The sequence below is a fragment of the Mustela nivalis genome, assembly GCF_964662115.1.
Source record: "Mustela nivalis genome assembly, chromosome: 5".
Lineage (NCBI taxonomy): Eukaryota > Metazoa > Chordata > Mammalia > Carnivora > Mustelidae > Mustela > Mustela nivalis.
In genome coordinates, this window is record NC_139024.1 from 99,760,667 (window position 1) to 99,904,845 (window position 144,179).

A 144,179-nucleotide genomic window follows, 5' to 3' on the forward strand; every position below is an offset into this window, starting at 1 on the left:
CAAGGAGAGATAATTTTTTTTTAAAAATTCAGGTTTTCTTCAGGGAACGATAAAATCACTGATGGAATCACAGAAGTTAATTGAGGACATTTTAGTTTGAAACAGTGGCTGGGCACACATTTGTATATACCCTGTAATTACAGTACTTGGAAACCCATTTCTGAAGAGCTTTTGAGAAATGTCAGGCACAGAAATTTAGATTCAGGATTTATGTGCAGAGAAGAAAGAGTTAAAGGTCAACTTATTTATTTATTCAACAATTTTGTTCATTGACTTCTATATGTAAAAGTATGGTGCTAGCAGCTAAGGATATATTGGAAAACATATGGCTGGATGGCACTATCCTTTTGGAGCTTACATTTCAGTGCAAGGGGGAGGGAGGGTAGAAATGAATTTCTGATGCTGAGTACATATGCAGAAAATAGCATGTGGCTAATACTATGGACACTAGAAAATGCTCACTTTAATAAGCAGGAGAAGGAAAATAACTGTTAATAACAATTATATATTATTTTTTCTACTAGCTAAATATTAATTGTTGTTAACAATTAAATTATTTACAATGGACCATTCAGTCTACTACTCATTCTTTCAACACTGTAACATACTTCTCTGGATTAAACAGAGCCAACTGAGAATTTTATGCCAAATAGAGTAGTTACATAAAATATAGCAAGTCCAGTTAAATTAAACTTCAGATAAATGAAAAATAATTTATTTAGTATAAATATGGCATATGCAATATTTAGCATATTTAGACAAGTATATTTAGACATACTTGACCTAAAATTTATTTGTTGTTTGTCTGAAATTTACATTTAACTGGGAATCCTATATTATTATTGATAATTTTGTGAACCCTAATTCCAAGATTATACCATTTGACTCTTTGACTCTTTGATTATACCGTTATACCAAGATTATAGCATTTAAATTATGTTTAATATATTTTTCTTCAGAATATTGTCATATATGGAGATAATTTATGAAGGGAAAATAACAGAAAAGTCAAGTTGATGGACGGTCTTTAGTTTGAAGTCTAGACATTCAACTGGTATTATAAACTTATAAAAATTATACCTGTATCTGATTATTCACTCAACAAATATTTACTATTGATTTTATTACCAGGGTTTAAAGTCAATAAGAACATCAAATATATTACACAATTTTATATAAAAAAGGTACTCGATAGAAGCACCTGGGTGGCCTAGTTGGTTAAGCATCCAACTCTTGATTTTGGCTCAGATCACGATCTCAGTGTCCTGGGATCAAGCCCCGTTCAGGCTGTGTGCTCAGCAGAGCCTCTTTCTCTCTCTCCCTCTCTCTGCAGAGCTTCTCTCTACCTCTGCTACTCCTCTTGTTCACACACACAGTCTCTCTCTTTAGAATAAATAAATCTTTTTTTTTTTAAATGGAACCCTAATATAACTTCATTGTTGATCAAGTACAATTGCATTGGTTTATGTTTTGTAAAATAAAAATAGCTGTTTAGACCATTCCTGTCCCAACAAGATTGGTACAAATCATTAACTTTTTAATTGACTTTTATTTTGCTTTGTATACTAGGCAAATATTAATAAATTGCACATATTGAATCAGTTATAGCAGACATCTATTGAATTAAAATTTTTATTCATCAGGCAGATTTTTGTCACAGTTATCAATACACAGCTTTAGTTAGCTTTATTACTAAAGAATCTTGCCATCTGGGAGAAAAATGTTTGCAACCCTTCAACTGTAAAAACAAATCTCTCCTATATATAAATAAAGGACAAATAGAATTTGAAACTAAAAACACAGTACCACTTACATTAGCAATCCACAATGAAATATTAGCTCTAAATCCAACAACATGTATACAATATCTATATGAGGAGAGCTATAAAAATCTGATCAATAAAATCAAAGAATTACATAAATGAAGAGATGCTGCATGATCAAAGATAGGTCTAATATGGTTTCAGTTCTTTCCAAATTTATCTATAGATTCAATGTAATACCAATTAAAATCCAGCAAATTATTTTACATATATAAACTCAATGGTTATAATATTTAATTGGAGAAGAAAAAGACCCAGAGTAGGAAGAAGAATAAAGTTAGAGGGTTGGTGCAACCTGATCTCAAGACTTACTATAAAGCTATACTAATCAACACAGTGTAGTATTGGCAAAGCCTAGACAAATAGATAAATGGAGCAAAATAGTGAATCCTAAAACAAACCCCCATAAATATAGTCCACTGATGTTTTGCAAAGGAACAAAAGCAGTACAATGAATTAAAGATAGTCTCTTCAACAAACAGTGGTGGAACAACCAGACATTCACATGCCAGCAAACTAAATCTAGACAGAGATGTTACACTCTTCATAAAAATTCACTAAAAATAATCATAACCTAAATGTAAAAAACAAAACTATAAAGCCCCTAGGAAATAACACAGAGAAGATCTAGATGACCTTGGATGTGATGATCCCTTTTTAGGCACAACACCAATGGCACAACCTATATTCATAAAACTTGGACTTCACCAAAATTAAAATTAAAAACTTCTGCTTAGAAAAAAAATTCAAGAAAATTAGAAGACAAGTCATAGATTTGAAAAAAAATCTCAAAAAACATATCTGATAAAGGACTGTTATGTAAAATATAGAGAATTTCTACAGCTCAACAATAAGAAAAAAAAAAAAACTTAAACATGGACATAAAAACATTAGTAGATATCTTACCAAAGATATATAGTGACAAATAAGCCTTTGATGTTCCACATCATGTTATTACGGAAATTCAAGTTAAAACAATGAGCTATCAGGGCACCTGAGTGGTTCAGTCAGTGAAGTGCCTGCCCTTGGCTCAGGTCATGAACCCGGGGTCTTGGGATTGAGCCCCATGTCAGGGCGCAGAGGGAGTCTGCTTTTCTCTGTCCCTCTACCTGTTGCTCTCCTTGCTTGTGCTTTCTCTCTCTCTGTCAAATAAATAAACAAAATCTTAAGGGGCGCCTGGGTGGCTCAGTGGGTTAAGCCCTCTACCTTCGGCTCAGGTCGTGATCCCAGGATCCTGAGATCGAGCCCTGCATCGGGCTTTCTGTGCAGCAGGGAGCTTGCTTCCTCCTCTCTCTCTGCTTGTATCTCTGCCTACTTGTGATCTCTCTGTCAAAAAAATAAATAAAATCTTAAAAAAAAAAAAAACTTAAAAAAAAAATGAGATACCATTACATAACTTAGAATGACCAAAATCTAAAAGACAGACAACAGCAAAATGCTAGTGAGCATGTGGAGCAATAGGAACTCTCATACATTGCTGAGTGAAATACAAAATGGTATAGCCACTTTGAAAACTTATTGTTTACACAAATACCTGCACAGTGAGGTTTATAGCAGCTTTATTCATAATTCCTCAAATTTGGAAGCAACCAAGCTCTCCTTCAGAAGACAAATGGATAAATAAACTGTGGTACAATTAGGTAATGGAATATTATTCAGCAATAAAAAGAAATGAGCTCTCGAGTCATGAAAAGAAATGGACAAAACTTAAATGCATATTACTAAGTGAAAGAAACCAATCTAAGAAGGTTATGTAGTATATTATGTCAAAATATGACATTCTGGAAAAAGCAAAATATGGATACAAGGAAAGGTTAGTGGCTGGCAGTGTAGGGGGCAGGGAGCAGAGAGAAACAGAAGAGACGAATTGGCAGAACAGAGAGAATTTTTATGAATGAAAATGTATGATATTATAATTATGGATATATGTCATTACATATTTATACAAACCCATTTAATGTTCAACACCAAGAGTGAATCTTTAGACAAACTATGTACTTGGTTAATTATGGTGTGTTAGTGTAGGTTCATCTTTAGTAAAGAATGAAACATTCTTGTGAGTAATGTTGATAATTGGGGAGTGTATGCATGTGTGAGAACAGTGAGTATATGAGGAATCTCAGCACATTCTTCTCTATTTTATTGTAAACCTAAACTGCTCTATAAATTACAAAGTCTTTAAAACAAAGAATGAATCTCTTGGGCACCGAACCGATAAATATCCCGCTGTTGATTTTGGTTCAGTTCATAATCTCCGGGTGGTGAGACCGAGCCCTGTATTGTACTCTACACCCAGCAGGGAGTCTGCTTGACATTCTTTTTCTCCCTCTCCCTCTGCCCCTCAGCCTGCTTGCACTCTCTCTCCCTCTCTCTAAAATAAATAAATAAAATCTTTTAAGAAAAAGAATTAATCCCTATTTAATTGTTTTATTTATGATTGAAGTATAGTGGACATACAATGTTATATTAGTGTAAGTTGTACAACATAGTGATTCAACAATTCTATACATTACTCAGTGCTTGCCATGGTAAACATAATCTCTGTCACCATACAACATCATTACAATATTGCTGACAATACTCCCTATACTGTACTTTTTGTCTCCATGATTTATTTATTTTATAACTGGAAGTATGTTCCTCTTAATCATTTTTATCTCTTTCACACATACCCCTACCCACCTTCCCTCTGGCAACCACAGTTTGTTTTCTATTTTTGAATCTGCTTGATATTTTTTGTTGGTTTTATTATGTTTTTTTAGATTCCACATGTCAGTGAAATCATATTGTGTTTGTCTTTCTCTGACTTATTTCACCTAGAGTAATGTCCTCCATGTACGTCCATGTTGTCACAAATGACAAGATCTCATTCTTTTTTGTAGCTTAGTAATATTTCTGTGTGTGTGCATGTGTATGTGCGTGCACGTGTGTATACATCACATCTTCTTTATCCATTTATTACTGATGGGGCACTTGGATTGATTCAATATCTTGGTTATTGAAAATAAAACTGCAGTAAACAGAGGGGTATATATCCTTTTCAATTAGTGTTTCCATTTTCTTTGGGTAAATACCCAATAGTGGAATTACTGGATCATATGGTATTTCTATTTTTAATTTTTTTGAGGGAAAGAATACCTCATTTCTTTTCTATCCAATAAAGGTAATGATTTATAGAGGAGCAAAACTTCCCAGCCCAAAATATGCCTCTTTGGCATATGGATTATTTCAGGCTTATAATTTCTTTTAAGAAATAGAGGTTCAGGAAAAACCTTTGACCTTTCCCCTAACAGCCTAAAAGAATTTAGATAGAGGACATGCTCCAGGAAGGAAGTTATCACCATGGATAACAACTGTATACAGTTGACCCTTGATCAGTGTAGACATTAGGGGTGCTCTCCCCCATCCCTTGCAATGGGAAATCAGCATTTTGACACTCCAAAACTTAACTAAGACTGCTGTTGATTTAAAGCTTTACCAATACCATAAGCAGTCAATTAAAACATATTTTGTAAATTAAATGCATTATATATTTTATTTTTACAACAAAATCTACAGAAAAAAATGTTATCAGGAAATTCATAAGGAAGAGAGAATACATTTATATTACTGCATTGTAAAAAATCCACATATTATGTACCCATGCTATTCAAATCCATGTTATTCAAGAGTTAACTGTGACATGAACTTTTGGAAAGTCTTAAAATTCCTTTTTATGTCCTATTGTTTCTGTAGGGCCTGGTAGCAAACATTTGTTTAATTTACTCTTTTTAATCTTCCTATGAACTACCCTTTGGCATCCCAGACATCTACACCCATGTCTCATATTTCAAGATGATAGATATATTTCATTCTCTCAACTGTCTTTGAAATCTCTTGTGTTTATGTTAATTCCCCATACGTAGGTAATTAAATCTGATTTTCTTCTGTTAATTTGTCTTGTGTCACATAGGATCACACAAAAGAACTGTAAAAGGCAGAGAAATATCTTTTTTCCCAACAAGTTGCACCCATAACTTAGAGTAACTGACAGATTTTATGAATCAAATAAAATTTAGAAAGGCCAGCTACTTTAGAATAAAGTAATTGGGTGAGAAAATTTCATTCTCACTCAGATAAAAGGCCTGAATTATCCTGATGTTTCATCCTGAGAGTTACTTTTAATTGTATCTGGCATTCATCAAATATATTTTAAAGATTCTTCCACCTCACTGGCGTAAAATTTTTAAAAAACAAGCAGTTGACAAACCAAATGAGAGTTCTGAGTAGGAAGATAATGTGTGTAGAGACAAGCAAGGTCATTTATGTGAGATGATAAAGTGTCATTTAAACAGTCTTTGAAAGATTTGGTGAGGGACAATCAAAGGAACTATTACTCAAAGCACCATAAAACTTTAGTAACACTCTTTTAAATGTATCTAATGGGACCTAAATACTATAGTTACTTATATCCACTATCATTAATGGATAAATTAATACTGGACAAATAAAAATAATAATGGACAAATAAAAAAAAGGCTATAGTGGAATGAGCTGGGTAGTTCTTAACAGTCTCTCCTGATTTCTGCTCAGTGTGGACTCTAGATCACAATAAAGATTTTGAACAAGGTAAATGGCTGTTCAACACAGCTTTCTGGACTCCTCCTGAATGCTTGGTCACGTCAGGATTTCTGTCGTTTCTTTTGGTTGTTTTGTTTTTTTTAACCAATAGACTACATGATTGACCATATATGTTAAGGAAATACTAAGATAATAATATTTCTTATTAGTAAGTACTGATTAGCTAGTTTGTTCATTTAAGATCATATAACAAGGGTGCCTGGGTGGCTCAGTTGGTTAAGCAACTGCCTTCAGCTCAGGTCATGATCCTGGAGTCCTGGGATCAAGTCCCACATTAGGTTCTCTGCTCAGCGGGGAGTCTAGCTCCCCCTCTGACCCTACCCTTTCTCATGCTCTTTTTCCTCTCTCATTCTCTCTTTCTCAAATAAATAAATAAAATCTTTAAAAAAAAGATTATATAACAAATCAGTAATGGTAATTTGAGTAATGTTGATACCACTTCGATATTAATATTATTTGGAATAATAATTTTAAATTATTGATAATTTCTAATTAAGGACCTGCTATTTATTTCCCATTGAATGCATCATATTAAATCCAGTTACATTTAAATGAAGCATTTATGGTTTCAGGCTAGAAAAGCAATATAATATGATGTAATATGAATCATAAGTCCTAGATTCTAGCCTTAATTCCAAGATTTTATTCTAATTAGCTGTGTGATCTTTGGCAAAGTATAATACATTTCTTGAGATTTTTTGTTTCCTCGTGCATAAAAGATAATATCTCTTTGCTCATTTTTCAGATGTATTACCAATATGATATAAGATCATTAATGCAAAAATGTGAACTATAGAGTGTTCTATAAATGCAAGTTATTTTATTATAACAAGCAATATAAACTATATATAAGTATATAGAATATTTTTCACACACATTTTAAAATAACTAGTTATTCCAAGAAAGGTTTTTTAATTTACTATTAAAAGATTAACTAGGAGTTAAACTGTCAAGGATGGCTTTATTTGTTGGGTTAACTAGTTCATTTAGGAAACATAAATGCTTTATATACTGATTAGAAAACCATCTAAAAGTGAGAGTCTAATATCACTGATCCTGGAACTTAGGATTTGGTTCTCCTTCTGGACACACAAGATTAGAAATATTTTTGGAAAAACAAGCTTTATTTCCATCTATTCCCCTATGTACCTTTTCTATTATCCCAGAATTATATTACCTGTTCTTAAGCAAGTCCCAAGTTTTCCTACATGGACTTCATCCTCTAATATCTTTTTCTTTCTGCTTGTCAAAAACTAAAATTTAATTACAATGTCATTTATTAGAGTCAAAGACTAAAAACAACTTGGATGTCAGTCACAGAGAGTTTCAATTATAATCCACTATGTTTTCTCCAATTCTTACTTGATAATGGAACCTCTAGTTTTTAGCTTGGTCTTGGTTATCTGACATGTAGGGTACTTTTCTTACAGTTTCTCATAGTAAGTGTGGTCATTTAACTAAGTTCTACCCTTTGGAAATAAATAAGAGTGATATATGCCACTTGTGAAAATGTTCTTCACCTCTGCTTAGTTTTACTACATCATCCTAAAACTTGAGAAAAAGGTGTCCTGGGATTAGACATCATCTGGCACCAAACCAGTCCAGAATTTTTTTTTTTTTCATGCAAGAAAGAAAATTCTGCCTTATTTAATCTATTCTTGGTCTTGGTTTTCTTTGATTTGCAACCAAACCTAAAACTAACATATGCAGCTTTCAACTTAGGAGAACTGGGTAAAAAATCCTTCAGATATTAAGATGATGTAAAAGCATGGAAATTCAATCAGAATATATTCAGTGATGCAATCAGATTACACAATAGCATTTATAGTATGATCTGAAAGTGTAGAGAGCACCATATTAACTATTAACAAAATTATCCTGCATAAGAAATGAGCCCCAAAACTCAATTGCTTACAAAAATAATTAATTACTTCAGTTGCATGTCTATTGATCATCTAGGAATTGGTTAATTAGGAAAGACTCTGGTGGACTTGGCCCCAACTTGTTTGTTGGGTCCAGTGGGTCATCTTTATGAGTTATTATATTATCCTCTGAGTCCAGCAGTCTAGCTTTTTTATTTTTATTTACTTACTTACTTACTTATTGATTTTCCATGACAATGGAGGAAGTATAAGAAAGCAGGCACATTTCAAGCCACTGCTTGTGTCACATCTGCTAATATCCAGCAACCAAAGAAAGTCATATGACTAAGTCCATAATCCAGACCCATGAAAGTATACACAACCTTTAGTGGGAGAAAATGCAAGTCACATAGCAAGGTCAAGGATAGATAGGATAAAAAATTATGACCAGTAATTAAATCCTCTACCATCACAGAATTAATTTTGACTGACACGCTTATAGACAATTTTATTTCCTTATATTTGAAACTTATTTTTTCTAATTTAGATTGAATAGAGAGTTGTGATATAGAATAGATTCATAAAATGTAATTTTAAAACATTTTACCCATTCTTTAAGGCTCATTTCAATGCCACTTTCTCTTTAAAGTTTTCTGAGAGAACAGAATAAGCTAGTACTTTCCTTCTCTGAACTATGAAATATTTATATTTATGACTTTCATATGGAATTTCTCATTTTTTTTCTTTTAATTAGCACTATTTGTACTCCTTTCCCATTAGACATCAGAACAGAGATTATGCCTTGCTCAGACATGCATCTACTTAGGCAAGTTTTACACAAAGAAGATGCTCAGGAAATATTTATCAAATGAGTTTGTGAAACACAGTCAAATAAAAATATAAAGGAAAATTTCACAAAATATTCATGAAACAGATATTGACAGATCATACCCCAAGTATTTGAAACCCATAAATAACTTGTAGAGACTTTAAAGGTAAAATTGAGACCTTGCTTTCATAAAGGTGGAGGCTACCATATTTTGAAAGTAATGTTTGTGTGTCTTTATTCATTCCTTCTCATTGGTAAGGAGAGGCTTACATACGTAAAGTAAATTCTACTGACTAAAAAATGGGTTATTTTATCAATCTGTAGTGCCTCCTTATAACAGGCCTTCAGAAAAGTCTCACCTGAAGTGATAGTAATATCTGGTTTAATTCCCTTTCCCAGATGTCTCTTATAATTCTTTATGCCACTTGGTCTTTTCAAACTATGTCACGTTTTTCCAGACCTGTAAATCTATAATTTTAAATGGATTTATTCAAAGTATCAGTGCTCATTAGCATGTTTCTTCAGAAATCTTTCCATCTCTCCAAAGTGATCTATCATACACCGGGTGTGGGGGAGGGTGCTGTGGCTCTCTGTATCTCTGAGAAGAGGGCTCTTGAGTTGTAGTCCACAAAGAAGAGAAAGGGGTAGCAATATTAATAAATAAATAAATAAATAAATAAACAGTTTAATCCCTTTTCCTGAGAAGTTCACTTCATGATAGAAGTGATATCTGAAAATAAGTGTGCCATTATACAATACCAGGAAGCTCCATACACTTTATAGGACTATTAGGGTATAGTGATTTATGAAGAATTTTATAGCAAGTTCAAGTAATAAACCACCAAAAAAGAGCTTAGTTTTGCTTTTCATTGCTATGGACCCCTTAAGAAGACTAATAGTTATTCTGGTTTAACTTCTAAAGAGGGCAGCCGGTTTTACTTGTGCAGATACTCCTTCACATGAAAATGTCAGGGGAGAAAAAGAATAAAGAGTCTTTGTGTTTCACAATTGGAAATTGAAATCCTGATGGTAATTCTTTATGACCTTTGGAACAAGTATCTAGAAGGATAAAGTTATGGCAGCTTTGTATTTAGAGATAAGGTATGTATGTAAGAATAGGCCTAAGAAGGGACACCCACCTTGGGACAGGAAAGAGTGTCAGGACTAAAAGTTCTGTGAGGGATACAGTGACCAGAGACAGTTTATTTTCAGTCTCTTTCTTAGGTATCAAGAGCTCAATTTAAACAAACAAACAAACAAACAAACAAAGAAACCATAGCTTTTGGGATATCTGTGAGCCCTGTAGGGGTTGGGGGTGGAGGGAGCTAAAGAAGCAGCCATGGGCTGAGAGCCAAGTGAGGGGCCCCCATGGTAAAGTTTAGATCTGGAAGGTAAGAGTCACAGGTGGAGCTGTCCAACTGAATGGGTTCCACTAGTTTGGGCAGGAAGCTGGAAAAGAACCCACATTAGATACAATTTCGGCATTGAACAAAGATAACAGACTCACCAAGATATTCTGCACTCACTAGGAACTGAGGTTGCTATGGAAACCATGAAACTTTTCTGAACCAAAAAAAAACACTTGAAACTGCATGGTTGTACCAACTCAGGGATGAGAAGCTCCTAAAAAAAAATATTCATAGAGGTAGTGCCTGCTGCATTAAACTTGAATTTGGGCAAACAAAAAACATGTGACACCACTTTTATTGTTATTGTTATTGTTACTGTTATTGTTATTGTTATTATTATTGTTATTGTTATTGTTATGTGTGGTAAGAGAGCTTAACATAAGATCTACCCTTTTAACAAACTTCCAAGTGTACAATACAGTATTATTAACTATAAATGCAATTTTGTACAGAAAATCTCTAGAACTTTACTTGCTCTTTTAGTGTTATTAGTGTTTTTATCCATTGGATTGGGAAGAACAATAAAGACATAATATTTAATACTGATAATGATGAAAAGAAATTAGTATTATTACACACTTTTGGTGAAAGTGGTATTTTTTGAAATGTAATTTTGAGTTCTAGGCTGCTAAGGTGGAACTATCACAGTAACTCTAATTAGGGCCCCCCTCATTTTTCACAGCTGGCCTTGGACCTCTCCTATGAATATTTTTAAACCTTAGAAACAGGAATTATACACATGGATTGTTCCTTAACAGAGACTCAGTGTTTTAGAGGGTATGGTTTCAAAAAATGTATATCACTGGCTCTTTTTCCTCCAGATTCATACTCCTCATGTGTCTGTAGGAAATGTGGTAAGAGCTGGTGGGGATATCAGCTCTATCTTATTTAATGTGGTGCTCTTATAATGTCATTTAAAAATTTTTCTTTACATTTCTCCATTTGCCTAAAATTATATTCATAGAAATGAAACTGGATTGTCACTGATTTTACCTTCTCTGAATTCAATAGGTTATTTTTTCTATTAATTTAACTTTATATATTAAGCAAGAGCTAAAGCACGAGAGTCCACATTACCCATATCCCTGCTGACCCAACCCAATTAAAGCTCTCTAAGAGTCAATTTCACTTTCCACATTCTTTGAATTTCCACTATTACCAATACATCCAATTACAGTATGGTTTATTAATATTAGAGGAGATATTAACAATCTGATGGTAATATTGAGTGAAATAAATATGAAAAATCACCATATTCTTGTATGGTTCATAAAATTTAATTTTATCTAAAAATATACCAGGCACAGTGCAAAGTGTTATATAAACATATAAATCATAATATTCAAACCTCTCTTTATTACTTACTATTTGCATTGAATAGTTTTTTTCCTATCCTTTCACTTTCAGCCTATTTGTACCTTTTTGTCTAAGGTTAATCTCTTGGAGGCAGCATAAAAATGAATCATAAAAATGAATCATAAAATGAATATTTTGTTTTGTGTTTTTTTGTAAACCATTCTTCCAATCTGCACGTTTTTATTGAGGTGTTTAATCCATTTATATTTAAAGTAAATATTGATAAAGAAGGATTTACATTTGCAAGAAAATACTTTAGTTGGGCTTTATTTACATATTCATTTTCAATCTTTGAAGTTCGCCTAGTTAATGTCAACATTTTCTGATGAGATGACTTACTCTTTCTTTTTTAAAATGTTTTTGTTTGTTTTTGACAAATATAAAAGATTTCTAAAGGGTACTTACCGTATGGAATGGAAACATACTTATTGAATAGCAATTCCCCATTTTTGCCTCTCCTCCACCCTTGGTAACCACTACTTTACTCTCTTGTTTCTATGTTTTTTGATTATTTTCTATATCTCATAAAAGTGGTATCATGCAGTATTTGTCCTTCTGTGACTGGTTTATTTCACTTAACATAATGTCCTCAGGGGTCAGCCATTTTGTCACATATGGCAGGATTATCTTCCTTTTTAAGGCTAGATGATGTTCCATTGTATGTCTATACCACATTTTCTTTATCCATTCATCTGTTGATGGAAATTTGGATTGCTTCCACATTATTGCTATTATAAATAATGCTGCAATGAATATGGAAGTATAAATATCTTTTCAAAAATCCTTATTATAACTCTTCTGGATTAATGCCCAGAAGTGGGATTGTTGGATCATATTTTTAATTTTTTTGAGGAACTTCTATATTGTTTTCCATAGTGACTGTACCATTTTACATTTGCAAAAATAATATACAAGAATAAAAAAGTATACAAGAGTTCCAATTTCTCCACATCCTCATCAACACTGTTACCTTTTGCTTTTTTGACAATAACTAACCTAACAAATGTGAGGTGATGTCTCATTATAATTTTAACTTGCATTTCCCTGATGATTAGTGATGTTTAGTATGTTTTCATATATGTGCTGATCATTTGTGTCTTTGTGTATATATATATATATATTTGTATATATATATATTTTTTTTTCAGAAATGTCTATTTAAGTCCTGTGCCTCTGTGTATGTGTGTATGTGTGTGTGTGTGTGTGTGTGTATGTGCATGCACTATTGCACTGAAGAAATTTCTTTCGATATTAACCTTTCGTATGATTAATATACTAAGTAATATACCATATATACCCTATTTATGTTTTGCAAATGTTTTCTCCATTCCTTAAGTTGTCTTTTTACTTTGTTAATTGTTTCCTTTGCTGTAGAGAAGTTTTTAGTTCTATGTAATACCAATTACCTATCTTTGTTTTTTTTTCCTGTTTTTGATGTTAGATCTAATAAATCATTGTCAAGACCAATGTCATGAAGGTTTTTCCATCTGTTTCTCTAGAAATTTTACAATTTCAAGTATTATGTTTAAGTCCTTGATCCACTTTGAGTTGATTTTTGTGTGCCAGTTAAGATAAAGATTCAATTAATTCTTCTGCATGTGAATATTCAGTTTTCCTAACACCATTTTTTGAAGAGGTTGTTCTTTCTCCATTGTGTATTATCGGTACCTTTGTCAAAAATTAAGTCTTTCCATATGATGTTAAACAAAGGCTTGGATCTCTAAAACATTTTCCATTAGTTTTATGGCTTATGATATAATAGATTTTATTGATAATGCCTAGTGGTATGAAATAGAGATTAAAATATTGGTAAGCAGATAGAAGCACAGCATCTACAGCCCTAACAATCTACTATTACCAGTGGGTAATTTTTTTTAAAGATTTTATTTATTTATTTGACAGAGAGAGAGATCACAAGTAGGTAGAGAGACAGGCAAAGAGAGAGGAGGAAGCAGGCTCCCCGCTGAGCAGAGAGCCCAATGTGGGGCTCGATCCCAGGACCCTGAGATCATGACCTGAGCTGAAGGCAGAGGCTTAACCCACTGAGCCACCCAGGCGCCCCACCAGTGGGTAATTTATGACGTTTTCTGATCTAGTTAATCCTTCTGCCTTTTTCCCCCTCAGATAATTGAGATAAGACTCACTAACACTTATAGACTGTGCTTCGGGATATCCAGATAAAAGATGTTATTAGATGTATAGAATATTTTACAGATATAGTCTAATTAACCATCACTTCACTCCTTGGGTTAAGTGTCTCTATTTTTTTGTAAATCTGTAATCTAGAAATGATGATGTTAAGTGATGTGCTGAAAGTAATATGGTAAATTAAGCACAATGTTAGAAATACAGCCTGATGGTTGTAAAACTTACTGGTATAAATCTGAATTTTATAATTTATAAAAAATTCCTTGACTGTTTTAGTTATATTTTTCTGACTGGTTTGGGTTAGAAAGAATGCCACTCTAATGTATTAAACAAAAGTATTTTAAGACATTTTTTCCTTTAAGGTTCTTATATTTGATATTTACTGTTTTTGTAGTTGTGCCAAATCTGTAAAAATTCTACAGACAGAATGAGATAGTAATCCAGGAATAGAGATAAAATGAAAATGCTTATGGGACACCTAGACGTCTCAGTTGGAAGACTACGCAACTCTTGATCTAGGGGTCATGAGTTCAAACCCCATGGTGGGTGTAGAAATTACATAAATGAATAAATAAATAAAATGAAAATGCTTTAGGTGCTAATTTGAATACTGAGTTTAACATCTAACTTTGATTCCTTTGGTGAAAGACATCATGGATTTTATAAATCTTGAATTTAAACATTTGTTCTTCATCCTTTTTATCTGTTGAAATACTAAACTATTTTGTACATATTTTGGTATGTCTCTTATATGATCTATTAGTTTTCTATTGCTGCTGTAACAAATTACCACAAATTTACTCACTTAAAACAACACAGATTTATCATCTTACAGCTCTGGAGTTCAGGAATCCAAAATGGGGTTCACTGGACTAAAAGCAAAGTGTCCACAGGGCTGTGCTCCCTCTGGAGTCTCTAGGGGGGAATCTGTTTTCTTACCTTTTCCAGCTTCTAGAGGCTGCCCACATTTCTTGGCTTATTCTCTACTTCGATCTTCAAGTCCAACAATGGCTGGTTTAATCTTTTCCATATTGCCTATCTTTCAGGCTATCCCCCTTTTGTTTTCCTCTCATTACGTATAGTGATCTTTATGATTACATAGCAACTCCTACCCAAATAACCTGCATAATTTCCCCATTTCAAGGCCAGGTGATTAGCAACTTTATTTCTATCTAATATCTTCATACTTCTTTGCCATGTAAAGGAACATATTCCCAAATTTGGGGACTAGAACATAGACATCTTTGGAGGGGCATTATTCTGCCCACCACAAATACAAAAAAATAAAGACCCTCAAATGAGTACTAGGTATAGGAAATTGTTGCCATAACTAACCTTATTAATCTCAAAAGTTCTAACTTCCTTTTAGTATGTCTAAATATCATTTTAATCACTTAGAAAATATTTCTTAAATATCAAGGCTTTTGTATCTTAAATATTTTTTATCATTAAAGAAGATGAACATATTTCTAGCTGCAAATTATGTAAAAACGTGCAACAAATTAAATCATGTAATTATATGTGACTGGTAACAATATCACATAGTCAGCACATATGCATAGAATCTCCATGGTAATAAGAATAAAATTTTAATCCAGGAGAAAAGTGTTTGGGAATTTTAAAACAGAAAACACAGCCATATAATAATGGTGAATAGTTCCTTTCTTATAAGATTGTGTTTGAAAGTGATCACACACACTTTATACACCTTGAGGACTTTGTTCTTTTTTTTTCTAATCAATAAAAATCTTCACTGAAGCTAGGGAGAAATTTTGTTACAGGCAATTTTAGAATTTTAGAATTATTTTAAATTGTAAATATTACATGTCATATGGTCATCAAAAAGTATTGATTGAAATAAATACATTTCCAAAGAAGTTTGCCAAATTCTCCTTTTAAAAATGTGGATTCAGGCATCCTGGCCTGGCTCCATCCATTAAGCATGTGACTCTTGATCTGAGGGTTGTGAGTTCAAGCCCCATACTGGGTGTAGAGCTTATTTTAAAAAATAAATAAATAAAATAATATAACACATGTTAAGCTGTAAAGCATTTGACATTAAAAAAAAAAAAAAATGTGGGTTCTTTCCAAACTTCCTCATTGTTTGTTGAGGACACCACTCTTCTTCTAGTCACTCAACATCATCATGCACACTTCTGTTTCCTTTATCCAGATATCAAATTGTTATTGTTTTTTTGAAATGATGATGTCACTGGTACCCTCTACAAACCCTGATCAATCTATACCAAGATTACTGTAATAATATATCTAATGGATTAGTCTACATTGACTTTTTTATTTGAAGGTTAAGGGGAAAAATCAACTTAAATTGACTGAACATTTTACCATGTCCTAGGCAGCATTCCAAATGCATTAAAATGTAAAACTCATTTAGTTCTCACCTTGGGCCTATGAGTTAAGTATTGTTTTAACCTCCTTTCACAGATGAGAAAACCAAGACATAGGGAAGTTAAATAATTTGCCCAAATTTGGGCAAATATAAGCAGTAAAATGAAAGTGCAAAATCAGTTAGTCTGGGCTGTTTCCACCAACCTGCTCCCTATGCTGTCTGGAAAGATCTATGAGAGGCAAGTAAACTTTGTTTGTGTCTTGGGTCCTGGGGGTTTGTGTTCATACTAATTCTAATATGTTCTCACTCCAACAGATTCCACAGGGAACTAGAGGGCATATTTAATACAGACAAGGACCCATTGGTGGAGCGGGTCTCCATTATCAGAGGAGGAAAGAAGAAGAACAAGTCTTACCACCATTAGGCACAAACCAGCAGAGTCCTGTTTTCTTTGTCCTGCCTCATCATCCTTCTTCCAGCCTCGCTAGATAATGCTGCCAGGTGCTCTCAGAGCACCTCTTACATCATGTTACTCTCCTACCCAGTAATCCAAACTGACTTTGTAATGCTTACAGGAGCAAGTCCAAACTACTCACCTGGCACTAAAGATTCTTATTAATTGTCTTCATTGTATTTATCTAATCTTCCATTTCTTCCAAACACAGATTTTCTAATTCCAAAACCTGAGTCATCCTTAACTCCTCTCTTTCTCTTATACCTTATAGCATCTATCAGCAAAACCCACTGACTCTAACTTAAAAACATATCCCAAATCCAATCATTTTTCAACACCCTCACTGCCACCACCCAAACCATGAAACTATCATATCTTATTTAGACCATTGACATAGCTACCTAACTGGTCCAGCTGCTTCTGCCCTTACATTTCTATAGAATCTTCTGAAGACTGCAGTGGAAAGATTGCTTTAAATTACTCCTCTGTTAGATTCCCTCTGGTATCTCCCTATGTCAACTGCATAAAAATCTAAAGGCCTTATCAGAGACTGCAAGGACTTGCATAATCTGGCCCCAGCAATCTTACTGACTTGGCCTCTTTCTGCTCTTGGGCTTGATCATTTTGTACTAGTCACATTAGTAAATAGTAGTGTTAGTAGATTTGTATTTAGGAGCAATTTCTGAAAATATAGTATACCTCCCTTATACTTGTGTTAAGATAAAATAAGATGGAAACCTTGGGTTTTTATATAAAAATACTGGTTGAAATTTCTGGGGGTAAAAACAATCATCATTATAGCTGAAGATGTAGTTTTTGAGGAAATATGGTCTTTTATACACTTCTGTGTTTGAAAAAAATGGACTAAGGTCATCCTTAAATTCTCATCAAATTTTGAAAAAGAATATTTTAGCTAGATATAGTGTACTAAGAAAGAATATAACACAAGAAATATTAATAAGTTGAATTTTCTGAAGGGAGAGAAACTTATAAAAAGAAAAACCTTACCTTAATATATATTTTAAAAGATTTTATTGATTTATTTGAGATAGAGAGCATGAGTGGGGGAAGGGATTGGGGAGGGGCAGAAGCAGACTCCCCACCAAGCAGGGAACCTGATGAGGGGCTTGATCCCAGGATGCCAAGATCATGACCTTAGGCAAAGGCAGATACTTAACTGACAGAGCTTCTCAGGCACTCCAACCTTGAATTATCTTTTAACACGATTATCCACTTTGATTTTTGGTAATACCTAAGTATTACAAAATAATACAAAGTGAGCCTTAGGGATGGCCTCTTCTTTTCCCTTTCTCAAATAAAACCACTATTAAAACTAATAAATGTTAATTTTGCTTTATCTTCTGTTAAAATACACATTTCAGAAAAATCCCCATTATGGGTTCTTTTTGAACATTTAAAAAAAATTCCTTTTTAATGCTAAATAAGCTAGTATAAAACTGAATAAATAAATGTCATTCTATAAACTTTTCTTACTTAAATTGCCTGCTTTATGTAACTGAACAATGGATCCAATATTGAAATCTACAAAATAAAACTACAAAACGTATCTAATAACATATTTTTAAAAATTTTTTAAATTGTGGTAAAATATACATAATATAAATTTTACCTTTTTAACCATTTTAAGTATATAAGTCAGTGAAATTGAGAGCATTTACATAGTTGTGCAACCAGTGCCACTATCCATTTTCAGAACTTTTTATTTATTTAATTATTTATTTATTTTAAGAGAAAGAAAGAGAATCCCAAGCAGGCTTCACACCCAGTGCATGAGCCTGACATGGAGCTTGATCTCAAAACTCTGAGATCATGACCTAAGCTGAAATCAAGAGTTGGACACTCAATAGAAGTGAACTTGCTGAATTACATGGTAATTTTTTCCGCTTAATTTTTTGAGGAACTAACATACTGTTTTCTATAACAGTTGTACCATTTTACATTCCCATGTGCAAATGCACTGTGGTTCCAGTTATTCCATACCCTCTCCAACACTTACTGTCTTCTATTTTTTTAATAGTCATCTTAAGTGGTATATGGATAATTCTTTCTTATCCAGTTTTATTAAGAAATAATTGACATATATCACTATATAAGTTTAAGGTGTATAATATTATGGTTTGATTTACATATATTACATATATTGTGAAGTGATTACCACAGTAGGTTTAGATAACATCCATCTTTTCATAAAGATACAGTAAAAAAACAAACAAAACAGAAAAGGTATTCTTGCTTTGAAAGCTCAAAATTAACTCTCTTAATGCTATGAGTCATACAGCAGTGTCACTTGTAAGCACTATGTTGTACAGTACATCTCTACTACTTATTTATCTTATAACTAGAAGTTAATATTTTTTGGACACCTTCTTCCAACTCCCCCTGTCCTTCATCTCTATCTCTATCTCTAGTAACCACAAGCCTGATCTCTTTCTATCAATTTATTCATCCTTCTTTTTCTTTTTTTAGATTCCACATCTAAATGAGAGCATAAAGAATTTGTCTTTCTCTGTCTCACTTATTTCACTCAACACTTACTTCATTCAATGTCCTTAAGGTCCAACCACGTTGTCACAAATGGTAAGATTTCCTCATTGTTTAGTGCTTAAATAATATCCAATTGTGTATATATATGTATATATACATATATATATATACAACTTCTTTATCCATTTATGCATTGAGGGACACTTAGGTTGTTTCCTCATCTTGGTTGTTGTAAATAATGCTACTATGGACATGGGGGCACAAATATCTTTTTGAGTTAATGTTTTCATTTCCTTTGGATATATTCCCAGAAGTTGAATTGCTGGATCATATGGTAGTTCTATTTTTAATTTTTTGAGGACACTTCATACTGTTTTCCATAGTGGCTGTAGCAGTTTGTAATCCCACCAGCAGTGCATGGGGTTCTCTTTTTCCACATCCATGCCAGCATTTGTTATCTCCTGTCTTTTTGTTTATGGCCATTCTAGCAGGTGTGGGTGATATCTCATTGTGGTTTCAGGGTAATTCTTTTTTAATCTCAGAATGTAGAAGATTTTTCCAAATATAATACAAAAAAAAGCCATGAAATAACATATTGATGAACTTCATTAATTGAAAATAAAATTTAAGTAATGACTACATGGCTAAAATCTTCATAAGAAAAATCATTATAAAGACAAACTAAAAAAAATGCAACTTTTAGACAAAGAGTTAATTTCCCTAATTTACAAAATAAATAAATTAAAATCAACTCTTCCAAACAATTAAGTAAATAATCATCAGCTAATTGAAAAATGGACAATGTTAACAATAAAAAGTTAACAGAATAGAAAATTCAAATAGATCTTAAATATATGAGAAGATAGTATGTGTATAAGGTGACCTAGTTTAAGGTGGGCTAATGATACTATATACATTGGGCGAATATATAGATTCAATGGTAAGACTCAATTAGTAAATTTTGTACATTTTAATTAACAGTCTGGAGTCTCCAGGAAATAGAGGAACACAATCTACTTAGGACTAGGACACAAGAAAAAAAAAATAGCTCTTAACTTGAAACTCAGCTAAAAAAAAATTAATTTCTTCAGAAGCAAGGTAAGAGACAACCAACAAACATAAGGTATAAAAATAACAGCCAGATTATTGAATTCAATGAGGTCAAATTAGTTTCAGTATAGTTGTTAATTACAGAACAGAAAGAAAGGGAAACTTTTCAACCAAACATCTATTTCTAGAAAAAATCTTGAACCTTTTTCATATTAACAATATTAAATTATTGGAGGAAGAAGTACAAAAATTTCATTCAAAACTCTCTTCATTAGAGGTTGAAATACCTAATCCCATCATTCATATACATGAAGATCTCTAGAAGTCTTTGATCACGTTAAAATGTGGCTTTAGGGAGTCTTTGACTGTTTAAGTGTAATTCTAAGAGGCCTCATTAACTTTGAGAATAATTTCACCTTGAGCAAAACTTCTTGATAAGGAAAATCTATTTAAATTTCATAAACATTTGAAATGGGAGGAGGTATGTGTTTGTTGTGTTCCACACCAGGGGATCCGAATGATCAAAAACATTCACATAGCAACACTTCTAATCTCACCCATGAAGCCATTATTAAATGAGTAATTAATATTCTTCTAGATGTATACAGAAAAGCAAAGTTAATGAACTCAAAAATTATTTTCTACAATAGATACTAACTTTTTCTACCTCCCATTAATAAACTTAATTACTACTTCATTATATCCTGAATGCCTTCTATGTGCCAAGTGCTATTCATCACAAATGTTGTGAAATCCCTGCCCTTGAAAAGACTACATGGTAATAGGAAGAGACATAAAAATCATAAAATAACAAGAAAAAAGTTACATAAGTATAAATTTATAGAGAAAAATAAAGAAGGATAAAAGGACTAGTATATGACTGTGGATGGTTCGCTTATGTAGAGGGGTTGGGAAAGACCTCACAAATGAAGTCATCCTTAGGAAGCCATGTGAATATTTGAGGGCAGCATATTCTGGCCAGAAGGAATGGTGAGTGCAAAGGCACTGCAGTGAGACTCTGTTGTGGGATAAATGAGTAAAACCAAGAAGGACAATGCGTACATAGAAGAGTGAGTATGGGGGTGGCGATGGGGGTAGTTAATGGCAATGAAAGCAGAGAGGTATCCAGAGGAAAATTTGTGTATGACCTTTTAGACTATTGTGAGAACATTGGCTGTTACTCTGAGTTTGAAGAGATGCCATTAGAGAGTCTTATAATGAAGAATGAAATGACCAGATATATTTAAAAAAATTCACTCTGACTGCTCTGTGAGAATAGCCCTGATGGGGCAAGAGTAGGGAGATGGGCTAAGAAGCTTTTCCAATAATTAAGGTTATAGTCTCTTTCCAGTCATATAGTGATGAGGTATCTAGATATTTGTTGTTGCCTAAAATAGCTACAAGCTCTGAAGAATACACTATAGGAAAGTGTGGCAGAAAGTGCTAGATGCCTCTCAATATTTACTTTCCCCTTATTATTTGGTAATAGTTCGTTAGCTCAACACACTGACGGGAGGATTCACATACACCCCCACATCTCTAATGGTAGGCATGGCCAAGTAAAAAATTCTGGCAAATAATAAGTGATTTTTTTTTAACTAAAAGATGAGTTATTTTATTTTTTTAACAGTTTTTTTAAGTTTTTTATTTCTTTTTAGTGTAACAGTATTCATTGTTTTGCACCACACCCAGTACTCCATGCAATCCGTGCCCTGTCTAATACCTACCACCTGGTTCCCCCAACCCCTTTCCCCCCCACCCCTTCAAAACCCTCAGATTGTTTTTCAGAGTCCATAGTCTCTCATGGTTCACCTCCCCTTCTAATTTCCCTCAACTCCCTTCTCCTCTCCATCTCCCCTTGTCCTCCATGCTATTTGTTATGCTCCACAAATAAGTGGAACTATGTGATAATTGACTCTTTCTGCTTGACTTATTTCACTCAGCATATGTGAAGGATTTTTAGCAGTGGGAGTAGCCTTGTTTTTATGCTTTTCTCCCTCTTGGCTCCTCAGAATACAGACAGGTGCCCAGGCTGGAGCAGACGTGTTAGATTTGGGGGCAATTTTCTTAATACAGTAGAACAGTATAATAGAGGTCCTGATGACTGTTGCACTCCTGGAAGTTTCTATCTTGTTCATACCACCACTTGTGTAATCCCATTAAATATAGCAGAATCTAAGCTTAACAGTCATAGGAGCAAAAGTAAATGCAGGTTGACAAATGTGGAATCTTCTACAATAGCCCAAATAAGAGACAACCAGAAGTTAAGAGGCAGTGGAATAATAGTAAGTGATGAGATTCAAGACACATTTCAAAGAACAATCCAATTTTTGTTGGTGGATTGAATGCAGATTATATTGTAAAAGGAACAATCATCATGCTTCCATATTTTTAGCTGAAATGAAAAGAAATGGAGTTAGTATTTACTGTTTCAGGGAAGATTACAAGTAGGGCAGAATTTTGTTTTGTTTTATTTTTGAAGTCTTAAAATAAGCAAGATTTTATTTTGGATATGTTAGTTTTAGGATGCTATTATATTTCCAAATTGAAATATGATAGGGGCATCTGATAAATAATTCTACAGTTCAAGGGAGAACACTGGGCTAGAGATAAAATTATGGACTCATCAGAAATCACTAGGGAATAAGTATAAAGAAATGATCAAAGGATGGATTGAGAAACATCCATGTATATAAATTCAAAAGATGAAGACAAATTAGCAAAGAAAAATCAGACGGAAGAGCCAGAGAGGTGTCTTAGAGGCCAAAAGGCATGGGGTAAGCAATTGTGTTCCAAGAATAGAGCGTTGATAGTTGGAGTTAAGTGTAAACCAAGAATTGACCACTGGAACTGGCAACATGAATGACATGGACACAGATGATTTTGTCAAGAACTGTTTTTATTAAGTTGGCTAGGTAGATGGGGAGGTCGGGGGGTGGCTCATTGGGATGGATTCCAGAAAGAAGACAGATATTAGAGACTCCTGTAAACTCTTTTTAGAATCTTTGTTGCATAGAGAAACAGAAGGGTGAGAAAGTAACTTTTAAGTTTTTTTTCATTATCTTTTAGATGGGAAATACTCTATGTGTGTATGTTCATCGAAAAGATTCGGTGGAAAGAATCAGTAGAAAGAATGAAGCAGGAGAGAGAGGAAGCATGTTCTGCCTTTGAGAGGATGCCAGGAGTTGGAAATCCAGTGTACATGTGGTAGAATTGGCCTTTCTCAGGAGTAAAAAATAGTTCATACAAAGGTCAGAGCAGGATTTTATTTTCAAGTTTTTATATTTGGTTGCTGGAATGTTGGGATATTTTCTTCTGATTTCTTCAGCTTTCTCAGTAAAATAAGAGACAAAGTCATTAGCCAAGAGTGGAAAGGTGAAGATATTTGAGATTCAGGGACAGAAGAGAAGTTAGGAAATATGAAGTACAGTGTGGAGTAAATTAAACAAGAGTAACGGGGGGTACACAAGAGGGAATTATTCTAAGTGTTGCTGGAAGTTAGTGTTCATAATTGTAGACTGGGAACAGTCAGCATGGTGATGATATTTTCTCCAGCTGTTGTCTCTCCTTGGGTGTAAGTGTAGTTGGAGGGTTATAGGCACTCAAGATCAGGCTCTTGGCCAGGATAATACAACAGAGGGAAAGAGGGAAAAAGAGTTAAGAGTATGTATAAGGAATGACTGTAATGATGGACTGTAGAATCTAAGCCAAGGAGGAGAAATGTAAGGGATGAGGAGGCAAGAAGGAAAGGTGTTTGGAGTTGAGGAACTGAAGGTCTATGAGAGTTCGAGGCTTAGATATCAGAGGTGTAGTGGGAACAAAGAGAAGAATGTAGATAAAAGTCAGAGTGTATAATGTTTGACACCAGTATTATGGAGGGGGCACTACTGAGGGTAATAGTAAAGTCCAAGTTATGACTGTGAAAATGTTCCTTGAGGTAAATTGAAGGCTAAAATTGTGGGAGAAGAGATTAAAAACTTAAGTCACCAGCATGTATGAGAAAGATGATCTCTGTGGATCCTTGTTCACCAAGAATAAGACACTAAACCAGGTTCAAGAGTCTTCAAGGAAGTAGAGAGGGTGATTAAGAAATCTGCAGATGGCAGAGATGGAAGCAACAAAAAGAGAGGACAGGTAAGCAAACAACTCCTGTACTCCTCAAGTTAAGCTGTCTGTGGTATATGAATATGCTGAAACTATGAGATAATCTTGTGTTTGATGTAGTAATGATTCATTTTGCCTGTTTTTATCAAGTGTTCACAGTGCACTAGGCACCACAGAAAGAAAGGCAACTAAAGGTGGCACAGTTTGTGATATTAAGGAAATCATTCTATTAGGGGAGATTAATATGAAAATACTATGAAAATACACGGTAAGACAGTGAAAATAACATCCAGCTGTCTGTGGAACATTAACAGGATATTGTGATCATGGTGAATTGCTGAAATGAAAGCCTTCTGGATCATATCCCTGGATGCAGTTCAAATTTGGATCTACCTTACATTGATTTTCTCAAAAATATCTAGTGAGTACTACATAAAAGCACACAAAGTGTGATAGAAGGCACAGTGACATATTAGATTCAAATTATGTCTTTATATTGAATTATTTTATGATGAGTCATGTCATAGTTAAGGCTTTCCATGGTTAACTTTTTTCCTGATAATTTTATTTAGGCAGTCACGAGACTTCTGTTCAACAAGGGCGAAATTGTCTTTTCATGTTATATCAAATTGTCTGAGTGATGTAAGCATTTGTTTAAAATTTAAAACCAGAACTTCAGCTAAGACAGAATGCACTAAGTGCTATCTTTCTAAACAGATTCCCAAGATTTTTACTGAGAACTTAAAAGAGTAGGATATCATTTTGTTGTGTTGTGTTGTGTTGTGTTTTGTTTTGGGGGATTTTTTTAGCTCAAATAATAATATCTGTCAAAGTGAGTCATAATGCTACCTGACAGCTGATATTTACCTCTTAGTGATTATCATACCATGCCAGTGAATAACAAATACAAAAAAAGAACCTATTTTCTTCCTGTGATAATTCCTTACATTTTCTGTTGGGAGTCCCTATCATAGTTTATTTAAAGGAATTCAATATTTATTGATTCTTTAATTTGTAATAATAACTTTCTTGAGTAGTTTATCAATTACACATATAACAATATATGTTAACATTCATTCCATCATTAAATTGGGGATAATAACATCTATCTCATGAGGTTATAGTGAAGAATAAATGTTATATAAATTACATATGTAATTACATAAATGTTATGAAAAATGCTCAATAAACTTTAGTTAGCATTATAATTATCATTATCACCAAAATTATTATTAAAACTCCACAACCATTTTATTTTGACACATCCAGTTGCAAGTAAAGAGAACCCATCCAGGAGTAGGGCAAGAAGACAATGAAACTAAAAGGAATTTGCAGAGATCAAAGAGTGACTTAAGGATGGGACCCATGGAGCCTCAGAAGACAATAGGATTAGGCCCAGGAGAGCCATCAAAATTCTCCCTCCATCCATAGCCTCTGAGTTCACATATTGTAGTTCAAATCTCATGCTTGGACTAACTACCCAGCTCTCAAGGCCATTTCTCTCCAAAAACAGGAAATGAGATCAGTCCATCTGGATTCACTAATCTCCTCCTGACTCTGTTAGGATCAAAGAGATCGTTTAATTTAAGGATTATTGTTAGCACTGCCGAAAAAAACCTTATGTCCTACTGTTGATTTCTTAGCACATATATATCTTTCTTTCCATCTATCCAAAAGATACTCTATCCACGCTTCAACTGCTTGAAGCGTAACAACAAACACCCTCAACTCTGTAACTGGAGGAAACCTGAAGTAATCTGTTACTGAATCCATAGACGTGTCCAGGGAATGTATCAGGACTTTTTACGAGAGAAACAACTCAGCTTAACTTAAAACTAAAATAGAAATTTATTAAATCATTTAATTGGAAAGTGCAAAGATATTTTGAGATTCAGGCTCAATTGGATTGCAAAGCTCAAACAACTTTCCAATATGTTTATCTCTACCTCCACTGCTTTGTTCTGTATCTTATCCCTGCTTCGGAAGGACTTCATCCACGTGTCCAGGGGTGACAGGTCACTATTAGAATCGTGATTTGTTGCTGCAGTTTTCTCTCCACTATCAAATATGCAATACAGAGGAGGACTCTTGTGATTGATCTAATTTTGGTCCGAGGCCCATCCTGGATCATTGTTCTATTTAAGAAAAATGGAGTTCTTTCTATGGTCAGGACTGCATCGTGTATGTACTTCTGAAGCTGAATATATATATGGGGTGTAGGGACACGCTGTATGAAAGCCCCACAGGACCTCGTGATTGGGGAAAGAATTGATCCACGAAGGTAGAAGTACTGGTAAAATACTTCCCAGACCATTCATGTATTCCAACCATGGTTGTCCATTACTGGCATTATAACCACTTATTAAATGTCTTCACCTAACATGTTATACTAATTATAAATGTCACCAAATATATACTCTCCAAAGAGAAACAAATCAGTATCACCTTTAGCAGCACAGCCACTCCTCCTGGATCAGACCCAGATGTGGGTCTCTGTGAAGTACTTAACCACGCTAACACTTACAATCCAGAATGGGCGTGGATGGGGGAAAAAATAACTCTAGTAAACCTCCTATTTGTGAAAAAGGGGATAAGAAATAATAGATAGCTGTCACTGAACCTTAGCATAAATTATATTCCATAGGAAAAGAGAGTAAGAAACCGCTGTTTGCCCATGGAGTGAATTTTATGTCTGGAGTAAATTCTGATCTGCCTCCCTTTGTTCTCACTGTTGCGAGTGTTGTGAGGGACCATTTTCCTTAGTGGCCATGTCTGAAAGGAGTGTATGAAAGGATTCCTTCAGTAGGACTGTAATTGCTTAATCCACCCACTGTCTGTAAACACGGTTATAATGACCTGAGTGTTGAATCAATGGTTGAGCAATAGAGTAGATCTCTGTTTTCCAGGCTTGAGGATTCTCTGAAAAATTACATTTTCTGAAATGTCCATTCTTCCACTTTTTCATTTATTTCTGAAATTTCCACAGGATGGTAATTAGCAGTAGAAATCCTGGATAAGGGGCACCTGGGTGGTCAGTCAGTCAAGCATCTGCCTTCAGCTCAGGTCATGATGCCAGGGTTCTGGGATGGAGCCCTGGCAATGGGCTCCCTGCTCAGAGAGGAGTCGGCTTCTCCCTCTCCCGCTACCCCTGCCCCCCATGCTCATGCTATCTCTATAGCTTGCTCTCTCTCTTAAGTAAATAAATAAAAACTTAAAAAAAAAAAATCCCGGATCAAGAGCATTGAATCTTCAACCCACAGGTTTTCTCCCAATAATTGTTACTGCAATAAGTGCTGATCTCTCAAAGTCACTGATACAGGACTTCCGCCTGGCCCAAGCTAATAGTAGGATGTGGGAGTCCACCTCTGCCCTGTTCTGCTTCATTCCAGAAGATAGTGCTTTACACTATTTATCTCCTAGAGAAAAAGTATTGACTGTTAGTTTAGATACAAACATTAGGAGATGTTTGGAAGATGATCTATGACTTAAACCACTCTGAGGACTAGTCATGTTTTCTCAGCTCACTGCTTTCATTTGTTCTAATTGGGGGAGGGGGAAGGCAAATAATGTGTTTTGTTTTATGATTAACAAGGCACTGGCTTTCTGACTCTTAGCTGTCTCAGATTCCTGTGTTGTGCTGTATAAACAAATCTAAATGTTGCTCTTCTCTTTGTGCTTGCAGATTTCTGACTTGGGAATCTAAGTGTGTCCCATTCTTGCCAGATCTCACTGGAGGCTGCTAAAAAAGACCAGCACTTGCTAACATTTTCATATATTTGCTAGGTCCCCAAAGGTTCCACCCAAGGAAGGCATGGGGCCTGAATTCTAGGATACATCAGAGACATATCAAATACTTCCAACTTTCTGTGCAGAGACAGAGACCATTTCTGCTCACAATGTCATGTGATCTCAGACAATTTCCCATTTCAGTGTTTTGTTACCTGCAGTATTCCTTTTCAAGATACCACTTTATATATGAGAATTCTTTGAGGTTCAAGTGTCAAAACACAACTCAGATTAAATCTGAAAGAGAACTGCGTTGATAGTTTTATACTTGACTGTATCTAGGACTCAATCATCATGTAGAATTCCTCCCCCGACCCCTCCCTTTTCCTGCACAAATTGGCTTACTTTCCTTCTCCAACATTCCTTCATGCAGTTAAGAAAGAAAGAAGCCGGTTCTCCAGGCTCCTTCACTTTGGCTTAACAATCTCAGCAGAAAGCTTCTAATTTTTTAATTGCATTGTGATGTGTTGATATTGTTTTAAACTTTACAGCATAATCCTATATGTCACTTAAGGATACAAACATATGTGAAGAAAACAAGTGTTAGGATAGAAATTAGAATGATAAACACCAAACTGGGGAGTGTGATTACTTCTGTGAGATCACAGGGGAATGAGTTGTGGTGAGGTATTTTAGGGATTTTAGCTGTCTGTATTGGTTTACACAAGTCCTTGTTACATTATTCCTTATGCATTTTAGTATGTCCAAGATATTTTATAATTTAAAAAAGAAAATATTATTAATGTTGGGAGTTTGATTTCAGAGACAATCTCAGATTGGCCCTATCTGGATGATTTGAGCAGCCTGTACCCTCATTTTTTTTTCTTTTTTCCCCATAAAATGTGGAAGCCAAGTCATATGCTGACATGGTGGCTATGGATAGAATGAAGAGGTACTGAGGTTCTCAACCCATCAGATACAAATGGAATAGGAAAAATATGGTTTTCCAAAAGAGGGGGTTATTGGTTAGACAAAAGCAATTCAGGAACTTTTTAATGGGTTAGTTTTTCCTAAGTGAAACTCATTCCTTCTCTAGTTCATTTGAAATCTGTCCAGGTATGAATTCTTAGCAACTTATATACTATGACCCAAAAGTATAACATTAACTATGGTCAACATACCTGATAAACAATGATGGGAGGGAAAACAAACAAACAACAACAACAAACAAAACCAAGATGAGTCTTCAATGTAGTAAATCTTAATGTTTTCCTTGTGCAGTACCCTTCAGAACCACCCCCATGAGGAGCATGAGGAAGGCTCCCCTGTGTGTGGGGGTGTGTGTAAGCGCACACACATAGGTATGCAAACACCCCATGCTTCCTGGCAGTGCTGGATTGGGCTCTGAGGGTGACCCAAGTGGATAAAGCTCCCCACACTATTTGTGGGTCAAACTCTGTTCCTCAGAGTTTTATACTGCCCTGAAACTTCTTGGACAGTCTTTTGATTTCAATTTGGGGAACTGTATCTGTTTAAAAAACATTTCCTCAAGGGGCACCTGGGTGGCTCAGTAGGTTAAGCCTCTGCCTTCAGATCGGGTCATGGTCTCAGGGTTCTGGGATAGAGTCCGGCATCGGGCTCTCTGCTCGGCAGGGAGCCTGCTTCCTCCTCTCTCTGCCTGCCTATCTGCCTACTTGTGATCTCTCTGTCAAATAAATAAAATCTTAAAAAAAAAAAAAATTTCCTTAAGATACTCTTTGTCAGGACGCTCTCCAAACCCTATTTCACCATAAAAGCTCCCTGCCTATGATCATGAGCTGTCCTCAATGCTCAATCATCCCTATTTTCCTCTGCTCATGGACCTCAGCCACAGACCACAGGTGGGTAACAATGACATAAGCAAGAAGCCTTTCTTACCAGGGCCCCATCCTGGTGCTTTTTCCTAACCACATAGTGATAGACGGAGCTTTACGATGAAATGCAGACATCTTTACTATCAGGAACGAAAGTTGGACAACTGCTTTAAAGACTTAAGAAAGGGAGAGGGTGGTCAGGTTTGATATATGTACATGTAATACTTCGATTCTGGAGTTTTTGAATCCATACCAGTACCTTGAAAATCTACCTACTGCAGTTCATGTGATTCACTTTTTTTTTTTTTTTTTGTGTCTAAACCTCTAATGTTTTAAATAAATAACCCAGGTTTTTGTTATATGTTTGCTGCTGAAGGCAGAACTGTAGCATATCTTGGACTAAAACTAAAAATTTCAAGGTGCAAACAACACACTCACACTCCTACATATTGGGTTATTTGCTACTATTTCCCCTAATGTTCATCATTGGTGAGTACTCAGACAAGGTCTCAAGAGCCAACAGATAATAGCACAATCAAATTTTTCATTGTGGTATGGTATGGACTATCAGCTTCTTCCTCTGGGGTGAGAAAACCCTCCCTGGACCTGACCTTTTACTGCCTTAGCCAGTTTCACATTCTCTGAAGGTCTATTATACTCAGCCGTTCACCTCATACTGAAATGAGTCATTAGTTAGAATTTTTAGATCACAAGCAACAGAAACCAGCTCGTATTTACTAATACAGGAATGGAAAGTATGTTATGAGGCTGGATGCCTACTCCCCCAAGTCCCAGGGCAGGATTGCCTTCAAGCCCACAACAGAATCTGGATTTAGGAAGTGGAAAACAATAAGGACTCAGTGTAATCTTTTGTCTCTACTTTGCACTATACCTTTGCACGTCCCCATCCTCTTTGCAAACCAGTTTTATTTTTTGTCTACATGGCTAAATATGGTTACTCCACAGACTGATTTTATAGTTCCAGACACATGCTCAAGTTATTTCTAAATTCCAGGAGGAAATCTGATTGGCTTAATTTAAGACAAATACCTTCCCCTATTCCATAGGTTGTGCAAGATGAAAATTTCATTTTGGGGAGTTGTTTTGAAACATCAGGTAATCTCTTTAGAACATGATCATTGTAGATAAAGCATCAGAATGGAATTCTATCACATAGAGACTAAGACTGTGTTTCATCCTAGAGCTCACCTTGGCTTTGGTGTTTGTAGTTCGTGGGGAATGTCTGTAATGATAACCATAGTAATATTGGACTTTTGTATGATAATTGCAGGTTTTCCAAGCAATGCAACATCAATTTGAGGCATGTCAGTGTTATTATAATTACACCAGATCTGGAGATATGGAGACACAGGAATTTAAGATGACATGGAAATTTAAGATGTCATGTTGAAGAGTCATGACTCAGCCAAGATTTGAATGAAAATCAAGTTGCTCTAAAACTTGGGCTCAGTAAATTTAGGTAATGGTATTGGATTTCAATCTCTGGTCCATCTGAATTTCTGTTTTCTTCTTAACCATTTTATTTTTTTTCATTCCAGTTCCTCTAAAATCTCATATGCTTTTCACAATAGATTTTTTTTTAAATAAAGAACTATATTCTTCATATAATAACAAATGGCAGTGTAATCTATGACAATAGTATTTTGTTTTATTTTATTTTTTTAAAGATTTTATTTATTTATTTGAGAGAGAGAAGCAGACTCCATGCTGAGCGGAAAGCTCAATGCCTGTGGCGTTGTGTGGCCTCCATCACGGGACTGGGAGATCACAACCTGAGCCAAAGGCTGACTCTTAACTGACTGAGCCATCCAGGCACCACAACCACAGTATTTTATGTTTTGGCATTTTTTTTTCCTTTGGTTAAACATTCTCTGTCAATTCCTTTTTTCTAACCAACAATCACAATAATGGTGGATTTTATTTTGCCAATGTGTGTAAACAGAATTGGAGCCGTAGGGAACATCTGGTTAAATGAAGTTTAGTGTATTTAAATTAAATTCTAGTTTAATCTCCACTAGGGAAATATACTTTTGGTTGTCAAACGGAGAGTAGTGAAAGCAGAAAAGGGCACTGTTCAAAAGTGTGTCTGCTTGTGTTTACACATGAATAACCTCACTCTAATGTTTATAGCAATGATGAAGAGATTAATTTTTATATTGGAAGTTTGTTATTGAGGAATTTGGAAGTCAAATCCTTGAAGCTCACCATCTCTTCCATTTATCCGTTACATCCCATACCAGTTTTCAATTCTCAGGAGGAAAGAGGAAATATGAGCTACAAGATTTGTTAAGAGATAAAAGGGAGAGAGTATGCCAGCATTATTTGGAAGAGTTAAAGCCAAGCCGTACTGTTATAATACTTTATGAATTCATTTACTTCATTCATTCCCCATTCATTCTTCATGTATCTGTTGAGCCCCTACTAAGCACTAGAGGTACAATGATGGACAGAAACAAATGGACAGTTGTTCCCTGCAAACTAGCGGGAGTTCTCTGGGAATGAGAAGAATTGGGTTTCGCATAAATAAATGGTTTTGAAGAAAAAGCGCATGACATTTTATAAACCTAGAATTCATCTGTTCTGAGAAACTAGGAAGGCTTTCCTGAGAACCGAAACATTGCATTTAACTCTGAAGGAGCAGTTCATAGATTAAAAAAAAAAAAACAAAAAACAAAAAACACAAGGATAATGCAACATTGTAAATAGTAGAAAAATATCATCAACATAGAATTCTAATGAATAAGGGAATGCCACACAAAAGTATATTACGTGCCTATTAAAAATTAATTTTAAAAGAGGAGAGCTTTACTTTTTGAAACAGAGGGATTTCCATGAAGTGATACTACATCAGAAAGGGAACATGTATAGGGCACCTGGGTGGCTCAGTAGGTTAGGCGTCTCCCTTCTCCTCAGGTCATGATCCCAGGGTCTTGGGATCGAGTCTCACATTGGGCTCCTTACTCAAGTGGAGAGCCTGCTTCTCTCTCTGCCTGCCACTTCCCTGGTTCTGCTCTTTCTCTCTGTTAAATAAATAAATAAAATTTAAAAGACAGGCAAAGGAACATTTATTAAAATAAACAAAACAAGCAGGAATAATTCTACTGAGTAGTTTCCTCAAGGGAAAAATAGGAGAAGCAGGGTGAAGGTAGCTTTCCAAACAAAAGGAAGAGCATTTGCAAATGCCCTGATGAAGAGAATCTGCAGAATGAGAAGCAGATTAACTGAAAGGGGGATGATAGGGTAGAGCTTAGAAATGATGGGGGCTGCAGGCAGGGAGATGTGAGGAAAAGAGGAGATGCCAGGTAAAGCAGAGAAGCAAGACCATACAAGAATTACCCATATGAAGGACTTTGCTGTTATCATTCAGTGAATGCTTTATACTTTTGAACTATTTATTCTTTCATCATTTAGCAGTGACCTGCCATCACTGTGCTGGTCCTACAGTGTAGGGACTATATATGAGAATCTAAGGCACTATGCCTGATATAAAAGGACCACTCAAAAAAATTCTAGTTTTCAACTTTTCTTATGCCTCCTTTCAGTCCTGCTTCTCCCATGAAAGGGTATAGGGTGACTCTGTAGTTCTCACCACTCAGACACAATGATCCTCTATGTTTCTGAACAAATGAGGTTAATAAGGTTAAAATCCCTGTATTATAGTAAAATAAAATGAAATTTCTTGAAAAAATGACCTATTCACATATTTTTAAAAAGTAATGTCATGTCTAACAATAAGTTAATGCAATTTACAAAGAATGCTATTTGTGTATAAATAATCAGCTCTGTAGAACAGAAAACACTGAGTTGTCAGATCCTTGACCTATATATATTTAAGGAGGCTCATGAGTTTTATTGGTAACTCTGATGTAGTTCTGTTAATGCTGTGACTTAAAAATAAGGAATTGGGGTGTCCAGTCAGTTGAATGTCCAACTCTTAGTTTCTGTTCTGGTCATGATCTCAAGGTTGTGAGATCCAGCCCCACATTGGGCTCTGCAGAGACTCAGTGCAGAGTCTTCTTGAGATTCACTCTCTCCATCTCCCTCTGCCCTTTCACTGGTCTCTTTGTCTCTAAAAGAAAAAAATAAGCCTTAAAAATAAAATAAAATAAAATAATGAATAATTCTTAACAGATGTCTAAATTAAAAAAAAATACTGTAATTGGATTCCTGGAATTTGGTATATATTCAGACTGTGCAAAAACATTCCTCTGTTGTGTGTAAAACAGAGAAATTCTAGACTTAGGTACTTATCAATGACCTTTCACCTTCACTATATCTGGCAGAACTGCTGTTACTTGTACAAGAAAGGGGATAGTTTTCCATTGTAAAGGGCATATTATAGGACATATATCATTCTGGATCCTTGCCCACTAAGTTCCTGTAGAGCCCTCAGTCATTATAGCATCTTTCACAAGTCCCCTATGGGTTGGTAGCCTTTGTACTGAGAATTACTAATCTGAATGGAATATAAGACAAGACACTGAAGAGATTAAATTATACCTGAAGACGTCAACCACAGCCCAGGAGAAAAAAACAAACAGACAAAACAAACAAACAAACAAACAAAAACAAACAAAACCCACACAGATACAAACAATAATGGAGATGTTATAAAGTCACATATCTTTGGTAGAGAAGTAGAAAGGGGATTAAGGCTTATGCATTTTTAAGAAGCCCATGCAAGCCAAAGCTAAAATTAGACAATGAAGGATGTCTTGAAGGATGGCGAACCTATGGAGAGGCAGGAAGAAGCAAGAAAGGCATCACAGGCTGGACATCTACTGAGCAGAGATGGGCAAAGGCATGAAGTGTAAATAAACATTCTATGTCTGGGAGACAGTGATACAGAATAGCTGACATCTGAAAGCCAGATCTTCCAGAAAAGGCCCATGGAGTTGGCAGTTAATCAATTTTTCCTCTCCTCTCTTTCTCTTGCTGCCTCTTGCTTTTTTTCTTTGAACTACAGAACTATAATTTACATTGCAGACCTCAGTTGACCTCTGTGAAATCTGGTCCAGGTAATGATTGCCTCTGAGGGCACCTAGAAAGATCACAACTGATGTATTTCTACATAATTTGTACAACATAGGATAGCAATGGATGCCTGTGATTGTGTTAGTAATGTTGGTGATGACGACTGTTACATATTGCCATGATAAAATACCTCGGAAGATGGCATTCATATTCATCCATAACGATGACAAAGAGCTCACGACTTTTCAGCAGAAGTAATTTAAAAGATATTTAACTTGGACAATTTTCATATCTCTTAGCAAATATTGGCAACAAAAGACTAATAACGAATATTTAAGACATTGAATCATTACAGTAATCAGTACTTTATATCAAATATCTTCTATTAGCATCGTTTCATGTTCTGTCTGTCCACTTAATTGCATGATTATTCATCTTACCGGTAAATACTGGCAAGGGTTTAAAAATTATTTATGTGTGTTATGAAAAATGTAAACAACCTTATATTTTCATGTATTTGATCTGCTGAAAAGAAACAGAAGAGGGAATGTATTCATGAGAGGGTACGATCTAATGATTTAGCTATTTAGAAAGAAAGGACCATGGTTTTCTTCTGTTTTGTCATTTTATTTCTCTAGCTCATTCCCTGAAATAATATTAAAATTATCTAAACTTTTATATACTTACAGATTAAAAAAAGCTTCAGAGTACTACATAATAATTTTGAAAATGAAGCTATAACAAAGTATAATTATTTTTTATTCCTTCTAAAGGACTTTTGTGATGGAAAATAAAATAATTATTAATCTATGTATCTATCTAATTTTATTTAATTATATTTGTTTCTATACCTCTTCTTCACAAATACTCTAACATCTTTGTGGACTTTAAATTGTGTTTAAGTTGTTCCATCTTGACACACATATAAAGACACACACAAGCACACATAGACAAGTCAAGAATTCAGATAAACATGGATGATTCCAAGCTGTATCTACTGTGCTTTATCCATCTTTCCATCCTCTGCCCAGTTCCTGGCACAATTCCTTTCCTTAGAAAACTCTAAATATCTATGTATTGAATCAGTGACACTTACATAATATTTTATGTAACAATTTAAATGTGGCATATATATGAAATGATTATGAAGCTTATTCAATAATTTTCACAGTAGTCTTAACATGAAATGTCTTAAGACTATTAAACTAATGTTCTGATTCAGCCAGTAGTAGGTTTTGCCAACACTATGAGTAGTTTTGCTTCTTAACTTCCCTCAGCATACTTGGGAAAAATGTTTTAGACAAACATGTCTAGTTTTTTATTGTTAAACGTGACATTCTTTCTGTATCAATGCATTTATCTGACTGGAAGCCATTGTCTTAAACTGCATTAAAATATGTATATTTTAGAGCTTTTTTTTTTTTAAAGATTTTATTTATTTATTTGACAGAGATCATAGGTAGGCAGAGAGGCAGGCAGAGAGAGAGGAGGAAGCAGGCTCCCTGCTGAGCAGAGAGCCTGATGTGGGGCTCAATCCCAGGACCCTGGGATCATGACCTGAGCTGAAGGCAGAGGCTTTAGCCCACTGAGCCACCTGGGCGCCCCTAGCATAGCACCTTTAATGGGTTCTCTCTCCTACCTACATTTTCCTCTCTTTCATTTGCTTTCAATAATTAACACTCTAGTAAATATCCTTCTTTGAAATTTCACTTGAGTTATGTATAAATGAATATCTTAACAAAATCAGACTTTCTATGGGCCCATTTTAACTTGTTTAAACATTCTTGCTATTTTTAAGTAAGTGTATATTTATGACTACAGTCTGAAATGTTCATAAGAAACATCTAGAATTATTTTTGAACATTGTAAAAGCAAATGAGTAAATGAGGTATCACACAGATAATACAAATTGAGTGAGTTGGATGTCAAAATGAAGACCTGGGTTGCAAAAATATTAAAAGGTTAGACATGGAAATTACAGGGACAGAAGAAAAAACGTTATATATATATATAAAAGAAGATAATTCTCCATATACCGGTGAAGAAAATAAACTGTAAATCACAGACACCACAATCTGGGAAGCCTACCTTTGTTCTCTCTTGGAACTTGCTTTTACTAACATAGTCGTTTGTTCTGTTTCAGTATCTAGAATATGTAAATCTCATCCTCCTGTCTAAATCTACTCATCAGTCAAGACCTAACTGAAATCCCTATGGTTTAACATTTTCTCCAAGCATTTTATTCAGAGCGAAATATCCATAAAAGTCATTTTTAAGGTCAATTCCATTTATGATAATTTACATAGCATGCCAAAAGCTTAAAATATGCTTATTATTACCCTAAGTTTCCCTATTTCCTGTAGTAGGCTGAATTTTTAACGTTTGCTGCAAGTAGCTATATTTTGAAGACTATATGATTATACAATTATTAGAAACATTCTTAAGAGATTTATTGAGATGTAGACACGTTTTTAAAATAAATTTTATTAATTGCTGTAATTATTTTATGTTAAAACCAAATGATAATGCCGCTATTCCCCCTTTAGTTTGTTACACAGTATCCCACCTAGAATGACCTGCTTTTCACGCAGGTATTCCTACTGTAAACAGTAGTATCTTTCATCTCAAGTCAGCAACCAGGGTCATCCGAAGTCGATACCAAATCTTTGATGATGTTTAGAATTTCTCTTTCACATAAAAATTGTAAGTGCACAAGCAGTGATTCTACCACCTTTCCACCCCTGCGGTTTCCCAAGCCTGGAAACATTCAAGCGGTTGGGTAGGGGTCTGCATTGCTGGCTGCTGAGTGGAATTATCTCCTGCACGCTGAATCCGCCCCACTCTCCCGAGGGTGGTACCACCCCCTCCCCCACGTCCCCCCTCTAACCCCGAGACCCCTTCTCCCCCCGCCCCACGCATTCCAGAGCCTAGGAAGGACAGCACAGCCCGGCTTCTCAGAGGTCCACCCCCTTCCCAGGTGTGCGCTGTGGTCCTTCTGGATTTCTGCTCGTCCTGGACCAGGTGTCGGGACTTGTAATCGCCCCGGAGCCTCGAGGGCGAACCGGGAAGGAAGGCTTTATACTTTGCTGGGAGAGGGCTGGGTTGCGAGAGGGTTGGGTTTCTGAGTTCAGACAGGTAGCGAGCGCTTTTTGGTTGCGCGAGGTTTGGTGTGGCACCGCTTGGGACTTGTTGCAACTCGTCCCCGCACCCGCCCTCCCTGGGCTCTGCACCCAGGCCGGGGGAGGCGCGGTCGGGGCGGGAGTCGGCTTCCCTCCGCCAACCTGACGCTCTGCAGGTAACTCCCCTCCCCTCCCTCCGCCTCGCGGCTTCCTGGGCGGCAAACGTTCGGTGGCGGGCGCGGCGGCGCGCGGCTCGGGGGCGCTCCTGGCCGTAAGTGGGGCTCCGGGCTGCCCTCCCCGGCTTCGGTGGGCGGGAGACTGGCGGGCGCGCGAGCGGGATGCGGTGGGGTCCCGAGGCTGCACCCACCTTGGGTCGGCCCGGTGGCGGGGGGTAGGGATGGGGATCACCCCTGGGAAGCCGGCGCGGGGTCGGCAGTTCGCCGGGGTGCAGAGGTCGGGTTCCTCTGATTGGTCAACTTTCTTTCATTGTCGCGTGGCTAAGAGCGCGTAGGAAAGTTTGAAAAGTTAGGTCTCGGGAGGGGAAGGTTCGGGTTCCCCCCGGAACGGGCGCCGCCCAGCCTGGACATGGCATTTGTTTTCTCTGTCCCCAAGAAGTCCGTCGCGCACTCCTGTGGAGGGAGAGGTGGGAAGGGTCTGGGAAGAGCCTTGTGGGAGGAAGTAAAGGAAGGGGGTAGGTAGTGTGGTCGGGCGGGGGTGGGGGGATGGGGGCCCAAGTAGCGAACGTGGGGGGGGGGGCAGCAAGCCTGCAGAAGGGCATATGTGTTCTTTAGATTTTGAGTGGGGAGTGGAACTGGGAAGGGAAGGCAAAGTTATTCTTAACAAAATCTCTTTTCCTGTTTGTATCCAATGGGCTTCTGTCCACAAATGAGTTGAAACCTGTGCTTTCAAAACTCCAGTTGGCCTGGGTCTGTGTCCTTGGTTGGGTTGCTTGGTGATTTTGGTACATTCCAGATTTTGAGAACCACTGCTCTAAAGGGACAGTGTGCCTAGAGCAGATAGCTTCTGGAAAGGTACTTGGAGACTTTGGGCCTATTCTTTGTAACACGCTGGGAGACACATTACCTCTAGAAGGTGTGTGAGGAGGCGGAGAATGTCCATGTGTTAGTTGCATTCATGACTATATAAAGAGACAATGGTGCTTTATAGGGAGGAGGCTGTGGGAACATAAGATATCGTCCTGACTGTGCATGCAGTGATGAGATTCTAGGTTCTAGGGTTTCTGACCCAGAAGTGGAGAACTCCGAGAAGGCCAGAACACAAAGAAAAAGCCATGCTGGCTGCAAACAGTCAAGGGTGTAGACCAAGATGGCCCAGCAACTCATTTCCAGATTCCCACTTGCTACATATTTTGCCCGTTTACTTACTGGCAGGTACAGCCCCTCTTTCCCTTTCTCATCCCCAACCAGCGCAAGAGCCCCAGGGAAATCTATGACTGAGGCTGAATCAGTCCTGACAAGAAATAGGACAAGGGAACAGTGATGAAAGAGCCTTAGAAGAGAAAGCTGGTTTTTTGTTTGTTGGTTTGTTTGTTGGGTTGGTTTTTCAAAATAACTAAAGAATGAGCAGGATGTGAAACAGCATGAAGTGGGGGTTGGGGTCCTTCTTTGTTTTGTTTCTCAGGATCATGGCCATTCCCAAGATGATGGCAGCCCCCACACCTTCCAGTTTCAAATTCCACCCCCTGGCTTTGGGGTTTAGGGCACATGGGGTTGTACACACCTATTAAAGAGGGCTGGCTTCACCTTGCAGAGCCTGCCTGAGGGGCTGGGTGGATCCTGCTTTTAAAGCTTGCACATTCTAGACCACAGATGCTCAGAACTTATTGTGGGAAGCTTTCCCTATTGAACAGTTGCTGAAAGGGATTGCATAGACGGAGACAAACCACACCTCTGGTGCTGACTCAGTGATGTCTTTGTGATTACTCTCTGGAGATTATTGCTTTAACTATAACTAACCTCTTTTGGGATAGGTTAATTTTATAATTCTTGCTATTAAATCTTCTGCTACCATATCCCCTTATAGTTTATGGTGGACGTTCATACATTTGAGTATTTTCTTGACTATGACTTATCCCGCAGCCACTCATCTACCTGTTTCCTGTTTGATTACATTATACAATAATGAGTTTCCAAGATGTAACATTATAGTTTAAGTCTTGAGAATCTTGTGTGTGAAAGTGTGATCCCAGTAAAACAGGCCTCTTCTGAACATTATCTGGTTGGCTGAGAGCTTTTGAAAAGGTCCCACTTAGTTTAATTTAACTAATTATTTGTAAAATTACAAGCTGTCCTTGTTTAGCTAGTTGGGTAAGTTTGCATATCTGTCCTTCTGTAACTTGTAAAATATGAGTGTTCTAAGGATGTTTCACAATTCAGAGTCTGTTAAACACAATGTTACTGGTAATTTTGAAATATATTTTTGTTTAATTATTTCTAATCTGGAAGTGAAATGTATTTTAGAGTTTTGTTGGTGAGTTTATCACTTAAAAGTCAGAATACAGTCTTCCCACCACCCCAAAAATGGTGCTCGGAGTGATGACTATAGATTTTAAGATACCGTGGACTAAAGTTTATGTACATAGTGCCTAAGCTCCACCAAAAATTAAATCCATCAACATTTCTCTGAGAAAATGTGCTGGAGCCTTTAGCTAGAGCTTCCTTCTTACTGAGGCAGGCCGTTGGGCATTAGCATTGTTTTATGGTGTCTATCCAAGCCCCCAAGGGTGAAGTAGAGTTCAGGGGGTGGGGGTGTGGATTAGTACTACTAATCCTTGGAAACTGAGTACTGTGGGCTGCTGACACAGGAACTGGGCAAGTGCTGGGCTTCAGACGAAAGGGCTCATGTGGAGGTGAAATGGAGTGGAAGCAAGTTGGCTTCAGAATTGGGAAGGAGGGTTTATTCAGGAGCTGGGAGGCTGACATATACAGGAGGTCAGGGTGGGGCCTCAGAGAGACAGATGATGTTTTCAGCAGCTATGGTGCTGTGAGGAAGATGAGACTGGGTTGGAGAGGCGATCCAAGCACAAGGACTATTCACCCATTGGGGACATCTGTGTTGGGAAGTGTTTGAATCATGTGATCATAGCTGATAGGAGGAACCTTTTCCTCTGGGGACATCTAATTACTCCTCAGTTTGTAATTTTGTTTTATTTTCTTACTGTCCTTAGGAGTTAGGTCAGATGTCCCCTAAAGGCACATGACTTTTATCTTTTGGGCTTTGTAGCAAGTCATTTGCAGACTGCACCCATCTCTGGGGAAGGTAAGGTCGTGGTAGTCAGCCTCTTGAGAACTGTCATGGGCCAGGTGTCATCTCCATGATGCTGGCAGTGGCCGATTTTGAAGAGTTTACACAGAAGTTATGCAGTACTGAGATCTACAAGTTATAACTTTTTGCTTTTACACTCTATGCATTCGTTAAACATGCATGTGTTGACTGTTTTGTGCTGAGCAATGTGTTCCACTCTGGGTAGGAAGAGAGCCAGCAAGAGACTGTTCCTGCATCTCAGGAAGCTTATAGTTGGGGACCTAATAACTTTTCTAAGTGCAAACAGAAATTAATGAATCTGGTCGACTTACTTAATATTTCCTTCATATTCTCTAGAGGTCCCAGCAGATATTCTGTATGTCCTTTAATCATTTGTGAAGTTGAACATTAGCAGACCTGACTCAGTCGGGATTTTAGACAAAGTACCTAAACTCTGCTGGCCTCTCTGGTTTTTCAGTGGCATGTCCCATATGTCCCATCCTTCTCTGAGATTCTCTGTGATCGCTTTGTATGGAAAGTATGGTAAAATAATGTTAACTGATGTCTCCCCATCGTATCACTGGGCAGTTCATTATTTTCACTTGTTTTGTCAAAGTTTCATTTCAAAGGGTTTTAGTTCTCTATTGATTGTCAAGTTGTCACTCTGATCGTATAAACATGACTCACTTGGGGGAAGAAACGGCAGTTTCCAGAGCACTAAAAAGTGGCATCTTCCACCTCAGTGGCTGCGGTTAGAGTCACCCAGCGGAGCGTTTGTCCGGACGGTCCTTTTTCCCACACGTAGGCAGCGATGGCTCCATTCTTAACAGTACATTGCTCCAACTGCTTAGTCTCCTCTGACTCATTCAGCAGCTGTTTCCTGATGTGTTAAAAGAATTGTCTTTTTCTCGAGTAAATGTGATTTCTGATTATTTGTTAGAGAAGGGCAAAATCAAGCCGAGTTGTTCTTGAGTAAGGAACTGGTGATCATGGCCCCTTGTGACTCTGCTTGCTACAGGTTCATGCCTGCTTTTCCTCCATCTCTTCCTTCCGTCCTCTCTTACTGTCCCTCTGATCTTTTGTAGTATCTTATGGTTTCTGGCTTCTTTGTTCATGCTTCTCTTCCTTTTCTTTCTTTTCCTCTGTCTTCCCTTCCCTCCTTTCCTTGTCCCTTTTCCTCCTTAGGCTCATCTTCATTTTCTGGCTCACCTCTCATCATTTTTTTTTTTTTTCCTTTTTGCCCATTCCCTACTTCTGTGTATTTGGCTATTTCTCCATCTGTTCACCTATTTGCCTTTATTTCGGTCTGTCATCTCTCAATATCAGTGCAGTTTTCTATTTTGGTACATTTTAGGTTCCTAAAAGTCTATAAAATTCAAATGATATGAAAATCAAATAACATATTTGATTTTGTTCTGTAAGAGTTAAAATATAAATAAAATTGCCAGTTACATTTTCAAATATTAGAGACACTATTCAACAATACACTTCTGACATTTTATGTGTTTTAAAAAAATGTTCTTTAGGGCGTCTGAGTGGCACAGGGTTAAGCGTCTGCTTTCAGCTCGTGTCATGGTCCTGGAGTTCTGGGATGGAGCCCTATGTTGGTCTCCCTGCTCAGTGGGGAGCCTGCTTCTCTCTCTCTCTCCCTCCCTCTGCTGCCTCCCTGCTTGTGCTCTTGCTCTTTCGCTCACTCTCCGTCTCTCTGTCAAATAAGTAAATAAAATCTTTTACAAAACACGTTCTTTACCTTCACAATAGAACATGTATACAGTGATCATCTGATTAAAACTCAAGATTTGCCTTTTTTGGCATGTTCAATAATTTCTATCTTTACCTCCATTATACTCAACTTATTAGATAAACATTTTACTAACATCAAGACGCATTTTTCCGTTTTCCTAAAACTTATAAAATAGATTGAAGTTTCAAGAAGATATTCAAATAAGGGTGCAAATAAGATAGTAAAAAAGAGGGATAATGGTGTTTTTCAAACTGGATATTGACATGCCCACATCCTCTGTGCAGTAAGTTGAAATATTTGTTAATTGATGGGTTGAAAACTGGATTCATGACAGGATAGGTACTTTTTAGTGTCAGTGTCTAATGTAGAAAAGTTCAAAGGTCAAAAAAAACTAAGTAGGGTACTACTAATACATATAATTGAAACTTTGTTTTAAAAAGATCTCAGTAAGAAAATGATACTAAAGAAAATTAAAATCTTTCTAAGACCTAGGACCCAAAACATAGTTATACAAAAGTTGGGACAGGAGCTTATGAACATTGTAATTAAGTGTGTGTTCATGTATTATACATAGAATAAATGATTTGATAAAATCATGAATTGCTTGGGTTAAAGAAACTAATTATTATGTTTAATTCTCAGCATACTGGTATCTTTATTTGGGGTATCGTCTCCCTTCTCTGTCACAGTTATACTGACCTGGGCCTTACAGGCAAATGGGAGTGAAATGGAAGAGCTGCCAGGTGCAGTTTCTGGCCTGGGTCTGGTTTAGAGAACCATGACTAAAACTTTAGAAGCCTGAGCCTTCACTCAAGTCATTACAGTTTCCCAGGGTAGAACCACTGTCACAGGAATGTAGCACAGGAGTGGGAACACTGTTCTTGCAGGATCCACAAGACCTAGAAATCCCATCTTTACAAACCAACAGCATTTTACACATTAAAAAAAAAATGTATTTATGTCTTTTTGGTTAACTTCTGTATGTGCACGTGTTCTGTAAGTGAGAAGAGCCAATGAAGGAAACCATACGAGGTCTAAACTAGGACGGGCTAGTTTTCCAATTAGATTTTTTGGGGGAATTCCTGAGGGAAAATAAAAAAGAAGCACTTCATTTCATCTGTGATAGAGCTATCTAAGCAGGCTTAATTAAAAGTGAATCTTGAGAGAAATAGACTTTGGAATTGCTTTACTCGTTCTGTTTACTTATATGGCTCTTTATACAAATCAAATTATACAAATTAAGATCTTTCTGGGCTAGGTATATTACTAATACTAAATATTTTTTGGCATGTTAACTAAATAAACTTGTGTCTCCTTGCACAGTTTCTACAATATTATTTGTTTTAAACCTCTATTTTAATTTCTTTTTTTAAAGATTTTTGTTTATTTTGAAGAGAGAGCTTGCACACAAGCGGGAGTGAGGGGAGGAACAGAGGAAAAGGGTCAGGCAGAATTGGAGCACTGCGCTGGGCTCGATCTCAGGACCCTGAGATCATGATCTGAGCTGAAATCAAGAGTCGGATGCTTAACTGAGCCACCCAGATGCCCCACTTCTCTACTTTTTAATAGTCCCAAGATTTTTTTATTGCCTCTAAATACTTCCAACACTGAGTTTTGATTGACATTCCCAAGGTGCATAAGGAAAACACATTTTCTTCAGACCTTTTGTTTGTAAACTTTCACTTTTTCATAGACGAAGCACACTGTTTTTGTTACCAGTATTTGGAAAGCCATTTTCATTGTTCATCGGGAGCACGTATTCATGATGTTTTCCTACAGCACCTGTTCTATAAATGTCAGTGTGTGCCCAGATTGGCTTTCTGTTGTCTTAAGTAGACTCAGAAGCTGGGACAAGAGGGCATATGAGACACATTCAACATTTTGCTCAGCGGGGCCCCATGTGCTCTCATCTAAATATATCAAGTCCTTGTTTTCTATTCTACAGAGGTTTAAAAGCTGAGGTTGAAAGATCCTGAGCCCACTTCCTGTGGTAATCAGGGAATCATGGATGGGTCTTATGACAGACAAACAAGTAAGGAAATAGGGAGACCCCTAGTTATTTCCCCTTTGTGATGACAAGTGAGGGAGAGTGGAACATAGATCCCAGCATACTTAAGATGTAAGACAATAGGCCTTCTCTAAGACAGCAGTGATACTCAAGGAATACCCGATATGACAGGGGCACAGATAAATTAGAATAAACAGCTTGGTGGCCTTTGATCAACGTGCATTTTAGTGAGGAGGACACAGCCAATGGCAAATAATTAGTGAGGAGGACACAGCCAATGGCAAATAAATGTCTTCATTATTTTTACATAATTTTAAGTGCTAGAAGTTAAATAAAACCAGGTAATAGAGTTAAGCATAGCAGAGAGGGTAGGTTCTTGACCTCCCTAAGGAGGTGCCACATGAGTAAGATAGGAATGAAAAGAAAGATAATTCCAGACTGTTGGAATGACTAGTGCAAAGATCCTACAACAGGAATTAACTTGGCATGTTCAGTGCAAAGAAAGTAAACCAGGGAAGGTGTTCAGAAACCAGGCCGATAGATGAGTCTGGAGCCAAGGGGACCAGTCACATCTGAACATCTGAAGATGTTCAAATCATCCGCAGATATAGAGTATTTCCTCTTGTAAGACTGGATGACGTTACCCTGGGAGGAATACTGACGGAGAAGAGTGAAAGTACAGCTGAGTCAAGTTCCCAAGTCCAAGCCCAGATGGCAGAAAAATAAGTAGCTTTGATGGCATTTGAAGGAAATTCTTAGCCTTTTGACCTGCCAACCAGTATCCCAAGCAATGATATTCAGGTACCATTGTCAGTAACAGCAGTCTGTCTTCAGAATCATTTCTTCTAGGACTGTAGGACTCTCAAGGGGAGGGAAAAAAAAAATAAAAGATTCTGATCTTGTTGCAAGTTTCCCTACCTTTAGGGTAGAGAGATCTCCATACTTCTTGAAACTAGAATCTGTCTGGATTTGCATCTGGATGATGTCATAGATAAATTTAAGCTTCACACTGCTCAGTTTTACCATGTTGGAAAATATAGACTTTGAAACTTCTCAGTACTCCTCTGGAATATATAGTTTACTCTAATTTCACCTTAATGGCATACTAAATATCTGTGATTATAATCCATTTAAACACCTAGTGAGTCCTTTCTTCCTGGTGAAATGAATTCATATAATGACAGAACAAATATCAAAAACAGAGGAAAACTAAGTCCTATTTTATGGCTAATTTGTATCACTGTGTTAAAAAAGAAGACTTAGAACTTTGTTTCATGAAGATTAATTTAAATACACAGAAACGATTTTCAAACTGATTTGAACATAATTAAACATTTCAAAATACAGTTCTTAGGGAGAATTTCCAAAGGACACTTGATAACAAGTCTATCCTTTTCACAAAGTACAAATTTGAAATTGGTATTTATGTTTATTTTTGATAGAGATCTATGGATTTATCTAATTACTTTTGCAGTGCTCAGTGGTTTTGTAATTAGTCTTTTAAAAGCCCTTTTCAATGGATAATAGTTCGTATTATCAAAAAACTAACCTCCATTTAATAGAAACAGCTATGTGCTTCAGTCTTAAAAAGTTCTGCATGGATATTACCATTTAAAAAAATTATACTTTAGGATTTGTTGGGCCTATCATATTTAATCAGCCCTCATTCTATTATGCTGTTATTAAAGCAGTGTATTATTAGCTTGTTATTTAACAATTATGTACTAAGCATTAATAATTGTGCTAAACAAAGATAATCTCCACCATCACAGAGTTTATAGTGAAGAAGGTGGGGAATAATGCAATTAAATAGTGCATGGAAAGTGATAATATGTGCAGAAATTGCTTTGGGCGCTCCTTGCAATGCCTTTGTTCCTAGCCCCGGGGAGTTGGGGAAGGCACTGCACCATCAGTGAACTACTTACTCAGTCCTCATTAAGTGTATGCAGTTACTTTTACTTTTTTCCTTCTTGGTCCCTGAATCCATATAGCTTTACTTTCTCATATTCTGTACTTGTTCATATGTTGCTCTGTTAGAATTATTAAACTCTTTTATATGCAGCATTTTGAATTACCTATGACCGTCAACTTAATACATGAATGGAAGAAGAAGAGGATATTCAAAAGTAAAAAATAACTATTGGAATAATTCTCTTAAAAATTTCTTTTTTCCCCAAAGCAAAATAGTACATATGTATTGGTAAACATTTGGTCAACACAGAAAAGAGTAAAGTAGTTTTAAGAAGTTACCCATAAAACCGCCTCTCCAAGGCAGCCACTTTCATTTTTATGTATATGTTTTTACTTTTGTTTTTGGATGAATTTTCTTTAATTATAATTCTGCTATTACATAGTTTGGTAGCCTGCTTGCTTTCCATAGAGTATCATAATATGTGCATTTTTGGGGCGCCTGGGTAGCTCAGTAGGATAAAGCCTCTGCCTTCTGCTCAGGTCATGATCCCAGGGTCCTGGGATCGAGCTCTCATTGGGCTCTCTGCTCAGTGGGGATCCTCCTTCCCCCTCTCTCTCTGCCTGCCTCTCTGCCTACTTGTGATCTCTCTCTGTCGAATGAATAAATAAAATCTTTAAAAAAAATAAACATTTTTGCATGCTATCAAAACTACTGGAGGCGGCTTTTGGCTTCTTGGCTTTTTGTTTGTTTTGCATTTGAGAATGAGTGTATAGAATATCTATATGTCACCTCAAAACAATGAAGCTGGGGGGCTGGGTCTGAGTGGCTCAGTTGACTGGTTGAGTGTCTGACTTTTTTTTTTTTTTTAAGACTTTATTTATTTGACAGAGATCACAATACGCAGAGCAGAGGCAGACAGAGAGAGGAGGAAGCAGGTTCCCTGCTGAGCAGAGAGCCCGATGTGGGACTCGATCCTAGGACCCGGAGATCATGACCCGAGCCAAAGGCAGAGGCTTAACCCACTGAGCCACCCAGGTGTCCCGAGTGTCTGACTGTTAATTTCAGCTCAGGTCATGATCACAGGTCATGGATGGTGAGATCCATGCAGCCTGCTTAAGGTTCTCTCTCCCTTTCCCTCTACACCCCCACCTTTAGCTATCCTGCTTGTGTGCATGCTCTCTCTCTCGGAAAAAAAAAAAAAAAAAGAAACTGACCATAGGGGAAGGGGGGTAAAACTGATGGGGTGGGAATCAGAGAAGCAGAGGAACCATGAGACTGTGGACTCTGGGAGACAAACTGAGGGTTTGAGAGGGGAGGGGTGTGGGATGGGGTAATCTGGTGGTGGGTATTAAGGAAGGCCGGTATTGTGTGGAGCACTCACTGGGTGTTACACGTAAATAATGAACACTACATCAAAAACTAATAATGTACTATATAGTGGCTAACTGAACATAATAAAAAAAAAATGAAGCTGAATTGTGAAGGCTGACTTAGAAACTGAGGATATGAGGCAGTTCCTTGTCATATGATAAACACTTTTTTTAACCACCTCCCTCCCTCCAGACAATGTTAGCAGGTTTCTGGGCATCACAGATCTTTTCAGCAGGCAAAATGAATATCATATTAGAATTTTGGCAAGGGTGTCCTGGAGCCCAGTTTATTACACATTATAAGATTCTTTCAGAAATATGCCCTTTGCTTGATTACATACAGAAAGAGAATACTCATTAAGAAAGTAAGAGAAAAATAGAACCATATTATTATCACTATTATTATTTTTAAAGATTTTACTTATTTATTTGACAGATGGAGGGAGGGAACAAAAGCAGTGGGAGTGGGAGACAGAGAAGCAGGCTTCCTGCTGAGCAGGGAGCCCAGTGCAGGGCTCAGTTCCAGCCAGCTCAGTTCCAGAACCCTGGGATCATGACCTGAGCTGAAGCCAGATGCTTAAGGACTGAGCCCCTTGGTGCTCCAACCATATTATTAAGTAAAATTCTCCTCTGTATTGCTATAACCAGGGTGTGGGGTGCAAGAGTGCCTGGCTCCAAGTTCCCAAACAGACCAGGTTTGGCCACTCGCTGCTGACAAAGTCCAAAGGCAGAGACAGTAGTGGTAGGGAAATGAGAAAGGAGTTTATTTCCGTGAGGCCACCACCAGGGAGACAGTGGACTAGCTCCTCAAAGACTGTCTCCAAAGTGCTGAAAATACCTCCAGGTTTATATAAGGAAAATGTGGGACAAAGGCCAGTGGGTACCTGCAGGTGGGTAAGAAAGGTCAGGTCCATAACTGTCTTGGGGTCAATCATGAGGGGTGTCACTGGCTCAGGGCAGTCCTCATTGCTTGAGGGCTAATTTCAGTTACCATCACGGGATGCTTTGGCTGAAGGGTCTTTTGCTTGAGTTAAAAGATAAGCTGGGAAGAAGAATTTAATCAATTACAAAGTACTCACTGAGATCAAAATGGAAGTATTTGAAGTCATCTTTCATTATTACCTATTTTAGCAGTCTTTATGGCTGATACAGAGTTGAGGGCTTTTATCTCATTTAGTCCCTTTGCAGTCAGTACCGTTATTTTACCCATTTTCCTAGTAAGGGACATGCAGCTTAGAGCCCTGAAATTTTGTGACCAAAATCTGAACACCATATGTGGCAGAGCGAAAGGCATAACTTCAGCCATCTCACCCGCTCTGTGTCCCTGAGCTAACCAGCGATTTGTCACTCAACCCTACTTTCCCCCTTTATGCAGTTAAAAGATGCTTTTCTGGGGCACCTGGGTGGCTCAGTGGGTTAAGCCTCTGCCTTCAGCTCAGGTCATGATCTCAGGGTGCTGGGATCAAACCCTGCATCAGCCTCTCTGCTCAGCAGGGAGCCTGCTTTCCCCTCTCTCTCTGCCTGCCTCTCTGCCTCCTTGTGATCTTTCTCTTGTCAAATAAATAAATAAAATCTTTAAAAAAAAGACTGCTCTCCTGTGTCTCTGTTAGTGTTCTCTTTGGATTAAACCCTCTAATTTTTCAGCTCTTCTTTGTGACATAATCTACCTCAAACTCTGCTCAATCCTATACTTGTATGGTTAATTCTTAAATGTTTATTTGTTTGTTTGTTTGTTTATTTGAGAGAGAGAGAGGAGAGATGTGAGCACAGGCAGGTCAAAGAGCAGAGGGAGAGGGAGAAGCAGGCTCCCCGCTGAGCAGAGAGCCCGATGTGGGGCTCGATCCCAGGACCCCAGGACCCTGGGATCATGACCTAAGCTGAAGGCAAACTCTTAACCAACTGAGCCACCTGGGTATCCCTGTGTGTTTAATTTTTAATGTAAATTAAAACTTTTACATTTATTGTATTAGATTTAATCTCATTCATGTTCAAATATTGTTTCACCAGTTTAAGATCATGTTGTGTATTAATTCTGGCAACTAATGCATATGCTGTTTATTTCTGCCAACTGTATCAAATGTGTTTCTCTTGATTCATCTGGATGATTGTTACATATATTGATCAAGATCAGGACAAGATGAAACAGTTTACAGCACAAGATTCAACCCCATTAGGATGACCTTATCTCATCCATTGGAGTTTCTGGAATGCTTGTGTCATGATAGAATGCAATTCAGGAGTAGTTTAGGTGTTGGTAAAACAGTAATTTGTTTTAATTCCACTTGCATTTTAAGCCATGCATAGAGTAGTCCTCTAAAGTTTGACTATCCAATATATGCTCTCCAAGAAAGGGGTTTATTGTTTTGTTTTTTTTCCCTATGAATTTCTCTGCAGAATTACTTCATGATTCCAAATGACAGTGAATAGGTATGTTTTAATATTGTTCATATATATTGGGGGCTTTTGTATTCTTATGTCTAGACTATAATTTACACTGAGGATGGAAAATATATTGAGTAACAGTAATACAAACAAACCCTGGAATTAAGTACTTTGATACTATGAAATCAGTAAAGTCATACCATTGCCCGATTAAAAGAAATTAAAGGATTAAAAAATGTTTAGATATTGAGCAAGTGGAATTTTTATTTGGGATTTATAAAGTGAGTTGGAGGCATTTAGTTTCATTTTCATGACTTGGATGAGATGGGTGATTCCATCTGTGATCTACAAATGGAGATATTTGCTTTTAGAACCCGGTAACTGTGTGTGCTGTGTGTTCATGTATTCCTGGGCCTGTAGAAAATCAGACCCTGTGGAAGACTGTAATTGGTACTGTTGGGCTATCTTGTTGTAAGTATTATTATAAAGCCAGCTGAGAATTTTTTTTTTAAAAGTTTGGATGCCAAAATTTGATATCAAATTGTACTTGGCAGTTTGACAATTATAGTAAAATTTTTAATATAATATCTTTAATGTTTTAATTGCCATCTTAAATTTTTGGCAATCAAATTCAAAGTCAAACACAATCTTGGTAGCTAAAAATTCAAGGAAAAAAGATACATAATTTTCAACTGTTGTGGACCATGGATTAAATATGACCTCATCCTAACTGGATTACATCTGCAAAGAAGACCCTGTTTCCAAATGAGATCACATTCACGGGTACTGAGGGCTTGTACTTGAACATACCTTGTTAGAAGACATTATTTAACCCATAAGAGCATTTAGGAGTAGAATAGAAACAGCCTAAGACAGAGGCTGGAAAAGGTACCTCAGAGATACCAGCAGCTGTGATCCTTTTTGTGTTTCTTTCAGAATCTTGACCTTGGGTCATCTACTTGTATATTTAAGGAAGTTGTAATTTCTCTTTGGAGCATTTTTTTTCTGTTGACCTGTTCTTTCAGGAGTCTTTTCAATGAAGCTTCTCAGATCAGAAACCATAAACAAGTATGTTGTTTGCATATTTTATTTTATAATGAAACTGCCAAAATGTTTTCCAGAGTAGCCTATGAGTTGAAATCTAATGTTTAATACCTTTGGAATTTATACTTCCACAAATGACACCAAAGATTCAATATCAAATAAATTTGTAATGCTTTTGAGGCATGGATTTGAATCCTGTATTTTATAAGCCTATTTTCTTGGAATGAGTCACTTTACAGGCAGATGAGACCAGTGGTCGGTTTAGCTTTTATATCATAGTGAAATTTTATTTTGCTCTACTCATTAACTCTGTTATGTATGCTTATATACTTTTTAGGAGTTTTTAATGGTTATTAATAAAATAATGAACCTTTACATGTTTAAAGGCATACCCAATTAATTTTGTCCTCAAATTAAGCCCTTCCAATGTTCAGGGAGTGAACTCCTGAGAGTGCTATATTTGATCTGTAACTAAATACAGGTGCTGTTTTATTGCAATACCCATTTATGCAAGTGCCATTACCTTACTGGTCTCCCTTAAAATTTGTTTGTAAATGCTTCTTTCACATTTATCCCTTGTAAACAGCTCTTGTGACAAATGTGTATTTCTAGACAGTTGTTAGAGGGTGTAGCTTCTCTAGCAGGACAGCGTCAAGCTTGTTTATTTTTTGTCTTAGCTCTGTTACATAATATCTCAACTTACATGCTCATAGCTGTTGCATTTTTTTCCATGACGTGATTTTCTGCTTGTATCTGGCATTGCCATTTGATGAGTCCTGTGGTGTTTTACTTTTTTTCATCTTCAGTTTTTTTTTTTTCCCTTCATAATTAACTGTGTGTCTTTGTCTTCATGGGTTTATTTTATGTTCATGGTCCTTTTTGATGTCTCTGGTTTTGCAGTTTATGCATAACTTGAGTGATTTTTTTTTTTATAGTTACAATGTACATATTTACCTATATTCTTGGGAATCAATACAGGTTTTGTTTGTTTGTTTGTTTTTTAAATTTAAACCTTCTTTTTTTTTTTTTTTTTTTTTTTAGATTTTATTTATTTGACAGACAGAGATCACAAGCAGGCAGAGAGGCAGGCAGAGAGAGAGTTGAGGAAACAGGCTCCCCGCTGAGCAGAGAGCCCGATGTGGGGCTTGATCCCAGGACCCTGGGATCATGACCTGAGTCAAAGGCAGAGGCTTAACCCACTGAGCCACCCAGGTGCCCCATCAATACAGTTTTTTAAAGCACTTCATGCATTTTAGCTTCTACATAGATAATAGGTATTTAGCTTCTCATGTTACAGGCGTTCAAAAGTTACATTTTAAAATTTAGGAAATAACTGCTAAGAAAATTAAAGATTTTTGTAAACAACCAGTAATTAACTACTGTCTTAAGCAATTACAAATATTAGATGTGATTTTCATGGGCTCACTGGATGCTGTCCCTACATGAACCGGAATTATTAAATGAACACCCCACCTCAGTAAACCTTAGGGAACTATACTATAATCCAATGGATTGATTCTGTCAAGTAAATCAAAACCTAATTTCTTTGTTAAAAATGAGTCCAGTGTAGGTACAAAAAAGAACTTTAATGTACATTGAAAAGGTCATTAATTAGTAGTATGATACCATGCATATTAAGTGAACAACTTGATGAAGACTTTTCAAACATGGCCCCATAGACATTTTGGGTCAGGTAATTTCTTAATGCAGGTGACTGTCCTGTGTATGGAAGTAGGTTTAACAACATCCCTGGCTTCTACCCAGTACATGCCAGTAACATAAACATGTCTTGTTTTGTTTTCTTGTATCAATTTAATCGTTAGGCTCACTATACTTTTGGACTTTGTTGGTAAAAATTTTGAGCCTAGGGATGGGGACAGGATTGTCTCCACTAAAAGAGCTAAGTGGATCCTTTTATCTTCTGTGTTTGTTAGCTCTGCCTTAGTATGTGTGCTGAACCTTTTCTGCTCTCCCCACCCTTTCAACAAAACTTGTGGCCCTGTTTCCCATTTCCTGACAACGTCTCTGTATGATTAGTGACTGGTTGCATCTTTTGAGCTGAGGAGTTAATACTGGATAATGGCTTTGTGGGTTACCCTCTCAAATCAGGTTTGAGTTTCCATAGTCCTGAGTCTGAAAAAGCTGGGTTAAGTGGAAAATTTTAAATTAGGGCAGGGCCCTTGACAAAGATGTTTTTGGTCAAATTAGTCTTTTAGTGCTTGTAGCACATCATGGAGCTGAATTTTGTTTGCATCTATACAACGGAGAACATGACTTCAAAGATCGGAAAGTCCCTTATTTGATCAAGATAAAGTCTGGTGTGGCATCTTACACAGTGAAGGACTGAATGAATGACAGTTGGTGGGCATTGTGAGGGTTGGGGTATGAGCTTGGTTAGGCAGATTTGAATTCCTAAGAGAAATCCCTGAATTATCTTGGCTATGATAAATTTCTTTATCACCTAAATGCTGTCAAACCGTCAAATCTCAGGAGTTCTTACTTTGAATCAGCTCTTGAATATTCTTGTCACTACTTGACTGGGTGTTTGAACACTGAAAGATTTAGCTACTTGTCTCCCCTCCATTCCCCTGATACTGCCAGACTAATTGTTTTCAAGACTGGTTTTGTTGAATCACAAAAGTCTCCTGTGTCCCTCCACACCTGGCTCCATTGTGTCTCTTCAAATTTGTCCCGTTTGTTCCTAGTGAAAGGAGCCTGCTTTCCAGCAGTTTTGTTTTTGTTTTTGTTTTTAACTAATTCATGAATGTATCAAGCTCATACCTGTTCCATGCTTTTGCTATGTTTTTCACTCTTGTGTGGGGTTAAAACATTCCTTCTTGCTGCCTGATCACATTCTTACTTATCACCCTAGGTTCAGCTGAAGCCTATATTCTGCACAGGGATATACGTAAATACTTTATTCTGTATTGATTTCTACTTGCTTTAATCTGAAAGCATTGACTATAGACAGTACTCATTTTGGCCCTTAGCAATATATGGCTTTGTACAAAGTGGTAACAGTTTTGTGTGTATGTTTCGGCTCTTCAGCTAATTAATATATTTCTGGAAGGCAAGTATTTCATGCTTTTTATATTCCATTAGTATGTGAGTATATGCGTAACAGGTACCTAGTAAAAACTTACATTCATGGATGGCCAGGTACTGATTGTATTCTATTTTAAAATACTGTAAAACCCAAATTAAGAAAATGTATAGAAACTGATAGGACCATATGTAGTCCCAGATTAAAATGAAGAAAGGTGACCTTTCTGGATGTCAGAGAAAGGAAGGTGTTTTTTCTTAAGTGAGAAACTAAGTAGAGGTACCTTGGAAAAGAAAAACCAACTAGTGGCTTGTAAAAGGAAATCTGTTCAGTTTATTTGTAATATGTATGTGAATTATGGTGCAATTAATGACACTTTGGATGTGAAGTGTATGTCCTATTGAGTTACTGTCGGTCGTGGAAATGAATAAATGCAAAACTGTTGGTTGATGTGGATCACAAAAAAAATATCATTACAGAATTCTAACTGATCTTCATGTCCTTCCTTTCAGATAGCCAGATACCTCTCATTATTGTACCAATGGACATTTGAAAGTGCTGTTGTCAGACACTTGGAATCATGGAAACCTCATCGATGCTGTCCTCATTGAATGATGAGTGTAAATCAGACAATTACATTGAGCCTCACTACAAGGAATGGTATCGAGTAGCCATTGATGCACTCATTGAACATGGGTTAGAAGCATACCAAGAATTTCTTGCCAAGGAACGAGTATCAGACTTTCTAGCTGAGGAAGAAATTAATTATATTCTGAAAAATGTCCAGAAAGTTGCACAAACTACGGCTCACGGTACTGATAACTCCTACGATGATACCTCCTCTTCAGGAACTTACTGGCCCATTGAGTCCGATGTGGAAGCTCCAAATCTTGACTTGGGCTGGCCATATGTGATGCCGGGACTCTTAGGGGGCACCCATATAGACCTCCTCTTTCATCCACCGAGAGCACAATTACTTACAATTAAGGAAACTATTCGGAAGATGATCAAAGAAGCAAGAAAGGTAATACTTTCATTTCTAAATGAAATTTTTAAGTGAATTTTTTTTCATCAAAGTAGAATTGACACACAATGTGACACTAGTTTCAATGTGTATAACGTAGTGATTGAACAAGTCTGCCTTATCTGGTGCTCACCACAAGTGTACTGTCTACTACCACCATACAACACTATTATGATACCATTGACTATATTCCCTATGTTGTACTTTTCATCCCCGTAACTTATTCATTCTACTCTAAACGAAAAATATGAAATATGTGGAAAATGCACCAGAGTAATATAGCGGGTATGATAAAAGAATCTCTGTATGTGTGGACCATGCCTATTATTCTCAGAAAATACACATGAGTACATAGGAGGGTTGTACTTCCCATATCTTGTTATATTTAACAAAGTGGTTAGGTCCCTGCTACAGGAGATTTCTGTCTTTTAATGTACCTTCTTCTGCTTATGAAGGCATATGAACTGGAAACAAGCTGATGTGATACATTCATTGAGTTAAAAGCACTCACGTTTTCCTTAGTCTCTGAACGGAAATATGTTATTGGGAAATCTGGTGAAATATTTTTGTACTCAAAAGGACTGAACCTTGATTCTTGCTCTGGACATAGTTTACACTATTAAATAAACCATAGATTTATTTATTTATTTCCTCAGTTGTGTGGAAGCGGTATAAAATCAGGCATGACAATGTAAAATTCTGAGGTAAGGTCCTGAAGTACTTAGCATTTTAGGCCTCTGTGCTCTTTATTAAATATTTATATTGCCTTATAAATCTCAGAAATTCTTTTTTAGGGCTTGAATAAAACTGTAGAAATTTTCTTTAGATCAATCAAGTGTTTGAGTGTTTGCTAGATAATCAGTACTGTGATAGACAATTTTGAGATGACAACAAAATTACCTAAGCTGTTTATTGAACCCGACCTAGAGCTTTAAAAAGCATGGTTAAGGAGTTATGATTTTTCACTATAAAGTATCTGTTTCTTTCTTTTTTTTTTCTTTTTTTAAAGGTTTTATTTATTTGACAGAGAGTGAGAGAGGGAACACAAGCAGGGGGAGTTGGGTTGGAGGGGAAGCAGGCTTCCCGCTGAGCAGGGAGCAGAGCCCAAAGCAGGGCTTAGTCCCAGGACCCTGGGATCATGACCTGAGCAAACACTTCACAACTGAGCCACCCAGGCATCCCTAAGGTATCTGTTTCTTACAGATGCCATGCAATATAGAAATGTAGATCTAGAAGAGACCTGAGGATCCACACATACATGACATTGCTTTGTTTCATGTCACTAAGACCCAGAAATGCTCCAAAAGCTTGCTTTTTATGAAGTACAGAAGTATAAGACTCTAGAAATTCTCAGTGACATTATCGTTTGCAAGATAGGCAACTAAAAGCCTCCCAATCATGTTCGGGAAACGCAGTGTTCTGAGGCTAATGTCAAATGTGGACTTTGCAAAAGTAAGGTGACTTTTCCCCCCATGCCTTTTGAATTCAAATAACCTGGCTTTTAGCCATAAACTTAGCAGTTACATGAAAGAAAGTACTAATCTAGTCTATTTGTTAAAAATTACCTATAAAATCAGATACATGGTAGGGGTCCAAACATACTGAATGAATTAAACTGTTAGTTGAATATTCTGAATTGAACCATGAGTATTTTTATCTTATTTTATTTTTCTTAAAATTTTATTTATTTATTTATTTATTTATTTATTTAATTTTATTTATTTACTTAACAGAGAGAGAGAGCACAAGCAGGGGGAGCAGCAGAGGGAGAGAGAAACAGCAGGGAGCCCAATGTGGGACTCAATCCCAGGACTCTGGGATCATGACTTGAGCCGAAGACAGTCACTTAACCCTTTGAGCCACCCAGGTGCCCCGAGTATTTTTAACACTACCATCCTATGCTCTGTGGACACGTTATATAATTGTATTTTTGTAAAACAATAGAACAAAAGCCAAGAATATATATGAATTCTTGTAAAGGTAGAATAGCAGATATCAAGTACTATAACATTTGCTAATTTCTGTTTCAAGAGACAGTATGTTTTTGGACTATAATAAAAACTGAACATTTGAAACATCACTGAAGACTAAGATTATTATTATGGTAAACTTAGTTATGAATTCATGAGCCTACATCCCAGCTAGTTTTCTCTGGAGCATTGTATTTCTGTGGTAGAAAATGAAATTCAGGAGATATCTTAAGTTCGCGGGCTAGCACTCACTGGAAACTGAACATCAGTCATGACCGTTTGATGTGTTTTTCTTTCTTTCTAATGTGACGGCTATTTACTTAGTGAGCCTCTAAAAGTAATATCCTTTGCCTGGTCATTGTCTGCTGGGAGCTCCCACTTACATTGGCAAGATGAGAAACGTGAAGTCCATACTGTAAAATAGTGATCTAATGTTCTGTTTCTCTTCCACAAAATCGAAGCAGCATGAAATTAGAGGGAGAATTTTACCTTTATTGGATTTTATGTATATATATTCCAAGAAAGAATTATTTGAACCTTGTGCATTTGAATATAAAACATACTACATAACATAGTGTTTTGTTTTGTTTTCCAAAAGTGTTGGAGAACATCTTGATTTCTGCCAAGATGCATTAAATGTTGAGGTCAAGTTGTCTATATATGTATGTAAGGTATTTCTCCAGTCTTTTGGAAATATCTTTGTGTGTCACTATGTCCATTTAATGAATTTTGAAGGATCCAATACTCCAGAAAAGAAAAAGCTATTGAACTAATTTTTACAAAATGTTACACTCTTTAGCCCATAACTGGACAAAGTCTTGTGAAAAAAATTTAAAATAAGAAGAGCAAATATTATTTTGAAGTAAAATTTCATCAGAACACATTGCTTTGTAGATTAAGTGTGGTTTTTATGACTGTTATTTACTTAGCAGATAAGTCAGATTCTCATAATCTTTGGAATCAAAGGAAGCTTATTATCAGGGTCAACTTTCTGTTTTCAAATTATTTTCAGAAGGCAAATTCTCTTTATTGGATAACTCTCAGTGAATTGTCATAGCATTATGAAGAAGATGGTATTTTTTCCATAAAGTGTTTGAGTAATATATATTTTAATGAATAGAATAAATTTTCTTGCCTTTAGATTTCTTAGGGAGATTCTTTAATCAACATTATGAAACTATTGAGATATGAAGCCAAACAAGTAGGGCAAGGAACTGGCAAAGCAGAACCCAAGGAAAGTAATCTCAGAGAATAATTTAAGTGCATTTTCACTGTCCTGTTTGCAATTGACAGAAAGTACTTACAAAAAAAAAAAAAAAAAACCAAACCAAAAAAAAACTTAAAAATAAACAAATAAATAAATCATGGAAAAATCTTAAAATAATGAAAAGAATCAAAAAAGCACTTCTCTTAAAGGTCCAAGCATTGGAAGTCTGACTACCAAATTAACCTTCTAGTCCCTTGAAAAAGGAATTAAAAATGAAAGTATATCATATCTATCTTTATTGGAAATACTTTGTTTTTAAATTTCACTGATTTATATGCTCTTGTTTCTATCTTAAGTGAAGCAGTCTCTGAATCACTCTATTTTACAAGCAAAATATAATCTTTATAGTATTTCAAAGATCCATATTTTCTTTAATTTACTCATTTTGTTTTTGCCAGTTGTCACTCAGAAATTTTTTAAAGGTGGGCACTGGGTGGTTCAGTCAGTTAAGGGTCTGCCTTCAGCTCAGGGTCCCTGAGTCCTGGGATTGAGTCCCACATTGGGCTCCTTACTCAGTGGGGAGTCTGCTTCTCTCTCTCCCTCTGCTGCTCTTTCTCTCCTCTGTCAAATTAAAAAAAAAAAAAAAAAAAAAAAAAACTTCAATAAAAGTTGTATAGAGGTTTTTTGTTTTATGTTCTTGCTTTTTCCTTTTGTATGTTTTTTTCTTTGTACGTCTGCTTACTTTGTCATTAGAGAATTTTCCTTTGGGAAAATCCAATTAGGAATAACTTCTTTCCATACCAGAAAATAGCTCAGAATCCTGTTGAGGAATAACTTCTTACTTGTGCCCTAAATATGCCATATTTTTATTGACTGGCTCTTTTTTCTAACTTCTTCCTATTTTTCTCTATGTGGTTGCCATAATTATATTCAGGTCAACTTTATATCATCTGATAGCATCTAGCAAGACTTTTCCCAGGTAATTACTTGTCTCTCAAGAGGTGTTCCCAAGATGATACATGCGTGTATTCCTAATTACTGTGAACACCTCTTATGAAAGTATCCTCTCTAATTACTTTAAAAAGTAATCTTTCATTAAAGTAATTTTTCTTGTAGTCTCTCTGCGGATATCCCAAAAATTACGATTTTTGATAGTCTTCAATATGGGAATGCTTAATCAGAATGCTCTTTTCATCTGGTTCCTTATTGTAGGCTAGCTCTCTTCTGTGAGGTATGAATCTTACTCTTGTGAAACAGGGACTCAAGAAGACACATAAGCATGAATCTAGTGAGAATTAGGGCAGAGTAGTTCCTGAGGTGTTCAGTACTGTCTCTCCTGAGTCACTGCTGTTGGGTGTGGCTGTTATGGCCTGGGGAGCTATTAGTAATACAGAGAAACATTAACCAACAATTGGCGCATGGCCACAAATGGGAAGGTGAACAGTCCTTGGGGCTTTTCCTGGGATTTGCCTGGCATTGTAAAGGGAGTGCTAGACTAGAAGCTCTGTTACCAGGGGTCTACCACTAACTAGTCAGAGACTGAACAGGTCATAGTACCTCCCCAGGTATCTTCATTTATGTAGTGAAAGATATGAAGCAAAGCCTTTCGGTGTTTTTTAAAATCTAGTGTTTCTGTCCAGATCTCTAACAGTGCTTTCCAATTCAAGATTATTTCAATATGGTATACTCCTTGCTGAATTAGTCCATTATATGAATATTTTTTTGTGTCCTAGTGTGTCACTTCCATCTGCATGATTTTGTGGTCATATCCTGCCCACTAAGTGATATTAATCTATTTATCAGGGCTTTTATTAGGCTAGGATCATCCCTGCTCGGATGCTCCCAATTTTTATTAAGAATTTCCTCTCTGCCCTCCCTCTTGCCGCTCTCACTGTGAATCTTTTCATTCTTTGAACTTGAGTCAAAATGTGTTTGTTTTTTTTTTCTAGGAAGTGTGTGTGTAGTCCGATTTAATGACATTTTTTATCCTGTGACATTTGTGTGTATGATTGGGAGAGGGCGAGATCTTGTTAAAAGTGCACAGGCTTTGCTGTGCGAACTGTTGCTCTCTGCACTGAGCTCCTGTGCCATACAGGGAAAGAACACTTTCCACATTCTCCCCAGTTCATTTACCTGCTCCCCTCCTATACTATTAGCAGTAAGTCTGATGATACAGTATACAGTTTTTAACACAACTGCTTAAGGGAGGTGGGGAGGAGAGAAGACACCATGTAGGGACTCTGACCATATTGCAAGATCAAGTTTTGGGCTTCTTTTGTTGACTTGAAAAGTTACATGGACAAAATACTGTAGCTTCTTTGCTCTTTCTCTTTCTTTTCAGATGACCAAATTTCAAATGATGCTTTTTTTTTTTTTTTTTAAAGAGGCTTCAGGGTATGAAGGCTCTGAATCTTGGGGTCGGTTAGAGCTGGGTTAATCCAGCTCAAACAGCTGTTTGTATTGGCTATTATACTACAACCTCTCTGAGCTTTTTTTTTCCCCACCTGTAAAATGGAGTTGCTAATACTCCATAGGCTCCCTGTGAGGTAGTTGACATGTCATACATGACACCTAACACACATTCATCCATTCGTTCATTCATTCATTCATTCATTTTAGAGATTTTATTTACTTATTTGTCAGAGCACAAGGAGGGGGAGCAGCAGACAGAGGGAGAAGCAGGCTCCCCCGCTGAGCCAGAGGCCAGATGTGAGACTCCATCCCAGGACCCTGGGATTGTGACCAGAACGGAAGACGGACATTTAACAGACTGAGCCACCCAGGTGCCCAAACTCAGATCGTTTAGGGCCAAGCTAGAAAAATAACCACAGAGGAGAAGAAGGCATATGGTACTCCTTTCCAGCAGGGTTGAAAAGAACAGGGGTAGAGGGAAGATAACTTGACTTTGTAGGCATTCTTGTTTAAAATGTAATAAATGAAACATACCTTGAGGCTAAATGAGATAAGGTTAAGACCTCAAGTGCACATTGAGGCCTCTTATCAAAAGTTCACTTTCATGAGAATAAGAGGATATAACTGTCTTTTACTTATCTGTCCCTTTAATGAGATGTAAAATGTAATGGCCGTTTGCTGTGGGAGCCTTTTGAGATGATAAGGGCTGTAACACCAGACTGACATTTTGTATTTAAAGGATTCAGCCTGCCCTTCTATAGTTGCCACAGATTCATTCTGTGGTGTGTACTTTTATATTTTTATATTAATTATTCTTTTTTTTTTTTAAAGATTTTATTTATTTGACAGAGAGGACAAGCAGGCAGAGAGGCAGGCAGAGAGAGAAGGGGGAAGCAGGCTCCCTGCTGAGCAGAGAGCCCTATGTGGGACTCATCCCAGGACCCTGGGATCATGACCTGAGCTGAAGGCAGAGGCTTTAACCCTCCGAGCCACCCAGGCACCCCTATATTAATTATTCTTTTTTTAAACTAGTCACTCTTGAAATTATTTTGAAAAAAAAATTGTTGGCTTTTATTGTCAGGACTAAAAGTGGGATCTGGTTTTGAGTAATGGATTTCTGTTATGTAATCTAGTAACAGTATCTGGTAATATATACCGAGCATCTATGTGTCAGGCACTGTGCTAAGCACTTCACCTGCATTACCTTAAAGTGACCTTCACAACTACACTGTCAATTACATACTTATATCATCCATATTTTACTGATGGATAATCTGCTTTTTTGTGATAGGTATGACTCCAAAATGACCATAATTGGAAAGCAGTGATGACATCCTATTCCTAAATGGAGGTATTAGAAGATACCGTGGAGAGGCTCTAGGATTAACACTAGATGGTGGAGATGTAGAAGCACTGATTTCTAAGTGAACCAAATGCAAAGCCATTATGGGCTTGCTATTAGAAGTCACAGTAATGTGGGACTCTTGGGTGGCTCAGCTGGTTAAGCATCTGCCTTCAGCTCAGGTCATGATCCCAGGGTCCTGGGATCGAGTTCTGCATTGGGCTCATTGCACATCAGGGACCCTACTTCTCCCTCTGCCTATTCTGCCTGCAGCTCTCCATGCTTCTGCTCTCTCTCTCTCTGACAAATAAATAAAAAATCTTAAAAAAAAAAAAAAAAAAGAAGAAGAAGTCACAGTAATGTGCCAGCCACTGACAGAAGGTTATGATTAAGTTGATGAGATGTAGGATTTGGACACAGACTCCATCAGGAGGCACTAAAAAGAAATGGGTTCTCTTGAGTTTAAATGCAGGGGAAATTTGAAGAAGTAAGAGAAGGGACAGTCACGTAATGATGTTGTCCTTTGGCTTCTTCAGGCTTCAGCTGTGAGTGGGATCAGTCAGTCTTTGCCCAACCTTATAGGTAAAAAAAATATGACCGTGTGTTCATTCATTCAAGCAAATATTTAATGCCTACTGTATGTCAAGTACTGTTTTAAATTCTATGGATACAGAAGAGGATAAAGTATATAAGAAACCTTGCCTATGAATGGAGTTTATGTACAAATGAGGTAGATAATAAGCATAATAAATGCTTATGGAGAAAAAGAAAAACTGAGCACAAATATGGTTGGGTCAGGAGGACTAAGAGTGGTAATGGTGTTAGTCTGCATTTTAAATAGCGTGCTCAGAGGGTACCTCATCAAGAAAGCAACAGTTGAAGAAAGAGGAAATGAGCCATGCATATCTCTGCAGCATATAGCTGGCTAGACATAGGGTAGGCTATAGGGCAGGGACAGGGCTTCCTGTTTGTAAAGGATGCCATTAAGGATGCCAGTTGGTGGACTTGGGAAAACAGGGACATGGGTAGGTGGGTTCAGAGAAGTAACCCGGAGGCCCGCATGAACTGTTACGCTCTATGTAAAATTGGGAGCCACTGGAGAATTTTGAGCTGCAAAAGAAAGATACAATCAATTTCAAATATGCTATATTAAAGGGTTCATCTGGCTTCAATATTGAAAATGACTGTTGGGCTCAAGAATAAGCACATCAGAGGCTCTGAAAATAATTCAAGTGTGAGATGATGATGTGTTAGAGGGTAAGGATGGCAGCAGTGATGGTTAGTTTTTGGATATATTTTGAAGACAGTAAATGTAGGTGTGAAATAAGTTACAGAATATCAGATTACTCCAGAATTTTTGGCCTGAGCAATTGGAATGATGGCATTGTCATTTGAAGGTGGCGTCAGTCATCAGAGATTTGGAATCAGGAAGCACAGAGACTAGATTACAGAGGCCTGGAAGTTCCTGTTTTCACCACTTCCCCAGGATGGTTGATCAGTAACCTAGCCACCAACACCTACAGACATGTCTGAAAAGCTATTTGGGAATCACTTCTGAATCCAAACACAGAGAAACTGGATTTGGAGATCAGTCCTGATCCTGAAGACGCTATAGGTGAGGGATGAAAAGTAACTTACATAAGATTCAGATGCGAAGTAATGGGCAGATAACAGAGTGAGAGATAAGAAGGCTGGCTGGCTGGATGCTGACACAGGACCTGATAAAGCAGGAACTTACATAACCTGCTGAGACATGGAGGCTCCCAAAGGCAATTATTTTGCAACTCTCGTATGCTGGGTCAGGTGAGTGAAAGACAGAATAAGATACTGGAAAGTTGTCACTTGGGAGGTCACTTTTTTCACAGGTCATTTGGGTGGATAAATTTGGCATTTTCAGATAGTAGGGAATGTGGTGTGGTTTTGAAAAAAAGGCATGGGTTGGTTGGAGGGGTAGATTGGGATCAAATTGTAGAGGTCTTTCAAAACAAGTTCAGTGGTTGTGGCCAGTAGGAAGTCATGAGACAGGGAAAAACACGGGACAGAGATAAGGAAATAAAATCTAGATGTTTTCTTCCTTGTAAGAGAAGTGGTTGGATCGGGAAGTATATGCACATAAGTGTGTGTATACATTGTAACACCTTCTGTAGATCTCTGAAATTGAATGTTGATATGTAATATACTTGAGATCATACTTGAACTTATGTATAAAAATCTGCCTCCCACTTTTTTCACTTAGGATTTTTCCCATAATAAAATAATTGATTTCCTGTACTGATAAGCAGTGGCATCACAAAGCAGGAACAGTGAGAGCTGCCTGGCCTGGATGCAGGTAATAAGGAAGTTCATTATCTCTAGGGAATTTAAAAATAGCAAGAAGATTCACTAAAAGGCAGTCTGCTTTTTAGTACACCATATGCTGGCAATTGTAAATAATGTCAGTGATGATATGCTGTTCCTCACCGGGGCAGATCCCTGCTCCCCCCACCCATCCTTACCCCTCCTGTCATTCCTTGGTTCAGCAGCGCTGATATGATGAGAGTCTCATGGTAATATTCCTTTAGATAGGTACAAAGCTTCATAACTGTTTTTGTATAATCATCAGACACTCCATAATTAGTTGACTCGCAAAGCTTTAACAGCAGAAAAACGGAAGTCAGTACACATTTTTTTCCCTCACAAGCTAACATTTTCCTTTGGGCTGTATTTTCTTATTAATAATCACCTTTCAATTTCCCCCTTAAGAATTCAAACAGATATTATAAACAAGTAAATAAATTTGAAAAGCAAAAACATTGCCATTTGGCTAAATATCAATCCAATAGGTGCTACTGGAAAATCCATAATCATGAACAAAAATCAGTATCTGTTTCATAGTAGTCATATTAAGCCTGCTGAAATCCTGGAGCAGTGACTGGAAAAAAAAAATAAAGAGTCGTGAACCATGTAGTCTTTTTACAAATGGGCAGTTGGAAATTGAGAAAATCCAAAAGTCTGAAGTCACCCAACTGATTAGTAGCTATTAAGGCAGATAGTATTCAGGCTTCTCAATTTCCATTACCAGACTTTTTTTTTTTTTTTTTTTAAGGTTTTATTTATTTATTTATTAGAGAGCATGTGCACACGAGGCGGGGAGCAGAGGGAGAAGGTCAGATAGACTTAGCACTGAACAAGGAGCCTAATGTGGAGCTCTATCCCAGGACTCCGAGATCATGACCTGAACCAAAATCAAGAGTCAGACACTCAATCAACAGAGCCACCCAGGCAACCCTCCATTAATCAGGCTTTATGTTATGTTACTTTTCTACTGGGAAGGAGAACTAAATTTCTCAACAACATTAATAATATCTAATGTTTATTGTTGTGTGCCAGGCAGTGTTTTAGGCTCTTTATTTGTATTAACATATTCATAACCATTCTAGAAGATGGATGGCTCTATTGCCTCCTCTCAGAGGTGAGAACAAGGAGATCAAAGAACTTATACTAGGGTTTAGAAGTAGGAAATGGCAGTGCTGGTATTTGAGCCCCAGCAGGGAGTCCAAACAGAACACACAGCCATCAGTATTGCCTCTGATAGACCATTCCATGCTGGTACCATGTAGACCAGCTGAGTTTTCACCAGGCTTTTGGGCAGGTCTTGTCACACTTGATTCCTGCTTGTCTACCAGATAAAGTCCCACTCAGTAAGCATGGCGTATATGAGGCTCTTGGTGCATCCTTACCTTTGTGCTTTATCTTCTTTCCTCCTCTCATCAATCACCTTAAACTCCAGTTTTATTGAGTTGCCATTTTCTGGGCGTGTCGTGGTAGCTTATTCCTTCTTAATTTTGTAATGGTTTTTCCCCCACTTGCAGCTTCTTTTCCTGTATTGTGTCTCCTGTTCAGTTTTTAAAAATCCATGTTAATGATGAGTCATCTCCTAGGATATTGCCACCTTTGTACTTGTCCTTTGATTTTAATTCTAATTCTAATTTGAAGCATGGTACACATCATTGTTTCTTTATTTAAAACATCCATATAACTTTCATGTTCATTTTTGTAATTTTCATAGGTTTCTCTCTACTTAATTTTTGGATATTTTCTATATAGTTATCTTTAAGTCACTAATCCTTCATTAGAGTACTATTTACTATTAAACTCAACCATTGAGTTCTTAATTTTGGTATTGATATTTTTCAATCATGTAATTCTTGACTGCCTAAATAACAGTTACTTTAAAGTTTGTTTATGAAAATACCAATATTTGGATTACCTATAGGTCTGTTTCTGTTTTTTGTTTTTTCTCTTGGTGTTTGCTCATTTGGTTCTGTCTTTGCATTTACTTGGGATTTTTTTTTATTGAATACTGGATATTTAGTATAAAAAATTATAGAGGTGATCTCCATTAGATAGGATTAGTTTTCTTTGATTTGACAGCTAAAGTAAGATTAGATACCCTTACTCCAGAGAGGGATTGGGATATAATGAGGCTGAGATTTAGTCTTTCAGAATAGTGATTTATCTCCAGTTTTCCCTTACCCTTAGGGTAACACTTCTGGGATCTCCTTTAAACACTGAAGTTGTTTGCAGGGGCCTCTTCTCTTAGAAGAACCTGAAATGCAGTGTGATTCTCAAAATTATTCTTAAGCATTTTCCCCTCTTATCAACTTCCTTCTGTTTGGTTTCTTATCCTTTTACTCAGGCAGAAATTTTGGATTTTGCAAGAGTCTCAAGGACATTACCACAAGGAATCTTGAGATCACTTTGTGGTTCCCTTTGCTCTGTGATTACGGGTTATCAAGTTCTTTTCCCTTGGTGGTACTGGCCTCCAGTTTTGTTTGTTTTCTCTCTCCCCCTGAGATTGCTAAAAGGTTTTCACCATAACTTACTGTTTAGTATCAGTGCCTTGCTCTGAATTGGCAAGCATGTAAGAGTGTTAGGTGAAAAAGTGGCAAGAAAAATTTGTCTTACCTTGTTATTTCTCTTCTATCTATGATCTTGGCTCCATAAACACTGGCTGCATTTTTTGTTTGTTGTTTGTTTGTTTTTCTGAACCTTGTTACTTCCCAGAGGAGAGTTGATCTAATAAAATTATCATTGTCTTGTATTAGAGAAGTCCCTTTTATTTTATTTTGAATGCATTAGTATGATTAAGTATCACAAAATCTGTAGGTGAATTTAAGAAAAAAAAACACATATCATATATGTTAAGTAGTTTAAAATAAAAACCAGTGATAGTGTTCATTTCAGCAGCACATATACTAAAATAGGAATGATACAGAGAAGATTAGCATGATCCTTATGCAAGAATGACATGTAAATTCATGAAGAATTCCATAATTTTGCTGGATGGGGGATGGGCCTTAAGGAAGACATTTGTTGTGATGAGCACTTGGTATTGTATGTAAGTGATGAATCACTGATTTCTACTCCTGAAACCAATATTGTACTGTATATTAGCTAATTAAATTTTAAATAAAAATTTAAAAATGATAACTATCACTATTTAAATGTTTAGGAAAAAATTATTTGCAATTTTTTGTCTAGTATAAAAATAAGTGTATTTCTTCTCATTCAGTGAATCAGTTAATGGCTAGTTTTATTTTATTCTTATTTGAATATTTCCAACATGTTTATGAATGGAAACCATCCTGTATCTTATTTTAACTTCTCACGCCTTTGTCAACATTTCTCTGTATAATGCATATTGTGAAACACATTATTCTAACCATTATTCCAATGAAATTTTGTCTGCATAAGTTACAAATGATAAATTCTTATGTTTAGAATATTAGTCAAATAGTATACATGTGAGAATATATTTAGGTATAGATATGCTACCTATGTAAGGATGAACATTCATGTATATATATGAGGGTATAGTATAGACTTTTAGTTCTATATGTTTAAAATACTAGAGCGAGAACTGCAAGTCCTTAAAAAATGCAAATATTTAATTGGGAAATTTAATAGAGCTTAAGTACTCTCAAGTTTAGGGTCTTAAAAAAATTAACTCTTTGTCTCAAAAATATATACAGCCATATTTGATTTAATAATAGTTTATTTATAAGCTTTATTTATATAACTTTTGTATTTTTTTATTTTTTTAAGATTTTATTTATTTATTTGACAGAGCTCACAGGTAGGCCAAGAGGCAGGCAGAGAGAGAGAAAGAGAGAGAGAGCTCTCTGAGCAGAGAACCTGATGCGGGGCTTGATCCCAGGACCCTGGGATCATGACCCGAGCTGAAGGCAGAGGCTTTAACCCACTGAACCACCCAGGCGCCCCATAAATTTTGTATTTTAACACTTTCAGGTAAACTTATTTTTTAAAACAAAAGTATATTATACCGTAATCTATTCATAATATGAAGATGAAAACAACCCTGAATGAAACCAAGAGCAAGAATTTTATAGCATTATGTTCTTCACAGTTGTGTTCTATAAAATGCAAGTTTGGGAAAGTGTAATATTAATTTCTTTTCAAGTGTCTGTATACCTTATCTTTTTCAAAAATATTTTCCACATTCAAACAGTAAATGTATCCATTGAGCCAAATACAACTAACCTTTTTCTCTTTATAAGTTACATTCCAAATAGTGTATTTCAGTTAACAGTCCAATGTGAAAAAACTATGCGGCTCATTCCTAAAATCAAAGATTGCTCTGTCAGCTGCCATTTTATGTTTTGTTATGTTTAGACCAATTCTGATTCATTCAACATAGCTTTTAGGATTTATTTACATAGTTTCACAGTAGCAAAATCCCTGGAGCTCAAATCCACAGATTTCCCAGAGCTTAGTTTCACATAAATATGTGTATCCACACTGTTTTATTTTTAAGGGAAATATCAAAGAAATTGAGAGGCCAAACAGTTATTTTAAAATAATACTTAAGGAAATGTGACCCAAAGAATGCACTTATTTGTTAATTCTCCCCTCAACACCAGAAATAAAAAAGTCCATTTTCTGTTTTTCCTGGTTACTGCTGAAGAAACTGGTGCAGATTGCTATAACCTATGTAACAATATATTCAACTCATGTGGTCATATTAACTGAGAAGAAACAGTGATAAGAACATTTTTTTTTTTTAATTACACACTTAACATGGGGCTTAACATTTAAAACTAGACTGAACATTTTTGTTCTCAAATGCCAAGGGCTGCTTTTATAAAATCCCCAAAGTTTCCTTTCCAACTGGGGACTGTCCAAGCAAATACCTTGAAGTTTTCAGCTTTTCCATCTCAAATGCTACCCTCTCTTCTAATCAGTTTTCTTCAGAGGAAAAAACATTTGTGAGCTTGACCCACACCCCTGCGATTCTATTACTTTGATTTTTGTTTTTGTTTTACTGTAGTTAACACATGATGTTAAATTAGTTTCAGGTGTATAGCCTAGTGATTCAAAGACTGTATATGTCATGCCATGTTCACCACAACAAGTGTGGCTACCACCTGTCACAATATAGATTTCAACATCACTGTCTTTTATTTCCATGACCCTTATTCATTCCATAACTGGAAACCTGTATCTCCCACTCTCCTTCACCCATTTTGTACCCCCTACACCAACTACCAGTTTGTTCTCTGTATTTATAGGTCCGATTCTGCTGATTCTGCTTTGTGTGTTTGTGTATTCATTCATCTTATTTTTTAGATTCCACATATAGGTAACATCATATGGTATTTATCCTTCTCTGATTTATTTTACTTTGCATAATATCCTGTAGATCCATCCACGTTGTCACAAATGGCAACATCTCATCCTTCTTTATGGCTGAATAATATTTTGTTATATATATATATATATATACACACACACACACACACACACACACACCATATCTTCTTTATCCATTTATCTAATTGGCAGACATTTGAGCTGCTTCAATATCTTGGCAATTGTAAATAATGGAACAACAAATATGGGGATGCATTTATCTTTTCAAATTAGCATTTTCACTTTCTTTGGGTAAATACCCAGTAGTGGAGTGATTGGGTCATATGGTAGTTCTATTTTTAATTTTTGAAGAACCTCCTTACTGTTTTCCACAGTGGTTATACTAATTTTCATCCCTAACAAGATCGTAGAAAGGTTTCTTTTTCTCCACATCCTTGCCAACACTTGCTATTTCTTGTCTTTTTGATTCTAGCCATTCTAACAGACGTGAAGTGATCTCACTGTGGTTTTGATTTGCATTTCCGTGATGATGAGTGATGTTGAGCATCTCCTTGAATAGTATTTATATACAAAAACATATAAAAGGAATCTTAAAGAGGACTTTATAATGGACATTTATATGTGTGATGGATATTAACTGTTGTTTCTTAATGTTTCCTGAAAGTAAATGTTTAAAAGATTTTTCTCCTTGGGTCTGTTCTCTCTGTGCATTCTATTCCTTAGTGCTGCTTTCCACTCCACACCTTCAGCTACCAGTGCTATGCATGACTGTGGGGTGGCCTGTCTTCTGAACATTGGCCTTGGATTCTAGCTGACCCGTCCAGCAGCATCTTTACTTGTTTGGCCCGCAATACATTTAATGCAGTGTGTCCCAAGTAACAGCTACAAGTTTATGAACTTCACAGTACTTCCCCTCCTGTCATCTCTCTGTGAAAGGCATCACCACTTTCTTAGCTACTGAGGAATCGTATGATTCATCTCTCTCTCATCTTACACCTCCAGTTCTGTGTGGACTGGACTTAGTGACTCTCTTCTAATGAAAACAACATGGCTGAAGTGATGGTGTGACCAGGTTACAAAAGATATGATGCCTATTCCTTACTCCCTTTCAACTACTTTCTGTGGGGAAGCCAGCTTCTGTGACTTGAGGTCACTCAGCAGTTTACAGAGAAGCCCGTGGGCTGAGGAAATAAGACCTTTTACCAACAGACATGAAAGTTAAGCATCTTGGAAGCAGATAGGCCCTCCCAGCCAATTCCAGATGACTGCAACCTTGACCCTGAGTCAGAACCACTCAGTTAAGCTGCTCTCGATTTTTTTACCCACATAAATTGTGAGATAATAAACATATGCTACTTTAAGCTACAAAATTTGGGGAGTGATTTGCTATGCAATGATAGATCACCAACACAGGAGGCCTGATCTCTGTGAGTGAGATGAGATTCCTCCTTAGAATTCTCTTCATTTATACCACTGACCTGTTCCTGGACACTGTCTATTTGTATTGTAGTTACTCATCAATAAATTTGATACTTGGGTGAATTCAGGCAAATTTATACAAGTCTGAACCGTTTAATAACTATGTAAATACATCAGAGCTTAAAATATGAACCAATTCAATTCAGTATCAATTGAGTAACAATGTATCAATTCAGTAACCACACTTTATGTCTTAGGAGATTCTAGAAGTGATCATTTACCATCACCTCATGGTTCTTAGAAGACATTCTCAGCATCTTACGTTTCATATTTCCAATTATGTTATATGTCAACATCCATGAACCAATTAAAATACTGTAATTCTACTAAATCAGGTTGCAAGTTGCAGCCAGTTTCTAAATTAAATCTACGGTTGAAGACTTGAACAAAGTGACATAGATGGGAAGTGATTCTTTTTTATAAAAACCTAAAGTTTAGCACCAAGGATTCTCCTTTGGTAACATTTATATGCAAAGAAATATAAAAAGGAATCTTAAAGAGTATCTTATAATAGCCATTTACATATGTGAGACCTCAATATTTATGACTGTAGCCATCCTACTTCTCCATTTTGGGAGCGATTTGACAATCTAATCCCTTTAAGTGTTACAAGTGCTAAAAGATAATTGGTTTTTTTGTCATCTTATTTTAACCTGAATCAGTATATTTTATGGTGGTCAGAGAACAGTCCTCTTTAATTACGCCACCAAGGAAACTCTTCTTTTCCATTTGGACATTTATATTTGTAGAGGGTTAGTTTAAGGGTGAGAGAGAAGAGTTCTTTCTAGGCTCATATTTAACAGTGTGTGATTTGCTCTTTAATCACGTTAATTCTGCAGTATATGCAGCCGGTGGCCTTCGATGATGGTGGTTTCCACTGCGCTCAGTGGCTCTCCCAGGTATTGCATATCTAAATTCAGGAAGCAATGGATCTACCAAGAATGTATAACTCTCAAGGCCTAGAAGCATTTTTTTCTTTAATTTCCTGATAAATAGTGGTCAATTGGTATAAGTAGTCTCTTGGATTCTGATGAATGTCTTGATTTTAAGATGACAGTCTCAGAGGTAAATTAGGGGACTATAACCTACTTTCTATAACTTAACATATGTGTTTGATGTCTGCCAATAAAAAACACATATGCCAAAAAATGGACAGATATAATCTGTTTTATGCAGGTGTCTAATATTTGAGAGAACATACTTGAAGAGATTTTAATTAAGAATATGTGTCATCTTAGGGAACCTAAAAAACAACTCTACAGGGGTTTGTCCTCAACCATCTGGTGTTTGAATTAACATTTTTATTTTTGACTGGAATAGAATGCAAAGCTCTTCCTTAAGGTTGCAGTAGATGACATGCTAGAAATGTACAGGCCCTTGGAATTTAGGCTTCTAGTAGAGAATGGCTTTCTTTGGTGAGAAAAGTATTAGAAATGAGCAAGGACAAATCTGACTTTATACCTTTCAGAGAGAAATTTCAGAATATACAAGTGTACGTGGCAGCTTGGGGTGGTGGTTTTGAGTGTGGACTCTGGATCCAGACTGGCTTTGAATCCCAGCTCTACCAACTTAGTTTTCTATTATGTGCTAGGTATGGTGCCCTGTGCCTAAAAGAGTATTTCATTTGATCCTTGAAAACACTGTAGTTATGTTCTATTATTTCATTTTTTCAGATAAATTGAGATTTCAAGAAAGTGATTTGACCAAGATTATCAGCTGATGTACATGGTAGCTGGAGGACTGGAACCCGTGTCTGACTTATTGCCAAGGGTTTACAAATACTTCATTGTTGTAGACTTTGTAACTCAGAAGAGATGTGGGAAAACAGTAACAACAATAATTTCCAAATACTGGAGGGAGGGGTGAAAATGAGCATGACAAAGAACTATTGAAACAATGATCATTCCTGAGCTGAGAGAGAACAAGTTTTGGTTTGACTGGAGCAAGCATATTTTTGGGAAGGTGAAAGGGAGGGTAAAAAGGCCGCCTCATCAGTCCTTATCATTTTAGCCTTGCATTAAGTTCTATTATATGTCTTTTTATTTCCTTGAGATTTCCTTTATGATATGTGGGTACCTTTCTGTTCTCAGGTAGATGTGCAAGTTTGTGGTTCTTTTACTTTGACAAGCTGATAAGCAGGATGTGTTCAAATACAGTTGTTTCATCAGAGAATGTTAATACACACTTACATAACCAAGGTGATGCCTGTTCTTTTTTTTTTTTTTTAAGATTTTATTTATTTATTTGACAAGGAGAGACAGTGAGAGAAGGAGAACACAAGCAGGGGAAGTGGGAGAGGGAGAAGCAGGTTCCCCACTGCGTGGGGAGCCCTATGCGGGGCTCGATCCCAGGACCCTGGGATCATGACTTGAGCCAAAAGGCAGATGCTTAATGGCTGAGCCACCCAGGCACCCCAAGGTGATGCTTGTTCTACCATTGAGCATGTGAAGTTCACATTCATAGTTTTAACTTTGTAAGGGTTGTATGTATTATGTATAATGGTTGTTTCTGTTGAGAGACACTTAAACGAAATTAAGGAAAATGGGTTTCAAAGCCAGTAACCAATAACATGGCATAGTTTTTTTGTTTGTTTGTTTGTTTGTTTTTATCATTGGTTAAAATACTTTATCAACTGCTTAAAACAAAAGTATATGCCTAATGTGTTACCTTTCAAGATTCGGTTGCCGGTTTATAGCATCTATCTAGAATGATTGAAAGAACCAAGAAATTGATGAATTAGCCCTAAAAACAGCCAATATAGACATGACCAGAAACTACAGCTTTATGGGGAAGGCATGCTGTTTGGTCCTCCTCCAGAGCCTATTTACCTTTATTTTACACACAATTAAAATAAACTCCCTAATCTTTCCCAACCCAGATCAGATTACAACTATTACATTAGAATACAGGGAGCCATACTGACAAGAGGAAAGATCAATTTGATACCTTGATAATAAGAGAAAAACCGAGAAGCCGACAAAAGAATACTCTGAGCTTTAGCAGTTACAACTTAGAATGTAGTGATTGGCACTGTCCGCAACCTTCTAAATTGCCATTGTCAGTAAATATGCATTTTCACTATTTTTTTAATCCTGTACTATTGCTGAATTCATTTATTAGCACTAATAGTATTTTTGATTGCTTTAAGATTATATATATATATCATCATGTATATTTATTGACATTAAAAATATTTATACTATGTTATGATAGGTAAACAATGAATCTCTTCACATGGATTCTGCAAGTTCCCTATAACGCATCCAAAAGACAGAAGATTAAAAAATATAAAAAAGAGGGAAGGAAAGTAGGAAGGGAGGGAGGGAAGGGTGGAGGCAAGCAGGCAGACCGGCAGGCAGTCCTGAGACTTCTACCCAGTTGTTTTTGGCTCAAGAATATTTATTATCTCCCTGTGAAAAGAGAGCCTAGTGATCCAAACTAAATTGTTTTTTTCTGCAATATTCTTATGATTATGTTACATTTAACTGTTATTAAATCAAAAGCATTTTATACATTGAAAAAATTAAATAATTTGCCATTATCTTAGAAACCTTTAAATAATTCCAGATTTAAATTATACTCAGTATACTATGCTTGAAAAGTCAAGGAAGATTGTTCTTTATGTAAGAATGTTTTCCATTTAAAATCGATTGGACAAAAACAACACAATTATTTTGGTACTTAAAGTCACATTCAACTATCAGGAAAACTCACTGTGTATGTTAGCCAGAACAAGAACAAGGACCTTCTTTAATAAAAATCAAGCATATTTGTTAAAAATTAAACGTAATTGAATATTGCAGTCAAGCCTAGATTCTTAGAGGTCAGTTGGAAAAGAATAGGAATGAAAAATAACATAAAAATAGATTTGACGCATCTTGACTGTTAGTATTTAGTTAAAAGTTGTATCTGTATTTTCTTCACAAGGTCTTCTCTGTTATTAATATCTCATTTAATTTTTTATTCAACACTGCATCATTCCTTCCCATGTCCTCTCCCTGAGACCCTTTGGACAACTTACTGCCTTCTAACAGGGCGGGGACAGCTTTACCTGCTAATTCTGCTGCTACACTGGTGTGCACGTAACCTAGTGAAAAACCACAACAGTGACATCTGGATAGTAGGGAAACCTCAGATAGGACACAGCTATGGCTACCATTATTAATCTAAAATAATGTTTATAATCTTGCTGATAAGGGAAGCCTTGATTGCATTATTATGTATTCTGGGTAGTTTAAATTTGTAAATAGAAGGCTCCTAAATAAAGTCAAAATTTCTGGCATTTACTTACATAATATTGTGGTCTCTATGAATAGAATAGAGGGGCAGAGGGTTAAGGAAATTGTCTTAGATCTTTTGACAGAAATCGTAATAATTTCCATCTGAAAAATTTGGCAGATTTCTGGAAAAATACAAAAGAACATAAAAAGCTAACTGTTAAGTTAGCTGTCAAATTCAGGTCAAAGAGTTTAAGCTTTTGTTTGGTAGATTTATATTTTGGAACTTCTTAGTAACTTTCTTATTCTGGACGAGTAGGATAATATGACAGTAATAAAGACATGGAAGCAACACTGAGATATCTCACCGAGGAAGAACTGAGCAGCTCAGTTCACAGTCCATAATGCTTTGGCAAGCAGGGAGGAATTAGGCATGTACCAAAGAAAAATAATGCCTGTCCTGTTTTCCCAATCAGCCACCTTACAGTTTAAGGAATTTCAGTGTTCTAGCTCAATCAAGTCAAACAATCAACTCTCTGTGCCAAAGAGAAGACCTGAATAAGGAAAATATCTGAATTAGTATACATTTTTACCAGCATTTTCAGGCATGCTCAAAATCATGGTATCACTTACATACTTCGCTTTTTCTGTTCAGGATGGCCTTCTTAGAGTCTTAGAGTGGCTAATGTTACCTTCTCCCTACCTCTTTGGATGGTTAGCTACTTTACCTTTTTCTTTTCTTTCTTTCTTTCTTTCTTTCTTTTTTTTTTTTTTTCTTTTCTTTGCTTAAGTAGCGTTTCCAGGGAACCAACATAGCTTTCTTTATACGTCCCCTGGGAATTAATGCTGAAGATGAACAAGAAGGTTCTGGCATACTCAAACTGGCCTCTTGCTGTCAGTTGCTGTTCTCCTCCCAAGCTGCTTATTGCTCAGAAAAGAATTTTCAGCCAACCCCAGGACTCTGCAGGAATAATACGATTCCTTGGGAGACTCATCACTAGCTGTTTTCAGGTGGAAAGCAGGCCCGGGTAATCATTATACTTTGTGCAGAGACTCAGACCTGGAGATGCCTGGGCTTGTAGGTCCTTTGTTACTTGTTGAGAATTGGGACAAAAGCAGAAAGAATGAATTGCTGCCTATCATTAGTTCACAATCACTGTCTTCTGGACATCTCTGTCCGAGTGCCTCCTATACCCCAAACTTAGTACTTGCCCAACTGAACTATTTATATCTACCCTTCTTACAAATTGGATATTACATTTATATATTCTCACTAGGATAATGGTATCACCATCTTACCATCCATTGAAAATAGTAACCTTGAAATAAGATTTTTTTTAACTCTCCTTCTCCTATATACCTTCTTTTACCCCCATTTAATTTTTTTCTTTTCTTGCTTTTCTTTCTTTCTTTCTTTCTTTCTTTCTTTCTTTCTTTCTTTCTTTCTTTCTTTCTTTCTTTTAATCAAGACCTGTTGATTGTCTCACCAACATATGCCAAACTGGCTTTAATCTGTTCTGTCCCCAGTGCCATCTGCTCTACTTCAGACTTGCATGATCTCTTGCCCATAGTGTTGTGGGAAACCCTTATCTGTCTGTTCTCCTGCAGTGTTCCTTCCCGTTAATTTCTTCTTAATCTTCAAGTTTTAATTAACACATTGTCTTTGCTAAGTGTTTCCTGAACTTCCCACGTTAGTTCAGTATGGCCTTCCGTGCTCCCATGCACATCGTTGTAGCACTTACTCATGCTGTGATCCACATCTTTGTTTATGCCCCTGTTTCTCCAACTAGACTTGGAAGCCCTCGAGAAAGGACCTTTGTCTGGTATACTTTGAAATTCTGAGCACAGAGTAAATGCCCAGCTCTTTCCTAAATCAAAATGATGAATTGAAAATATTCTGATGGGTTATGAAATCCAAAATTAGTGGTATAAATGGATAAAGGAGAAATCAGGAAAGTCTTACTATTATATTTTAAACACACATTATGTACAGCATTTATGTGAATAGGAGAATAGGTTCCAGGTTTTCCCAAACATTTCTCTCTTAAGCATTTTAAGAATCACAAGCAAATATGATTTTACACTGTGAATTTAGGATGCAGTAGTAAATGTGGCAAGTCTGTGCCTGAATCAAAATGCACAATATTCCAGCACTCTACCTAGTTCTGTCAGTATTCGATTCAAAAGCTAGTGGAAATTACGGAATTGAATGCTTTTAAAGGGTTCTTTGGTGACTGAAGGTAAGTTGAGCTCCAGGGGCCAGATGACCCAGAGCACAGTTTTTTTTTTTTTTTAATGAAATGATTCATAATGAAATGATTCAGGTAAAAACAGACAAAAATAAAACCAATACATGAAAGAGGTTAAAATAGTTTATTCCAGGATATATCGTTTATGAATGTGGTATCACTTTTGAAGTTGACTAGGATTTTGTGAAAATGTGCATTTATGTGCAAATGTAATTATGTACATGAAGTTATTAATGTAATAATTATTATAGCATACTTCAGCTTAATGGTGGGGTTTTGCAGCTTTTAGTATCCTCATGTAAATTACAAGGCACAACTTGAAAGCAAGAACATAGAACTTATTTATCTTTAGATCATTGCCTTTCAGTGGGGTGGGGTGATCGGAAGAGCGTGAGGCACTCCCAGCCTCGTCCCACCATGGCAGCATCTCAGAATCTCTGGGGGCCTTTTCAGACTGCTCACTGTTCTTGGACACAGTAGGAATCGCCATGTAAAGCTAGCTTTTCCTTGATGAGAGTGTGGTATTCTTGAAGAATATTAAGGCAGAAAAAACGAGAGTACTACTGAAAAAGGAGTCAGTGGTTGAGAACACTTTTGTTTCATATTTCAAAGATACCAAAAATAAAATGCCATTTATATTTTCACATACTCGAAAAGAAGCATTTACAAAATAATAATTTTGGCTTTACAGTTTCTGTCTTTTCTCTTAATCAAGTAAATATTGATGACTGAAGGGAGGAAATGGGAGATATCAGTGACAATATATGCATAGATACCTATAACACATTTACATTGTAAATAAAATGCATGACATAGGAAGGCTGAACCAACTCTGCTTCTGTTAAATGGTGGTAAGCCTCAAATATGTCCCTTTAACAAGAAAGTGAGAGATGCCAAAACTGAAGGGCATGACAGACCGCCCATTCTACTTAATTAGAATGTCTGGGAAATATGAATGCAAGACCACAAGAAATCTTTTTAGGTGTGTAACTGCAGGCACTGGTATACTCACCATTCAAAGCAATGTTAATTGTGTATTCAGACATTAAAGGGCAGTCATAGGTCAGAATTTAAATTTCTTCAATAGAACATGACTGCTCTTTGACACAAGTCAACTTTGCTGAGTTGCTGGCAACAAAAGCTATTATTAACACATATGTAGAAGAACTGGGAATCTGTCTATCTAGCCAAATCAGGATTCTTGAGTAGTCTAAAAAGAACAAGGCTGAAGGTTAAAAATGATAAATGTCTCAGAATATAATTTATATTGATCCTGCCTTTTTTTTTTTTTAAGGTTATTATCCTTGAAATCTGTTGCCCTCCTCTTAATACATTAGCCATGCTTTCCTAGACTGGAAACACCACAGGGACTAGGGAATTTGGTAAACACCGAGTTCAACATAGTATCTCAGTAAGCAAAATTGCATCAGGTTTACAATGTGACTCACTTTTATGAAAAATTGTATATTATTATCCACTTGAAACAAACATGGTAAAAGCCTGTTATAATAAGGCCAACAGGTGATAGTCTTATCCCCTGAAACCATTATGTTAAAGACTTTTCTGTCCTATGAAAGAATATGTAACACATCATGTACTCACTGAAAGAAGCTTTTAAAAGTTCTGTGGTGACACAGTGTTGCCATGATAGAGGTAGTTAATAAAATGACATGAAGGTTCTTATAAAAATAGCCATGCTCCTTTTATCCATTTATTTAATATTGAAACAGAAGAATAGTTGCTGGCTGAAGTTGTGCTGTTGAGGTAATGCTAAGTTCTACTTTGGAATGACTTTGAAGAGAAGTCAGTATTTTATACGCAGATAATTTTTATTAACCAGCTTGATAAAGAAGTAATTTAAGATAATTAAGCACTTTAACTCTGACAGGTCGATGTTATTTAGTGACAGGTGTGTCATTTGTATGGCAAGTAGCTAATTTGACAGATTGAATCTTCTTTCAGGAGCCCCTCTCCTGCCTCCTTTTCCAGTCTTTAGATGTTAGCTGTTTTCCCATCCTTGGATCTGTCTTATTTAGGGAGGCTAAGACTGACTTTATTGGGGTGCCTGGGTGGCTCAGTCATTAGGCGTCTGCCTTCAGCTCAGGTCATGATCCTAGCTAGGGTCCTGGGATCAAGTCCCCAGTGGGGCTCCTTGCTCTGCGGGAAGCCTGCTTCTCCTTCTCCCACTCCCCCTGCTTGTGTTCCCTCTCTCGCTTCTCTCTCTCTCTCTGTCAAATAAATAAATAAAATCTTAAAAAAGAAGAAGAAGAAGAAGACGACGACTGTCTTTATTTGCATTCATCATATGTGATTGTGCCACCGTTTGCCTGAATCACTTTCAGGACAGTTGTTTATTTCATCTAACTCATGGTAAAAGGATTGCCTTTTGGAATTGAACATTGTTTCCTATATCTCTGTGTTTTGCTTCTGACATTGAAATCAAACAGCGTGTTGTGAGATAGCCAAGTAATTGTGTTTTGTGATGTTGACTCTGAAATTGGAAGACTGTGTCCCCAAATGTCTCTATGTTTCTATTTCAGAGGCCTATGTGAGTCTATAAATTGTGAATTCACTTTTAGTAATTTTGGATCCTATTTCCATTTATTTGACTCTACCAACTACCAGAAGGAGAAATTTTGGAAGTCTGATCCCTAGATAGAATTTTGTCTTAATTAGGGACACATTAGTAGGGATTGTCCCGGCCTCTCATGAGAATTTTCAACTCTCTTGTGATAATAGTCTTTCTGAGAATTATAATCAGTTTGTCTTGGTTATCAGAGAGGCTACACATGGCCTTCTTAATTACAATCATCTTGTTTTTGACAATGTCCAATACTTTTGTCTTAAGATAAAAGGACTGTAGAATTCTAGGCAGACCTTCACTATATTGTATGAGTAAGATTTAAGAGTGTTCTCTTCATTTTACGTCTATTTACTAGTCTTATGTCTAAAGATTTTAGTCTTATGTCTAAAATCTTTTCTATGCATAACCCATCATTCACTTGGGCAGAAGAAATAAGTTTCATGAAGACAGAATTTTTTAGAGTGTTGGTTACTGTATTTTCTCTCTCTATGCACAAGAATCTTGAGGGGCTCTTTAACTTCAGCTTTTAGGATAAAACAAAATGATTTGTTCAGAATGACTGACTCCCAATTATGTAAGGTAAAATCTATATAATTTAATTTCATAAATATTTAAATACATTTTGATAATCCAAAAAATGGAACTATCCCTACTTATCATAATTGTAATACAGCACAAGAGGTACATAGAAGAAAATAAAAATAACCTGAAATAATTTGGTGAGTATAGTGGTAGATTTTTTCTATCTATATTTCTCTGTATTTCAATAAATGGGTTTCTATCCTACATACTCTTTGAATCTGGCATATCTTCATCACTTTTTTACTGCTATGTGGATGTACCATAACTAATGCCCTTTTATTTCCCAGACATTTAGGTTGCTTTTAAAATTTTAGAGAATGGGGTATTGAACATGCATGTACTTACATCTCTACATTTGAGTAATGTCCCCCCTTAGGATAAGTCCAGAGAATTGATCTGGTGTGGTAAAGAACATTGCCAGATTGTCATCTAGGAAATTATTTCAGTTTGTACTCCCTCTGAGATTTCCTATGAGTACTTGTTTTCTCTCATTACCTGACAACACTGACTGTTGCTAATCATTTTTGTTTTTTGACATGGTGATAGGTAAAACCTGATAACCAGTTTAATTTGTAATCCTGCCTGTTATTGAGGTCATGTACATCCTCTCACACATTTATTGGATATGTATATTGGTTTTAATCATTTTTCTATAGAAGTATTAGTCTTTATTTTCTTATTTCCTAACTCCATTTATGTAATACATTGTTTTTTCTCAACTGTTCTAAAATCATCTATATCCAAAAGCATCTTGAATATATTTTTTACTCATTCTTCTTTCATTATTTTTTTCTATTCCTTTCAGCTGGCCTATTTTTTATGTGTTAGTACCATACTATTTAACTCTAGCAAAATATTATACTTTTTACTTAGATTTTTATGAATTTTTCTATATATTCATGTGTTATTTTCCAGGAAAATATTAGAAACACGACTCCATTTATTTACACATCATGCACATCTAGAGTAGGTTCTGCTAGCACTGCCCAGCTCTTCCTCATTAAGGATTAGTGTCCACCCTTATCCAGTAGGACTAAAGGAAGAGTTCTTCGTTGGAGTGAGAATTATGTCACGCACCCTCGATTGTTACTGCCCCACCCCATTTGGCCAAGATATTTGCTTTTTATTTTAAGTCTCCCGTGACTAATCACAAATAGTTTAAAGTCTTTGTTTACATATTGTTCAGTGTTTGATTAAGTATTGAGTCAGTGTTTTAAAAAATTATAAATGAAAGACTATTTCTCTTTACTCTAAAATGCAAAGTAGTTCTCAGGTATTTAACAGTATTAGGGAGTAATGATAAGTAATTATGTTGATATGTAGGCAGTTAACAAGTTCACCCAAACAAAATTTATTTAAAAGTAGTGATTAGCATTATCTTCTGAAAGTCCTAAGGCACCCTGTCAAGTGAATGTACACATATTACCATGTCTGTCCAGAAGTACTATTGCCCAAAGATTGAATATTGTTGTAATCTAGATACTGCCTCCCACACTTTTCTAAGGTAATTTAAGATAAACAGTCATCTACGGTACCCTGACCCCTCTCCGTCTGACCACAGTTTAGTACCTCTCACAGTGTCTGGCACTCAGTATACTGTTTGTTTGTTTGTTTTAAATAAAAAAAATATACAGATGGACATGACTCTCCTCTCCCCATTTCATTTGTTAGTGTTTGTTTCATGGATGGGCTTAAGAGGTTCTGAGCATTAAGATAACCAAACCAAGAGATTCAAAACCAGAGACTGTAAATGACATTAGCACTAGAGCTGTGAGGCCAGCAATAGACCCAGAGCTTAGCTCAGGCTACTTGAACCTCACACATGCCAAAGTTGGCCAAGTGGCCATGGGAGGCAAAAACTAACTCTGTGGAGAAGCCAAGGGGTCAAGAGAAGCAAAGCAAAGAAAAATACATCTCGAGGGACAGAGAAACGGGGGAAAAGAGAGACAGAGAAATAAAATGAGAGAGGAGAAAGTGCTGAGAGGAGGAAGTCGGGGATGGGAGGGAGGACGGATTACCTGTAAGGAAAAGGGATGTTCTGGCAGGGAGTGGAGAGGAATCCCAGAGGCAGTAGTCAGGTGGAGGTAGGAATGCAGGAGGCAGAGATGAGGAGGAGCTTCAGGCCACTTGCTAACGTCATACCGCTTACTCAGTGTAAAGTCTTCTCTGTTTCCACTCAAGGTAAGAGGAAGAGGGTGAGGAAAGCAGAGGGGAAGCAGAATTGCTGCAGAGAAAATGTCAGGCTTGGGAGCAGTTGGAGGTCACTGTGAGCTTCAGCCGGGCCTGTCAAAGCTGCTCTCATACCGACCTTGTGGCCAGGTGTCCCCATTGCTCCTATGTAAAGGCATCCGTGTGTGTGTGTGTGTGTGTGTGCGCGCGCGCGTGCTGATGGGGCTAAATGTAGAATCCAATCTTGCTCCAGCCGCCCACCCTATTCCATCACCGCGGAGAACCTGAACTCCTCTTAAGTGGCACTTTCAAAGGCCACAACTTACAGAATGTCTGGCTCAGTTTAGAAATAAACTAGATCATTTAGGCTATCAAGAACAGATAAAAGCAACCGAACCTGTGACAATGATCCCATATAGGTGACACAGGGACTGACTGGAGCTGCTACTTTATCTATTTTATCTGATCATCTAAATTGAAATTTTAAAAAAAATCTTTATGTTACTAGACTCAGAATTCAATCGAAGTCGCTACTATAGACTATACTGTCAAAGCAGAAGTTGTTATTTACTATTCCTACAGTTGCTATCAGTGATTTTAAAAACATGGAGATTTGATACAGTGTTGCTAAGAATTATCTTTAAATTCTGGTAAAATGCTCTGACTAAATAACAACATGGTGAAATATCCGTTCTCAGGTCCAGCAGGATGTTGCAGTCTCTTTCATTCAATATGTATTCATGAACACTTTTGGTTAGACATTCTTGTGTGATTGTATTAAAATTCATTGTTCTATGAAGTGCCCATTTCCATTTTATGTTATTATTGCAGTGTATTTAGAGTAAACAGTACCATTAAATATAAATCCCATTACAGTTATATGGAGAAAGCCTACTTTTTTATATGTGCTTTGCATCCATTTTTACTCTGTGCCCTTTCTTGAATGCTCGTTAAATGTTAAAAAAAAATAAGTTAGAAACATCTTCCAGCCTCTTTTGTTGTTGATGTTGTTTCTGTAGTGTACAGCTATTATTGAGATAAGTCTTAGTATATTTTTAATTAAACTAAAGAAGATTGTTCCTATCATTATTTTATTCAATCAAATAGTACTTAAGAATGCATTATTTTTCTTAGTGTAATTGTATTTTCTGATCTCAGTTGTTTAGAAACTTTACAAGGAAAGCCATCAAACTCCAAAGCATTGTTACAATGTTGCTAAAATATAAAAGTAAAATGTTTTTTTACTGTGGCTAACACTTTTGAGTACTGTTAGCCATTCTTATAAAAGGAGTACTGTGTCTCTTCAGTTCCCTATTCTCTTTGCTCTCATGTGATCTTTACTTCAACTTCTATACCTAACATCTCTTTAGCTTATAACATAAGGAGCCTCTTGATGGCATGAGACCAAGAAAATAGAAATCTTGGTAACATTTTCATAGGGATGTGTTTTATGAAGGTATTGTTTGTGTTTGTTTTAGTTTTTGTTTTTTTAAAAGGAGCATAGAATCTCAGAGTTTGAAAGAATTTCGGAGGTCAGAATTCACCTAATTTATGCCTTTGATAAATGAATGAATTTCTTTACTCTGTGCAGGGTTCCAGTTAAACATTGTAGTGTTGACCAAATTTCAGAGAATATAAAAAATTGAAGGAATCTTAGTTTCTAAAGCTAAGATTTTTTTTATTATGGCTTGGAAAGGGGTCAAATATCATAAATGTTATGGGAACACATTTAACTTGAGTCACCATACGATTTTTATCAAATGAATGGCATTAAACAGATGTGATATAGAACTTATTATGAAAGAAAATCCACTCAAGGGATTAAAAAAATTACCAGTATTTATTTAAGAGTTTCCTTTACCAGAATTTAGAGGAAAAAAAAAATAAGTGAACTTGATATTTGTGTAATAAAAGGCAGCTGTTGCTACCTCATTTGTTGACTAAATGGAGAGCATTGCTTTCTTGGGATTCCCTGGAGGGAAAAGAAATGCCTAGCAAATGCTGGCAAGGATGCTGGGAAGATATTCCACTAATAGAAGTTGTAGTCAATAATTTCATTCACTCTCAAATTCCTTATTCGCTCATTCCACTTTTTCCCCCTTTGTTTCTTTATTAAAAACTAAGCAATTTCTTTCATGGGCCATTCTAGTTATACTTTTACAGTTTTGATTCCTTTAAGGTTCTTCCATTCTGAAAAATATTTCTAAGGTATAGTTCTACCACCAAAGAGAGGAGCTCCTTTATACATTCTGAAACCTGTCTTATATAATATTCTATGAATTTTAGCATAGATGAACATATGGTTCACTTTGATTACTTGATTTTTAATTTTTAATTAATGAGGTAGATTTTCAACCAACCACTTTTCAGCTATACTTTTTAAGAAAAAAATCTAGTAATTTTCATGTCTCATATCACTTATGCATATATTGGAAATCACCCATAATGAGTTTATATACATTTGGAACAGACTCTTCAGACTAAGGCTCTGTCCATAATGGTTTTAGATAGACTAAATAGACTAAATAGACATAGACTACATAGACTAAATAGAAAGTAGAATTCAATACTAGTTTAATCCAAAGACAATAATATGGAGAGTGTCAGAATTCTTTAGATAACATTCAGAATGTAGCATACAGCTTTATTTCAAGAATGCAACTCTGCATCAGACTATTCTTTGCCTCTTATTATCAGTGAAGCATTAACCATACATCTGGGATCAAGTTGAACTCTATCACAAGACATGGCCACCATGTTCTGGAACCTCCTCCAGTAAACACATTTCCCACTGATAGAGACGGGCTCATATTACATCATCTTAGACTGCTGAACTAGAAGAAAATTAGTACTAGTCATAACTTTACCGCTTACTGTGTGGTATTAAATAAATATCTTAGTTTCTGTGATCAATAGCTTTTTGTCATGGATGTCATTGGTGTGAAATACTCCTTATCCAGCCCAACTCATAGGGCTGTTTTGAGAAATATGACTCTTGTTAATACCTTCCACAGTGCAAATGTTTATATTCCCAGTTTACTGAGACCCACATTTTTAATATATATTATCTGTGGCAATCACAGTGCATTTCAGCACCTACTTTATTTGAATAGCAGGCAGATAACCTTTTGGAATCTTCTGGCTTTTTCATACAGGTGCACATACATAAAATATTGCCTATAAACACAAGACGGTAAACATAGTAATAACAGTCCATGTGCTTCCTTCTACCTCCTTCCTGGAACTCTGTCAGATTGATTGATTGATTGATTGATTTAAATTCTGTCAGTTTTAAGTGACAACCACCATGAGAGGTTTCCGAGACCGTGCTTTATTTAGAAAATCACAAAAATCTTGAGGAGTTCAAAAGAAGAAATGTAAATATTCATTTAAAATATTTGCTTGTTTACTATTTGAAAATAACTACACTTGATGCTTTGGAGAAATATCAGTCATATTATTGCTTTATTGGTAAATTGATAGGGACACAAAAGTGACTGGTATACCTCCTACCCTCTGGTAGCTTATTTCTTCCTCGAATAAGTAAGCAGTGGAGCAGAGTGAAATAAATGGCTACGCTGAAAGTATAAATAACCTACAGGTGGACTATAAATAAAATCCAATATAAATTAATATAAACTGAATATGAATAAAATATGAATACAAGTTAAAATGCAGTTAATCTAGGCTCAGGGAAATGTCAAAGGCTTTGTGAAAGGGACCTGCAGGTAGGCTAGGGACTGAAAGGTAAGCTGGATTTTCATCGAGCAAGGGGAAGATGGGGATTTTAAACAAAAGGAACTGCAAACGTACAGTATGAAAGATGGTGAAAGAACACGGCCATCAGAATGGGGTGCATGGAATATGCAGTGATGTGTGAAACTAAGAAGAAAAGTTGGATTGGTGAATCCCATTATAAAAAAAATCCGCATTTGGAAAAAAAAAAATCCTGTTTGATTCCATACATTTTTTTGAATAGTCTGAAATATAGAATGGAATATGTGAAATTGGAAGCCAGAAGCTTTCTTCTGAGTCCCAGCCCCAGAGGCCAGCAGCCTATATGCGTTTCCAAATACTGTATCATAGATGGCTGACACGCAACAGACCCAAAGCCAAGTTCATTCTTTCCAACTCCCATCTGCCTGTACCTGTCATTGATACCAACTTATCAGTCACACAATCTAGAAATCCGGACATTTTCCAGAAGTACACTCTCCTCATGTACCCCACCATCCAGTTGACTGTCCCATGTTTTTGTTATCTGCATCCTAAATATTGCTGAAATCTGGCTTGTGTTCTACATCTGTGAGTGTTTTATCCTCCTGCCCCATGTTTCTCAGATCTGTGTTCCACCTTTCTCTGCCCTTTGGATTTTGGAGGCTGTTACAGTAGCCTGCATCACCTGGTCCCCCCTGCCTGCTTTTCTCTTGGGGAGTAAGACTGCCCAGTGGGAGGCATCAGGAGGAGAGTGAAGACAGGACAGAGAATAGTTCATTTTCTTTTTGGTTCTTGTCCTGGCACACTCCCTGCTTGAGTGCCAGGCTTCTATCTCCCTTCTTGGTACCCATAACTATGCCCACATTTCTGTAAATAAATAGTCTTTTCACAAATTTGTCAGCATTAAAACCCTGCAGGAAATTTGTTTTCCTACCAGAACTCTGCAAGATAGAATCCCCTTTTCCAGTTAGGGCTCTGGGCTTTTGTAGCAGAATTCTAACTGGTCTTTCTCTTTTCAGACTGCATTCTTCACACTGCTTTGGAGAACTATGTTTTTTGAACATGTGATGTTATGACAGTTTGAGTAATAGGTGAATATTCTGTAATGACCAATGTATGGTATTACTTAAATCATATAATCTCAGTTTTGTTAAAAAACAAAAACAAAACGCATACTCCAGTACAAAAGGGAGATGCTATTGTTCCTGGCATAAGTATGAAAATATTGCTGTTTTTCTTTACTTAATATGAATTTGTTTGTTTTTGTAATTTTTACTCTGGGGGTGGAGAGAATTAGACAAACTCTGTATTTGCATAATAGACAAATGTTTTATAACTTTTTTGTTACAAGAATGTTGCTAACTGCTGATTTCTTTACTTTCTGACCCAGATGCTAGAATTGAAAGAAATGCCCCTAAATTTTACTTAGAAAATTTGAGTTCAATTTAGAAAAGGGCAAATCTAACATTAAGTCTAAAAAAAGGTGAGATAATCTTTTAACTGGTAATATGAAGTAGGGTTGGGAGTCTTTTCTAGATGCTCATGAATTATAATTTAACTTAAAACTAAATATGTTATTTAAAATGCTACATTCTGTGAGTTATTTAAATTCCCAAGAGTATTTTGCATAACCCTTTTCTACATCTTCTCAGAGGACAAATTACTTTGGACCCCTTAGCAGTTGGCAGGCTTACTGCTGCATATGATTAGCTCAATAATAAAAGCTATGGTTGGATTTCTTATTGAGTTGCTCCACACTTCAATCATTAGGATAATTTTATTCTTCTGCCGTGATTATCTTAATGTTTTAATACCTATCTGGTATAAGTTTCTTTTGCCATTTGATCTGTTTCCAAAAATTCTCAAGAAACCTAAATTATAGACATATTTAGTTTTTTTTTTAAAAATCTTACTTGCCCAAATTGAAACTCCAGTCTGAAATTTGTTAGAATGGAAGTACAAATTTAATGTATTATTCCAAGAGAACTTTTGTATAGTTTTTCTCCTTTTTGTCCTCACCTCATTCTGTTCCTTTTTAATCATTAACTTCCGTTTTATCTATATTTACAGCTTGACTGGATGCTTGAGGATATATTATATGGAACACGTTTTATTTTTCCAATGACATATTTATGTAGAATTAACCAAGGGTGATATATGAGGACATGGGACTTTCTTAATTTTATAGATGAAACAGTTGGGTTTAATGAAATGGAAATGGTTAGAATAAATGTGATTATTTCAGCTCTTGATGGCAGTCTCATTTTGATAAAACCTCAGCTTTCAGATACAAAATGTGTAATAAACAGAAACAGACTTTAAGTAGACATCTGACCCATCCCTTGCTATGAACCTGCCTTGGGAAAACAAATTATACTTCATCATTTTCTCAGTAGAGAAAATGAATATTTTCACAATGGGATTATAATAATATTACTGAAAACTTGAAAATAAAATAGCTGCTAATAAAACAAAAAAATCTGTGTCTTATTAGAGCCCCACTGAAAAACATTTATTGTTTTGTGTCTGTATATCGTTTATTTGTCTAGAATGACTGCTATTAGGTGTTCAAAACACTTAAGAAACCTGAAGTGCGTGGGAGAGGGATTATTCAGGAAATAGTCTAAGTAATGTGGCCAAAGTTTTTCAATTTAGCTTGATGGTCTTCTGAAAATTACTGCCCGGATCTCCTAGCTGTTAGAAACATTGCTCCCCATACCAAAGGAATGCTGTCTTGCAACTTTCAAGCACCAAAGTGAAAAATAATACACAGCTCACAGAAGTTAGTAGTGTAAAAATTAACCCAAGAGAGAAAAGAGGAGTATTCGAGTTAAATGAGCAAGGGATTAAGTACATATGGTTTGACTGTAAGGAGGACATGGCAATGTGTTTAATTAAATACAAAAGCCACTGCAATTATTTCATGACTTTAACTCCTTGCTATTTAAGTTCCTTATTCAAACAGAAATTACTAGAATAAATAGGATTGTGATATTTTTGTCATGCAGTATGTTTGTTTTTTTTTAAATGTCATGTTAATTATTTATGGTTGTTATTAAAGTAAAACAATTATTGCCCAAGTAAAGAATGCAGCCTCTTAAAGCATGAATAGAAAGTTTTGTTCTAGTTTTGTTTTGTAGTAGTTGTTTTAATGATTCAAGAAAATTTCTTTTAGACCAGCATTATAAAAGAAGAGGATAATGAAGTGAGAAATGTGAAATACTTCACTCGTGTTCTTGTTAAATTAGGGACTATAAAGTTCTGCTCAATATAACAAAAATGGCTATTCTTAATGTATGTTATCACCAACATTTTTTTAATAATAGCAACTATTTAATGATCCTTTGCCATGTGCTTATAATACTTATTATTCTTTATCATGGGCCACTTACGAGCAACGTGATACACATCATCTTAATTTCTCTAACAATCCTACAGGATAGGAGTTATTTACTTGATTTTATAGATGAGAAATTTGAGGCTTAAAGAGATTAATTTTCCTTTCTCAATTTCACCCAGTTAGAAAGTGGCTGATCCCAGATTCAAATAGATACGTAAGGACAGACGTTTGTAGAAGAAAAGGAAACCTCGAAAAGTGACTTAGGAAGAATGAGTACAAAAATAAATGGAAAATTTAGCGTGGATGGCACGAGTTAAAAAGATAAAAATAGGAAAAGAAAAAAGAATCAGATGGGTTGAGTTGAAGTCTAGTTTCTTGAGTACTTCTCTTGTTAGGAAAGTTTTCAAACATATGTAAAAGAGAAAATAATATAATGATACCTCATGCACCCACCACTCAATTCAGTAATGACCAACTTGTGGTCAGTTTTGTTTCCTCCATACTCCCATTGCTGCTGAATTGAATAAAAGAAAATTATATATATCAGATCATTTCATTTCATCTGTAATTGTTTTAGTTTCATTCTCTTAAAAATAAGGGCTTTAAAAAAATCAAACCTAAAAAAATCATTAATATTATTAAATATCCAGTCAGTATTAAGATTTTCCTATTTGCTACATAAATGTCTTTGATAGCTCTTGAACATTGCCGGGAAATTTCTCAAAAACTTGCTTAAAAGTCAATGACAAGTTCACATTTTTTATTCCAATTGGTCTCACTTTACACCACAAACTCTTTTAATTTCCCCCTTTTTACTGTATTCCTGAAGTAGCTCTTTTTCATTCTAGTGCAAGCCCACAATCTGAACTCTTACTGACCGCACACCCAGAGGACCACTTTAACTCCAACCATGAACTGTATTATTTCTGTCACTTACTACCAGTTCTCTTCTTCCCTGTGGTCCTAGCACTTTTGTGTAACCTAAGTTGAAGACAAACTCTTCTTCCTGTGCTCACTCCATCCCCTTTTAACACCACTGAGATCTTACACCATCAACCTAATTACTCTCTTTCCCATTTTATTCTTTTGGTGTTCACCTACCATTTCCCTTATACCTAAAATGGTGAAGTTTCAGTGGTTTAAAAAAGAGGAAGAATTCATGAATGGGTGGGTGGGTGGGTTGGTGGATAGATGGATGGATAGGTAGGCAGAGAGAAAAATCAAAGAATGGATAAGGAAGATGTGGTCCATATACACTATGGAGGATTATGCCTTCATCAGAAAGGATGAATACCCAACTTTTGTAGCAACATGGACGGGAATCGAAGAGATTATGCTGAGTGAAATAAGTCAAGCAGAGAGAGTCAACTATCATATGGTTTGACTTATTTGTGGAGCATAACAAATATCATGGAGGACATGGGGAGTTAGAGAGGAGAGGAGAGTTGGGGGAAATTGGAAGGGGAGGTGAACCATGAGAGACTATGGACTCTGAAAAACAATCTGAGGGGTTTGAAGTGGCGGGGGGGTGGGAAGTTGGGGTACCAGGTGGTGGGTATTAGAGAGGGCACGGATTGCATGGAGCACTGGGTGTGGTGAAAAAATAATGAATACTGTTATGCTGAAAATGATTATTTGTTCTTTGGGTGTTGAGTTTGCTAAGTTCTTTATAGATTCTGGACACTAGTCCTTTATCTGATATGTCGTTTGCAAATATCTTCTCCCATTCTGTCAGTTGTCTTTTGATTTTGTTAACTGTTTCCTTTGCTGTGCAAAAGCTTTTGATCTTGATGAAATCCCAATAGTTCATTTTTTCCCTTGCTTCCCTTGCCTTTTGCGTTGTTCCTAGGAAGATGTTGCTGTGGCAGAGGTCGAAGAGGTTGCTGCCCGTGTTCTCCTCAAGGATTTTGATGGATTCCTTTCGCACATTGAGGTCCTTCATCCATTTTGAGTCTATTTTTGTGTGTGGTGTAAGGAAATGGTCCAATTTCATTTTTCTGCATGTGGCTGTCCAATATTCCCAGCACCTTTTATTGAAGAGGCTGCCTTTTATCCATTGGACATTCTTTCCTGCTTTGTCGAAGATTAGTTGACTATAGATTTGAGGGTCTATTTCTGGGCTCTCTATTCTGTTTCATTGATCTATGTGTCTGTTTTTGTGCCAGTACCATGCTGTCTTGATGATGACAGCTTTGTAATAGAGCTTGAAGTCCGGAATTGTGATGCCACCAACGTTGGCTTTCTTTTTCAATATCCCTTTGGCTATTCGAGGTCTTTTCTGGTTCCATATAAATTTTAGCATTATTTGTTCCATTTCTTTGAAAAAGATGGATGGTACTTTGATAGGAATTGCATTAAATATGTAGATTGCTTTAGGTAGCATAGACATTTTCACAATATTTATTCTTCCAATCCAGGAGCATGGAACATTTTTCCATTTCTTTGTGTCTTCCTCAATTTCTTTCATGAGTACTTTATAGTTTTCTGAGTATAGATTCTGTGTCTCTTTGGTTAGGTTTATTCCTAGGTATCTTATGGTTTTCGATGCAATTGTAAATGGGATTGACTCCTTAATATCTCTTTCTTCTGTCTTGCTGTTGGTGTAGAGAAATGCAACTGATTTCTGTGCATTGATTTTATATCCCGACACTTTACTGAATTCCTGTACAAGTTCTAGCAGTTTTGGAGTGGAGTCTTTTGGGTTTTCCACATATAGTATTATATCATAGGTGAAGAGTGATAATTTGACTTCTTCTTTGCCGATTTGGATGCCTTTAATTTCCTTTTGTTGTCTGATTGCTGAGGCTAGGACCTCTACTACTATGTTGAATAGCAGTGGTGATAATGGACATCCCTGCCGTGTTCCTGACTTTAGCGGAAAAGCTTTCAGTTTTTCTCCATTGAGAATGATATTTGCGGTGGGTTTTTCATAGATGGCTTTGATGATATTGAGGTATGTGCCCTCTATCCCTATACTTTGAAGAGTTTTGATCAGGAAGGGATGCTGTACTTTGTCAAATGCTTTTTCAGCATCTATGGAGAGTATCATATGGTTCTTGTTCTTTCTTTTATTGATGTGTTGTATCACATTGACTGATTTGCGGATGTTGAACCAACCTTGCAGCCCTGGAATAAATCCCACTTGGTCGTGGTGAATAATCTTTTTAATGTACTGTTGAATCCTATTGGCTAGTATTTTGTTGAGTATTTTCGCATCTGTGTTCATCAAGGATATCGGTCTATAGCTCTCTTTTTTGGTGGGATCCTTGCCTGGTTTTGGGATCAAGGTGATGCTGGCCTCATAAAATGAGTTTGGAAGTTTTCCTTCCATTTCTATTTTTTGGAACAGTTTCAGGAGAATAGGAATTAGTTCTTCTTTAAATGTTTGGTAGAATTCCCCCGGGAAGCCGTCTGGCCCTGGGCTTTTGTTTGTTTGGAGATTTTTAATGACTGTTTCAATCTCCTTACTGGTTATGGGTCTGTTCAGGCTTTCTATTTCTTCCTGGAAATGAATAAATTTAATTAAAAAAAATCAAAGAATGCTACTTTTTTAGGACATTGTTCATCACATTGTTTTGGCTTTCCTACATAAAAAAGTGAAATGCTACTTTTGAATTTTAAGTTTTCTTATAATGGTGCTGTAATTGTCCATTTAATTTGGGCCTCTGATCCCTAATGATACCAGACTAGCTGCTCTGTGATGTGTTCCTCAAGCACTCAGCCATGGAGTGTTGTCAAAACATCATTTGCGAATTTACCTCCACCCCTTCTTTTTCTTTGTGCTACCACTATCCGCATTGGAATCCTGTACATTTACTCTGCATTCGGATTGAAATCAGCTAACTGCTCTACTGCTGATAGATCTTCCAATTTCTAACTCATCCTATATTACCAACATATTAATCTTCTCAAGTACTATTTTTGACCACATCGTTCTTTGACCATAAAGCTTTAACCGTTTCCTCATTGTGCCTTATGGAATCTGATTATACTGGCATTCAAGGGCTTCTCCCTCCAATCAGGGCCAAATGGACCATCCTAGGCTATCTAGCCTTATTGCTAACTCCTCCTCGGCAGATTTCCGTGTTGCAACAAAACTGGATCACTAGCTGTTCCTACTATGGTGCTTCCATGCTTCTGAGCCTGCCTTATGAATCAGCTCCTGTTACCCAAACCCCTCCTCAGGCAGTATTCTGCAATGTTCCTAACACACCAGGGTTTCCACTCTTCTCTTTCTGACTCCAGTACCTTTCACTCTTTTCATGACAGACCCCCTTTATATTGCAAAAAGTCACATAACAAGGTATTTCAAGCCCATGGATGATTATGTTTCAGAATAAAAAGATCTCCCAGGAGTCTCAGGAAGAACAAAAAGTTTAGTCAGCTTATCCAGACCTAAATTTTGGAACTTAGACTTCAAAGCCTCATCCATTTCTTTAAAATAAACTTATTTTGACTAAGTTTTGAACACTGATGTCTGACATCAGAATGCCATTTTAACAATGCCCATTTTAAGGGCTCACAGTCCTGACAGATCTCAGTTACCTAGCTGCCTCGTTCTCTCCCTGTTGGCAATACGCATAGTAAGCCCCAGTATACTTAAAAGCCACAAAATTAGAATAAGAGGAACTTGTTATGAGGTTTAAAATGTGTCTGGCTCAGAGGCTGTTACTAAACCAAGTTTACTTGGCCAGTATTACGGAAGGGTCAAATTCATGCCTTTGGTCATCCATCTGTCCCTCTGGACACTATTTAAATGAAAGTGGCCAGTGTTTGTCTCTGTGACTCTTTTTCCACAGTTAACCTACTGCCCTATTCTGCTGAAGTCTCTACCTTTATTTATGCTGCTGTCACTCATGTGGACTCGGTTGGCTGTCCTCATATTGTGCAGACCTCTCTTTCTCTGCTAAGGGACTCTCTGTACCAGTGCTTTGATCCACTCTTCAATGGCATTTAATTCTTAGAAGGTAGTCTCCTTCCCTTATTTCACAAGATCTAAGGAGACACTTCACTCAGCTAGGCTCCAGGTACTGATGGCATACAGTTTTTAGTTAGAAGAAATGTTTCCCTTACAGTAGTTTGGTTATAATTTTATTATGACAAGTATCACAAGTATCACATTGATTTATAGTTCTTCAAGTGAATCTCTCAGGAAACTATTTGCTCCTTGAGACCAGATGCCATGTAGCCACTGGCCAACAACAAAAATTAAACACCCGATCTCTTTCAGGTATACTTGTCCATGGAGGCTGGGTAACAATGTAAATATATTTAAGTTTTGTGGAGTTAATTACAGAAAGGTTTAACTAACCCAATAATTATAGCACACTTACTCAGAACAACTAAATATGTTTTAGTCTAAACAGGTTTTACTTAAAATTATAGTTTTTATAAGACCATAAAATGATTTTTAAAGAATTTTCCACTCCTAATTATTTCTTTCCCAGTGGCTTCTTCTTAAATTTAAAATATTTTTAAAAAATAGTTTCTCATTTTATTTTCTTTTTTTTTTAATTTTTTATTTTTTATAAACATATATTTTTATCCCCAGGGGTACAGGTCTGTGAATCACCAGGTTTACACACTTCACAGCACTCACCAAAGCACATACCCTCCCCAATGTCCATAATCCCTCCCCCTTCTCCCAAACCCCCTCCCCCCAGCAACCCTCAGTTTGTTTTGTGAGATTAAGAGTCACTTATGGTTTGTCTCCCTCCCAATCCCATCTTGTTTCATTTATTCTTCTCCTCCCCACTTAAGCCCCCATGTTGCATCACCACTTCTTCATATCAGGGAGATCATACGATAGTTGTCTGGATGGAACTAGAGCGTATCATGCTTAGCGAAATAAGTCAAGCAGAGAAAGACAACTATCATAGTTTCTCATTTTAATGCCATGCTAATACTCATGGCTGGTAAAAAGCAAAAAGGAAAAAGAAAATATAGTGACGTACCCTTTGCCATAGTTTTACGTCTTTGGTCAGAATTTTGAGTAGTTTTGTTTTGTTTAAATTAATGACTTAAAATGATAATTACTCTAATAAAGTCATTTTCCCCATAATGCTTTCTTTTTTTAATAGATAATTTAAATAGATTTTATTTCATCACTATTTGTGACACTAATGTAAACATGCAAAGTACAAAATTTAATATATTTTGTTCAAATTTCTCATATAATTCAGAAAGAATTTGGCTTAAAGATACATATATTGAATTGGCATAGTGTAAAGGATTAGGTTTTTTTGTTTTGTTTTGTTTTCCAGTTAAATTTGTACTGTGTCTGATTTGGGTATTAGGTGTTTTTAGTTTTTTGTTTTTAATTTTTTCAATTTATTTATTTTCAGAAAAACAGTATTCATTATTTTTTCACCACACCCAGTGCTCCATGCAATCTGTGCCCTCTATAATACCCACCACCTGGTACCCCAACTTCCCACCCCCAGCCCCGCCACTTCAGACCCCTCAGATTGTTTTTCAGAGTCCATAGTCTCTCATGGTTCACCTCCCCTTCCAATTTACCCCAACTCCCTTCTCCTCTCTAACACCCCTTGTCCTCCATGATATTTGTTATGCTCCACAAATAAGTGAAACCATATGATAATTGACTCTCTCTGCTTGACTTATTTCACTCAGCATAATAATGCTTTCTTTTAAACATCATCAGTGAAAATACACATACAATTACACATACAATTTTAGTGCAAAATTGAAATGTTAATAGCAAGCTTTTAAGAAACTAAGTAGAGAGGGATGCCTGGGTGGCTCAGTTGGTTGGGCAGCTGCCTTCGGCTCAGGTCATGATCCCAGCGTCCTGGGATCGAGTCCCACATCGGGCTCCTTGCTCCGCAGGGAGCCTGCTTCTCCCTCTGACTCTGCCTTCCACTCTGTCTGCCTGTGCTCACTTTCGCTCGCGCTCTCTCTCTGACAAATAAATAAAATTTAAAAAATAAAAAAAAAAAAAGAAACTAAGTAGAGAAATGTTTATTACTATTAATGAATGGCTGTTGGTCTCAAATGAATCTTCTGTTCTAGTCAAGTGCCTTCTGTTTCAACCCAAGCCATCTCCCACACCCTGCGTAAAAATTACAGCCATAATCAGATTTCTCTCTATTTTTATTCTGAATTTTGATCCCAAGTCTCTAATACATTTACACAGAATTAAACGTGACAGCATTTTAACACTTCTTAAATATTGGTGTCAGTCTTTCAGCTTTTCTATATGTTTGATAATTTTGATAATCAAAGTTAAGACTGAAGTTTTTTTAAAAAGTCACATATAAATATTGCATTTTATTTCATTCCTAGGGAGGTAATACTACTATATTTCTATACTGCCATATATACCTTAGAGTATTAGGGTACTATATAGCATGTACTGTGTCTTTTAGAAATTATGAATTTGTCATAGTTTCCTAGTAATTAGGAGTTTTTACTATTAAATAACTATATAAATTTAACTTGCGCCTACTATTTTTTTACAAATGTTGCCAGAATTTGACTAAAATGTGACTGATTTTTCTATAGCAGCAGAATAAACTAGCATTTCTAGTGCTATGACAGATCACAGGTCTTTATTTTAAAGAGCATCCTTTTGACCTACTGACTTGGGCTTTGCACAAAGTCAGTGGGATGGTAGCTGTTGCCAGTTGAACAGAATAGGCTTTGGTGCTGCCTGCTGTCATTCAGGCTTTCCCTGTCATTCCTGGGCTAGCTCCTGCTTTGGCTGTCAGATGGACAGTGGCTGTGATCACAGAGGCTGGGAAGTCCTGAGCTCATTTTTCCCAGCGCTGACTTTCCCAGTGTCAGCTTTGGGGGCTCGTGCAAGAAGACCCTTGCCAGGCCACACTTCCGGAAACGTCACTTTAGGGAAAATACTGAACTATGAAATCAGTGAAAGGAGTATGGCTCTTCTTTGCAGTTGCTTTCAGGCTTTTAGGCCTGCTCCCAATTCATTCTTCCCTTCCCCTCCCCTATCTGACTTGCACAGAGCTGATAAAAGGCTTTGATTAAATTATAAAGATAAAAACATAATGCATTTTCGTAGTTGTCTTAGTCCATTTGGGCAGCTGTAACAAAAATATCAAAGACTGGGTAGCTTGGTAGCTTAAATAGCAAACATTTATTTCTCACAGTTCTGGAGTCCAAGATCAAGATGCTGGCAGATTCAGTGTCTGTCTGGGGACTTCCTTCCTGCTTTATGCACAGCCGTCTTCTCACTGTCCTGACATCGTGGAAGGTACAGGACAGTTCTCTGGGGTCTTTTTTTATAAAGTCACTATTCCTATCCATGAGGGTTCTGTCCTCAGGACCTAATTACTTCCCAGGGTCCACCCCCAAACTCCATCACATTGGGTGTTAGGATTTCTTTCTTTTTTTTTTTTTTTTAATTTTATTTATTTATTTGACAGAGATTGAGATCACAAGCAGGCAAAGAGGCAGGCACAGAGAGAGGGGAAGCAGGCTCTCTGCTGAGCAGAGAGCCCGATGCAGGGCTCGATCCCAGGACCCTGAGATCATGACCTGAGCTGAAGGCAGAGGCTTTAACCCACTGAGCCACCCAGTTGCCCCGGGTGTTAGCATTTCAACAAACGAATTTTGAAAGGACATAAACATGCAGTCTGTAACAGTGATGTATAAGTACCTTCTATCATATATTACAATGTAAAAGATGCAGGAAATAATTTATGCAGTTTCTCTTCTGAGTTGTCAGACATACATACGAGTTCGACAAATCTATGTCGCAGCCATAATAGAGCCCAAACATTTCCCCAGATGTTGGGTAATTGGGAGTAAATCAACAGTTCTTGAAACACAAAATTTTAGAACTTGGTAAAATGCAAAATCTTCTCTGGTTTATTTAATGTAAAACAGAGATCAGTGAGACTCAAAATTGTTTCAGTGGCTTCCCCAAGGTCACTTGTGATAGACCAAGCAAATGATATATTGGTAACAACTATTAGTACAGGTTGTTAAATGTCTGCAAAAATTAAAGTATTCATAATGTAAAGCTGTCATACTAAATATTATAGTACACACAATATAGTGTATGTTACATTTTACACAAAATGAACACTTTTCCTTAGGCTGCAAAAGGATAAGGACCAAAAAGCACTTATTCTTCACATCACCTTTTTTTTGAAATCCACTTATCTCATTGCTTTTACAGACTGAAAAATATGTATTCCCTAAGGAATCATTTCCCTTGATTTCTATTATTCAATTTGAAGTTTTCTAGCTATGTTGAATTTTATTAAAAATATAGTTATTATAGAACTCCATTTGTTTACTTTTTTAAAAATTTGAACTCCTTATTAGCTTTTCTTCTGTTGGAAAAAATAAATCCTCCTGTATCCATGCAGGCAATTACGAAGCAAGTCTGAACCCTTTCAAATGGTGTTTAGTATTTTGAAGCATAAAAGGTATAATATTCAATTTTTCAATTTTGAGGATGATAATGACAGTTCTGTGACTACAGAACATTAACCCAAGGTATACTTACATTTCATGAAGTATCTAGGTCATATAAAAGCATATTGCTAATGGCTTTCTTTCCTAATGGATGACAATGAGAAAAATAAGATAGGGCTCAAAATTAAAAATTCTGAAGATTGTGAAGCGTGTTTCTGAGGCAATGCAGGTATTGAATATTAACATTGTAATAAAAATTTTATATCAAATCTATCTTCAATTTTCAGTTCTTTTCATCTTATCACTGGTTCCTACCTCACCTTTTTAAAAAAATTTTAGTGCATTTATAAATATGAACATTACAGTAAGAATAATGAGGCTTCATAATCTTCAGACAGCATCACTCAGTGGAATTTAGATATTTTCAGTATGAATATTGCTATCGGACTCATTTTCTCGGGACTCTGTTTTGTCCAGATACTTAATTTTTCAGGCTTTATATTGCACTTCCAAATCAAAACTAAACATGTCAGATATTCAAGATCTTTCATAACCTGTGTAAATCCTGTCTATTCCATATTCATAAGGAATGATCTTTGTGTTTAACTTGAGGTTAATTCAGTAAACATTTTTTATAAAAATATTACTATCTTTATTCTAATCTTTGCTTCCTTATCTTTGCAATGTTGATCCTCCAGCTTGGATAGCTGAACGTAATCTTTACTCATTATTTAAGGCTTATCCATGAAGCTCTGTGAGTCTGTTCCCTTCTGCTGTAGACCCACCCCTAATAACCATGCACATACAGAGCATTTATTTCTTTCTCTGAATGACGATTATATTATATTACTTAACAACTGATTGTACAATCTCTGGAATGGCCTTAGACTGTGTCATGATCATGAATTTATGAGAAATTTATTGTCAGTGTTCATGTTATTTTAATTTAGTGTGACCTGCCGTGTCTGGGTCACTTTGGGAGAATTCCTTGCTGTAACTCAGATAAGAGAAAACCAGTGACCTTGAGTCAGGTTCTCTGAAACTACTAAAAGATGTGAAGTTTCACTCAAATCTTAAAAATGACCCAGAATATCTTCTAAAAGTTTTCTAAGTCTCCTGTTGCTGATGAATGCATTTAGTTGTTTACTTTTTCAATTTACAAAAGCAAGAATAAAACAGGAATCAATGAAGACGCAAAATAAGAATTTAAACCATATATAACATCATAGTAGTTTAATGAATACTATTTCATGTGACTGGTTTCTTTATTGACTTATAAAAACCAATTGATGTGCCTTTCGAAAAGCCTTGTGCTAATTAGGTATATAATTTTTCTTTCATTATAGATAGTCATTGTGGGGATTTCTATAGTACAGTGTGATTTAGTAAACTACTTGAGATTATAATGCTTTCAGATCAGGTTGGCATACCTCCTTAGTAATTATTATTCCTTTCCAGGAATATAACCCACCATAAAAAAAAAAAAAAATCCTGCATTTTATTTTGGCATTCTTGGCACAGCTGAAATTTTCTGTAGACCTTATTTAATTTTCCATCTCATGAGAATGCAGGAAACCAGAAGTCCTGATAAGCTACCTGACTTGGTTGACATCAGATAAGCTTTGTCAAAGATGTGTAATCTAGTCTTTTGGATCCTGATCCAGTATATTATCTGTCATGCAAGAGAGACTGTAATTTGTTCTACATTTAGTATGCTAGAATCATCCAATGGCTGACTAACTTCAATTACGTTTTTGCAAACAGAAACCTTTATTTATCCTGGTAATGTATTTTGTTTATTTCCAAAGTCTTAATTAATTTATTACATGAGATTCTAGCAAATAAAAGAAATTTTTCTAGATGTGCTAATTTCCTAAACAATACAAATTTCCTAAACAGTACAATGTTTCCTTATTTTATTGTATTTTTTTAAAGATTTTATTTATTTATTTGGCAGAGAGAGATCACAAGTAGGCAGAGAGGCAGGCAGAGAAAGAGAGAGGAGAAAGCAGGCTCCCCGCCAAGCAGAGAGCCCGATGCGGGACTCGATCCCAGGACCCTGAGATCATGAACTGAGCCGAAGGCAGAGGCTTAATCCACTGAGCCCAGGCACCCAAGGTTTCCTTATTTTAAAAAACAATTTCCTCTCTAGTTATTCTGTAAAATAGGTTTATAATATGGACATTTTCTTTTCCTTATCTCAATGTTCTACCTCATCATACCACTTGTTATTTCTGTGTAAATGCATTAATTAATAACTTTGCTGTGACTTGAAGGTTTCTTCCTCATATTTCGTTTTATAAAGAATATGCACAAGACATGGGTGAGGTTGTTACCACTGTCTTTTTCCTTCTTCTGGCACCTCATACCATTCATAAGTAAGAAAAGGGTCATTCAATCACTACTAGAGTGATTGAAATTGTTCTTCCTGGAACAAATCTGATTCAAGTATGTTTCATAGGTACTTTGAAGAATGTCATCAACTTGTAAATTTGGGTGTTATTATGGTCCAGCATTTTCCTATAATATCCCAATAGAATAAATACAAAGAAGTATACATATCATCCATGACTTTCTTTCATCTTCTAACATATTCATAATATGCCCCTTACATTGTCCTGGTTCTTGTTGCCATGTCTATTCCCTCCCCTCTCATTTCTTGACAGTTTTGTTCCTTGGTCTCCATCGCTCTTTCCAGGGCTCCTCCTATCTCAGCTATCCATTAAGAGATGCTTCTAAAGATTAGTTCCTTGCCTCCCATGATCTCGTCCTACGCAGACCTCAGCCCCTGACTCCTGGTCGTATCCTTGGTCACAGCGTAGCCTATAACTGCGGATCCTCTAGAACCTAATTCAGCCTATCCTCGTCTGACTCTCACTTCCCTCTGGCACTTGATAGTATCCAACATTCCTTTATTTGTTTATTTTTTAAACTTCGTGTTGTGGAAGTATCCAAAAGTAGAAAGTAAGTATATAGAACTTTCATGTTTTGCTAGTTTTTGTTTCATTGACCATCATATGAACTAAATACAAGGTAACATATCATTTCACCTGTAGCCATATTAATATGCATATTTAAAAGATAAGACTTATTATTACTGTCAACATGAAAAAAATTAACAGTAATTTCTTAATATTTAATCGTTTTTTAACCTCAGCAAGACCACAAATTCATTGATTCCAGTCTTATTTCACTGCTTCTCACATCCATGACACCCTCTTTTCCTCTCTTTGTCTAGTTTAAATATCATGACAAGTCACTTTAGCCTCCCACATTACCTATACCCTCAGTTCTTCCTTATCTCTCTCCATTATACTCTCATGGCCATAACTACATCCATGGTTTAATCAAACTTTCTGCCTCCTTCGTGCTGGCAGCTTTGCAGCTGAAAAAGGTGGAGAATAACTCACAACCACATTGACTTTTCTCATTTTAAATTTATGATTTAGAGAGTCCTTAATATGTCCTGTAATTATACTGTATTTCTGTAGTTGATTTTGTTTCCTACCATCCTCGATGATGACTTACTACCCCTGTCATCATTCTCTATCTAACACATCTTCCATAATCTAGGGTCTTCTCAGTTGAAGCCCTTGCTTCCCAGTTCATGAAAAATATTGAAGCATTCACAAGAGAACGTGCTCAGCGCCACTACCACACACTGGGCCTTCTGTCTTGATATTATAGGTGATCTTTTCCTGGTCTTTATTCTCTGTACTCTCATAACTTTATTTTTATACTAGATTTGATCTTTTATTGCCTCCTCAAAGACTTTTCTGCAGAAATTCTTTCCTTCACCACCCGTCTCCCACCATCTCCTACATCATTCAGGTTCACTCATTTCATTAGCGTGCAGACAGGCCATTATTTCCCTCACCCTAAAACAGCAAAAAAGTAAAACCCTGTTTGACCCAGCTTTCCCCACGGCTACCTCTTCATGTCACTGCTTCTTCTTAGAGCCAGTTTACTCAAGAAGAGTTGCCTGTACCTGCTATTTCCGGTACTTGTCTTCCGCATTGCCTCTTAAATGTCTTACAGTAAGGCTTTTGTGCTTATCACTCCACTGAAACTATAGTGTCCTTTGCTGATACCTTCTCTTGTCCCAGGGCACAGTCCTAGGTCTCCTTTTCTTTATCCAGTCTCCCTTGGTGACTTGGATTTAATTGTCATCTCCGCACAACTGACACCCAGTTGGCATGTCTGGCCTAGACTTCTCAACTTAGCATTCCACCTGGCCCCTCCAACTTAACTAGCCTTTTTAATCTTCTCCCTAAAATTTAACATCGCTGTAGTCTTCCCGAACTTAGTTGATGACAACTTGGTCCTTCACATTGATGAGGCTAAGAATTTTAGAGTCCGTCTCTTTCCCTGCTTTTCCTCTCACATGCTATGTTCAATCCATTCAGAAATCCTTTGGCTCAAAAGTATCTGACATTTGGCCATTTGTCTTCATCACTGATGGTGACTCGGACCAGCAGCCGTCACCCCTCACTTAAATTGCTCCAGTAGTTCTAACTGGCCTGCCTGCTTCCACCCTGGCTTCCACTCTTAGCATCAACACAGTTACCAGAACAAATCCTTTTCAAACATAAATCATATCGTCTTGTTGCCTCAACTGAAAAGCTTCTCATAGTTTATAATCTTATTCAGGACAGAAGGCTGAAGGCTCTAGAATACCTTCAAGGCCTTGTGATTTCATGTCGTTTCTGCTGTCTCCTTGCTGCTTCTTGAATATGCCGGGCAAACTCCTGATGTTGGGCCTTTGCACTGCCGATATCCCCTGCCTGGAACACAATTTGTCAGGATAATCATGTTGATCACTAACTCCATTCCTTTTTATGTCTTTGCTCAAAGGGTGCTTTCTCAGAGACCTATCTAGAAAGTCCCAAACCCTACCTTCTCAATTTTGGGGGGCTTATAACCCCCTTACTCTTTTATATTTTTTCCCCGGTAAGCTTCTTATTTTACAGAGGTGCTTGGTGGCTCAGTCGGTTAAGCATCCAGCTAGCCCTGCATCAGGGCTTAGTAAGGAGTCCGTTTATCCCTCTCCCTGTGCCCTTCCCCCACTCATGCATGAACACAGGCACTCTTTCTCTGTTCCTCTCTTTCTCTTTAAAATAAATAAATAAATCTTAAAAAAAAAAAAAACACCTTATAACTTCTTACCGAATTTATCTATTTATTGTATTTATTGCTTATGGTTTCTTCCCTGATCTAATATGCAATCTTCACCAAGAGCAGGGATTTTGTGTTCTTCTCCAACAAATAGTATATAGACCGTCTAGTCATTTTCCCTTCTTTCAGCATTATTTCCCTCCACTGCTTCTCAGAGTCAGTAATGGTTCTGTTGCCCATAGTTAACTTGCACTCTCCATTTTACGAGTCTGTTCTTTAGGAAATTTCTGTGTTTATTTTTTTAATCATACTGCCTTTTTGCTTATTCTATTTATTTTGTCTGCTAAGCTCATTTTAGGTATATATATTTAATTTTCTGGTCTTTTAAGTCCGATGCCTTTTCTCAGCTTTGGCTGCTTCCTACCTATATTTCTATTTCTTTAAGATTTATTTCTCTTGGGGCACCTGGGTGGCTCAGTGGGTTAAAGCCTCTGCCTTCAGCTCAGGTCATGATCTCAGGGTCCTGGGATCGAACCCTGTATCGGGCTCTCTGCTCATCAGGGAGCCTGCTTCCTCCTCTCTCTCTCTCTCTCTGCCTGCCTGTCTGCCTGCTTTTGATCTGTCAAATAAATAAATAAAAACCTAAAAAAAAAATTATTTCTCTTTCCCAGTATCCCAAAACATTTATTACTAACAGCTAGTTTCAGAGAGGTTGCTTTTCCCCATAAATACTTCCCACAAAAAATTTTAACACTGGTTTCCACCTTCCATCTACCTGTCCCTTCCCATTACCCTGTTCTGATTTGGGTTTGTCCTTTGCTCAGCAAACCTACTGAAATGCAGATTCCCTTTGACATAAAACCAATATAAAATTACTTAGTTCTGCAAATCTGTATGTAGTCACTTGTTTATTTTCAGTATACTTTTGCATCTTCTACTTTAGGAAATGCACACACATTGTGTGTGTGTGCATTTATACTTATATACTTATACACACTTATACATTTATAAGTATTATGTATTTGAATATTTTCCATTGTATTCAATTACTATTGAAAGAAAGGAATTTCTAAACCTCTACTTGTTATCTAAAATTGTTTTACATTTTTGTCTTTTATAGGTCATTGCTTTAGTGATGGATATATTTACAGATGTGGACATTTTCAAAGAAATAGTGGAGGCATCAACTCGAGGGATATCCATATACATTCTGCTTGATGAGTCCAACTTTAATCATTTCCTAAATATGACTGAAAAACAGGGCTGTCAAGTTCAACGACTCAGGGTAAGAATTCCATGTTTGTTTTTCCTTCACGTATTTTGTGTATCATTTTTATCTTAGTTGAATTTAAGGCAAGTTAAGCTATATCACTCCCAAAATAAATATATATACATACATGCATAAATATATTTAAGGTGTTATAATGATTTATCACAGAAGGGTACCTTTGTACTTTTTTGGAATATGATTGAGAACACACATCTTCATGATGGTTTTAGAAGATACCTTACTTGATGGGGCACTTAAGCTTCTGAGTTAGCTTTGCTCAGTCATAATAAATGCTTTAGTTTCTCCATGAATAACCTTGAAACCACTGACTCAAGTAATTCTTTCATTCAGCAGATGTTGCTTATCACAGTCATTAGGCATAGTGTTTTCAGTTACATCTGACTTCTTAAAAAGGAACGTGGAATTTAATTGTAGTTATTGTGGAATCATGCTACTGTAACCTGAATGGCTCTCTTGCAATAGGACCCTAGGTGATTTATGAAGTCCTTCTGTATAAATGTAGAATAATGCCTCCTATTTATGTTATGTTAAAATAAATATTTTAAGTGACTGTTTTTCTTGAGCCTTTTTTTTTTTTTTTGGTGATGTCTTAACATTTGCTTTTACCATTTTTTTGTTATTGCTGATTTAAAAGATTATTTCAAGTATACTTTTTTGGTACTAAGATTTTATATTGACATATATTTCACTTCCAAAATATCTCTTTTCTAGTTATAATTTTACTTTCTGTTTACATGTAATTCTAGAATATTCGAGTGCGGACAGTAAAAGGCCAAGATTATCTTTCCAAAACAGGAGCAAAATTTCATGGAAAATTGGAACAGAAATTTTTGTTAATTGACTGCCAGAAAGTTATGTATGGTTCCTACAGGTAAGATCATTGTGTTTAGCTCCAGCATTATCAGTCATTTACAGAATTTATATTAGTTTCAAATTTTAACATAATCTGTTTAGCTATTTCTTCGAGATAAAAAACGAACCTTTGCATGGAAGTTTGGAGGCTTCGGTTTCAGTTCTGGTTGAGCCACTAAAGAACATTAAAACATTGGGCAAGTCGTATAACTTCCTTGGGCTCCAAGTTCTCCATCCCCAAAATGAGGGGTGGGGTGTTGAGATATATTTCAGGTTCCCTAAAGTTCTGTAATTCTAGGAGTGATTTTGCTCCTTATGAAAACAGTCTTAGTATGGGCTTAATAATAACAGTTGTTTGTAAAAATAGAAGCCCTGGAACACCTGGGTAGCTCAGTCAGTTGAATGTGTACCTTTGGCTCAGGTCATGATCCCAGGGTCATGGGATCGAGCCCCAAATCAGGCTCCCCACCTGGGGAGCCACCTTCTCCCTCTCCCTCTGCTGCTCCCCCTGCTTGTGCTCTCTCAATTTCTCTCTGTCAAACAAATAAATAAAATATTAAAAAAAAATAGAGGTACTTTATCACTTTGAGCAGCCTGATCTCTGAATTGTTCTTATTTTAGTATTATTAAGAATCTGATAGTTATCATCATGTAGTCACTATATATAGTACTACCCAAAAAAGCATTTCAGAGTCAGGCTATTAAAAATGCCATGATAGACACTGGACAGGGTTTACTTGGGTTACTGTGATCTGACCTCTTTCAAGAGACCACTGGTGGAATACCTACTCTGTTCCACCTTGGCTCTGCCACATATGTACTCCCCAGTCCTTACCACTTTTTGGATACATTTGTTCTCATCTACATTTATAAATGATGAGACTGAAGTTCCAGGAGGCTAAGTGACTTGTCTGAAAACTCCCCAGCCATAGGTCAGAAGCAGTCCCAGACGGACAGCCCAGTCCAAGTTCTGCTGGCTCCAGAGTACAATGCTACCCTAATACTCTCTGATATATTCCAGACATGGGTCCTGAATGGGCTACACAATAAGGTTAGATCAACAGGCAGATAAAAATACCAACCAGCACATGTGAACTGCTGGGTCATCAGGCAGCACAGACTCATTCCTAAAGACCGTGGAAACAGGCCAGGAGAGCTGTGGATGTAAACAGGACAGTGAAGGACAACTTTTCCCTCTTCTCTTGGAACTTAGAATGTCCGCAAGAAGGAGACAACATGTTGAAGTGATTGGTCATGAGCAAGTTACTCAACTTGGTTGCACTCAAGTTTATTCCTCTATAAAGTTAACGATAGAGCCTACCTTGTGTCCTTGTGAGAATTAAAAGAGTCCGGGCAGCATGGCCCCTAAAGTCAGCTATTATTTTAGGCATGTTTTAGCTGTTACTATCTGCTAACTTTCCCTTTAGGCTCAGGGACCTTTTCTTGAAACTGCCTTTTGGAGTTGTAAAGGAAAACTTGTTAAGAGCAGAAATTACAACCAGTGCTTGAAATTAATGGGTCCTTTAAAGACTCATTATGCATGTATGTATTTGGTCAGACCCACTTGGTTTTACAGGGGTTTTAATTGAAATTTTAATTAAAATTAGGCATTCACTTGACTTCCAGAATGGTATTTATTGCTTAATTTCTTCCTAATGAATGCTTTCTGTTTTTATTATTTAAATTGACTTTTAAGATTACCTTGAACAATAATTTCACCTTAACTTTGTTTTGCTAGTGCTAGGCGTTAATAGGAGCTGCTTGTTGAGATGACTATGGCTAAACTACTTTAAAGTGATGTTGGGAAAAACAAACAACAGCAACAGAAACTCGTTATCTTTCTATGTATATCATAAGCCAAGGCAGAATTTAAGTTACTATTTATGGAAGTGAATATGTAGAATACCTAGGACCACAGATGATAAAAAATAACCAAAACTCTTCTGTAACAACTCTATTTTTCTTATTATTCCATGTTAATTTTAAATATACTTCTTTTAAAAAATGACTGTCCTAACCCTCGTTCGCCACTACCCCTGCATTGTCATGGACCTTTCCTCTAACAGTATTGTAACAGGATCTGGTGGAACAGTTATGAACTAGTCTTCATGGAAACTGGCTAAAAACTGACTTATTTTTGGTTAAAAATTCCAGTATTGTCATCGTCTCCATCATAGCCTAAATCAAAATGCCACCTTCTTTAACTTAAAATTCTTTGCCGTAAAATGTCTCCATAACTCCATAAAGGTATTATTTACTTATATGTCAGAGAGAGAGAGAGAGAGAGAAAGCGCAGCAGCAGGGAGAGCAGCAGGCAGAGGGAGAAGCAGGCTCCCCGAGGAGCAGAGAGCCCGATGTGGGACTCGATCCCAGGACCTTGGGAGTCATAGCCTGAGCCGAAGGCAGATGCTTACCTGACTGAGCCACACAGGTATCCCAAAATGTCTTCATATTCTAAACTCCAAGCATTTCCAGAGAGGCCTGACGTCTAGTCATACATTGTGTGACTATTCACTCATCGTGGTGACAGTTTTATCAGAACGCAATAGATGCTTTGTCCTATCATGATACTAACAGTGATGAGATAAAACAAATACACTTTTTATCAATGTGTACAAATCAGATTGTTAATTGGATGTCCTCTTTGAAACTGTATAAAGTCTAGAACATATTATTTAGTAAAATATTGTCCACAAATTTGACTGGGAGAGAATTTTATAAACTTTGTCTTTTTTTTTTTTTAAATCTCATGGTCTCTATAAAAGCCACTTTCAAAAGACATGTTTCACTGAAGTTGTTGGCTTCCAGGTACCATCTTTGATCAGACTTGAAGACTGTCGTATTTAGAGACCCATGATACGACTGGTGTACTGTCACTACTTTCTCTGTGGATTTCACTCTCGATACCTCCAACCAGAAAGTCAGAGTTTCCCTTTTGTGCTTGCTTTCCCACATTTTCCCAATGTCATGAATATGACAGTGTGTCTGGAGGGAGGGGGAGTAGTAAGTTAATTTTATTTTTTATCCAGGAAAATATTTACATTTTTAAAAAATTATTTATTTATTTATTTATTTATTTGACAGACAGATCACAAGTAGGCAGAGAGGCAGGCAGAGAGAGGGTGGGGGGAGCAGGCTGCCCGCTGAGCGGAGACCCCAATGCAGGGCTCTATCCCAGGACCCTGGGATCATGACCTGAGGAGAAGGCAGAAGCTTTAACCCACTGAGCCACCCAGGTGCCCCTGCACATTTTTAAAAATAGCAAATATTACCAAGAGATAAGAATACAGGGGCACCTGGGTGTCTCACTCGGTTAAGCTTCTGACTCTTGATCTCAGCTCAGGTCTTGATCTTGGGGTTGTAAATTCAAGCACTGCAGTGGAGCTGCATGAGTTCAAGCCCTGCCTTGCATAGAGCCTACTAGAAAAGGAGGGAGGGAGGATAGGCATGCAATACAGGCCAGTTTTTGTTCTCCATCTGGATCCACTCCTGGATCCTGATCTCCAGATGCAGTATTTACTTCTTTCAGCTGGTTCTTCTGATGGTTATTACATTCTCTTATGTAATATGATTATACTGTGAATGCTCAGTATATCACTTTTAGATATTATCGCTTCATTCTATAGTATAGTAATTGAAGGGTTACATTTGCTATTCACCCAAATCCACTTGACCTCCTGGTTGCGACTCACCCAGTACAGTTTTATCACAGTTGTTTCTTAAGTAAGAACTCTCCATTTACATTTCTTAAATTGTGTCAGAATTGGTCATTGATGAGCCTTGGAGTCATTTGTGATATGCTTCATTTCTTATAACAAAGTTAATAATGACCATTTGGTTTTGGGTTTTATTTGCTGGGTTTTTTTTTTTTTCCTGTTTATGACTATTTTTTTTTTTCCAGTTGATTCTACAGATTTTTTAGCACATGAACAACTTTTCCAAATGCTAAATTACTACCAACAATCTGTCATGTCCCATCTGGCTTAACAGGTCTTTAACCCAGAGTGCTGTTGGGGTCCTGTGATATCCCATATTCCCGGGTAGTTTGAGCCACAATTTCTTAAACCCCATGCTAATCCCATCTTTACATCTTTTTTTTGTTTCCAAATAATTGTTTTTCTCTCATGTTTGCTCAAGAACAATTTCCATCAGGATGGAACTTTTTTAAAGTCCAATTTGGGGCACCTGGGTGGCTCAGTGGGTTAAAACCTCTGCCTTCGGCTCAGGTCATGATCCCAGAGTCCTGGGATCAAGTCCTGCATTGGGCTGTCTGCTCAGCAGGGAGCCTGCTTCCTCCTCTCTCTCTGCCTGCTTCTCTGACTACTTGTGATCTCTGTCTGTCAAATAAATAAATAAAATCTTTAAAAAACTAAAGTCCCGAAATTTGTAATTTTAAGTGATTGATGGATTAACTGGGGATGGTACTGTAAGCCAAATCCTTTTTCCTCCAAATTTGAAAGATGCTGCCTGGGCATCAAAGTTACTGTTGAGAAGTCTCAAACAATTGTTATTCCCATCCTTCTTACGTAACTTTTTTTTTTTTTGGAAACGTCCAAGGTTTCTCTTCTATCCCCTGCTGTTCTCAAATTTATTGTGTTTCTAGGTCTAGGTTTTTTTAAATTTATTGTTCTAGGCAATCCAAAATTCTGGATAGGAATCCAGAATTCCTATCTTCCAATTCTGGGACATTTTCTTACTTATTCTTTGATCATTTCTTCTCCTTGGTTGTCTCTATTCTCTCTCTCTTTCTCTCTCTGGAATTCTTATTAACTAGATTTCTGCTCCCATTGTATTTTTCCCCTTCTGATTTTCTGTCTTGGGTGGGTACTGCCTGAGGAATTTTCTTGGTTGTTTATTCTAACGTATCACAACTCTCTTTTAAAATTTTGCTATCAAATAGTTTTAGTATCTCCTGCTTGGATCATTTTCAAAGCATCCTGTTTGTGTTTTTATAGATGCATCATTTTCTCTTTTTCTTCGAGGATATTAATTGTAGTTTTTTGTAGCTCTGCTTTTATATATATTCTTATCCATGCAGTTTCTGTTTCCTCCAGGTGACTGTTTCCTGCTTGTTTTGGTCTCTGTTTGGCATCTAAACTTTTAAGCTTTATAAACCATCTTCCAAACATTCTTCAAATGTCTGCTGTTCTTTTGTTGTGTATTGATGTTAAAGAATGAGGGACTCTAAGCTTATTGGAAATTGGTAATGTTTATCAACAGCAGAGTTTACATGAGAGCGGTTGGCTGGAATCTTGACAGTTTTATTGTAAGATGCCTGGATGTCAGTAAACTAGCTCTTTCATTTGAGGCTGTTCAGTGTTTCCAGAGAATAATCTCTACACTGAATATATACAGGGGAATGTTTTCCTTTTAGCTGAAGTGATACCACAATATCATTTTTTGATTTACCAAAGTAGGGAAACTTCTCCAGTTGCAAGCATATTCACCAGTACCATTATCTTCTCAGTTTCCTGAGCTCAACACCTGGAGGCTATTTTTATTTCATAACCTATACATGTCCTTTATGACCTGCCGGTATTCTGGTTCTCTCTTCTTGTTACTGGCTCAATATTTTTAGTCTTTATTCCAATTTCCACTCTGATTTAGGCTCTTATCACCTAACTTCAGTTATTTCACTCATCACAGTAAATTCAGTCCCTCATCTTTCAAATCTGTATTATAAATACCTACTGGAAAAAAAAATCATTCCTCAAACATCTTTTTATGATAATTTATCCGAGTTTGGGGGAGAAAATCTTATACAGTCAAACTTTCTTTTGCTTTTAAGATTTTGCTTTGCTTTTAAGATTTTCCCCACCCATTCATCAGTCTGTTATATAACTGTCTTTACTTCAGGTAAATGTAATTTGTTTTCTGTGTTCAACCAAAACATGGCCATTCTTTCCTTCTTATTCCCCTATGTCTCTCCTCCCACACAAACTGTTCCATACTTTCTATGTTTGAACTTCTGGGTTGTCTAATCTCTGTCAAAATATAGCTCAACTTCCACTTGTCTCTGGAGATTTCCTCATATGTCATAGCTGACTATTCATTCCTCTACTTGCTCCTTCTCACAGATTTTTTATTTGTATCTTCAGTGGGGTTGAAAATTCCTGTAGTGATTCACTTTGTATCATTTATTTTAAGTCAGCCTGGTGGCCCCCACATGGTCTGTACAAAAAGAGCACCTACTGAGTTATTCTTCTCATACATGCATCCAGTAAGCATACTAGATAAAATTCAGTATATCAGGTAGGCAGTGTTGTTTGTGTATTTTAAATATATTCTGGGGGCGCCTGGGTGGCTCAGTGGGTTAAGCCGCTGCCTTCAGCTCAGGTCATGATCTCAGGGTCCTGGGATCGAGCCCCGCATCGGCCTCTCTGCTTGGCAGGGAGCCTGCTTTCCTCTCTCTCTCTCTCTGCCTGCCTCTCCATCTACTTGTGATTTCTCTCTGTCAAATAAATAAATAAATAAATAAATAAATAAATAAATATATTCTGTATATTCTTTTAGTATTCATATGCCTTTGTTACTATATCCCCTCTATAAAAACAAGCTCCTCTGTCTCCTTTTTCCTTTATTAACCCCTATCATGTTATGTAACAGTATCTAATATATAGCATATTATCAATTCCTTTTTCTGCTCAGTAACTCTGTATGTTACATTATCTAAACTTTTACAAATCAGATTTAAAATTTATATGACATTTCAACTGTCACCTCTAAACTGCAGAATCCCACATAGTACTATAAAGTAGTTACAAACCTTAATTTCCTAGAAATTGTATTTTATATTAAAAGATCTTAAGTGTCATTTTGACTGGCATGGCTTTTGAGGCTAAATTTACCAGTTCTCTGTCCACTGCGTGCATAAAGTAAGTAGTTAAGTGTCTTTTATAGACTGAGACTGCAGCCCACAAATCCTCTCTCTGTGCACAAGCCCTGGCATTCCAAAGTATGCTTCCTGAGTAAGCCCCAGAGATAAAATGTATGTATTAGCAAAAACCTATCTTGTATTATAACATGCTAGAACTCTAAAGAATGTCGGCTTATGCTAACATTTTGGAAACTGAGGCCCACACTCATGTGTGTAGATAGCTCAGTAAAAGCCAGATCTCTCAACTTTTCCACTGATATTGGCCTGTTTGCCTTCTGCCAAGATACTTTATATGAAATATAACATTTCTACACCATAAAATCTTAGTAGGCAGGATGCAAAATGCACAGCAGGCTTTTCTTTGGACTTCTAGAAAGTAATTTAAGAAGTTAGGGGTGGATTCAAAGCCAGGACTTGAGTTGCTTTGTTATTTAAGATACGAATATGGTAGTAAGGGAGATAAGGCAGGTATTGCAATCATTTAATGACTGAAGATGTTCTAAATTATGGTAGGCAGGGGAAATGAACGTAAATTCTCTTGTCAATGTTAAACAGCACATTTTTTCTTAGTAGAGTTATATATTGTCATTAATCTAACAGAAAAATTTAAATTTCCCAATTTTGATTCTTTTTCAGCTACATGTGGTCATTTGAAAAAGCTCACCTCAGCATGGTTCAGATAATCACAGGACAACTTGTTGAGTCCTTTGATGAAGAATTTCGAACTCTCTATGCCAGATCCTGTGTCCCCAGTTCATTCGCTCAAGAAGAATCAGCCAGGGTGAAGCACGGCAAAACACTCTGGGAGAATGGCACCTATCAGCGTTCACTTTCTTCATTAGCTTCTGTTTCCAGCCAAAGAAACCTTTTTGGCAGACAAGACAAGATTCATAAACTAGAATCCAGTTACTTCAAAAACAGAGGGATATATACTCTAAATGAACATGACAAATATAGCATAAGAAATCATGGATACAAGCCTCATTTTATTCCAAACTTTAATGGTCCAAATACAGTCCGTCAGTATCAATCCAGTCAGATAAATGAAAATTGGAAGAGGCATAGTTATGCTGGAGAACAGCCAGAAACAGCACCATACCTGCTTCTTAACAGGGCTCTGAATCGAAACATTAATCCGCCAGGTAACTGGAAAAAGCCTTCAGATAGTCTCAGTGTGGCTTCCTCAGCGCGAGGAGGCTACGTGAGCCGCCAAAACACACCTGCCCAGAGTTTTGCTGATCGGCTCGCCCAGAGAAAAACAACAAATCTTGCAGAGAGGAACTCAAATGTACGGAGGTCTTTTAACGGGACAGATAATCATATTCGCTTTTTGCAACAACGAATGCCAACCCTTGAACATACCACAAAGTCCTTCTTGCGTAACTGGAGAATTGAATCCTACTTAAATGATCACTCAGAAGCTGCACCTGATTCAAACGGGTCAGCTCTAGGTGACCGGTTTGAGGGCTATGATAGTTCTGAAAATGTGAAAGCCAGTGCCCATTATACTCATTCTCGGCTTCGTTCCTCTTTTGTGTTTAAACCAACATTACCTGAACAGCAGGAGGTGAACAGTTGCACCACTGGCTCCTCAAATTCAACTGTCATTGGTTCCCAGGGAAGTGACACACCTAAGGAGGTCCCGGATACCCCCACAAGCGAACAGCACGGGACAGACAAACCCGTGCCAGAATCAAGCCCCAAGCTCCCACTGCAGTCAGAGGCACCACAAATGCACACTTTGCAGGTTCCCGAAAACCACTCCCCAGTCTTAAATCAAGCTACAAATGGCCACACGGAGGCCAACAACTATTTATATACATCCTTGTGTGTAAATAAGCAGACAGAAAATCTAAAGAATCAACAAAATGAAAATGTGCTCAAACGGCGCAGTTTCCCATTCTTCGACCACTCAAAGGCCAACTTAGATCATGGACATAGTAAGCATTATGTATATAGCACGCTTACCAGGAATCGAGTTAGACAACCAGAAAAACCCAAAGAAGATTTGCTGAAAAGTTCTAAAAGCATGCACAATGTGACCCAGAGCACAGAAGAGGACAGGGAGGTCATTAAGAGACAGCCTCCCAGCGGCCCCACTACCAAATCAATTTCCGTCGCTGCTTTGCTTGATATGAATAAAGATGAACCTAGCAAAGAACTCACTTCAAAGAAGGAAGTTAAGGGCTCTCCGAGTTTTTTGAAAAAGGGATCTCAGAAGTTAAGGTCATTACTTAGTCTTACCCCAGAAAAGAAAGAAAATCTCTCCAAAAATAAAGCACCTGCCTTCTACAGAATGTGTAGTAGTTCTGACACTTTAGTTTCTGAGGCTGAAGAGAATCAGAAACCAAAAAAATCAGAACCAAAATTTGATTCATCTCCTAGAAGAAAGCGTTCTTCCTCATCAAACTCTCAAGGCAGTGTTCACAAGAGTAAGGAAGATGTAACCGTTAGCTCATCTCAGGGGATAAGTTCTCCATCAGATGAAGGTAGCAAACTCATACCTGCTCCAGGTCCAGTTGAAAACAAGTTCTTGGAAAGAGCAGGAGATGCCTCTGCCCCGAGATTTAACACTGAACAGATCCAATATCGAGATTCAAAGGAAATTACTACAGCTCTTGCTCCTGAAAGAAAACCAGCTGCTTCTCCAAGGCCAAAGCCCAATGAGCTTCTAAGATCTCATTCCACCGACAGGCGCGTTTACAGTCGCTTTGAGCCATTTTATAAGATTGAAAGCTCTATTCAGCCAGTAAGCCACGTACCAAATACTGGTGTGCACCGCCCAGAAATAAAATCCACAACCGTAGGCAAGAGTTACGGCAGGTCCAGCCCAATGCTTAATTATAACGCTGGTGTGTATCACTCATACCAGCCGAATGAAAATAAGTTCCGAGGATTTATGCAGAAGTTTGGAAACTTTATACACAAAAATAAATGAAATACTGTAATTTCAAATAGTTTTTAAAACACAAATGACAACAGCTATAAACATTTGTCCAAAGAACTTTGTGGACAGTTTTTGTAATGTGCCCATAGATTTCTGTAGGGAGAGAGTTTGGGGTATGATGTGTTTGTTTACCAGTATACTAATATATGGTAAAGTTCTTCTGTGTGATAGAGTTAGTTGTGCTTAATTACAGTGTAGATGTAATGTCTCTATACACACAACTTTTAAATGGTAATGGTAAATAGAATGTAATTAAATTGTTTTCTGCAGACCGAAGATCTTAAGTCTCAAATAGAAGCTTTCGTAGAGAGAGATGGTGTATGGATTTGAAGCATTTGGTCCAAAGTCTTCCCTTTTAAGAAAGGATCCTAATACTATCAGTTTATAATATATCCTTATGGGTTTTCTTATCTCCAAATTATGAGAAGAATAGGACAAAGCCTTTTTGGGTTTTAATTACCTTTAAACTCTACAGGACAGCTTGCTGCTGTATTTTCTTAATTTCCCTGTGGAGCACATACAATTTAAACTCTGTAGCTCAGCATATCTTTCATTTTGACTGAGGTCTTTGCAAAATATCAACCTCATGTGGTACATGGTAGGAACTTCTTTTCCTCATTTTGTGAAAAACATCCAGCTTGTGCTGCTTTCCACTCTGGACCAGATGAGCCCACGCTGCTCTCACCAGTCAGATGCTGAACTTTTATAGTCATTCCTTCCTTCAAACTTAGAGCAAGTAGCAGATAGTTGGGAAACCTGAATTGTATCTCTCCTCTAAGAGAAAAAACCATTGAGAAATGTATACTTGTGCATAAATTTTATCTTAGATCGGTATGACAGCACTTAGGTGTTTTGCTTGCAAAAGTCCTTGCTCTTTTTTTACGCTGTGCCAAATAATAGTGGGATAGTGGGAGCGCATATTGTTTTCATGAAAGTACCGTGATAGACATAAGAAGTGGCATCTGGCCTAATTCTTTCATGACCCGAGAACCCGGTTGAAAGTTTTAAATCTTCCCCTATCTTAACTGGATCATCATCAATCATTTAGATCATATGAAACCATTTGCCTTTCTTAGAATACTGAAATTAAAGCCCCACATCCATTAAAGAGACTTTAACTTGACTTCACTTCATCTACAAAGGACAGAATTCAAGAAACAACGTATCATTTGAGACGTGTGAGATATTTCTGTAACACTTTAAATATATCAACACCTTTTAAGTTGTAATATGGGGCAGTATATTGTTTTAAAAATTCAAGATTCAGTCAAATAATATGTCATTAAAACAAGGGGCATCGAAGTATCACTCATTAAGGTAGCTTTCTGCAGTATTTAAAAACCACAAAGAGAACATGACAAGAGAAAACATGACAGTAGGGAAAAAGAAAACCTAACATTTAGTGAGCACTTTTTTGGACCAGGCCTTGAGCTAGAACCTATAGTTCCCACAACAATTATTTTGGGGCCACTCTTGTTCTCATTATTTGTAGATGATGTCTGAGGTGATAAATGAGACTTTGAGACTCAGAGAAGTAATGCTCCATGTCAGATAACTAATAAGTCACAGTACTAAAAGTGCCTGTGACATTCTCTCATATCCTGTTATCTCCCAAATGTGTTCAATATCTGTCTCGCCCAAAATGTTGAGAATTAAATGAGAGAATGTTTATATTTTCTGTCTCAATGGAAAAGCAGCCAAGAAAACTTTAGTTGAATTCCACCCGACAATGGGACACATAGGGCTCAAAATAATGAAATTGACATTAATTTCTGATTGTAACTTAGCAAGCCAGTTTTAATTGGCAGGCCACCATTTTGAGCTTGGGCTAGTTGACCTGTGACAATGAAAAGGGAAAGGGAACTACAAGTTGAACTTGTGTCTGTGCTAGGCAAAGTAGTCCTTTAGGAAGCTAGGCAGGGAATGGAACTCAATGTTAAATATATTATCTTGTGAAGTATTCACAATAGCGCTGTGAGGTAAATACTTCCTTTTTGCAAATGAGAAAATTAATCCTTCGTGAAGTTACATAACTTTCCAAGAGTCACATGGCTCTGTATGGGTCGAACTGGGTTTGAACACAGAATTGGGTTTGATGATAGTATTTTTAATACTATACCACACCATACATTGCCAACTTCTACTCCATTATGATTGAGGCAACTTTTCTGAATGGTGTCTCTCTCTCTTTTGCTCTGTGTCTATACATTGCAGGAATATATCGGAAATACTGCAGTAACATAACCCATTTAGAGCAATTTGTAAACACAAATCCAGAATATAAACTCAGTTTAACATTATTCATAAAAGTAGGTTTCATGACTCCCATTATAACCTAGAGAACTCCCAACTACTGCAACAGGGATTTTATTGTTTTGGAAAGCTGCATGTAATGGATTGGAAAATTTGCAGACTTTCTAATAAGGTAATAGCATACAAATAAAACTGAGAGAGAAAAGTTTATTTTTCATAGGCATAGTAGCCACTTGATCTACAAAAGTTTTGCAATTAAAAGTAACTGTTGAAAGGTGCATTTGCTTATAATCTGATACAGATTTCAGTTGCAGTGAAACAATCTAATCGTTAGTGGGTTCGTTTTTAGAGTTCTGGAAATTGTATACTCTTGTATGTAAGTATCAAATTATTAAAAAGCATTAGAATTGGAGTCGAGTGAATGAAAAAGATTTTTCATTTTGCTCTTGGAAAAATTCACTTTTTTAATTTTGGACCATCGTCCTTTACCCACTTAGCAAAGACAGAACGCACAATTACCCAAACCATACTGACTTTAATAGTACCCATTTGTTGTTAGATGGGACATTTTTCAGGCCTATGGGGAAAATGGGCTAATTGTCGTTAGGCAGCTCTGAAATTGGAAGTCCAAAAATGTAGGGCAAGATAACTTTGAAACTGAAATTACATAGACTAGTTTTAATCCTTTTTAATTACAAGCAAAAGCCTATTGCCTTTTTGTGCAGCAACCACCTCCATTTCTGGAAACAGATAGCTTGTAAATAGTTCCTGAATTCCTCCTCTCCCTCGTGGCATTGCGAAATGCAAGAGGCTTTGTTTCATCGCCCTGTGACCTGTAGCTTCCGCTTTTGTACAGATTTATTCTCCTCTGCCGTTTGTCTTTTTTTTTTCTTTTTATTTATTTATTTTTCCCTCCAGAAACATCTGTATGTCAGAATCTATGTGTAGTAACTTTCCAAAGTTTCTGTGGCTGAGAAATTCCTCAGGGTGAAGGCTGAGCAAACACATAATACTTCAAATAATTTGCTCAGAGTTTAAGTTCTCAACAGACACTTCCAAACTTCATGTATGTAACCCTATCAAGCAAAATACTTTCTTTTTTCCCCGTATTAATATTGGTGGGAAGATAATGGTACGTAGAGGTACTTTCATAGTAAAGTTTGGTAAGGTGGTTTTACTCTCTACATAGTACATTAGTTTGTAAGCAGAAACTCAAGAAAACAACTGTTGATTCAAAGCAGTTCTGGGCAGAGACCTTCAGAATAGTTTAAGTGCCTGTATCCTGAACACGCTAGTGTCTATCTATAATGATTGGGATTAGCCATAATTCTAACGTGGCATATTGAGTAATGGGTCTATGTTGGCAGTCTACTTTTAGGGAAGCAAATATCTTGTTTAATTAAGATGACATCTAGTGGGATCCAGTAAGCAAGGAAGAAGTTGAACTCTGGCTACATTCAACTTTAATTTTACTCAAGATTATCCAGTTATTCACCTATTATTCCAAAGATATTTGTCATGAAAGACAAATATGACTCAATGTGACTACAGCTGAGGAATATAAAGTAGAATCATTGTTTCATGTTAACCATGTGTGGTATTGCTTTAAAAACGTTTATTTTAATACTTGGTTTGGTTCTAGAATATTTAAAATGAAAAGGATGAAATTATAAACCAAAGAGTCCATTTTTATATACATAAATGTTATCAAAGAAATATTCTTCCTAAGTAGCTTGTTTTTAGAACTAATAAATGGATATTAAATAATTTTGTACAAACATCAATATATTGTAAGTTGTTTTTTATCTTCATATCTAACATTTCTCCACTTAAACACTTGCTTTTACTTAGTGTTATATCATTTATATTTGTGCACATTTTTAAATATTTATGAATTTGAAATTTCTTAAACACTTCATTTTATTTTGGGTTAGCAGTTATATTTCATTCAAAAATTTATCCATATCTGATACCCAGTGACAATACTCTTCCTTTAAACAACTCTCTTTATTTCTAACTCTCTTTAGTTATTTATCACTAACTCTTATTTCTATTGCTACTATAATATAGTTATTTTAAATAACTTGAGACTTTGAAAAATGAGACAATTTTGCTTAAAAATTGATAGCTGACTTTTGTATAACTTTGTAGCATTTAGTTTGATAAAATATTCTTAAGGTCCATTTGAAGTATGTCAATTAATGACATTAAATAACCTAGAGTCTGAAAGTTATTTAAGTTCAAAATGCATTTTTCTTAGGGCAGAAAAAACAACAAAAACAAAAACTGTCCCTTATATCACAGATTAAGATGCAGTTGAAATACTGGGTATTGAGAATTAAATAGTGTCATTTTAAAGGCAAATGTGATTTTTAAGTAGATAAGTATAATTTTGGTAAGAACCTTGTTTGTTTTTTCCCCATTTACTGTAAATGATGCTTAAGAAAACCCTGGTTCAATGAGCTATTAAGGAAAATAGGTAAGGTTTTGCTTTTGTGACCATCCTAAAGGAAACCCATAACTAGGTTCTGCTCTTTTTAGGAATCAAAGACCAACCTGAGGTACCTGGTTTTAAGGTGAGAGGGGATTGAAAGGAGTAAGCATGTGGGAAAGAATTACATGAGGTCCCTGATGAATATGCATGCTAAGATTCTCAACAAGATCCTAATAGGATCCAACAGTACATTAAAAAGATTATCCACATGACCGGGTGGGATTTATCCATGGGATGCAAGGGTGGTTCAATATTTGCAAATCAATAAATGTGATAGAACAAATCAATAAAAGAAGAGAGAAGAACCACATGGTCCTCTCAATTGATGCAAAAAACCACATTTGATTAAAACAATTCAAAGTATAGGGATAGAGAAAACATTCCTCAACTTCATAAAATCGATCTACAAAAAACCCACCATGAATATCATCCTCAATGGGGAAAAGCTGACAGCCTTCCCTTTGAGATCAGGAACACGATGATGCCCATTCTTGCCCCTCTTGTTCAACATAGTATTTAAAGTCGTAGCAACAGCAATCAGACAACAAAGAGAAATAAAAGGTATTCAAATTGGCAAAGAAGAAGTCAAACTCTCTCTTTGCAGATGACATGATACTTTATATGGAAAACACAAAAGACTCCACCCCCAAACTACTAGAACTCATACAGCAATTCAGTAATGTGGCAGGATACAAAATCATTGAACAGAAATCAGTTGATTTCTTATACAGCAACAATGAAAATACAGGAAGGAAAATGAGAGAATTGATTACATTTACTATAGCACCAAGAACCATAAGATACCAGGGAATAAACCTAACCAAAGAGGTAAAGGATCTGTACTCGAGGAACTACAGAACACTCATGAAAGAAACTGAAGAAGACACAAAAAGATGGAAAACCATTCCATGCTCATGGATTAGAAAAATAAACATTGTTAAAATGTCTATACTGCCTAGAGCAATCTAGACTTTCAATGCCATTCTGATCAAAATTCCACCGGCATTTTTCAAAGAGCTGGAATAAACAATCCTAAAATTTGTATGGAACCAGAAGAGACCCTGAATTGCTAAGGAAATGATGAAAAAGAAAAAACTGGAGGCATCACGTTACCTGATTTTGAGCTTTACTACAAAGCTGTGATAACCAAGACAGCATGGTACTGCCACAAAAACAGACACATAGACCAGTGGAACAGAATAGAGGGACCAATATGGACTCTCAACTTTATAGTCAAATAATCTTAAACAAAGCAGGGAAAATATACAGTAGAAAAAAGACAGTTTCTTCAATAAATGGTGCTGGTAAAATTGGACAGCTATGTATAGAAAAATGAAACTCAACCATTCTCTTACACTATACACAAAGATAAACTTGAAATGGATAAAAGACCTCAATGTGAGGCAGGAATCTAACAAAATCCTAGAGAAAGAACATAGGCAGTAACCTCTTCAACATCGGCCACAGCAAATTCTTTCAAGATATGTCTCCAAAGACAAAGGAAACAAGTGAAAATTAACTTTTGGGACTTCATCAAGATCAAAAGCTTTTGCACAACAAAGGAAACAGTCAACAAAACAAAGAGGCAACCATGGGATAGGAGAAAATATTCACAAATGACAGTACAGACAAAGGGCTGATATCCAAGATCTATAAAGAACTCCTTAAACTCAACACACACAAAACAGAGAATCCCGTCAAAAAATGGGCAGAAGACATGAACAGACATTTTTCCAAAGAAGACATAATGGCTAACAGACACATGAAAAAAAAATATTCATCATCATTAGCCATCAGGGAGATTCAAATCAAAACCACACCGAGATACCACCTTACACCAGTTAGAATGGCCAAAGTTAACAAGACAGTAAATAACATATGTTGGAGAGGATATGGAGAAAGGGGAACCCTCTTACAGTGTTGGGAATGCAAGTTGGTGCAGCCACTTTTGAAAACAGTGTGGAGATTCCTTAAGATTAAAAATAGAGCTTCCCTATGTTCCCTATGACCCTGCAGTTGCACTACTGGGTATTTACCCCAAAGATACAGATGTGATGAAAAAAAGGGTCATCTGTACCCCAATATTCATAGCAGCAATGGCCACAGTTGCCAAACAGTGGGAAGAACCAAGATACCCTTCAATGGATGAATGGAGAAAGATGTGGTCCATATATACAATTGAGTATTATGCCTCCATCAGAAAGGATGAATACGCAACTTTTATATCAACATGGACAGGCCTGGAAGAGATTTTGCTGAGTGAAATAAGTCCACCATTTTCATATGGTTTTGCTAATTCATGGAGCATAAGGAATAACACAAGGACATGGGGAAATGGAGAGGAGAAGTGATTTGGGGGAAATTAGAGGGGGAGATGAACTATGAGAGACTATGGACTCTGAGAAAAAAACTGAGGGATTTGGAGGGGAGGGAGGTAGGGGGTTGGGTGATCCTGGTGGTGGGTATTAAGGGGGGCACAGATTGCATGGAATACTGGGTGTGGTGCATAAAAAATGAACTCTGGAACACTGAAAATTAAAAAAAAAAAAAAAGAATTACAAAGGAAACAAACAAACAAAAAAGATTTACATGAGGTAAAATTACCTGAGCTGAAAGCAGTAAAAAACTGAAGCAAGAGGCATATAGATGAAAAATATGTCAAACCGGATATGGTTACACATCTGCCTTTATTGTAAGCAGCAGGTAGGACACTTCCAACAATGGCAAAACAATTAATTCACAGTGAATTAATGATTCAGTGAAACCACCTGGTTGGAACCCTTGGGAACTCATACCTAGATACCAACCCAGAGCAACAAGAAGAGGATTCCAAATTCCATGAAGAGTGAGGCCACCAAGGAGATGAGGAGCTCTTCGTAGATACCCTGAGTGCACCTGGTGGAGGTAACCTCATGAACACAGAACTAGGCAGTGAAGGACATGCCAGTGACTAACAGCAACACAGTCTGATTGGGGAAGACAGCCAGCTTCACTGGGACATCCACAGTTTCACTGTGGGGTCATCCACAGCTCTGCCACTGGAATCCAATTTGATTCACTTTTTATCTAACACGCGTATTGGGACTGGGAACCTACTTTGTTCCAAGTACATAAGTTACAGCAAACTTTTGGCATAAGAATAAAAAGAGAATATCTGGGTAATCAGAAGCTGCAGCAAGTTTTCATGAGTGTTTTAAGAATAGCCCAAACTAACAGCAAAAATGTGTATGCTACCCACAGACTGTTTGTCCAGATTTGTGCTTTGGACCAAAGTGCACAGGAGAAAAGCCTGATAAATATTCTGTGTGTGAATCCAGTCATTTTCTTAACTATAGTTAGATAAATATATATTTCACTAATATCAATACATTAAAATGGATGAGTTAATGCAGCGGGGGTCCCAGTATAAATTTGGTCCATTCTTTACCAAGAATCTTGACATCTATAGCTCCAAAGGGCTAGTCTTTGAGACCATATGTTTTTTGAAAGAAAGAAAATTCCTGATGAAGAATTCATTCTAAAGAATTCATTCTAAATTCATCTAAAGAGTGAGGGCATTCTTGACGTCATTTGTATACAGACGGCATCTGAGCAATCATCTTTATTCCACTCTGTGTAAGTGGCCACCCTTTGGCCTGTGTCTTCTCTGAGCATGCTTTTCCTATATATATCTGTTGCTGCACAAAAAGTAATCCTCTGAAACCGTTTCCCTTAGAACTCAAAATGAATTCTAAATTCACTTAATGGAGTAGAGCTGTTCAAAGTCAGTTAAAAGACAGATGGCACAGAAGGGAAGGAAGCGGGGACTGCGTAAGGTCATTCAGATCATCGATCAAGGTAGGTTGACTATGTGGGACTGTAGCAGAAGAATGGTTCTCTAAACTCTCCATGGATGGCACATAGAGAATTGGTACCAAGGGTCACTACCATGGGTGTCTGCCCCCTGGTCCTCAGCATGGCCTCCTGAGTTCAACAGCAGCCTCTGCTAATATTAAAATGTTACAGCAAAAATTGCAGACTCTGCTGGGCACAAGCAAGTACATCTACCACTTTGGGGGTGAGCGGTCCTTGGCAGCATTACCACAGAGGGCCAGAGCAGTGAAGACTAGGTGCCGTGAGGAAGCCAAACTAGCAAATGCCTCTGGAGACTCCTAGAACATATGTGGTAGGAAATGAGGAGAGGTGGACACCCCATCAGAACAGGTTTAGATAGGAACTTACTGTTTCCTTATTCTTGCTGAACTCCATTGGCTAGGAAAGTACAAGTCACATCTGTAACAGAGCCACAAGGAAACACAAAATGTGACAAAATTCACAAAATCAGTTTGACAGAATGGTCCCCACTATTTTGCTTGAATGAGAAATAGATAATTGGGATGAGAAACCAACAACCCCCAAAACAAAATAAAAACATGAACCTTTAACCAGGGAGTTATTTTAGAGAACAACTTTCAGGGTATATATTAACATTAACACATTGTGTCTCTAAACTTCATTTTTCTAGCTATAGGAATAAAGCTTATTCATAGTCTCTTCCTGTGTCTCAGTTACCAGGCACATTCAATTAGATTTCGTAAACTACATTTCTTAAAGAAGGTTCTATTGGGGCTTAGGAGGGGGGCGTATTTTTGGTCTGTTTGGGTGTTTTACAAACTACCTAAGTTTTATGTGAGTTCACTACTAAGGCTAAATAAGTTGGATATTCATTAAATCAAAATAAGCATTCTGGGTGCCTGGGAGGCTCAGTTGTTAAGTGTCTGTCTTTGGCTTAGGTCATGATCCAAGGGTCCTGGGATCTAGCCCCGTGTTGGGTTCCCTGCTTGGCAGGGAGCCTGCTTCTCCCTCTCCTACTCACACTGCTTATGTTCTCTCTCTCTCTCTCAAATAAAATCTTGAAAAATTAAAAAAAAAAATAAGCATGAGAACTAATAAGAATCTACCAGAAAGCTCAGATGTAGATGTGTTTTTATAATTGGAATGTTGACTGAAGGAACGCCAACCTCAAAGTGGTAAATTAGTAAATGCCTTATTAGTTGGCTTACTGAGGACAAACACCTAGCAAACAGTCTTTCAAACTGCTTTGAAGAACTGTTGCAAAGCTTATTAGCGATAGGTTATATATACAAAAAGGGGGGAGGGGTTGCATATTCTCCAAATACATGTGTGTCACAAGGTATAATTTGTAATAGTTGTAAAAATTAGGGTTTTCTGATTTCCACACAGGCAGGAGAAAGACCCTTAGGTCATCTTCATACCTCATGTTTTAATCATAGCTGATCATTCAAAAGTACTGCCTGCATGTCTCTGCTTCGCTGGTTTTCTGGTTCTTCCTGTTTTTGAGATCTCCTTGAGGTCACATGAGACATTCCCAGAAGGCTGACATCAGTCGCCTGCTGCAGTCTTCATGCACAGTCCCCCTTTTTGGCAAATTGCAACCTGTGGGAGACAATGGTGACTAAGTATCTCCTTGTCCCAGGGCACTAGGAAGGTTCATTCCTAGTTACTCTGATAGATGAGGCAAACATGTCCTAAAAAGAATAACTATCTGTAAACTTGTAAATCTGCTATAGTTAGGAATTTTATAGCCTGAGGTATTTTGTTGTGTCTGGGTATAAACTGTCAAACTTTATACAGAACTGTATATATAATTTATAGTATCCAGACATTTGACCATCGTTAGCTTAGTGCAAGTCTGAGTACACTAGTTCACACAAGAAGTTCATTTGTAGAGTACATCTATTAACAGTAAAAAGGCTAATATCTTAGCCAGAAACATTAGAATCAATTTATACCAAGAATATCAGAACCCAAGCCATTGAGCTAACACTTCCCTGAGACTGGGCGTTGGGTCACTTAAGGCTGATATTTGGTTTCATTAGCTTGTTCCAGCAGAGTGGAGTTACCCCAAGTGAGAGTCATCTTCACGAATCCATCCCATATCTGGAATAAATTTCCACCCAAAGTCCTTGTGGTATGGTTACAAAGTAACATTCTCCTCTTTTGACAAGATTTTTCCCCCCTTAGAATACCATCACCTGTCAACGCTGTTCCCTCTTAGATGGAGTTTAACTGTTCTGTTCTGGACCTTAGGTAAGAAGTCTGTTTCCTCGCTCATGAAAATTTTCTAGTGTAGAGAACAGGTCAGGTCGGTTAAATACAGTTGTCTCATTTCAGCGGTCCTGCAGGCGGTCTCTCCGAGTTAGGCCTACATTGCGCAAGCAATGTGAGTAATGAAGAGAGACATTTCTTATGGAAAGAAAAGAAAAACACAGGTTAATGGAGCAAATTATCAACCCAGTGTCTGGGTCCTGACTGTTATCAGTGAGATGATTTCTAGATGTCGGGCTCAAAGCATCTTTAGATAGAGTAAGGACAGGCAGTGCAGTCTGACAGATTTTCCTAGTTCAGTTTGAATGTCTCCAGCGATCTTTCTGAGAAGCCCATTTAGCAACAAGCATGAAGATTGTCTAAATATGGCCATTGTGGCAATTTCTCTGAAGTTTACCTCAAGTTGTCTAGCTTTATTCTGCAGGCCTTCAGGGAAAAGAGCAGTTTAAGTTCTCAATGATTCTAAGTCAAAAGAACAAAAGAAAGTTGGAAATCTTAGTTTGGAGAGTCATAGCCAGATGTTTGAGGAAACCAGAGGAATTCAGGATCCAGCCTAATTTTATAGGCAAACAACAAGCAATCAAAGACAAGTAATCAGAACTATAATCTAACATCCACAAAGTGGTGTTACTGAAACAGTTTTTCTCTCTGAAATCATCCTCTTTTCTCCCAAAGAGAGATAAATTAAGATTAATTTGTTTGTAAAACAAGTCCGCTTTTAACAACTTCATCCTAATTATTTACACAATGCCAGCGAGAATAGAGATTGGCCATTTAGGTCCTTTCAAATCTGCTTTGCTGAAACTTTCTATCAGGAATTTTAAATTGAACTTTCAACAAACAGCCCTTCGAGGCTAAGAAACCAAGCCCAATACTTGCCATCAGACTCACCTGTATAGCTATAGATTTAGGCTATTTCCCTTCTTCTTAAGGTCCACAAAATATTCTGAGGTTTCAAAGCCTGCCAGGAAGTGACCTTCCTTACTCACCTGGTAAAGTTCCCAGAAACCCTGTAAGCAGTACCAGGCTCATTTTCCAAGGGGCCTTCGTTGGCTGCATAACCAACCTCAGTTGCTTAAAGCTGTCAGGTGATCTCTGAGTCTATGCATGTCTCTCTCAAATATGACATTCCAGTCAAAGTCTAGATAATAGAAGTGTTGTTTCCAATGATGTCCTGTTATAAGGAGAACAGATTCTTACTGAACTTACGAAAATATAAGTGCCCTGGAAGTAAGAATACTTACTGAGAGTTCCCAAATTTTAGAGAGATCAGGTAGGGAGAAAGAGAAAGCTTTCATATTTGTTTGCAAAGGAATATTTTACCAATGTCTCTTAGTCAAAGATTGCTTAAGAGAGAAAGTTTCCTTAAATCTGGAAGAGCAAACATTATAGAACCAGTATGTGTTTCAAACCAAAAGTCATAAAAAATAGAACCATTTTCCTCAGCCCATTCACTACCATGCTATTAATTCCTGTTCTATGTGAATCCAGTATTCCCATTAGTTCTGGCAATCTTTTACCCAGTTTAGTTTTATGACCTTAAGGGTATCAGATACCTATATTTGTCGTTAAGTCCTTTCCATGAATTTTCTTGAAGCTGAAACACATTTGTGAGAACATCAGAGTAAAAACAATAATGATAAATGAAAAAAGTTTCAAAAATGGCCATGGTTAAAGATCTGATGAGAGTTTATTATAAGGCAATTGACAAGGAAATCTGGTTATTTCTGAAACATACTCCATTTCAATAATTAGATTTACAAGTGATAATGTTATACCAAAACTTGAGAAATTTCATACCGTAAGAGACTCTTAATCTCAAGAAGTAAACTGAAGGTTGCTAAGGAGTGGGGGGCTGGGGGAGGGATAGGGTGGCTGGGTTATGGACATTAGGGAGGGTATATGCTATGGTGAGTGCCATGAATTGTGTAAGACTAATGGTTCACAGATCTGTACCCCTGAAGCAAATAATACATTGTATGTTAATTTTAAAAACAACTTCTGGAACAATTATATTAATAGCTTTCACCTATACAATAGAATCTAAGAAGGTTTATCATCATTTATCTGCCAATGCTTCCCATGTAATTTAATATACCAAATAAACAAGACCAATCAGTCAAAAAGACTTCATTCAAAATTTGAATTTTGTGAAGGTTGTCAAAAATATAAAAGTATTAAAGGATGTGCCTAAACAGAATTATAGATCAAAACTTAATACTTTATAATGCTTAATTATTTAAGCAAGGTAGCAATAAAAGATTCTAAAGGCAAATGAAGAAATTACATAGTTGTCTGCAAAATTTAACTCTTTTAATACTAGGGAGATTCAGTTATCTTAAGTGATCGAATATTTCATAAAGACAAAACAGAGAAATTTTTTCTCAGTGATTGATTACATTAAAGATAAATAACCTTTGTTTACAATTTCATATTAAGATTAGACCAATAATCTAAGAAAACTTTATTTTAACAGAGAAAACCAAATTCTAATCTTATACAAGTGTACTTTTGACATTAAAACTCATTTTCTATAAATTTATTCTAATCTTAGCCACTACTAGCCATACATAAAATTCTTTTCCAAAAGATTTCCTTTTTGCAAATTTTTTTACATTCTTTTCTTTTTTTTTGTCTTCTTTTTTTTACATTTAATTTTGTTCTCTTTTCCCTCTTTAAATAATCTCACTTTAAGATAAAATAATTTGTTTTTCCTCAACAAAAATCCATTTCCCTTTTCCCATGCCTTTTTTTAAATACCATAAACACATATCATACTGTCTTTGCATAGAGTTGTTTCCTTATTATGTCCATTAATCTTAATTATATTTATTAGAGTCCTGAAATCTTAGAAACCTTAGTTTCTAGTAAAAACTAAAGTAGTAAGCAATTGTGAACTGTTAGTTATACCAGTATTTTTTAGTTGGGGAAATTTACAAATACATTTAGTAATTTTTAGAAACATATGCTTTCTCTCTGTTTCAGAATGGCACAAAATATATTTATGAACAGACCCAAATACCTTTAGTTTCTCTGTAATAGAAAGTCAAATGTAGATAAACCTATGTTAGTAATTAATGTTTCAGTATTTTATCTTATTTGAAAGTGATTTAGCTTATTTAATGACTATCCATTATGTAACTTAGCAAAACTCTAACGTTTTAACTTACAAAAAAATTAGAGGAAAATGCTTTAAGTAGACACAAATATTGCTGACAAATTTATAAACTTTTAGAACTATTTTAATCACCTTGATCTTAATAAAAACTTAAAGATGCTTATCTGCTATCATCTTAAAATGATCTTTCTTGTTAACAAACTCTATAACCAAGATTACATGCGCTTGTTTGACTTTTAGTAAACCTAGGTAGAATACGAATATATTTAATGTTGACAATTCAAAAACAGACAAAAAAAAAACAAAAACAAAAACAAAACAAAACAACAACAACAAAAACCTAAAACCTGTTTTAATTAAACCAACAAACTTCGATTAGTGGTTTTTTTAAAAAGATTTTATTTATTTATTTATTTATTTGACAGAGAGAGAGAGAGAGAGCGCACAAGCAGGCAGAGCAGCAGGCAGAGGCAAAGGGAGAAGCAGACTCCCCACTGAGCAGAGACCCCAATGTGGAACTCCATCCCAGGACCCTGAGATCACCACCTGAGCCAAAGCAGATGCTTAACTGACACCAGTGTTTCTTTCAAAAACTTCTAAATACCAATCAAAATATGCTTCCCACTCTGGTTGTTTAATTTAACCGCTGGCTTTCTTGAGTAAATTCATAATATTTCAAAGGATCCCCATTTAGGCCATTTGAATGTCAAAATCACTGTTAGAATTATCTTTAGTATAATTCTCTCATTTATTTAGAAGCTTGGAAATACATGATCCATGTATGTTAAACGTGAATCCCCCTGGAGTGTTCGAAGTGTTACCCACCCTGTTTTTCCAGTGATGGTTTGTCTCAGTCCTAGTGGGTATAAATGCTTGGCACTACCTAAGGGGGTTTAGTTGTGGACCAATGTGTTGATCAGAGTGAGCTTGCACCTCCAGGTCTCCCCCTGGAGGTGGCTGATGGGCGTTTGTGTCTCAGTGTCTCTCTCCATTAAGCCTGGCAAAAATGAAAGTGCTCAGAATGCTGAGCATAAGATTTACATGCATCCCTTGGTAAAGCAACTAGATTATCTGCATTGTACATGGGAATCTCTATGAAACCATGTAGGGTGTAATGTTAACCCCTGCATTCTTCAATGAGAGGAGCTCCTGGCCCTTGTCTTCAGATTTCTTCAGAACCTCATTTATGTCATTGTAGCATCAAGTATTCAAATTGGCAAGGTTCTAAAGGATTTTTAATTTCTGGGATGAAAATTTATCCCTCCAAGAGACCTGAAACCTGTGCTCTATACAGTATGGTGCCCTTTCTGACTTATGCAGGAGAAACGAGACAACAGATAAGACCTGGAACCTGTGTTAAGCATAAAAATGGCACACTTTCCTGACTGCAAGAGAAAGAAGAAAAGGTTAAGAGGTGAAACCTGGGTCATACACAGAATAGCACCTTCTCCTGACTTTGGAGAAGAAAAATAACAATGAATAAAGCTCTGGACCATCTACCAAAAGGGAAGGTCCGAGTCCCAGGAAGAACCCACCATGTCTTTTGTTCTCCAAGGACAATGTCCTTTGTACTCCAAGTAAACTTGGCACAAGAGCCAGTGGCAAGGCTCCATCTCCTGGTGGAGTCCAAAGGAGAGAGTGGTGTCTCTTCTGGGGTCCTTTCGTGGTCACCAAATTGTCAACTGGTAAAAAGCCAATCTCAAAATAGGTTAGTAAATATTTTATTAATTGTCTTACTGAGGATAATCCTCTAGGAAGCAGTTTTTCAGATTGCTTTGAGGAATTGTTCCAAAGCTTGTTAGCTACAGGGGGTTAAATATACAAAAGTGGGAGGTGGGGATATATGCTTGCAAGCAATTCTCCAAATACCTGGAAAATGCCATAAGGTATAATTTGTTTCAGTTAGAAAACTTAGGGTTTTCTGATTTCCACATGGACAGGAGAAAAATCTTAATACATTATGTTTTTGTCATACCTGATTATTCAAAAATATTGCCTACATGCCTCTGCTTTGCTGGTTTTCTAGTTCTTCCTGTTTTTGAGATCTCCTTGAGGTCACTTGAGACATTCACAGAAGGCTGACATCAGTCACCTGCTACAGTTTTCATGCACAGGGGAGAATAAACTTGGCTTGATGTTTTATGGTTCTCCCCCAAGCAGAATATAATGCTATTTTTTTAAAGAGAAAAGACAATTCTGTTACATATTTTGCTAATTCAAGTATGAAACAATATGTATTGCACTTTGTAATGAATTTTTTTTAAATGTGTTTTATATGATTCAGAGTTAAACAACATTTGTTCTATCAAGTGCTTTCACAGTGCTTGGCACAGGGAAAGGACTTTAAGTGATGATCTCATTTGATTTCCAGAGGAAAAACTTGAAAATATTTTGCATCCTAATCATGATAAGATGAAAGACATTGTTTTAAAATAAAATTAGATAAAAATAGAATGGAGAACAGAGGGAAAGTGAAAAGCTCCATGTACTATCTTCTGACAAACCACTTACTGGCAGTGAACTTTGTGCTTGATTCCCTTTATAATACATGAAAATAATAATATTTGGTACTTAACAGAAGTATTTGAATATTTAAGAAATTTACCTTGTGATTTGAATCCCCTTGAAAAAAGGGCACAAGGTAAATATTAACAAAGTAAGACCAGCATTTCTTAATGTGTTTTCTTGGATAAAGGCAGTAATAACTTTTAAACTCTTAGCAGTTTTCTCCAGTGAACTCAAAGTTAGACAAAGGTTGATTTCCAGATGTTGGGAATTAAAACTTTAAACATGTGAAGATGAAGTATATATTTAAATGCCATCCAACCTTTAAAATGTTTCTGAGTGCACTGGGAAAAATAGAAAGCCAGAGGTTACAGATGGCTAGAGCGGAATGACTGGGAGGCAGGGCAGGCTGGTGGGCGGCAGGTGCTTTTCCAGCATCATGTTGCTGCACAGTGTTCCAGCCCAGCCTTTCCATGACTTGCATGGAGTAACAGCTGTTCCAGTTGTCAAGGTGACAGAAGCCCACTTACTTTTATTGGATTCCTAAATGCAATGGTTTTAGAGATTGTGAGATTTCTTAATGTATAGTGTGTAGTGAACATGAGAAGTCAGTTTTAAGTTATCTTTATTTCATGTCAGGGGATCCTAAGAATGTTTGGGATTCTCACAGACCATCTACTACAACAGCAATGCACCTTAGTTTTGTTAGTGGCAAAATGTGTGTTTAAAATGCAGTGTTCAGGAGCCCCCTAGGTGGCTTCATGGGTTAAGCAGCTGCCTTCAGCTCAGATGGTGATCCCAGGGTCCTGACATTGAGCCCCACATCAGGGAGATCTATCTCTCTCTCTCTCCCTCTGCCCCTCCCCACCACTTGTTCCCTCTCACTCAAATAAGTAAATAAAGTCTTTAAAAAAATAAAAAAATAAAGTGTGGTGAATGGCCATAATCCTTATCCACACTAAAGTTACAGATTTGAGATTAGTTACATACTTTACTATATCAGGCTCCATATTGACTTATCCAAATTCAAGGTTTTGTTTTCTTTCTTCTTTCAAATCCTTTTATTTTACTTTATTTTATTTTATTTTATTTTATTCTTTTTTATTAACACATAATGTATTATTTGCTTCAGGGGTACAGGTCTGTGAATCATCAGTCTTACACAATTCACAGCATTCACCATAGCAATACCCTCCCCAATGTCCATAATGCTGCCACCCTATCCTCCCCCCAATGCCCCAGCAATCCTCAGTTTGTTTCCTGAGATTAAGAGTCTCCTATGCTTTGCCTCCCTCCCGGGTCCCATCTTGTTCATTTTCTCCTTTCCTACCCCTACAAACCCCAGCCCTACCTTTTAAATTCCACATATCAAAGACATCATATGATACTTGTCTGTCTCTGGTTGACTTATCTCACTTAGCATAACACCCTCCAGTTTCATCCACATCATTGCAAATAGTAGGATTTTGTGGGGTTTTCGATGGCTGCATAGTATTCCATTGTGTATATATACCACATCTTCTTTATCCATTCATTTGTTGATGGACATCCAGGTTCTCTCCATAGTTTGGCTATTGTGGACATTGCTGCTATAAGCATTCAGGTGCACATGCCCCTTCAGATCACTACCTTTGTATCATTAGGGCAAATACCCAATAGTGCAATTGCTGGGTCATAGTGTACTTCTATGTTCAACTTTTTGAGGAGCCTCCATGCTGTTTTTCAGAGTGGCTGCACCAGCTTGCATACCCACCAACAGTGTAGGAGGGTTCCCCTTTCTCTACCACCCTTGCAAACATCTGTCATTTCCTGACTTGTTAATTTCAGCCATTCTGAATGGTGTGAGGTGGTGGTGTGAGATTTGGAATTTTTCCTTCCATTTCTATTTTTTTTAATTTTTTATTTTTTATAAACATATATTTTTAGTCCCCAGGGGTACAGGTCTGTGAATCACCAGGTTTACACACTTCACAGCATTCACCAAAGCACATACCCTCCCCAATGTCCATAATCCCACCCCCTTCTCCCAAACCCCCTCCCCCCAGCAACCCTCAGTTTGTTTTGTGAGATTAAGAGTCACTTATGGTTCATCTCCCTCCCATTCCCATCTTGTTTCATTTATTCTTCTCCTACCCACTTAAGCCCCCAAGTTGCATCACTACTTCCTCATATCAGGGAGATCATATGATAGTTGTCTTTCTCTGCTTGACTTATTTCGCTAAGCATGATACGCTCTAGTTCCATCCATGTTGTCGCAAATGGCAAGATTTCATTTCTTTTGATGGCTGCATAGTATTCCATTGTGTATATATACCACATCTTCTTGATCCATTCATCTGTGGATGGACATCTAGGTTCTTTCCATAGTTTGGCTATTGTGGACATTGCTGCTATAAACATTCGGGTGCATGTGCCCCTTTGGATCACTACCTTTGTATCTTTAGGGTAAATACCCAATAGTGCAATTGCTGGGTAATAGGGCAGTTCTATTTTCAACATTTTGAGGAACCTCCATGCTGTTTTCCAGAGTGGCTGCACCAGCTTGCATTCCCACCAACAGTATAGGAGGGTTCCCCTTTCTCTGCATCCTCGATAGCATCTGTCATTTCGTGACTTGTTGATTTTAGCCATTCTGACTGGTGTGAGGTGGTATCTCATTGTGGTTTTGATTTGTATTTCCCTGATGCCGAGTGATATGGAGCACTTTTTCATGTGTCTATTGGCCATCTGGATGTCTTCTTTGCAGGAATGTCTGTTCATGTCCTCTGCCCATTTCTTGATTGGATTATTTGTTCTTTGGGTGTTGAGTTCTTTATAGATTCTGGACACTAGTCCTTTATCTGATATGTCGTTTGCAAATATCTTCTCCCATTCTGTCAGTTGTCTTTTGATTTTGTTAACTGTTTCCTTTGCTGTGAAAAAGCTTTTGATCTTAATGAAATCCCAATAGTTCATTTTTGCCCTTGCTTCCCTTGCCTTTAGCATTGTACCTAGAAAGATGTTGCTGCGGCTGAGGTCGAAGAGGTTGCTGCCTGTGTTCTCCTCAAGGATTTTGATGGATTCCTTTCTCACATTGAGGTCCTTCATCCATTTTGAGTCTATTTTTGTGTGTGGTATAAGGAAATGGTCCAATTTTATTTTTCTGCATGTGGCTGTCCAGTTTTCCCAGCACCATTTATTGAAGAGGCTGTCTTTTTTCCATTGGACATTCTTTCCTGCTTTGTCAAAGATTAGTTGACCATAGAGTTGAGGGTCTATTTCTGGGCTCTCTATCCTGTTCCATTAATCTATGTGTCTGTTTTTGTGCCAGTACCATGCTGTCTTGATGATGACAGCTTTGTAATAGAGCTTGAAGTCCAGAATTGTGATGCCACCAACGTTGGCTTTCTTTTTCAATATCCCTTTGGCTATTCGAGGTCTTTTCTGGTTCCATATAAATTTTAGGATTATTTGTTCCATTTCTTTGAAAAAGATGGATGGTACTTTGATAGGAATTGCATTCAATGTGTAGATTGCTTTAGGTAGCATAGACATTTTCACAATATTTATTCTTCCAATCCAGGAGCATGGAACATTTTTCCATTTCTTTGTGTCTTCCTCAATTTCTTTCATGAGTACTTTATAGTTTTCTGAGTATAGATTCTGTGCCTCTTTGGTTAGGTTTATTCCTAGGTATCTTACGGTTTTGAATGCAATTGTAAATGGGATTGACTCCTTAATTTCTCTCTCTTCTGTCTTGCTGTTGGTGTAGAGAAATGCAACTGATTTCTGTGCATTGATTTTATATCCTGACACTTTACTGAATGCCTGTATAAGTTCTAGCAGTTTTGGAGTGGAGTCTTTTGGGTTTTCCACATATAGTATCATATCATCTGCGAAGAGTGATAATTTGACTTCTTTGCCGATTTGGATGCCTTTAATTTCCTTTAGTTGTAAGATTGCTGAGACTAGGACCTCTAGTACTATGTTGAATAGCAGTGGTGATAATGGACATCCCTGCCGTGTTCCTGACCTTAGCGGAAAAGCTTTCAGTTTTTCTCCATTGAGAATGATATTTGCGGTGGGTTTTTAATAGATAGCTTTGATGATATTGAGGTATGTGCCCTCTATCCCTACACTTTGAAGAGTTTTGATCAGGAAGGGATGCTGTACTTTGTCAAATGCTTTTTCAGCATCTATTGAGAGTATCATATGGTTCTTGTTCTTTCTTTTATTGATGTGTTGTATCACATTGACTGATTTGCGGATGTTGAACCCACCTTGCAGCCCTGGAATAAATTCCACTTGGTCGTGGTGAATAATCCTTTTAATGTACTGTTGAATCCTATTGGCTAGTATTTTGTTGAGTATTTTCGCATCTGTGTTCATCAAGGATATTGGTCTATAGCTCTCTTTTTTGATGGGATCTTTGTCTGGTTTTGGGATCAAGGTGATGCTGGCCTCATAAAATGAGTTTGGAAGTTTTCCTTCCATTTATATTTTTTGGAACAGTTTCAGAAGAATAGAAATTAGTTCTTCTTTAAATGTTTGGTAGTATTCCCCCGGGAAGCCGTCTGGTCCTGGGCTTTTGTTTGTTTGGAGATTTTTAATGACTGTTTCAATCTCCTTACTGGTTATGGCTCTGTTCAGGCTTTCTACTTCTTCCTGGTTCAGTTGTGGTAGTTTATATGTTTCTAGGAATGCATCCATTTCTTCCAGATTGTCAAATTTATTGCCGTAGAGTTGCTCATAGTATGTTCTTATAATAGTTTGTATTTCTTTGGTGTTAGTTGTGATCTCTCCTCTTTCATTCATGATTTTATTTATTTGGGTCCTTTCTCTTTTCTTTTTGATAAGTCGGGCCAGGGGGTTATCAATTTTATGAATTCTTTCAAAGAACCAGCTCCTACTTTCGTTGATTTGTTCTATTGTTTTTTTGGTTTCTATTTCATTGATTTTTGCTCTGATCTTTATGATTTCTCTTCTCCTGCTGGGCTTGGGGTTTCTTTCTTGTTCTTTCTCCAGCTCCTTTAGGTGTAGGGTTAGGTTGTGTACCTGAGACCTTTCTTGTTTCTTGAGAAAGGCTTGTACCGCTATATATTTTCCTCTCAGGACTGCCTTTGTTGTGTCCCACAGATTTTGAACCGTTGTATTTTCATTATCATTTGTTTCCATGATTTTTTTCAATTCTTCTTTAATTTCCCGGTTGACCCATTCATTCTTTAGAAGGATGCTGTTTAGTCTCCATGTATTTGGGTTCTTTCCAAACTTCCTTTTGTGGTTGAGTTCTAGCTTTAGAGCATTGTGGTCTGAAAATATGCAGGGAATGATCCCAATCTTTTGATACCGGTTGAGTCCTGATTTAGGACCAAGGATGTGATCTATTCTGGAGAATGTTCCATGTGCACTAGAGAAGAATGTGTATTCTGTTGCTTTGGGATGAAATGTTCTGAAATTATCTGTGATGTCCATCTGGTCCAGTGTGTCATTTAAGGCCTTTATTTCCTTGCTGATCTTTTGCTTGGATAATCTGTCCATTTCAGTGAGGGGAGTGTTAAAGTCCCCTACTATTATTGTATTATTGTTGATGTGTTTCTTTGATTTTGTTATTAATTGGTTTATATAGTTGGCTGCTCCCACGTTGGGGGCATAGATATTTAAAATTGTTAAATCTTCTTGTTGGCCAGACCCTTTGAGTATGATATAGTGTCCTTCTTCATCTCTTATTATAGTCTTTGGCTTAAAATCTAATTGATCTGATATAAGGACTGCCACTCCTGCTTTCTTCTGATGTCCATTAGCATGGTAAATTCTTTTCCACCCCCTCACTTTAAATCTAGAGGTGTCTTCGGGCTTAAAATGAGTTTCTTGGAGGCAACATATAGATGGGTTTTGTTTTTTTATCCATTCTGATACCCTGTGTCTTTTGATAGGGGCATTTAGCCCATTAACATGCAGGGTAAATATTGAGAGATATGAATTTAGGGCCATTGTATTGACTGTAAGGTGACTGTTACTGTATATGGTCTCTGTTCCTTTCTGATCTACCACTTGTAGGCTCTCTCTTAGAGGACCCTCTGCTTAGAGGACCTCTTTCAATATTTCCTGTAGAGCTGGTTTGGTGTTTGCAAATTCTTTCAGTTTTTGTTTGTCCTGGAAGCTTTTAATCTCTCCTTCTATTTTCAATGATAGCCTAGCTGGATATAGTATTTTGGGCTGCATGTTTTTCTCGTTTAGTGCTCTGAAAATATCATGCCAGCTCTTTCTGGCCTGCCAGGTCTCTGTGGATAAGTCAGCTGCCAATCTAATATTTTTACCATTGTATGTTACAGACTTCTTTTCCCGGGCTGCTTTCAGAATTTTCTCTTTGTCACTGAGACTTGTAAATTTTACTATTAGGTGACGGGGTGTGGGCCTATTCTTATTGATTTTCAGGGGCATTCTCTGAACCTCCTGAATTTTGATGCTCGTTCCCTTTGCCATATTGGGGAAATTCTCCCCAATAATTCTCTCCAGTATACCTTCTGTTCCCCTCTCTCTTTCTTCTTCTTCTGGAATCCCAATTATTCTAATGTTGTTTCGTCTTATGGTGTCACTTATCTCTCGAATTCTCTCTTCGTGGTCCAGTAGCTGTTTGTCTCTCTTTTGCTCAGCTTCTTTATTCTCTGTGTTTTGATCTTCTATATCACTAATTCTTTCTTCTGCATCATTTATCCTAGCAGTGAGAGCCTCCATTTTTGATTGCACCTCATTAATAGCTTTTTTGATTTCAACTTGGTTAGATTTTAGTTCTTTTATTTCTCCAGAAAGGGCTTTTATATCTCTCGAGAGGGTTTCTCTAATATCTTCCATGCCTTTTTCGAGCCCAGCTAGAACCTTGAGAATTGTCATTCTGAACTCTTGATCTGACATATTGCCAATGTCTGTATTGATTAGGTCCCTAGCCTTCGGTACTGCCGCTTATTCTTTTTTTTGTGTTGAATTTTTCCGTCTTGTCATTTTGTCCAGATAAGAGTATATGAAGGAGCAAGTAAAATACTAAAAGGGTGGCAACAACCCCAGGAAAATATGCTTTAACCAAATTAGAAGAGATCCCAAATTGTGAGGGGGGGGAGAAAGGGGATAAAAAGAGGTTCAAAAAGGAAGAAAGAAAGAAAAAGAAAAAAGAAAAAGAAAAGAAAAGAAAAGAATTTTAAAAAAAGAAAACAAATAAAGAAAAATATAAAAAAGAAAAAATATATATTCTAAGCTAGTTAAAAAACGTTAAAAAACTAAAGGTAAAAGTTAAAAAAAAATTTTACCAGAAGGCGAGAAAAAAAAAAATGAAAAAGAAAAAAATTAAATTAACTGCAAGACTAAAAAAAAATCACAAGGAAAAAGCCATGAGTTCCGTGCTTTGCTTTCTCCTCCTCTGGAATTCTGCTGCTCTCCTTGGTATTGAAACCGCACTCCTTGGTAGGTGAACTTGGTGTCGGCTGGATTTCTTGTTGATCTTCTGGGGGAGGGGCCTCTTGTAGTGATTCTCAAGTGTCTTTGCCCCAGGCGGAATTGCACCGACCTTATCAGGGGCCGGGGTGAGTAATCCACTCGGGTTTGCTTTCAGGAGCTTTTGTTCCCTGAGCGCTTTCCGTAGATTTCTGGAGGACGGGAATACAAATGGCGGCCTCCTGGTCTCCGGCCTGGAGGAGCCGAGAGTTCAGGGCCCCACTCTTCAGTGCGCCCTCAGAGAACAGTGCCCAGTTACTCCCGTCTGCCTGACCTCCTGCCGTGTTCCTAGCTCACCGAGCCTGTGACCGGTTCTATGTAACATCGAGCTGAGAGCTTACTGTTGGCTCTGTCTCTGTAGCCGGCTTTCCCGTTCCAATACCCGCAAGCTCTGCGACACTCAGACACCCCCGAGCCTTCTGTGACCCTGCGGGACCTGAGGCCACGCTGACCCCTTGTGGGGTTCGCCCCGGTTTAGCCTCTGGAGCGATGTCCCTCAGCGGAACAGACTTTTAAAAGTCCTGATTTTGTGCGCAGTTATTCCGCCGCTTGCAGGGAGCTGGCCCCTCCCCCCGGGGTCTATCTTCCCGTCGCTTTGGATTCACTTCTCCACCTGTCCTACCTTTCAGAAAGTGGTTGTTTTTCTGTTTCCAGAATTGCTGTTCTTCTTCTCTTTGATCTGCCGATGGATTTTCAGGTGTTTGCAATCTTTAGATAAGCTATCTAGCTGATCTCCTGCTAGCTGAAGTAGTCTCAGCCTGCTACTTCTCCGCCATCTTGACTCCTCCTCCCCATTTCTATTTATTTGGAACAGTTTCAGGACAATAGGTATCAACTCTTCTTTAAATGTTTGGTAGAATTTACCTTGGAATCCGTTTGGCCCTAAGCTCTTATTTGTTGGAGATTTTTGATGACTGCTTCAATCTCCTTACTGGGTATGGGTCTGTTCAGGTTTTCTATTTCTTTCTGGTTCAGTTTTTATAGTTTATATGTCTCCGGGAATGCTTCCATTTCTTCCAGATTGTCAAATTGGCTGGTGTATAGTTGCTCAGAATATGTTCGTATAATTGTATTTCTTTGTTGGTTGGGACCTCTCCTCTTTCATTCATGATTTTCTAATTTGGGTCCTTTCTCTTTTCTTTTTGATAAGTCTGGCCAGGGGTTTATCAATCTTTTAAAGCACCAGCTTCTAGTTTTGTCGGTTTGTTCTACTGTTCTTTTGGTTTCTATTTCATTGATTTCTGCTTTGATCTTTATTATTTGTCTTCTCCTGCTGGAGAAGGAGCTGGAGAAAGAAGAGCAAAGAAAGTTCCTTTAAGTGTAGGGTTAGGTTGTATACTTGAGACCTTTCTTGTTTCTTGAGAAAGGCTTGTGCTGCTATATACTTTTCTCTCAGGACTGAACCTTTCATTCTTTAGTAGGATGCTCTTTAGTCTCCATGTATTTGAGTTCTTTGCAACTTTCCTCTTGTGGTTGAGTTCTTGTTTCAAAGCATTGTGGTCTAAAAATATGCAGGGAATGATCCCAATATTTTGGTACCAGTTGAGACCTGATTTGTGACCCATGATATGATCTATCCTGGAGAATGTACCATGTGCACTAGAGAAGAATGTGTATTCCATTGCCTTGGGATGGAACGTTCTAAATATATCTGTGATGTCCATCTAGTCCAGTGTGCCATTTAAAGCCTTTATTTCCTTGTTGATCTTTTGCTTAAATGATCTGTCAGTTTTAGTGAGGGCAGTGTTAACATCCCCTGCTATTACTGTATTACTGTCAATGTGTTTCTTTAATTTTATTAATTGGCTTATATAATTGGCTGCTCCCATGTTAAGGGCATAGATATTTAACATTTTTAGATCTTCTTGTTGGACAGACTCTTTAAGTATAGTATGATATAGTCTCCTTCCTCATCTATTATATTCTTTGGCTCAAAATCTGATTTATCTGATATAAGGATTGCCACCCCAGCTTCTTTTTAATGTCCATTAGAATGGTAAATTGTTTTCCACACCCTCACTTTAAATCTGGAGGTGTCTTTGGGTCTAAAATGAGTTTCTTGCAGACAGAATACTGATAGGTTTTTTTTTTTTAATCCATTCTGATACTCTTTGTCTTTTGATTGGGGCATTTAGTGCATTTTCATTCAGGATAACTATTGAAAGATATTAATTTAGTGCCATTGTATTGCCTGGAAAGTGACTGTTACTGTGTATCGTCCTGTTCATTTCTGGTCTGTTACTTTTAGGCTCTCTCTTTGCTTAGAAGACCCCTTTCAATATTTCCTGTAGAGCTGGTTTGGTATTTGCAAATTCTTTTAATTTTTGTTTGTCCTGGAAGCTTTTTATCTCTTCTTCTATTTTCAATGATAGCCTAATTTGCTATAGTATTCTTGGCTGCATATTTTTCTCATTTAGCAATCTGAATATATCATCCCAATCCCTTCTTGCCTGCCAGGTCTTTGTGGATAGGTCTACTGCCAATCTAATATTTCTATCTTGTATTTTACAGACCTCTTGTCCTGAGCTGCTTTCAGAATTTTCTCTTTGTCACTGAGACTTGTAAGTTATTCTTAGATGACACGGTGTAGACCTATTTTTATTGATTCTGAGGGGGTTCTTTGTGCCTCCTGGATTTTGATGCTTATTTCCTTTGCCAAAATAGGGAAATTCTCTACAACAATTTGCTTCAATATACCTTCTGCCCACCCCTTCTTCTTCTGGGATCCCAGTTATTCTAATATTGTTTTGTCTTATAGTATCACTAATGTCTCAAATCTCGCTTCATGGTCCAGTAGTTGTTTATCTCTCTTTTGCTCAGCTTCTTTATTCT

The 144,179-nt window shown here is 36.9% G+C and overlaps 1 protein-coding gene across 3 annotated transcripts; it reads left to right on the forward strand.

The window, feature by feature from the left end:
- Nucleotides 1-38,207: 38,207 nt before the first annotated feature.
- FAM83B (family with sequence similarity 83 member B) lies at nt 38,208-121,442 on the forward strand. 3 transcript variants are annotated; one of them, XM_082730143.1, is made up of 5 exons: nt 38,208-38,379; nt 55,483-55,994; nt 106,559-106,723; nt 107,476-107,600; nt 115,095-121,442. In XM_082730143.1, exons 2-5 carry the CDS (start codon nt 55,551-55,553, stop codon nt 117,394-117,396), a joined length of 3,036 nt encoding a protein of 1,011 aa, XP_082586269.1. In that variant the 5' UTR covers nt 38,208-38,379; nt 55,483-55,550; the 3' UTR covers nt 117,397-121,442. The 3 variants fall into 3 exon arrangements, with proteins under 3 accessions (XP_082586269.1, XP_082586268.1, XP_082586270.1); XM_082730142.1 differs by lacking the exon at nt 38,208-38,379 and adding an exon at nt 38,406-38,474; XM_082730144.1 differs by lacking the exon at nt 38,208-38,379 and adding an exon at nt 51,881-51,951.
- The last annotated feature ends 22,737 nt before the right edge of the window (nt 121,443-144,179 follow it).

Coding starts and splice junctions, on each gene's coding strand:
- FAM83B (XM_082730143.1), top strand. CDS start 55,551: ATGGAAACCTCATCGATGCTGTCCTCATTGAATGATGAGTGTAAATCA. Junction 55,995..106,558: donor TGATCAAAGAAGCAAGAAAG/GTAATACTTTCA, acceptor TGTCTTTTATAG/GTCATTGCTTTAGTGATGGA. Junction 106,724..107,475: donor GTCAAGTTCAACGACTCAGG/GTAAGAATTCCA, acceptor ATGTAATTCTAG/AATATTCGAGTGCGGACAGT.